The sequence below is a fragment of the Mchenga conophoros genome, linkage group LG18 (assembly GCF_057382185.1).
Source record: "Mchenga conophoros isolate Kocher_MC1m ecotype Shallow Benthic linkage group LG18, M_conophoros_male_GT1.1, whole genome shotgun sequence".
Taxonomy (NCBI): Eukaryota; Metazoa; Chordata; class Actinopteri; order Cichliformes; family Cichlidae; genus Mchenga; species Mchenga conophoros.
In genome coordinates, this window is record NC_140543.1 from 16,518,719 (window position 1) to 16,660,912 (window position 142,194).

Consider the following 142,194-nt stretch of genomic DNA (forward strand, 5'->3'; position numbering starts at 1 on the left):
AAAGGGAATTACACTTTGTGGCCCCCTGGTCAGAGTACTGGAGAAGAGAGTTCACTGGTTATTAAACTGTGGACTGAGGAGGAACAATGTGGTTTTCCTTCTGGAAAACACTGGACCAGCTCTTTATCCTCTTGAGGATATGCAGGGGTGTGTGAAAATTTGACAAATCAGTTTATATGTGCTATGTGGACTTGGAGAGAGCATTTGAAGGTCACCCTTTGGGGTGACCTGTAGGATATATCCTGTAGGGGGTACTTTGGAAGTATGGAGTGTCAGGCCCTTTGTTATGGGCTATTTGGTCCCTGTACAACTGTTGTGAGAGTTTGGTTTGCATTCCCAGCAAGAAGTCATGCTGGTTCCCAGTGGGTGTTGGACTCAGGATCCAGGACTGCCCTTTGTCACAGATTCTGTATCCACCTCAGAGGCACAGCATCAACTCCAGGGGCATTGTTCACAAGTGAGGGAAGGAAAAGAAGCCTGGCAGATGGATTGGTGCAGTATCTGTAGTAATGGGCATGCAGCCATAAGTTTGGTGAGGAAACTTATGGCAGCACAAGCTGTGAGTAGTGAACAATTAGATCATAGACACAAGTGGTGGAAATGAGCTTCGTCCAAGGGTGGCTGGGCTCTCTTTTAGGGTAAGGGGCTCGATCATTTGGGAGGGGCTCAGAATAGAGCCACATCGCCACCACACTGAGTCAGTGCAGTTCAGGCATGCTCAACTGGGATGCGACCCAGGGCAGACACAGAAGAAATTATATCTCTCAGCTGTCCTCTGCGTCCTCCAAGAAGAGCTGGAGGAAGTGGCTGGGGAGGAGGTGGTCTGGGAATCTCAGCTTAAACTGCCCCTGCGACCCAGATAAGCTGCAGAAGACAAACAGATATTTTCACCAAAATTAATTCACTTGCCCATTTTATTTACTGTTTGACGCTGATTTGTTTTTGCTTTTTTCGTGTTGGTCAGAAACATGATAATAATGACTTGTTGCATGTTCATGCCTCAGAAAAGGTCAAATGGCTTGTCTGATTATTATGCAGGGAGTCAAAAGGTCTCCCAAAATGTTTGACATTTTCGTCCTATGGCTATGTGCTGAACTAGATTCAGTGCAAAAGAGGAAACATGCTCAGAGACATTATGCTATGGTAGTAGAAAACAACAATGGTAAAACACACACACAAATATATATATTTATTTATGTATTTATTTATTATGTATCAGGCTTCTTAAAAAGTGTCAGCTTTTTAAAATAAAGCAACTGTTAGTAGTACAACACACAGGGTGGTACCCTGTTTTACTAATTCAATATGAAGTCATAATCTGAATGATTAGCTGAAAAGAGTTAGAGGGTATCTGTTGTCTTGCCTGAGAATATTCAACCACTTTCCACCCTTACACGCCTACATGCTACATTATATGATTTTGCACAGACACCTTGAGGACCTGTTAAGTGTTAATTAGTGGATGTGACTGTTGTGTCAAAACAAATATTCATACATTTATATTCAGAAAACATACACAGACAGCATTTCTGTGAGCAACTGGCCTCCTGGGGCTTCACTGCATCTCAGCTGGTGTGTCATTCCCCTTTGTCTCCCCCAATTATTTCCATCTCTCTCTCTTTCTTTAAAACCTTCAGACAAAGGTAAAACTAGAAAAAGAAAATCACACCCTTGTTATCAGTGATGCTCTCGCACACATCTCCAGAAGGCTGCAGATCTCATTAACCGTGATCATATCTGTGAGCAAAATGTCAACTCTAACATGGAAGCATTCACTAAGGGACTTATTAAACAATTTTTGCTTGTTAAAGGACGTCCTGCCACGCAGCTGCAGTCAGGCAGAAAGTCTGCTTGCAGGAACATAAAGGATATCTGCACCAGTGGTGATGCATACATATGACGAAACAAGCGTGTTCAAAAGAAGTTGGGCAAATAATACTGAATAAAAACAAAGAAGTTTTTTTATCCTTTTTTATTTCCCATGACCATCATCGGATATAAGGTGGAGTGGTTCCAGAAGAAATTGATTATTACCAAGTTTGATACAACATGGTGAGAAAATTCAATTTAGAGTGAGAAAATTGCCGGGAGGATTAGATGTGGAAGAGCCATGAGTCGAGAACAACACTGGGTTACTAAAGCGAATGGGGAGGGGGGGAACGCAGCCTTCAATGACAGAGCACTTTGAGCACAGATTGTGAGGAGCTACAGTTTTTCACAAGACAGCATTTTTGTAAGCAGCCCCCCTGATCCAGAATCAGTGTGTTGTCCTCTCAAGCATCTCAACCAAAACATCACAGCTGGTTTAGTCTCCAGTATTAATAATTCTGTATTATAACTGTGTTCATTCTTTTTATCAACTCCAAAAGCTGGAAAAATCAATGATTAAATGACAACTGTGTCACAATAACGACAATTAAACTCTGCTGTATGAACCGATAATGCACATATTTGCTGTTAGTGTCACATAAATCCTGCAGGATCCATTTAATTTCATTTTTGGCTTCAGATCAAAACATAGGAGTCGCCATCAAGTACTGTACTTAACTGACCACACTGCCATCTAGTGATGCAACTTGTATTTAAACATATCTGAGCAAACTGAAATTACTACAGGGCTCACGCAGTATTGACTCACTGCACTGTACATATACGAAGTGTAAGCAAAGGAAGGAGTTTGAAAATGAACAGAAATATGGGTGCAAGAGGCACAAATGAGTATCACGCTGAGGTGATCTGCTCACGAGCCTCACGAGGCTTTAGTGAACACCTCCGCACCTGATTTTTAAAATCAATTTCAGTGTCGTTAACTCACCCCGTACACTTTGATCTTTACCCTTTCCCTCACCGCGACCTGGAAAAGATAAAAACTCATTACTTTAATTCTACTTACTGTAAATGAGCACATTAGGACCCTGCTGTTTATTTTCTTTCCATTACATGTAAATGAGAGGGACTGGGAGATGAATGGACGCATAGAGGTCCAAACCGTTTTCTGGCCTGAGCAAAGTTCACAGATCCCTCATATACTGATGGCTAACTTTAACCTCTGCGTTCACAGCTGCACTATTTACTTTAGTTTCTGGATGCAGTCAATGGTCTGCAGGAAGCATTGGTCCAGAACGAGGGAATACCTCTGAGGAGAAGGATGGAGAAAGGAGTCATTCAAACTTGGAATGACAAATAGGTGAGGCTGTTTACGTATGCTGTGTTTACATAAGTTTGTGTTTGGTTTGGTGGGTTATTGGGCATTTTGGAATAAATCTACACCTTTCTGCGTAATACAGCTACATAAAACAATAATAAAATTGTCTGGCAAGGTGTAATTTATTTGAAAGTGATGACACTCTTAAATAACTGAAGTCAACATGAGCAGTCACATTAATCCCTGATATTAGGTCAACTGAAACTTCAGTATAACATGTCTGAAAAAGAAAAGCTCACTGAAAAAGGATGGAAATGATGTCCCTCTTGCAGTCATGCACTGCGTTAAAATTATATACGATTACAGGTTTGCGAAAATGCTCAAACGCTGGCTTCATATAAAGTACAGTTTTGTGGCAAAGTTTGAAAATGACCCCGCAAAAAAACCATATGAAGTTGAACGCTTTCCTGGCAATCAGACGCAGTTAGGGACCGTGACAAGCATTTGCTCCATCAACACCCTTTCTGACGCACATTTCCTCACTTGATACGTATCTGGCAATCTTCATCTGCTCGTCTCTCATCTTGCTCTTACGGTGACACGTCTCACTCTGTTGCATTAAAGAGCGCCTCACCTTCCATCCAGGAGGTATTCAAACACAAGCTGTTTTTTGTTACTCTGAGCATAAAGGCTTTCTTCATCATGTCCAAACTCTGATATTTTTGTCTTGTGGCACTTTCTCGCTCAGTCCAATGGGGACCTGCCAATCTCCCACAGGGTCCTGGAAGACATAGTGCGGTATTTGAAGCAGCACACTAACTCAGCCATGGTTTTAAATTAAGCGTGATGTGGAGAGGGAGGAAAGGGGGGGATGTTCTGCTGAAACCCTTTTGGCTACATCGGAAGAAAATAACTCGGATGTTAGTATGAATGTAAGAGCCACTCCCACTGGGCATATCCAGACAACCTTTGGATTAAGAGCCATATACTGTACATGTGTGACCTGCTCTGGGGAATGTATAGAGGACTACAGTGGGAGTTTGTGCAGCTTGAGTTTGCAGTTATTTTCAACCGCTATTCCCACAAAACTGGTTTCAAGTCAGAAATGATTAGTGTTAATATTTAATAGGAATATTGAAACGATTTGGGAACTTAACTGTGGTGATTACTATTTAGCCTGGCCTGTCGCACATTTATTTACAACTGTATGGAGCCAAAAAAAACCTTAAAAAAAGAAAGAAAAAAAATCAACCAAAGTCATCGCCATGAAGGTAAACAATGTATTGAAAATATTTGTTGAGGGTTCGGTTCCTTTTCACTGATTAATTTGGATGTTTCTTTGGTTTACAGAAAATATTTACTTTGAAAACAGACAGCATTGGTCTCGATACCTGTAATGCATTTAAGGTTACCAGCCGAGGAAAGACAAACATATATTTAATAAAATGTGACAGTGACATTTATAAAACAGCGAGCAGACGAGATGTGAAACCACGGGGAGACGTCTTATCAGCACCGACCGCTCCTGCAATCACCCGGGACACTTGTCTGATGCCATCAGGGTTAAGTTGAAAGCTATTTTACTCAAGGTACTTAAGTCGTTAAACCGAGGTCACCCGACCTTACGTCGCAAACTGTCTTTCGGGGACTCAAATGGAGAGAAAGTCAGAGATGCATATAATGTTTGCGTGGCTGAAGAGGAGAGTTTTTTTTTTTTCCTTTCTCCTGCAGGCTGCTGTTTTGTCACATGTGACAGGAGAAGGTAGGGCTCAGCTGGAAGTGAGGCTGAGCAGGGACCAGCCAGTTCCCCTGGATAGTGTCTTGTCTGTGCTGTCACAGAGCCTCCAGGAAAACATGCCTGACTTGTCTCATCACGTCACTGAAAGCTGCAGGTCATGGTGGAGAGTGCTCTTTAGGGATGCCCTCAGCGCCCGCGTTTCCTCCAGCTGAATGACCAGCCAAGAGACAACATACAAGAACAACATGAACATCTCCGTGCAACCTTGATGTGACGGGCAGAATGAGCACTGCTATCTGCAGCGTGTCTACCGCCGCACATCATTATTTCTGTCGTCTGGTTAACTCTTATGGTTGGAGAAAGAAAACTCCTGAACCAGAACCAGTTTAAGGCAGTGTTGTCAAAGAAATAAAGTGTTTACAAATTCTGGACTGTTGGACAGTCTGTTCAGGTTTGTCTGTGGACAGTTCCTGTTGCTCAGAAACTCCATGGTGCTCAGGGACTCTGCTCCTGCCGACAGAGCTGTGATAGCCACGTGCAAGAAAGATAAGGGGGAAATTGAAAAAGAAGAAAAAAAAAAAAGAGAAGAAAAAAAAAATCCTGATATTGTCACATCATGCTGTCACTGAGCCTTGGCATATCAGTCCTAGCCATGCTGCATGGACAGTGTTTACTTTAATCTAATTTTGGCCTCTCAAACTCCTCCAGGATCACTGGCCTGTGGTGCTCCTCTTGGTGCTTGTGCCTCCAAACATGTGTGGCTCATCACTTTCTCTCTAGAAGAGTAAGACAAATGTTGGATTGCATTAGAGTTAATGCAACGGAATTCTTCTTAACAGACACAGCTTTGGAGTGACAAATATACAGTGGGGCAAAAAAGTATTTAGTCAGCCACCGATTGTGCAAGTTCCCCCACTTAAAATGATGACAGAGGTCAGTAATTTGCACCAGAGGTACACTTCAACTGTGAGAGACAGAATGTGAAAAAAAAATCCATGAATCCACATGGTAGGATTTGTAAAGAATTTATTCGTAAATCAGGGTGGAAAATAAGTATTTGGTCAATAACAAAAATACAACTCAATACTTTGTAACATAACCTTTGTTGGCAATAACAGAGGTCAAACGTTTACTATAGGTCTTTACCAGGTTTGCACACACAGTAGCTGGTATTTTGGCCCATTCCTCCATGCAGATCTTCTCGAGAGCAGTGATGTTTTGGGGCTGTCGCCGAGCAACACGGACTTTCAACTCCCGCCACAGATTTTCTATGGGGTTGAGGTCTGGAGACTGGCTAGGCCACTCCAGGACTTTCAAATGCTTCTTACGGAGCCACTCCTTTGTTGCCCGGGCGGTGTGTTTTGGATCATTGTCATGTTGGAAGACCCAGCCTCGTTTCATCTTCAAAGTTCTCACTGATGGAAGGAGGTTTTGGCTCAAAATCTCACGATACATGGCCCCATTCATTCTGTCCTTAACACGGATCAGTCGTCCTGTCCCCTTGGCAGAAAAACAGCCCCATAGCATGATGTTTCCACCCCCATGCTTCACAGTAGGTATGGTGTTCTTGGGATGCAACTCAGTATTCTTCTTCCTCCAAACACGACGAGTTGAGTTTATACCAAAAAGTTCTACTTTGGTTTCATCTGACCACATGACATTCTCCCAATCCTCTGCTGTATCATCCATGTGCTCTCTGGCAAACTTCAGACGGGCCTGGACATGCACTGGCTTCAGCAGCGGAACACGTCTGGCACTGCGGGATTTGATTCCCTGCCGTTGTAGTGTGTTACTGATGGTGACCTTTGTTACTTTGGTCCCAGCTCTCTGCAGGTCATTCACCAGGTCCCCCCGTGTGGTTCTGGGATCTTTGCTCACCGTTCTCATGATCATTTTGACCCCACGGGATGAGATCTTGCGTGGAGCCCCAGATCGAGGGAGATTATCAGTGGTCTTGTATGTCTTCCATTTTCTGATGATTGCTCCCACAGTTGATTTTTTCACACCAAGCTGCTTGCCTATTGTAGATTCACTCTTCCCAGTCTGATGCAGGTCTACAATACTTTTCCTGGTGTCCTTCGAAAGCTGTTTGGTCTTGGCCATGGCGGAGTTTGGAGTCTGACTGTTTGAGGCTGTGGACAGGTGTCTTTTACACAGATGATGAGTTCAAACAGGTGCCATTCATACAGGTAATGAGTGGGGGACAGAAAAGCTTCTTACAGAAGACGTTACAGGTCTGTGAGAGCCAGAGATTTTCCTTGTTTGAGGTGACCAAATACTTATTTTCCACCCTAATTTACGAATAAATTCTTTACAAATCCTACCATGTGGATTCATGGATTTTTTTTTCACATTCTGTCTCTCACAGTTGAAGTGTACCTCTGGTGCAAATTACTGACCTCTGTCATCATTTTAAGTGGGGGCACTTCCACAATCGGTGGCTGACTAAATACTTTTTTGCCCCACTGTAGATTATACTTACCCAGACAAGCTATTAGCTTGATAAATATGTGTAATTTTATATAAAGTTTCATTTTTGCACCATTAAATTTCTGACGTTAAATTGAAAACTGTAAAATAAACCACCACGCTCTCATTAGTGCACACCACAGTCATTACTGTGGTGTGCACTGCATAAATAAAATGAACAAACACCAACAGAAATAGCCTCCCTGTGTTTGTAATCTTGGGATGGAAATATACAAACTGATTTAACATTTTAGTTGTGCAGCATTATAGCATTTAATTTTTACACTGACAAGAAAATAAAATGGGCTACTTTAGCTTTGTGCAGTACGCAAAAGTGCAAACTTGAAATGTGAAGAAAGAACATTTGCGTGAATCATCCGACCACTTCATTTGCAAAAAAAACCCCAACAAAACAAAACAACCAAACAACCAACAACCACCACATGGGTATCGACTCAACTGGCCTTTTTTCACCAATAAAGCACTCCTTCATCACCATCTTTGACGAGTAAGAGAGCCAGCAGCAGTGGCATAAAGATGCCGTTCCAGATCAAGCTGGAGAGCTGTTAGCTACAGCAATCTGGATCCTCTGTAAGAAAATGAAAACTATCTCGCTTTTGGAGACATTTCATGACCTGTGCTGCTTGCTCGATGTTTTTATCTATTTTTTTTTTGTTTGGGTATTTTGGAGGAATCAATCAAAACTGTTTTAAGCCTTCAGGTGAAGTGGTATTTTTCGATCTATACTTTCACACAAAGATGTGCATTTCACAACCCTGTCCCACTGACAGAATTACACTGTGAGCGATAGACTGAAGAGAAGAAAAAAAAACAACTAAAGAACATCTGCAGTATATTCTACAGACCTCTCAAGCTTGTTAGTCCTTCTCCACAAAGAGGACTTGGGTTATCATGTCACAGTCAGGAATTTTGTTTACTAATTTCATAGTGATGCCCATGTCAGTACAGAGCAGACATGGTACACATTAAACTTACGTGAATTCTATGCCACTTCCCACAGCTGGCAGCACCAGTTTGTGACCAAATTTAGAAATTGAACTGAAAAACAAAACATTTGAAGGTGGTAAACAGAAATCCCACAGGAATACAGAAGTGTTTAACATCACAGTCATCAATACGCCAATAACAGTGCACCCCAATGTTAACCTTAGGTAATTATTTAGCTTTATGTTTCTAGACAAGACGAGAGATATCAGTGCTATGTGTGACACTTAGCCTCAGAGGCTGGTTTCAAGTGCAAAACAGAAGACGAGATGAACAAAAATTATCTGTCCTAAAGAAGTAAATCAGGGTTCCTCAAAGTTGTATGAAGCTAAAACAGTTCTTACTCAACACGTCATAATTCTTTCTCAAACCTAAAAAAAAAAAAAAAAAAAAAAAAAAAAAAAGGTTCCCAGCTTAATCTTACTTAAGTAATTTTTGGCTTAAATATTTTATTTCTCACCACGTGCAATGGATCCATATCCCACAGATTGGGACCCACTAAGCTAAACTAACAATAAGCATATTTTAATGATTATCAGATATTAAACCAGCACAAGTACCCTGAAGATGGAATTCTTTTGGTAATGTCTCCCTCTTCTGGGGAAACAGCAGAAGTACAGTTTGTTATCCTGATGCTGGGCTGTCTGTGCACATCATCGTTCTTCAACACCTATAAACACACGTTTAATTGCTGGTCAGACATCTCATGCTGAATCTCGGAGAATGCACAAAAATAAAAAAACAAAAACAAAAAAAACCCTGGTAATTATTTCTTGATTACCTTATCAGAGAATTGCTGTTTTTTCTGTAGTTTTTTGATAATGGCATCTTTCTCAGCAAGTATCTCCTTAAATCTCTGGATGATAGCACTGTGCTCTGAAGGTATGTTGCTCAGCTGTTGTCCTACACTCTGCTGCATCACCTTGCTCTGTACGTTTTGCTTTTGGCTGAGTTGTTTTAATACCATCTGCATCTGGGCCTGCTGCTTCTGCCAGAGGTAGAAAAGATATACACACTTTATAGGAACAGTAGTAGTAAAGCATGGACACATCACAGGATATCCTCTACTTTGCAGTATGTTGACTTCAACTCATAAATGTCAAGTGAAATTGGTACTGTAACAGTTGGTGAAATGTTAGTATTTGACCACTAGGCGGAGCTCTTGTAATGATAATGTAACTAACGCATTTTATTTTGTATGTTTTATTTTTGTGTTAACATTTTCCTTTTTTGGTATAAGGTAAGGGCAGAGGTCACTTCCTGTTTTGGGAAGTAAGGTCAGAGAAGCTGCGCATGGTGACGGTCTAGCCGTGTAAAAGTCAAGCTAAGAAAGAAGAAATAAGCCCTAAGTTCCAGTTACACCAGTTTGTCTACTTGCAGGCCAAAGTGGTATGTTTGTTTATATTTTGTGAATTTTATATTGTAATATGTTTTAATGCTGAAATATAATTTTCTTGTACATTTGTATTCACCAGTTCTACGGTGTACCTGTGTACGTTAAGAGAAGCACAGTAAACATCAGTAAAGAAGAACTCTCGTGTCTCTTGTGTATGTGTACAAGCCGGCATAGGTACTAACTGCCATGGTATTTAACAAAACTATTAATAGTGTAATCATGCATGAGATACCTTATTTAAAGTCTTACAATACCTACTTTCTTATTAATATATACATTTATTAAAAGGTAGAATCTATACGACTCTAACCAGATATTTGTCTCCAGTCTAATTTCTTACCATCAAAGCAGCCACGAACTCATCATCGTGTTTCCCCTTCTCCATCAGGGTTGATATTTGATGCTTCAGAATTTTGACTTCAGCAGATAGAGTTTTGCTCCTGGCTTTAGAGGCTTCCAGCTTTTGCTTCACATCTTTGTGTTCTTTCAAGAGCGCCTCATAATCCACTGAGAGCCTCTGCACAGTTGTGGAAGGAGAGAAGGGCCTTAGCACATTAACAATGTAATGTCTATGTTCATATAAAATCATTGCCTAAGTCCCAGTTAAACAGACAGAGAGACCAGTCAACAACCCTCTCACAATCCAACATGCACGTGACTTCCAGCAGGCACTAAATGGCAGTTTCTTTTTTTGATTACATGTAAAGTCTGTTTTCTTAACATAAGAAATGAAATCAGAAAAACGTATGTAGGTTTGCACTGGCTCAAGGTGATTAAAAACACAGAGACATAAAATACAAGTCAACACACACACACACACACACAATTATTAACTGTAAGCCTGTGAGGATAACATGGTTTGAGTCTGTCTGACCTCAAGTCAGTGGGATACTTGTTCCAAACAACAGGACCACAGTAACTGAAGCACCTGAGCACACTTAAATCTAATTTTGGGAATAGCCAAAAGATCTGCACCTGCTGACCTGAGAGGTCTAATTGGGTTAAAGAGGCTGCGCAAGTCAGAGATGTACTGGGGGTGCCAAGCCATTGAGAGCTTTATGAACTAATAGAAGGGTTTTAAATGTAATTCTGCATTGAACTTGGAACCACTGTTGTGACTTCGCTCCTTGAGTGCTAATAAAATGCTGAACTTACAGCATATGTGTAAGGACTCTCTTACAGCAATACAGTTTAACCTGCTTGATATGAATGCATGGACCCATTTCTCATAGTCAGTTTGAAATAAGAACTTTTTATATATCTCTGAAATTCAAATTTTCATTTAATAAGTGGCTGGCATTGGTAAAAAAAAAAAAAGAAAAACACACACACACTTTCGCCAAGCAACTGATGGTTGGTCTGCAGGCCTCTGTGGTTGTGGCTATACATACCTCAAGGGCTACCCTCTTCTCTTTCTCTATAGTGCGGATGTAGCTGACATTTCTTTCCTGAGGAGGAGTTTTCTGAAGAACACCCATGCCCAGAAACTCTTCCTCTCCACTCAGAACACTTGACTGCCTTTGTTGTGTTGATTTGTTCAGCTGCTGCTCAAGCTCTCGTACCTGTTGTTCAAGTTTTGTTCATCATCAGTTCAGTTTCAGGGTTTTTTTTTTAAATGCTTTCCTGTGAACTCACTATTTTGAAAAGCACTTCATTGGTTATAATGTTGTAACTTTAAAATACATTTATGTAAAATCAAGTTCAACTTCAATTTTGAACCTACCCTTGTCTGCAGAGCCAGTATCTGCTGTGCTCGACCTCTAAAGCTCCCAGGGCAGCTTAGTAATTGCTGAAGGTTGACCTCCTCTCCAATCTCACTAATCAGAACCTGAAGTAGTTCATATTTTAGAATCTATAAGTCACTTGTGAAAAATCATTCAGATATAAAATATTCTTCTTGAGTGATTGCATATAAGACAGAAAATAAAGTAAGTCTCCTACCTTCTGTGCCATTTTCAACTCCTGCTTGGCAGACTGCACCTGGTTGCGATACTCAGTCACCTTCAGTTGGGTAGTTGCTAATTTTTCCTGCAGAGATTTAACCAGTGCACTTTCCTGCTTTCAGAAACAAGTCATAAATGATCCTTTCAGTGATGCCATTATTTTAGTTAGGACCCTACAGCAAAATGTTCCTTTTGTTATTATTCCTTACCTCACATTCTTCAGATGAGATCTTAACTGGTGACTTTGAATCTACTTTTTGCCCAGGTACACCATGTACCAGCATGGCCTGCAGCTACAGAAAGTCACAACAGTTTTTCTGAGAAGGACAAATTTTCATGCATCAAATTATTTCAAATGATACACATAAAGCAAAACTTTACCTCTCTCTCAAGCTCTTTGATTCTGTTGCCGTTTTGCTTACATTTAATCTTCTCTTGCTCAATTTCAGCAGTTAGTTCTCTATTCTTCTTGGATAGCTCAACAATCTTGGTGGCAGCTACAGCTCCTGCCAAGCCTGAAGTACCTAAACAGATGAGTTGATGAAGCAGGAAGAAGCTGTCACATGTCTGTAACATCTCAATGCAAAAAAAAAAAAGAAAAAAAAAAAGAGTAAAACAATTTACATTATACCTGCTAAAGCCAGTCTTTCTTCGTCTCTTTTCCTCTTCAGGTGCTTAATTTCAAAATCCTTCTCGCTCAGAAGTTTGAAGAGCCGACCATTTTCATCCTTTAGCTCTCTCAATTGGTCAAGGAGGGCCTTATTCTGAATGTGCAACAGCCTATGGTAGACAAAATGAACAAGGATGAATGTAACATGACAGAATGGTTATTTACAACCATGTGAAAATGACAGTTTTCATGGGATTCTGTACAGTCCTGTGAAAAATTGAGTCCACCTTTAGTGGTTACCTTAAATGGGTTAGTGGCAGCCATGTGCAATTAACTGATCATCAGAAAGTGTGAGCGCTATGAAAAGCAGAAATTTTGGCAGTTTACTGGTCCGGACCATTCAGATGCCACAATCTTCCAAAAAGTGGGTGTCCCAGCAAATTCATCCCAAGGACAGACTTAGCAACGCTCAGAATCTACAGGCCTCACTTGGCATGTTAAATATTGAAGTTCATGACAATACAATTAGAAAAAGACTGAACAAGTATGGCTTGTTTGGAAAGGCCAAGAGAAAGCCTTTTCTCTCTAAAAAGAACATGGCATGGCATTGCAGAGTTGAATCTCAACAAACCACAAAACTTCTGGAACAATGTCCACCAAAGTGGATGTGTTTGATCATAATGCACAGCAACATGTTTGGTAAAAACCAAACACAGCATATCAGCACAAAAACGCCTCATACCAACTGTCAGACATTGTGGTGAAGGGGTGGTGATTTGGACTTGTTTTGCAGCCACAGGACCTGGGCACTTTGCAGTCACTGCTTCTCTGTATACAGTACCAAAGTATTCTAGAGTCAAATGTGAGAACATCTGTCTGAAAACTCAAACTTGGTTGAAATTTGATCATGCAATCACAGGACAATGATCTCAATCACAGCAGCAAATCTGACTGAACAACAACAAAAGAATGTGTTGCAATTCAAGTCAATGTTCAGACCTCAGCCTGACTTATCAGGCCATGGGACCTACCCTGCAAACCTCAAAGAACAAAAGCACTGCTGTATGGAAGAGTGAGCCAAAATTCATCATACAGAAAATGATTACTCGAAGTTATTGCTGCAAGCCACTTAGTTTTTCACATGACTGCATGCAGATGACAAAGATTTCCAGTCTTGAATAATATATTCCTTCATAGTGGTTTATGTAGCAACATTTATGGAAAATACCTTGAAAAACATTTAATTTAAGTCTCACCTGTTTTGGGGAGCATCACAGCTTGCCTGAACACCTTGGTTAGACAGATCCAAATCATCCTGAGCGCCACTGTCATTGAGCTTGTCTGGCTGTGTTTCCTTTTTCCTCTCCTGTTTCCTTTTTTCCTGCTGTTTTTGCAGTGCTTGAAACTGAAGCCGCAGTTCGTTCAGCTGATCCTCAGACTCCATGATCTCTGATTTATGGCATTGGAAAGTTAAAGGTTGATATTATAATCGAATCAATGCTGAGGCTTAAACTATTATGTCGTGTTGTGCTTCTTATCTGACACAGAGAGAATGCCCTTAATACGATGTCTGTAGTCGACGTTTACGGTACGTAAACCGTACGTACGTACCGAAAGACTATTTTCTGAGCCTAAGCGAAAAGTTCCCTTAAAGAGAGATTAAGTTGAAGAGAAAATATCTCACCTGTTAATTAGTCGGGTCCGTGTAAACAAATTGGTTGTAAACTTCACCACAGGTGAAGACAACTCCTGTATCCATAGCAACTGCCATCCGGGGACTCAGCTCAGCTTAAAACAACATCTCGCGGGAGCAGAAATGTAGTCATAGAGACCAGGGGACGCTTATAAAGGCTAAAACATATTTTTTTAATTGTGCCCTGGATATGTCACCTTTAATTCAAAGTCTGACTTTCTATGGCACAAATGTATTTACTTCATTTTTTTAAACTGCACTGACAGATAAAAGCACCTTCTGCATCTGCAGTGCTTCTTAAACTTATTGGGCACTGTGCTAGTATTCGTTCAGTATAGCCTAGGTTTTGCGAAACTTCCATTGTTTTTGTTCTTCTTTTGCTCTTTTGTTTTTATTTTCCAGTGTAGTGGAAAATAAGGAGGCTACTTGTACTGCAGCTCCCTCCGGTGGATTGTAGATTGTTCACCACTACAAAAAAATGTAATTGGAAATTTTAATTTAGTTAGTTAGTTTAATATATTTCACATTAGATCTGTCCAGGGTGTACCCCAGCTCTTGCCCTCAGACAGCTTGGATAGGCTCAATTTGTTTCATGTTATGTCACCATACATCCCAGTATAGTGTTTTTAACTAATTTTAATTACGATCTTTTGTAAATGTGGTTTTAATCACAGCCAGAGGTACTCTTCTATGGTGTTTAAGCATGCGATCAGATCAAAGCTACTTTGAGTTACTCCTTTAGTCACAAGAGGTCAGCACAGCAGTTAGCTCCACATATTTGATTTGGCAGGCCCCTTCCTATCCTTGCTGTTGTTTCATGTTGCTATACAGCTAAGCAAAAAGGCATAACTCTTTGCTTAGCTGTATATTGCAGTGATAATGTAGGCCTGTAACTGTAACATCCACGGGTTGGATAGTTTTGGAAGTGATAGATACATACAAATCTTAACAGGAAACTGGAGTGGTCATAACTCTTATCCTGTGTACAAGAACGACCAAAGTTGTCTTCATCTGCTGGTCAGCTGAAGCCTTTTGAGAGGTGCAGAACATTACAAGGACCTTTTATGACACTTTGACTCCATAGAGGAGGTGGATGGGAGGAGGATGTTAGCCAAGCTAATGTCCATTATGGACAACAACTCTCACCATCTGTCCCTGAGCAGCTCCTTCAGCAGTAGACTGTTAAAGCTACAATGTAGGACTGAGCGCTATCATATGTCCTTCATCCTGACAGCAGACAGACTATACAACACAGTATTGGGGGGGGGTGTACACAAAAGCGCAGCCTTACCTAATGTCCACCATACTGTTGCTCATTTTATGTTAAGATTAAAAAATCTAGCTGGTGTTGGTATGGAGAGTAACCTTCAGTAATAGTAATAAATCACACAGCAATAGTACATTCATGTAGTTGTAAAGAAGCATGATAATATATTAAGTAATCCAAAGTATTCAGAATACGTTTCTCTCATTGAGTAACGTAACGGAATACATTACAAAATACATTTTGGGGCATTTATTCTCTAATCTGTAGTGGAATACATTTTAAAAGTAACCTTCCCAACACTGTCAGTACTGGATGTAAGATGATACTCGGCAGATGTCACGTAGACTTAATACGATGTCTTGGAAATGCCTATTTTCACAGCAGCCCCATAGTCACAGTGACAAAGCATTTTCATACCTCAAAATGATGCAGTTAATTCCCCGTTTAGAGGAAAAATGAATACAAATAATATAATAGTGTATCAGTTAACAGAGTTGAAAGACTCTGACTTCAAGACCAGAAATGACATATTTGGAATAGCTTAACAAGGCATCAATTAAAGCACAAAACAGGTTAAACAACATTTTGGTGGCTACTACAAAGTATATATATAATATCAAAGTAGCACAAATAACAAAATTTAAATCATTGAAAAAAATGAAAAAGAGAGTTCATTTTAATTAAATTACATAAAGGCTACAGAATTACATCTCAAATTCTTTTCCAGTTTCAGTTTATTGTAATGGCTTTATAAATGTCTCCTTCGGGTTAATATTAGGCCACTAGTGCCAGTTATTTTCGAGCTCTACTCATTCTACAAAGCTAAATGTTGTGAAAAGCTTCCTCAAATGTTCCAAATGTACTGGGATGCCCATTTAATAATAAATGGGCTCAGGTGCAAACAATGTGAATGTGGCAAACATCCCTAAATGACTCTCTTAGGCAAGCTTTCTTGTCATTTCTTTAAGTAGTCTTTGGGAAAAGGTCTCCAGGCTTCTTCTTCACAACCCTTGTGAATGTTGGCTGGCTTTTGCTCCGTTTTCTTGCATTGCTTCATTAGTGTTGAGCACCGCCCTCTTGGAGAGGCCAATCCATGACTGAGAGTGTTCTTGGTCTGTTTTTGTTCCCTAACAGCAGCTTGCCCACCAAGAGAGCAGGGAACTACCAATCACCAATCACCAATCGAATTGGACACCCAGTGAAAAGTTTCATCCAGTGTGCAAAATTACCTTTGGATCATCAGCATTTCATAATGCATTTCATTTTTGTTGCATACAAAGAACTGATTTTGTCAATTAATAATTATAATGAAGACCTGTAGCTTTCACAAACCCACCCACCTCCCCCATTCGGACATTCCTCAAACACCAGTGGGCCTCTGTGGACCACTGCTTTAGGCCATCATTAGGCAACATCCTGCGTGAATATATGAACTGAGCTGCTATACAAAGCAGTTTTTGTTGAACTGTAAGAGGTAAATGTGATGTGACTTTGCAATTTGAAACAGGTAACACACAAGAACATGTTTATTTAGTTTTTTCCATTTGGAAGATTTCCAGTATTTACATCCAGTCCATGTTTTTAGTAGAGATCATTTGGCATGGATTCCCAAATGGCAGGGACGTCAAACTCATTTTACATCGTGGGCCCATACAGCCCACTTTGATGTGAAGTGGGCTGGACCAGTAAACTACATTATAGACATGTAATGTTACAGAAAAGGTTCTGGTAGATTATTGCTCAGACTTTGTTGTAATTATAAATTTATTATATAAACTTTTTATGAACTCACAAATTTTTTTATTGTACTTTGGTATGTTACGGATCACACTAGGTGGTGGGGATCTGTAAGAATAGGCAAAGCATTAAAACTTCTGTAGTTCAAAATATATGCACTCCTTGGCATTTTCTAGTATCCCACTGGATAGCTTTGTCCAGATTGGAGCCAGGCTGATTTGGGCCCCTGGACCTTATGCAGTCACCCGTGCCACGGGACCCTAACTATGTGTCACTTCACATACATTCAGATGTGGAGTCTGTTTGAGGTCACCACTCTACCACCTTTCTTACTGATGCTGTTTTTGCATAATTTTGTGCAAGACAACTAAATGAAGATAACAGCAGGATCTGTGCATGTTTACGCATGCCATTGATAGGTGTGCTCTTTTCGGTACAGGATGTAACACGATACATGGCACGCGTCAGGTAGAATATCAAGGAAATGCCTGTTTACACACTTTCCAAAGTCACAGTGACAAAGCATTTTTCCCAGCTTAAAATGATGCCAGGCATTCCCTGATAAGAAAGTGAATAGAAACAGCATATGACTGAGCAAATCACAGAAGCTTTATTTGGTAGAATTAGAAAGGGTTAGAAGATTACCTGACCTGTTAGAAACTGTGTTGTCAGTGAGAAGCTCAAAAAAAAAAAAAAAAGAAAGAAAAAAAAAAGACCCTAACAACAAAAAGCTGCAATGTTATATTGTGGTTCAAACTTGGGGAGAACTTTATGATCACTGTAGAGTCTGTCCTTTCATGCTGCTGAGTTCATTAGTTTACAGTGTTGTGAGCCTTTCCTGTTAACTGTAAGGGTTTTAGCTGCTGTAGGTGTACTACACAACCCAGAAGATGGGTGATCAATAACAATATAATGGCACAAAGACAACATTTAACAGTCAAAACACATCAAGGTACCAAAATCCATACACAAAAGAAAACTTTTTTCTTTAACACTTAAAAAAACAACAACTCTAAAATGACATCCTGTACTTGTGTACAACTTAGCTTAGAGAATAACTTCACAAGGCAACTAATTAAACACAAGGCTGCTACACAGTGTATAGCTGTTCCACGGAAGCCAGTGCTAAATTGAAGTGAAAAAATAAATAAAAGAACTTCACCATTACAATGAAACTGCATAAAAGCTACAGAATTAAAGCCTTTTTCTCCACACAGTTTCAACATAATGGCTATATAGATTTTTTTCTATAGGATAAGATAGCTCAACACCACCAGTATCAGTTATTTTATCACTATCATTATTTTTTACTTTAGAGCTCTGCTCCATCTGACAGCCAAGTGCTGTGAACGGCTTTAAATACCCAAAATGCACTGAGATGCTCATTTAGAAATATATGAGCTCAGGTGCAATCAATTTTAATCTGGCAAACATCCCAGTATTAGTACAGGAAATGAACAGGGATGGTTAGCTGATACGAGACAAAAAATAAATATGTAGCATTTGGTGGTTAATTTTTAATCCAGGCCCAACTTAGTAACACACATGTTCAGCAAAGTTTATACATTTTCATTTTGTTATTTTGTAGATATTTCACTCACAGCAAGAGCAGATGAACTTTCAGTAATGCCCCCAAACTATCAGGGATAATAACACCAAGAAAAATCTGATGGGATCAATACAACTCCTACTATGCACAGTGTCATCAAATAGTTTCAGCTATTTACAGAAGACATGTGCATAAAAAAAGTCAGGACATCTGTGAAACAAATCTTGTGCACACCTTAATATGAGGCAATACTAAGGGACATAAAATATGAGTCCAAGAGGCCATGTTCACTTGGGTTGGGTTGCTTTCTGTCCTTGTTCAATAGGCTTTGCAATGTAATCTCTGTACATGGAGAACAGGACACCTGAAAACAACAACAAAACATAAGAAGCATGTAAAATGACTCGTGTTTATAGTATTATGATTTCAGGTTCAAACCACAAATCACAAATAAAGAACTGGTTGCAGTTTGGCAGTAAGAACTGAAAGATGACCCACCAACAGTCATTGCTCCCACCACAAAGCCTTGGGCAGCTACACGCATGTGAATCAGGTGCACCGACATTTTTGTATCTCCACGACTTTTCATTTTCATCAACCTGTAGCCAACAATAGCAACAAATCCAGCCATCCCTGCAAAAAGCAAAAGTCACTAAAACAAAAATAAGACAGCAACATATCCCCCAAATCCTCTGAAAACTCACTCAATAAACCCAAAAACTTAAACTTTTCTGAGCACATATTTTATTTGTCCTTGTCATAATATGTACTCACCGACTGGGACAAATGGATTCTCCTTTGCCTTTCGCCAGAATTTGGACTCACTCTCCTCATAAGAAGACATCTCGCCTGAAACAAGAACGAGGTCGACTGAGTTCAAACGTTTGTTGGCCGTGTAGCAGTACAGCATGCAAGCTAATTCAGTGCTGATAGAAACCAATAAAACGCATAGAGAAACATGTCAGGAAGTATCAGGCTGTGCCTCACACAAAAAAAATCTCCAAAATCAGGCTTTAAAAGTCGTTCCCACGAAAGAGGTCCGAGAGTCGCTATTAACAGGACATGAAAACTTCAGAGGTGACAGATGAAGGGCACGGACTAGACCCATCTTTCACAGACCTAACATTAAACAACTGTGCCTGATATGACGCGACACTTTTAAGTAGTATTATATTTAAATATTAGATATTTTGAAAGGGAAGAATTTTTATTCAGCTGCGAGGCCTTTCCGTGTGGTGCGGGAGAAAAATGTGGAAAAGCAACAACTCTAGAGTTAAGATGAGCTACACTTTAAAAAGCACGTAAAGACACTTCCACCGAACTGAAGAGGGCTCCCTCTTACCTGCTTTAAGGTGTCGTTAGCTGGAAGCACCAGTGAAAGAATTATCCGCGGAGATCTACGTCTCCTCCGAGCAGCAGCCTGTAGTTATGGAGGAAGTAATAAGCCGGCATCTACGTGATACATTCTGCGTGCTACATAACAGTTCCCTCGTACGCATGCCTGACGTCAGCAACCGCTGTGCTGTGTTCACGTTCCAAGAGAATGTAGTAAATACAGGCAACATCTTCGAAAGCCTTGGACCTACAAGCTCAAGAAGGCGGAGAAAGTGGATGAGGTCCTGTTAGCATTTTCACAACATGTGGAACACGACCCAGTGTGACCTAGAGTAATGTGTGTCTACAAAGGATATGCTGGAGCACTCTCTGTATGTGTTAATGTGCTCTGGTTTTGTTTCAGTTTACTATACTGTCATTGCTGTTGGTCAGGGATCAGAATCAGAAAGACTATTTATCCCCAAGGGGCAATTAAGACACAATAGAGCAGCATGACGTTGAAGATAAGGACAGGTTATAAACAGGCAATAGTAGTGAGATAATAAATACACAGAATATACAGTATATATACAGTTTTAAAATGACACAGATTTAAAATTAAAGCGACTGAGAGCTGAATAAATAACTGTAAGTGAGTAAAGTGTTGGCAGTATAAAAAGAGTGTAGAGTAGTTTATGTTTATGGGTGTGGAAAATGGTCTTATTGGCTGGAGTTAAAAAGCAGGGTGGCTTTGTGGACAAAGGTTGCTCTCCTCCTCTCCTGCAGGAAATGCAGCGGAGGCGTCGCCCAGAGGGGAGCCATTGAAATGCGGGGTGAAGAATGTGAGAGGGGTCATTGATGATTTAGGCTGCCTGTCTAAGGGCCTGTTGGCTGAAAACCTGTACCAGAGTTCTGACAGGCAGGCCAATGATTTTAGAGCACACTGATGCAGTGTGCTGCAGTCTGTTCTTCTTCTGAAGGCTGAGGGAGTGGATCCACCAGGTGATGGAAAAGGTCATAATGCTTTCCAGGAAGGCATAGTAAAAAGTCATCATGATGGGTGTGCTGACTCCAAAGGAGTTGAGTTTCCCAAGGAGGTATAGCCATTGGTGGCACCTTCTGAAAATCTCTTCTATGTTGGCAGAGAATATCAGGAGGTTGTCAAAGATGGTTCCCAGGTATTTGTACTCCTCAACTACCTCCACTGGCTTCCCATGGATGGTGGTGGGGACTGAAGCAGCCAGCTCCCTCTGCCTATAGGACTGGAGAAGGTCACCACCATCTCTTTGGTTTTGCTCACATTCAGTTCAAGTTTGGAGCTGTCACACAACTACAAACTCCTGAAGAATGGGCCCATGGTGTTGTGAGGGGCCTGACAGCAGTGACAGGAGAACCTTGTCATCAGCATATTTCACCAGGTGAAAGTTGGGCTGTGTGGATCTGCAGTCATTGGTGTAGAGGATGAAGAGCAGGGGGGAGAGCACACAGCCCTGGGGGGAGCCAGTGGAGGTGGAACGGAGACCGGAAAGAGAGTTGTTGACCCGAACTTTCTGAGTCCTGTTGGTCAAAAAGTCCAATATCCACAGGATTAGCTGATCATCCAGGTGAAATCAGGAGGAAAGTTTAGTGGCCAGGATATGAGGCTGCAGAGTGTTGAACACTGATGAGAAATCAGCAAACAGAAGTCTGGCGGACGAGTCAGGGAGCTCCTCTGTGTTTGAGGGATGTCAAACTCATTTTACATGGTGTGGGACATAAGTGGGCCAGACCCTTTAATCCTGGAGATATTTTATTATATGGCAAAAGAAGTGTTAAAGAATTTCAAGAACCTTTTCGAACAATCGCATACACTTGCACACCTTCGTACATCAAGTTTCTTTTTGGACAATGCTAAGTACACTGAAATACAGGATAAGTATGTTACAGTTTAAACTGAAATGATAAGTCATTCGATACTGGAAGAACATGTAAGCGCCACACAGAAGTGAACCTGCTGTGAACCACCATGCCACCCTTTATCACTATTTAATAATAATTAAATATTTTGATGTTGTTGTTGTTTTTTTGTTGGGGGGGGGGGGGGATGTTAGTAATGTAAAAGATCGAAAATCTTGATGAGATTACAAAGAAAATGCTTAAATGAATTCTGAATAAGAGGCTCCATGACTGTATAAAGACAAGGACAACTGGTGCACTCTGGTGGCTTGGCTAACAGAACGGCAAGAACTAAAAGTTTAAAAAGAGAGAGAGAGAGAGAGAGAGAGAGAGAGAGAGATGTATAAACATTACATAGAGTAGTAAATTCAATCCGGTTGTTCAGTCTGACGTCACTAGCCGTGTCTGGACCTAAACTCCGCTGCAGGTCCATACATCAAACGATCACTATGGCATTACTGAGAGTTGAAAAACTGTCTAAAGTCTTTCATCTTTAATAAAATGATCAGCATTCTGCTCTACCAGGTGTAACAATTGAGTTTAACATCCAGGCATCCATGAAAACGGAATTTATGACATTTAACGGAGTTAGAAGTTAGCAGATAGTTAGCTCGCTAGCTTCTATCTAAATACAATATAGCATGTCCTGACTGCGGGGTTTTGGAAACAAATGAAAACGTACAGCTCTGCTATCACTTCCAACATAAATGAAGACAGAAAACTAAACAGCAGTGACGTTTGTAGGGTTACTGAAGTTTGGCTAGCTGGTATATAATGATGTGCTACGTGACCGCTAGCGACACAGCTATGTTAGCATAATATAAACAAGCAAACTTTTTTTCCACTCGATAAAAGTTAACGTGAGTGTTCTCGGTGGTCAGGAACAAATGTAATCGCATGGCAGGATGCTGTAAAAGGACCAAACTTCAGCCAGGAGAACAACTGAGATAGTTAGTCATTCATATATGCTGCATGGGCTGGGCTGTATCGTAAGGTTTTAAAAACTGAGCTTAAATAAATGATTAGTGGTAATAAAAGCCGAGGGAGGTCAACAGTGATCACTGACTGTTTTGGGAGCTTTTTGAGATTAAATAGAAGAAAATACATAACATTAAACATGTTAACAACACAAAAGTCATATTAAACGCAGACTACTTTAGGCCCGGAAGTAGGATTCGTCACGTCATCACTTAACAATCGGATAGCCAATGATAGACATCATGATGACCCCTCCCACTCGATTTGTTCTCCTGGTCATGTGAGGAGGTGGGGCTACAAAAGAGCCACGCCTGACACTAATTCACTGAATTGCTGTAAGGAAACGTTTTGTTTCCGAGGTGTCCTAAATGCAACGTGAGATCGGTAAAACGCCTTTGAATAAAAAGTAAAAATGGGGACACATGATGCAAAATAGCTCTCTGCCTGTTGTTTTCTAATGTGTGTTATTGGGTTGCAGTTTTAACGAAGCGAGAGAGCTGTATGGTGTGAACTAATCTCTATTTAACCGGTCGCGGAAGTAGGTGTAAGGGAATCCTTTTGCTTCTCGTGTTAATCTCGGGGATGACGTAACTGTGGCCTCAAGTCACGTGCAACGCCTGCAACGTGCTGCATATGCTGTTCCATGATGCTGCTGGAACAAAAAAAAAAAAGGAAAGAAAAAGAACTCTGTGAATCGAACCTCTCCATCTAATAACAATACACTGAGAACGAGAACTGTGGAGGCTTCACTGTGCCAGAATAAATCACAGTATTTGATTAGAAAATTACTTATTATGATGAATTTAATATCATCAACTCAATTTATATACTATGATTGGTTTGTTGTTGTATCAAAAAATAGTTGCCTATATTCCTGATGTAAAAGATTTCACTGCACTTTACTTTTTGTAAATTACACCCCAAACAAGCCCGTTATCTGAAGCAGAGGAATAAATTGTTTGTTTCTTAACAATAGTAGTTGGCCGTGCCTCTCCAAAAGCTTCTGCGCTGTGTTCAGCTTTCTTGAGAATGAACATCAAAAGAATCTTTCAAGTCCTAATGAGCCTGTGGTATTTCCTTCATGCAATTATGGTCCAGTTACCACCAATTATATGCCAGAACAGAGTGTACACAGGAGATTAAAGTAGAGATACAAAAGTGGGAGAGCAGCAATCGGCCTTCCAGACAACCTTATGACAGCACAATTAAATAAACATGGTTCATATTCATTCCCATTTCCTTTTAGAGCTTTAGTCTAATACCCTCTGAAGTCCTTTGTGCTATACAACCCATAAGATTCTCATGATTTCAAAAAAGATTTATTTTAAGAACTAATGACTAATATACTATTATACTATAACTCTTATCAGTGACCAGGACAAGTCACTGATGCTGTTTAGCACAGACCTGAACCCCGTGATCCAGCTCATTGCAAAGACTCGATACAGATACAGATTTAGAAGCAGACACCAAGCTTTACACAAAGAGGAAACAAGACATCAAATCACAAATCGACCTCACCAGGATCTACTGCAAGGATATCAGGATGTCCTAAAGATATAGTAACTCTGGTGATTGTCAGAAAGCCTTCCTACAGTAGATGGCTACAAGTTCCTAGACCACAAGTCAGTGAAAATCACGATGGAGATACTGAGGATGTCAGCTAGATACAAACATCTCCTGAAGTGAGCTTAGTCAGCCTTACATATATGGCCTACCAGCCACAGGAGGACATAGATAAAACAGATATGAAGACATAATGCAAAGTCCAGCACCCTAAGACTATACATTGTTGCAATAAAAAAGAGATAGGGTAAGGTTTAGCAAGGGTGGGATCCACAATGGGGGATGAAATAAGGAGTTCATCAGAGGGATGACAGATGATGATGGGAAGGAATAAAAAAATATAGTGGAAAACCAAGTCTCTGGGATATATCACTGGGACGTAGTGGAAGTGGGTGACATAATTGTTTATATTAGCTCTAATAAATGAGACAAATGCCAGAACTAAATTTCTCGTGTTGCTAAGGCCGTTCTTAACCACAAGGGGACCCTGTGCAAAATTTAACTTAAGGGTTTCTTATCAGATCCTGTAACGAATGAATATCTCCACCTCTGTGAGACTCAATAGCTGAAGTGGGTGACATCAAGAAATCCTCCCAGTGGTTAGAAATGGGTAGCCTGGTGAGCAGCACGGAGGCTACATATCTGATCCATAGAGCAGACAAAACCCAAGCTTCAGGCCCTGCAAAGATGAGACAGTCCAGAACATAAGAGCAGCAGGGAAGTAGGAAACAAGCTAGGCAAAACTAAGTTTATGGCATAGTGCAGAGGAAGACCTATTTATGGATTTGAAATCCCAAAGGTACAAACCTCTAACTACTTTTAGAATTCTCTTCTTCTTCTTTTTCTTTTAGTGATCCCTTTGGGGTTGGCCACCGTGGATCATCTGCCTTGATCTTACCCTCTTCTGTCACACCAACCCTCTCCATGTCCTTTATCACTACATCCATGAATCTCTCTGTGGTCTATTTCTTTTCTTTCTGCTTGGCAGCCCCATATTTAACTTCCTGTGGCCAGTATATCAACCATTCCTCCTTTGCAACCAATATCACATGAGTGCTTTTTTACACACATATCAGAGCACCAAATATGCATTCATCAGGGTGTCTCAGCTGAAAATCGATATTTCCTAATAATGAAGTGGAAAACTGCAAGGGAAGCTCAGTATTAATTCTTTCTTTTCTTTTCTTTTTTTTTTGCAAATTTTGAGAGTTTAGCGAATTGGGAATTTCTTCTGAAAAGGGCTTTATCAATGGCCATCCCCAGGATTAATGAATGAATTTAAAATTTCCATCCAAAATTCACCATATGTAAGAATTGGAATTTACATACATTCAACCGATTTTCATCTGGTATTGAGAAACTGCCCTGCTGAGCTATCAGGATTCTATATTGACCTTAAAAAACAGATGGTTGCCAGACTTAAAGGTTTTGTGTTGTTAAGGCTATCCTCAGCCATTTGGGGACGGTGGCTGAGATTTAATCTGTAACTATCTGCACCTCTGGGAAACTGATATCATTCACTTATATCACTTTTATATCTTTGTGATATGCAAACTATCAAAGTACACATAAATTTGCACATATTAGGCTAAGCATCCCTATAATATTCTATTCTTTTGATTATTTTAATAAAATTTATTTCGGTTAAACAGTGTAACACAGAAATGTGCACAGTTGTGTTTAATGGCAGACAATTAATGTAGTTCACATACAGTTCATATATGCTACATTATACAGTTGATATAGCAGCATACCCTGCTTCTAAGCCACATTGTCACTTGTGTTGATGTTTAGATTAACACCTGTGCTGTTTTCTTTTTAAAAAAATAAATAAATAAAATAAAATAAAAGCTGAAAAACAGTTAAGCATTCAATTATGCTGATTCTTTTTGTTGTTCGCCATTAAAACAAAAGTCCACTAGATGGCGCAACATTCCCACTGAATTCAGTAGATCAGCGTGCAATTAAATTAATAGAGTTTAACGTTCAAAGACAAATCTCTAATCATTTATGATCGGTAATGGGTTTCAGGGTCAGTCCTACAATGCATGCGAGCTTTCAAATGCAGGCCGAAGTGATCTTTTTTTTTTCTTTTTTCTTTCTAGTTATCGCAACCATGAAACTAGAACATGTATAATCTCCAGGAAAATCTGTAAAACGCGTTGTTGAAATCTCCCAATTCTTTTAATCTTTGGGCTTAAGGAAGGACAATACTCGGTGTATAAATGCTCAATCAACAATTCTTTTATTTCCATACAATTCAACACTTATGAGCATAAGCCATCATGATGGGGAGACATGCATGAAGAGGGTCACAGCAAATCTCAAAATGGTGACGGGTTACTCAGCTTCTTATAGCCTCTAGTGGCCCCCACCTAGTCGTAAAAGCCTAAACATTCACATTCTTTCTCTGTTATGGCGCCTAAGTTATGACCTCGGCTCCCTGTCTTTCTGCTCTCTGTAAAGGTGGGGGTATGGGATGTGGTCTGTCTCTTCTATTATCGGCACAAGGTCCTCTGCACACAACATTCTCTTCATGATTCAGCAGTATGAAATGTCAAGAAACAGTGTAACACATTCACAGCAGATCAAGGGTACAGGGTAATGCACACCTGTCTAACAAATCCAAAAATGGTCACATTCTTTTAACCCAAAAATATAATGGAAAATAAGCTACATACACAGCACACAATCTAGACTAAAGGATATTATATGACCTACAGCAGTTAACATAATTCAACTACTTTAACTACAGATATAAGATAAAATATGATAACAGAATAATCTCACAGAGTCCTTCCTACATGTTTCAGCTCAATAGTTTCCCTTTTGGACAAAACAGTTTCTGAGTATTGGTTTGTTTTGCTTGCCTTGAGAAATCTGCAGTTTTTCTTTTCTTTCTTTGTTTGGTGCTATGAAACATTCAGTCTGTAATGAAAATCAGCTGGCCTCGATACTTCCGATCTTTCGTCGGGGAATAAACGGATGAGAATGGAATTCTGCTGCATGCCAGATGTTAACTGATTGAAGAACTCAGTTCCAGAGAAATTTGACACTGACTTCAAAGACCATTTACGGGTTGTTGATCTTGATTTTAAGGATGTTTGAATATTATCGGATTGCATAACGGTAATTATAAGCAATTAAGATGAAAATTATTCTTCCGCGAAAGTATATTGTTGATTGAACACAATGTGAATTGTTGCTTGTATTCAGGAGACCTTTGCTTTTTTTCCCCAGGACTATTTAGTTATCAGTTCCAGGAAAGCTGAAACCCGTTGGGCTTGTCAGAGGGGAGGAGCAAAGGTCTGCTCATTATAGCAGGCCTGAAACTTTCCTTCAGATGAATCTGTGCTGGTTAACTGAATCAGTCATGGAGCTGCTGCTGCCGATACTTCTTGGCTTTCTTGCTTGTCTGGTCGGAGGGCTGTACCTTCTCGGAGTGTTCAGACAGCGGCGACCAGGAGAACCCCCCCTCGATAAAGGGCTCATTCCTTGGTTGGGTCATGTCTTAGAGTTTCGCAGGAACACCTTGAAGTTCCTAGAGAGAATGAAGAAGAAGCACGGTGATATATTTACAGTACAGCTGGGAGGGTTTTATATTACATTTGTCCAGGACCCTTTTTCATTTGGGGGGTTCATTAAGGAGAGTCGGGACAAACTGGACTTTCAAAAGTTTGCAGTGCATCTGGTGCACAGAGTGTTTGGATACAAAGCTGTTGAAGGGGAGCACATTGTTCTCCACAATTCCAGCAACAAGCATCTGAAGGGGGAAGGTCTGCAAGAACTGACCCAATCTTTTATGAGTAATTTGCAGAACATGATGTTGCACAACATTGGATCAGCTGCAGAGGACAGGACCTGGAAAGAAGATGGACTGTTCAGGTACAGCTACAATGTTGTTTTCAGAGCTGGATATTTGGCCTTGTTTGGCAATGTGCCACCCAAGTCAGAACAAAGTGAGGAGAAAGCCAAAGAGAAAGACAGAGCTGAATCAGAAGCTTTGTTTCAGGAGTTTCGTAAATATGACCAGCTCTTCCCCAGACTGGCATATGGGGTCCTCCCACCGATGGAAAAGTTGGCTGCAGAGAGGTTGAAGGCATACTTCTGGGATGTTCTGTCAATACTGAAAATTAAAACAAAGGACAATATCAGTGGCTGGGTGTGGGACATACAGCAGGGTAAAGAGGAGACAGGAATGGATATGTCAATGATAAACAGATACATGTTTGTGCTTCTTTGGGCCTCTCAGGGCAACACAGGGCCTTCTTCATTCTGGCTGCTGCTCTTCCTCATGAAACACCCAGAAGCCATGAAAGCAGTGAAGGAAGAAGTGGATAAAGTTCTGAAAGAATCTGGACAGGAGGTCCGGCCTGGTGGTCCTATGGTCAACCTGACCCGTGAAATGCTGTTGAAAACACCGATCCTGGACAGTGCTGTCGAAGAGAACCTCCGACTCACTGCTGCACCCCTCCTCACCAGGGCAGTGATAAAGGACATGACCTTCAAGATGGCTGATGGGCAAGAATATTTACTTCACAAGGGTGACAGAATTGCAATCTTTCCCTTCAGTTCTGTCCACCATGACCCAGAGATCCATCCTGAGCCGCATTCATTCAAATATGACCGGTTCCTGAATCCAGACGGGACCAAGAAAACTGATTTTTACAAAGCAGGAAAGAAGGTAAAATATTACACCATGCCCTGGGGATCTGGGGTCTCCATGTGCCCTGGCCGTTTCTTTGCCACCAATGAGCTGAAACAGTTTGTTTTCCTCATGTTGGTCTATTTTGAGTTTGAGCTGAAGAATCCGGACGCGAAGATACCTGAAATTGACCTCAGTCGATACGGATTTGGAACGATGCAACCTGTCAGAGATGTCCAGTTCAGATACAGACTCAGATATTAAGCCAATCAGATGAAAATGAAACTGTGCTTTTCTTTTTCTTTGGATCAAGATGGTTTGATGAGCACATTATAGAAACTATGGAAGCAGATTTAAATCTAAAATTTTTGACATGTTGGTCAACTGTAACAATTCCATATGCAATTGCACTGATATTCTAGACATGTATATGTATATTGAACACATTCTGATCATAACTCTTCATATGTAATTTGCAGATCAGCAATCAGATTAAACACATTAGAAATGGTATTGATGGGAATTTTTTAAGATAACAATTATGATTATTGGTTATCAATTATTATTGAAATGCCTGTTTACACACTGGTTCCAAAGTCACAGTGACAAAGCATTTTTCCAGCTTAAAATGTTGGCAGCCATTCGCTGATAAGAAAGTGAATAGAAACAGCATATGACTGAGCAAAGAAAAGAAGCTTTATTTGGTAGAATTGGAAAGGGTTAGAAGATTACCTGTTAGAATGTGTGTCATCAGTGAGAAGCTTAAAAAAAGACCCTAACAACAAAAAGCTGCAATGTTATATTGTGGTTCAAACTTGGGGAGAACTTTATGATCACTGTAGAGTCTGTCCTTTCATGCTGCTGAGTTCATTAGTTTACAGTGTTGTGAGCCTTTCCTGTTAACCGTAAGGGTTTTAGCTGCTGTAGGTGTACTACACAACCCAGAAGATGGGTGATCAATAACAATATAATGGCACAAAGACAACATTTAACAGTCAAAACACATCAAGGTACCAAAATCCATACACAAAAAAAACCTTTTTTCTTTAACACTTAAAAAAAACAACAACTCTAAAATGACATCCTGTACTTGTGTACAACTTAGCTTAGAGAATAACTTCACAAGGCAACTATTTAAACACAAGGCTGCTACACAGTGTATAGCTGTTCCACGGAAGCCAGTGCTAAATTGAAGTGAAAAAATAAATAAAAGAACTTCACCATTACAATGAAACTGCATAAAAGCTACAGAATTAAAGCCTTTTTCTCCACACAGTTTCAACATAATGGCTATATAGATTTTCTTCTCGTCAGGACATCTGTGAAACAAATCTTGTGCACACCTTAATATGAGGCAATACTAAGGGACATAAAATATGAGTCCAAGAGGCCATGTTCACTTGGGTTGGGTTGCTTTCTGTTCTTGTTCAATAGGCTTTGCAAAGTAATCTCTGTACATGGAGAACAGGACACCTGAAAACAACAACAAAACAAAAGAAGCATGTAAAATGACTCGTGTTTATAGTATTATGATTTCAGGTTCAAACCACAAATCACAAATAAAGAACTGGTTGCAGTTTGGCAGTAAGAACTGAAAGATGACCCACCAACAGTCATTGCTCCCACCACAAAGCCTTGGGCAGCTACACGCATGTGAATCAGGTGCACCGACATTTTTGTATCTCCACGACTTTTCATTTTCATCAGCCTGTAGCCAACAATAGCAACAAATCCAGCCATCCCTGCAAAAAGCAAAAGTCACTAAAACAAAAATAAGACAGCAACATATCCCCCAAATCCTCTGAAAACTCACTCAATAAACCCCAAAACTTAAACTTTTCTGAGCACATATTTTATTTGTCCTTGTCATAATATGTACTCACCGACTGGGACAAATGGATTCTCCTTTGCCTTTCGCCAGAATTTGGACTCACTCTCCTCATAAGAAGACATCTCGCCTGAAACAAGAACGAGGTCGATTGAGTTCAAACGTTTGTTGGCCGTGTAGCAGTACAGCATGCAAGCTAATTCAGTGCTGATAGAAACCAATAAAACGCATAGAGAAACATGTCAGGAAGTATCAGGCTGTGCCTCACACAAAAAAAAAATCTCCAAAATCAGGCTTTAAAAGTCGTTCCCACGAAAGAGGCCCGAGAGTCGCTATTAACAGGACATGAAAACTTCAGAGGTGACAGATGAAGGGCACGGACTAGACCCATCTTTCACAGACCTAACATTAAACAACTGTGCCTGATATGACGCGACACTTTTAAGTAGTATTATATTTAAATATTAGATATTTTGAAAGGGAAGAATTTTTATTCAGCTGCGAGGCCTTTCCGTGTGGTGCGGGAGAAAAATGTGGAAAAGCAACAACTCTAGAGTTAAGATGAGCTACACTTTAAAAAGCACGTAAAGACACTTCCACCGAACTGAAGAGGGCTCCCTCTTACCTGCTTTAAGGTGTCGTTAGCTGGAAGCACCAGTGAAAGAATTATCCGCGGAGATCTACGTCTCCTCCGAGCAGCAGCCTGTAGTTATGGAGGAAGTAATAAGCCGGCATCTACGTGATACATTCTGCGTGCTACTTGACAGTTCCCTCATACGCATGCCTAACGTCAGCAACCGCTGTACTGTGTTTACGTTCAAACAGAATGTAGTAAATACAGGCAACATCTTCGAAAGCCTTGGACCTACAAGCTCAAGAAGGCGGAGAAAGTGGATGAGGTCCTGTTAGTATTTTCACAACATGTGGAACACGACCCAGTGTGACCTAGAGTAATGTGTGTCTACAAAGGATATGCTGGAGCACTCTCTGTATGTGTTAATGTGCTCTGGTTTTGTTTCAGTTTACTATACTGTCATTGCTGTAGGTCAGGGATGTCTAACTCATTTTACATGGTGTGGGACATAAGTGGGCCAGACAATTTAATCCTGGAGATATTTTATTATAAGCCAAAAGAAGTGTTAAAGAATTTCAAGAACTTATTTGAACAATCTCATACACTTGCACACCTTCGTACATAAAGTTTCTTTTTGCACAATGCTAAGTACATTGAAATACAGGGTAAGTATGTTACAGTTTAAACCAAAACAATAAGTCAATAGGAAAAAAAAATAGGGTAAGGAAGGAAGTGGTTGGCTGCAAAACAATAACAACTATATCAGTTTAAAGAAACTACAGAGTACACTCAGACTGGAAAGCTGTTCTAACAGTTATTTGGCAATAACAGGAAAAAGAAGCTTTTTCATACCCAGTCGTAGGGTGTAATATGTAGCTATAAAAAGTTACAGCACATGACAGTACTGAAGAGCATGAGCAAACTCAGACAGTGGAAAGATCACCAGATTACCCAGAGGTGAGTTTAGCCAGAATACTCAGAGAGCAACTCACACTGATCCATAGAGCAGACAAAACCCAAGCTTCAGGCCCTGCAACGATGAGACAGTCCAGAACATAAGACCAGCGGGGAAGTAGGAAGGAAGCAAATAATCAATATTCTTTTGATTATTTTAATAAAATTTATTTCGGTTAAACAGTGTAACACAGAAATGTGCACAGTTGTGTTTAATGGCAGACAATTAATGTAGTTCACATACAGTTCATATATGCTACATTATACAGTTGATATAGCAGCATACCCTGCTTCTAAGCCACATTGTCACTTGTGTTGATGTTTAGATTAACACCTGTGCTGTTTTCTTTTAAAAAATAAAATAAAATAAAAGCTGAAAAACAGTTAAGCATTCAATTATGCTGATTCTTTTTGTTGTTCGCCATTAAAACAAAAGTCCACTAGATGGCGCAACATTCCCACTGAATTCAGTAGATCAGCGTGCAATTAAATTAATAGAGTTTAACGTTCAAAGACAAATCCCTAATCATTTATGATCGGTAATGGGTTTCAGGGTCAGTCACACAATGCATGCGAGCTTTCAAATGCAGGCCGAAGTGATCTTTTTTTTTTCTTTTTTCTTTCTAGTTATCGCAACATTAAAACTAGAACATGTATAATCCCAGGAAAATCTGTAAAACGCGTCCTTCCTACATGTTTCAGCTCAATAGTTTCCCTTTTGGACAAAACAGTTTCTGAGTATTGGTTTGTTTTGCTTGCCTTGAGAAATCTGCAGTTTTTCTTTTCTTTCTTTGTTTGGTGCTATGAAACATTCAGTCTGTAATGAAAATCAGCTGGCCTCGATACCTCCGATCTTTCGTCGGGGAATAAACGGATGAGAATGGAATTCTGCTGCATGCCAGATGTTAACTGATTGAAGAACTCAGTTCCAGAGAAATTTGACACTGACTTCAAAGACCATTTACGGGTTGTTGATCTTGAGTTTAAGGATGTTTGAATATTATCGGATTGCATAACGGTAATTATAAGCAATTAAGATGAAAATTATTCTTCCGCGAAAGTACATTGTTGATTGAACACAATGTGAATTCTTGCTTGTATTCAGGAGACCTTTGCTTTTTTTCCCCAGGACTATTTAGTTATCAGTTCCAGGAAAGCTGAAACCCGTTGGGCTTGTCAGAGGGGAGGAGCAAAGGTCTGCTCATTATAGCAGACCTGAAACTTTCCTTCAGATGAATCTGTGCTGGTTAACTGAATCAGTCATGGAGCTGCTGCTGCCGATACTTCTTGGCTTTCTTGCTTGTCTGGTCGGAGGGCTGTACCTTCTCGGAGTGTTCAGACAGCGGCGACCAGGAGAACCCCCCCTCGATAAAGGGCTCATTCCTTGGTTGGGTCATGTCTTAGAGTTTCGCAGGAACACCTTGAAGTTCCTAGAGAGAATGAAGAAGAAGCACGGTGATATATTTACAGTACAGCTGGGAGGGTTTTATATTACATTTGTCCAGGACCCTTTTTCATTTGGGGGGTTCGTTAAGGAGAGTCGGGACAAACTGGACTTTCGAAAGTTTTCAGTGCACCTGGTGCACAGAGTGTTTGGATACAAAGCTGTTGAAGGGGAGCACATTGTTCTCCACAATTCCAGCAACAAGCATCTGAAGGGGGAAGGTCTGCAAGAATTGACCCAATCTTTTATGAGTAATTTGCAGAACATGATGTTGCACAACATTGGATCAGCTGCAGAGGACAGGACCTGGAAAGAAGATGGACTGTTCAGGTACAGCTACAATGTTGTTTTCAGAGCTGGATATTTGGCCTTGTTTGGCAATGTGCCACCCAAGTCAGAACAAAGTGAGGAGAAAGCCAAAGAGAAAGACAGAGCTGAATCAGAAGCTTTGTTTCAGGAGTTTCGTAAATATGACCAGCTCTTCCCCAGACTGGCATATGGGGTCCTCCCACCGATGGAAAAGTTGGCTGCAGAGAGGTTGAAGGCATACTTCTGGGATGTTCTGTCAATACTGAAAATTAAAACAAAGGACAATATCAGTGGCTGGGTGTGGGACATACAGCAGGGTAAAGAGGAGATGGGCATCGATATGTCAATGGTAAACAGATACATGTTTGTGCTTCTTTGGGCCTCTCAGGGCAACACAGGGCCTTCTTCATTCTGGCTGCTGCTCTTCCTCATGAAACACCCAGAAGCCATGAAAGCAGTGAAGGAAGAAGTGGATAAAGTTCTGAAAGAATCTGGACAGGAGGTCCGGCCTGGTGGTCCTATGGTCAACCTGACCCGTGAAATGCTGTTGAAAACACCGATCCTGGACAGTGCTGTTGAAGAGACCCTCCGACTCACTGCTGCACCCCTCCTCACCAGGGCAGTGATAAAGGACATGACCTTCAAGATGGCTGATGGGCGAGAATATTTACTTCGCAAGGGTGACAGAATTGCAATCTTTCCTTTCAGTTCTGTCCACCATGATCCAGAGATCCATCCTGAGCCGCACTCATTCAAATATGACCGCTTCCTGAATCCAGACGGGACCAGGAAAACTGATTTTTACAAAGCAGGAAAGAAGGTAAAATATTACACCATGCCCTGGGGATCTGGGGTCTCCATGTGCCCTGGCCGTTTCTTTGCCACCAATGAGCTGAAACAGTTTGTTTTCCTCATGTTGGTCTATTTTGAACTTGAGCTGATGAATCCGGATGTGAAGATACCTGAAATTGACCTCAGTCGATACGGATTTGGAACGATGCAACCTGTCAGAGATGTCCAGTTCAGATTCAGACTCAGATATTAAGACAGTCAGATGAAAATAAAACTGTGATTTTCTTTTTCTTTGGATCAAGATGGTTTGATGAGCACTTCCAAACTATGGAAGCAGATTTAAATCTAAAGTTTTTGACGTGTTGGTCAACTGTAACAATTCAATATGCAAATGCACTGATATTCTAGACATGTATATGTATATTGAACACATTCTGATCATAACTCTTCTTCTTTAAGTAATTTGCAGATCAGCAATCAGATTAAATCCAGTTAGAAATGATATTGATGGGCATTGTTTAAGATAACAACAATTATGATTATTGGTTATTAATTATTATTGTGAATGTTCCCTTTTTTTCTGTAATTGATGTGACATGTGCACTTAGAAATTGAGACGATTCATGTATATCGTAGTCAGTTTCAATTTTTAGTTCAATTTTCTATGTACATTACAAGTTTTTGCTTTTTGTTTTTTCCAAAATAAATTTTTTTTGTAAATGTCAGATTTTGGAGTTTTATGTGAGCCTCTTTTAAAACTCAAAAAACCAAAACAAACAAAAACAAAGTTATAGGCTGACTTTAGTCAACTCAGTGACATAGATTCTTTTACTTGTTCCCTACAACAAAATCCAATAGATGGCAGCAGATTCCCACATTCCCAATGTTTTTAAAATAAACAATAAATTGTACAAAAACACAGAATCTTAGAAGAATGATACAAATGAAAACTAATATACGTGATTTTATATTTAATTTATTTTAAAATGAATGTCAGGAGTTTAAATACATACTCCAGTTTAAAAATAAAATTAGAAACTTTTGGCAGTTATTTTATTGTTCATGCTTTACAGGTTAAAAAATTCCATTCACAGAATGGCTGGCTCACCACTTTAGTGATGAAACCTCAGTTACAAAAATGCTTTTGTGAATTTTGCTGAAGTTGCAGATAAATAGTAAGAATAAATGCATTTGCCTGATTAATAACTTAGAAGGTTATAATAAGAAGGATTTTGACATTCAAACACAAATTAATCATGAACAGAAATTATTTCAAGGTCATTCACACAAGGCAAGTCTGATTTCAAATGCAAATCAGGGTCAGATTTTTTTTACAACCATAAAACACGCACACATAGATAATCTCTAGGACAGCGTGGGGAGAAAAAAAACAAGGAGTTTGTCTTCTGTGGTTCAGCTCAGTGCTGCTCTTTTAGGCCAAAACATGACAGTTTCTGTGTCTAATGGGAGTAAGCCAGACATGTTTTTGTTTGCCTTTGCCTTTAGTGTTCTTTGGTCTATGACTGATGCTGTGAACCATCTTTTGTAAAGTTCATTTAGCAAAACCAACAAAAACACTCCGACAGTGCAATTCCCCCTGAACTCCGTGACCTTGACCCGATGTTGCACCATATCGATTTTTCGCTTTCACGTGTTTTCTTGATCCCTTTGGTGCTCTCATCAGGAAAGTTCAATCTCACCACTAATGAAAACAGTTAAGACATTTTTAACAGAGGTGGGACCAAGTCATTGTTTTGCAAGTCTCAAGTAAGTCTCAAGTCTTTATCCTCAAGTCTCAAGTCAAGTCTCAAGTAATGTCAGGCAAGTCAGAGTCGAGTCTCAAGTCACTGGTGTAAAAGTCCGAGTCAAGTCACAAGTCTGAAACATTGAATTTCAAGTCCTTTCGAGTCTTTAAAAAAAAAAAACGAAAAAATAATGTTGCAGTTATGCTAAATGTAAATATTAGACCATGTAATTTTAAAATCTGTGTTTTTCTCAACACATGACAAAATAGTGAACTTAGAAAATATACACAAATTGTGAAATTGCACCTCTTTAAAATGCAGCTCAATTAAACCTAGCTCCAAGAATAATTTTCACCGACAGTTCTGAGATAAGCTGCATGTTATTCTTGGATGCGGTTGTAGGACCAGCTTTAAAATCGCATGACAAAAATATCATACACATTAAAAAAAACTGTATCACCAATGTAGCCTGGACAACATTTGCTAGTTAGATGAAGTCAGCTATCTCATCTTAGCATATTTATATGCATATTTATAATTATACGGTTCTTGGAGTGAGTGCACACACTCATGAAGTTTAGTAACTTCAGGTCACTGCAACAAGCCCAGGTACAGTTTACCGACGGATGGGTGCAGGACCTTGAAATGCACCGTGTAGAACGAAAGACCATCGTACGTTTAACTGCCATAAATGTAAATTATGTCAGTTTGTTTAATTTATTGTGTTCATTTATGTTATTTATTTTCTTTATTTATTGTTCCTTTTGGGGTAGGAACTAAGGTTCATTCTGTGTTGCACACAGGCCTTTTTAAGTGACGTAAAGGGAAGTAAAAAGCATGTGCAAGAAGCTAAGTTAATAAGTTAACTAAGGCAGAAGAAGGAATAAATAAGCAGTTTAAAGTAAAAGAAAGCTGCAAAGAAGAAGAAATTGGGAATTATTTTTGTTAAGTTTTGTTCCTGAAGCGGACTCATTCCCTCACGGTTACGTGCAGCCAGCGAGGTACGTTAACTGTGTTTGTTTATCGCGTATTTGTTAACTTGGGTTTAAATGTTTATTTGTAATATTTATGTTGGTCATTCTGTACTTTTATGTAATAACAGTTTGACGGTGGATTTTATGGTGTTTCTGAGGAGAAGTGTGACAGAAGAATAAATCCATCTGTGAATGAAGAACCGTGGTGTCGTGTATTAACTGGAGGGAGTGATAGTCAAACTCGGACCTGCCCAGACTCGCCCTATCAGCGCAAATTCGACAGCTCATCAAGACGGGAACACAGATAAGCCACTGTTTAGGACACACAGGTTCATAAGGTTTTCATGAAGAAGTCTATAAGCCAGACTCTAAAGTTTTTGGTCTGAAAAGTAACACAAGAGTTGGAAACTAAAAGGAACTGTGTATAGCCTGGCAGCCACGCTGTTTCACGTATATGAATGTGCATTTACGTAAGAGATGTAAATTCATGTTCAGCTGAATAATTATAGTTGGCTCTGAAAGGGCAGAAGTAAACTTTGTACATTTTGACAGAAATTCAGTTTGTATTTATGGTTCAGTGTCTTTTAAGAACTCTGTTAAGTGTACTTACTCTGTAATATTCTACATGTATGGGCTAATTTGAATGAGAGTGACTTCATTTAGTTAAGCTCATTCTTTCAGTATTCACAAATGTTGTTGCAGCTTGCTCTTCTATGCTGCCTGTGTATATCTGTGTCTAAATAATCAAAATGTCACATACAAGTAAAGAAGCTCAGGGTGCAGTAGCTGCTCCGGAAGAAGAGACTGAGTTAGAACAGACAGGTGAATCAAATATCGGGCAAAATATAGCACCACCTGAAGAGCCTCGTAGAAGTGAAAGAGCCCGAACATTAACAGAAAAAGGAAAAGAGTTTCAGAAAGAGCAAATCAAAGGGCTATTGCTTCGCTTTGACAGCAAATATGAACGATGGAAAGCTCTGATTAAGGTAGCTAAAAGATCTGTATTAAAACAGGATCCTAGTGACATCCTACAAGAACACATCACCAGTATTCAAAGGGAATTATCTGAGTTGAACATTGCTTATGATGATTACAGAAGAATTGATCAACCAGCCCATGACATGCGTCGCAAGATGGATAACTGCATCTCGATCACAAAGACTGTAGTACAAAATGCTCAATCTGAAATGCAGGGAACAGCGGAGGAGTTGATTTGGCCAGATAATAGTTCTGTATTCTCATCGTCAGCCTCCAGTGTTTCACTTCCTGCCTCTAATGGTTCTAAAGCTTCTTCTATTCACTCAAACGTATCTTCACTTAGAAGACAAGAAGCTGCTGCCGAGTATGCAGCTACACAGGCTGTACTGCAGATTATGGCTGAACAAGAGGGCCACGAAGAGAAACTGCAAAACCTTGAAGCTGAAGAGAGGTTGATCATTGCAGACCAAGAAGCAGCAGCATTAGCTCGTCGTCTTGAAGGAGAAAGGGAAGAAACTGAACGTAGGCTAGTAAGAGAGAAACAAGAGGCTGCTCTCTTAAAGAAACAGCAAGAAGAGAATGCTGCAAGAAGAAGGTCTGTAGAAAACCTAAAGAGAGAACTTGAGCGTTTGGAAAATTTGAAAAGGCTGAATGCAGCCAAAGCAAGGCTTCAAGTATATGATGAGAGTGAGCTCAGTCCAGCCCAAGGGAATGCTGCACAGAGCCTGGATCTACATAAGGTTATGCAGCCACTCAATCAGGTGAAGCCTGAGGACCAGCACTCACAACCACCAAAGGATGCAGTGCTAACACATGTGCTCCACGATAGCACAGGAGAGCTCGTGAAGGTCTTAGCTGAGGCTATATCAGCAAATAGGCTACCCATTCCAGAGCCCACAGTTTTTAGTGGTGATCCACTCAAGTTTAATCATTGGAAGTCATCCTTCCAAACTCTTATTGAAAAGAAAAACATTCCAAGCTCGGAGAAAATATTCTTCCTCCAGAAATATGTTGGAGGAGCAGCTAGAGAGGCATTAGAAGGTTATTTTCTGATTGGTTCAGATACTGCATATGTTGCTGCATGGGAACTCCTCAATGAGCGATACGGCCAGCCTTTTATGATTGCCAAAGCCTGCCGAGACAAATTACATGCCTGGCCAAAGATAGCATCAAGAGAGAGCGCTGACTTAAGGAAATTTGTGGACTTTTTACGCAGTTGTGAATGTGCCATGGCTCACAATGAGAGTCTGCGTATTCTTGATGATGGCATTGAAAACCAAAAACTGACAGCCAAGTTGCCTGATTGGTTAAGCAGCAGATGGAACCGAAAAGCCACACAGTATCAGCTGGAGCATGGAAGGTTCCCAGATTTCAAGTATTTCGTAACTTTCCTGACTTTGGAGGCTAGTATTGCTTGTAACCCTGTTACATCTTACTATGCTTTGCGGCAAGGGGAGCCAGAAAGGACAAGATCTAAACCTCAGAATGTAGTGACCTCTAAGAACCAAGCAGCAAATGCAAGGATTTTTACAACTAACACCACTGAGAAGAGCATAAGCACATGTATGTTTTGTAAGAAAACAGGGCATGTCTTGCACAAGTGCCGTAGACTAACTGCAAGGCCAGTTGCTGACAGAGTGAAGTTCATACAAGGTGAGAAACTGTGCTTTGGCTGTTTGAGTCCTGGCCATCAATCGAAGCATTGCAGCAACCGGATGGTCTGCGACACCTGCTCAAAGCGCCACCCCACATGCTTACATGAGGGTCGCTCAAAGCAAAAGGAAAATGACGAGACAAGTTGCAGTAAAGAAAGAAAGCCACAATCGCCGCAAGACACCACTCACGAAACCACATCCAATAGAGTTGTGCATGATGGTAACAGTGCTCAGACTTCAGCAATAGTTCCTGTTTATGCATCAATGCCAAGTGATTCAAACAAAGAAGTCCTTGTCTATGCTCTGTTAGATTCACAAAGTGATTCTTCATTCATTCTTGAAGAAGTGGTAGATGCTCTTGATGTTAATGCAGAGCCAGTCAAGTTGAAGCTGTCTACAATGTCTTCCAAGGAGACAATTGTACCATGCAAAAGACTCAAAGGTCTACAAATAAGAGGGTTATCTTCTTCTAAGAAGATCACAGTGCCAACGGTCTACACTCGTGAATTCATACCTGCCAATCGTACACACATTCCAACACCAGAGACTGCAAAGGCATGGCCTCATTTAGAGCATCTTGCGGAACACATTGCCCCGCCGAAGAAATGTGAAATCGGTCTTCTTATCGGGTATAACTGTCCACAAGCACTAATGCCTAGAGAAGTTGTATGTGGTGAGGACAACCAGCCCTTCGCACAGAAAACTGACGTAGGCTGGAGCATAGTGAGCTATGGTGATCCAGGTGAACACTACAGTGATGCAATAGGAGTAAGTCACCGCATCATTGTAAAGCAAGTGACCCCTGAACCCAAAGTAACAAGTAAGTTGAAGAGCGAAGTTCATTATGTTTGCAAAACAAGAATTAAGGAGATGACTGCTCCAGAAGACATACTTAAGGTGCTGGAATCTGACTTCAGTGAAAGGCTTGGAGAAGAGACAAATCTCTCGCAAGAAGATCTCCGGTTTTTGACTAAAATGAAAGAAGAAATTAAGCACAAAGAAGACGGACATCTTGAAATGCCTCTGCCTTTTAAACAGAGCAGGCCAGAGCTACCAAATAACAAGCCAAGTGCTGTTCAACGCCTCATGTGCTTGGAAAAGAAGCTCAAGAGAGACCAGAAATATCGGAGAGACTACATGAACTTCATGGAAGACATTATCAGTCGTGGTGAAGCAGAAAAGGTCCCAGAAAAGGAGCTTGATAAACGATCAGCTTGGTATATTCCCCACCATGGCGTATACCACCCTCAAAAGCCAGAGAAACTGCGAGTGGTCTTTGATTGCTCGGCAAGATTTCAAGACATGTCATTGAATGACTACCTTCTTACAGGGCCAGAGCTCACAAACACCTTGGTGGGAGTTCTTTGTAGATTTCGAAAGGGCCCAGTCGCTATTATGTGTGATGTGGAACGAATGTTTCATCAATTCCATGTAAAGCCTGAAGACCAAGACTACTTGAGGTTCTTATGGTGGGAGAATGGTGATCTTGAGTCTCCGCCATCAGTTTTTCGGATGAAAGTCCATTTGTTTGGAGCAGCTTCCTCACCTGGCTGTGCCAATTTTGGACTTAAACATCTAGCCACAGAAGGTCAAGATCGATTTAACCAAAGCACTGTCAAGTTCATCCGAAGAAATTTTTATGTTGATGATGGACTGGTGAGTGTAAGGTCTGATGCTGAGGCAATCAAGCTGATCAAGGAAGCAAGAGAGCTTTGCAGCACAGGCAAGCTTAGACTACACAAGTTCATTTCCAGCAGCAAGAAGGTATTGGAGTCAATACCAAAGGAAGAGTGTGCAGACAGTGTCAAAGAACTGGACATAGATTTAGGGGAGCCACTCCTAGAAAGAGCACTGGGCGTGCAATGGTGCGTATCCTCTGATGACTTTCAGTTCAGAGTAACTGTCAAGAAACACCCAATGACGAGAAGGGGAGTGCTATCCACAGTAGCTTCCATCTACGATCCTTTGGGTTTCGTAGCACCGTTTGTTTTGCGTGGGAAGTTGATCTTGCAACAGTTGAGTCGAGAGAAAGCTAGTTGGGATGAACCACTTTCAGAGGAGTGCAGATCACAGTGGCAGTCATGGTTACAAGATCTCCATAACTTGTGTCAAGTAAAGATTAAGAGGTGCTACATACCAGCAAGCTTCATAGATGTCAAGCAGTACGAGTTACATCACTTCTCAGATGCTAGCTTCACAGGTTATGGGGAGTGCACTTATCTAAGAGCAGTGGACTCTAATGGCAGCGTACACTGCTCACTTGTCATGGGGAAAGCACGTGTTGCCCCCACTAAGGTCACAACAGTTCCAAGGCTTGAGTTGTCTGCAGCAGTGGTTGCTGCGAAGATGGGTGCCATCTTAAAACATGAGCTCGAAATAGACAACCTTAAGGAATATTATTGGACTGATTCAAAGGTTGTTCTCGGGTACATTAATAATGATGCCAGACGCTTTCATGTTTTCGTGGCAAATAGGATCCAGAGAATCAAAGCCACCACAGATGTCAACCAGTGGTATCATGTGCAGTCCGAAGACAATCCGGCGGACCATGCTTCGAGAGGGTTATCGGCAGATCGGCTCGTTGCTTCAAATTGGTTCACTGGCCCAGACTTTCTGTGGGAAAGGGAGCTACCCACAAGAGATGCTAAGGTGGGAGAGGTTAGTGATACTGATCCAGAACTTCGAAGGGCTCAGGTGCTCAACACCAGCGCAAGGATAAATAGAACATTGTTGGACCGCCTGACTAAGTTTTCTGACTGGAAAAGAGTTGTTAAGGCTATTGCTTGTCTTAAACGTCATGCTAAGCAAGTTAAGGGTCTTAGTCCCAAACTCAATGGAAGTACAAGTGTTGAGGAAAGACAACAAGCTGAACTTTTCCTAATCAGATTGGTCCAAACAGAAGTATTCAGCAGTGAAATCAAGAATTTACAGCAATCCAAGGACGTAAAATCCAAAGACAAATAATAAGCATGTGTTAAACTAAATGCTTATAACTTGAAGATGCAAATCTGTGAAGAAATCTCAAGTTGAGATTTGGTGGGAGTTTAACTGCCATAAATGTAAATTATGTCAGTTTGTTTAATTTATTGTGTTCATTTATGTTATTTATTTTCTTTATTTATTGTTCCTTTTGGGGTAGGAACTAAGGTTCATTCTGTGTTGCACACAGGCCTTTTTAAGTGACGTAAAGGGAAGTAAAAAGCATGTGCAAGAAGCTAAGTTAATAAGTTAACTAAGGCAGAAGAAGGAATAAATAAGCAGTTTAAAGTAAAAGAAAGCTGCAAAGAAGAAGAAATTGGGAATTATTTTTGTTAAGTTTTGTTCCTGAAGCGGACTCATTCCCTCACGGTTACGTGCAGCCAGCGAGGTACGTTAACTGTGTTTGTTTATCGCGTATTTGTTAACTTGGGTTTAAATGTTTATTTGTAATATTTATGTTGGTCATTCTGTACTTTTATGTAATAACAGTTTGACGGTGGATTTTATGGTGTTTCTGAGGAGAAGTGTGACAGAAGAATAAATCCATCTGTGAATGAAGAACCGTGGTGTCGTGTATTAACTGGAGGGAGTGATAGTCAAACTCGGACCTGCCCAGACTCGCCCTATCAGCGCAAATTCGACAGCTCATCAAGACGGGAACACAGATAAGCCACTGTTTAGGACACACAGGTTCATAAGGTTTTCATGAAGAAGTCTATAAGCCAGACTCTAAAGTTTTTGGTCTGAAAAGTAACACAAGAGTTGGAAACTAAAAGGAACTGTGTATAGCCTGGCAGCCACGCTGTTTCACGTATATGAATGTGCATTTACGTAAGAGATGTAAATTCATGTTCAGCTGAATAATTATAGTTGGCTCTGAAAGGGCAGAAGTAAACTTTGTACATTTTGACAGAAATTCAGTTTGTATTTATGGTTCAGTGTCTTTTAAGAACTCTGTTAAGTGTACTTACTCTGTAATATTCTACATGTATGGGCTAATTTGAATGAGAGTGACTTCATTTAGTTAAGCTCATTCTTTCAGTATTCACAAATGTTGTTGCAGCTTGCTCTTCTATGCTGCCTGTGTATATCTGTGTCTAAATAATCAAAATGTCACATACAAGTAAAGAAGCTCAGGGTGCAGTAGCTGCTCCGGAAGAAGAAACTGAGTTAGAACAGACAGGTGAATCAAATATCGGGCAAAATATAGCACCACCTGAAGAGCCTCGTAGAAGTGAAAGAGCCCGAACATTAACAGAAAAAGGAAAAGAGTTTCAGAAAGAGCAAATCAAAGGGCTATTGCTTCGCTTTGACAGCAAATATGAACGATGGAAAGCTCTGATTAAGGTAGCTAAAAGATCTGTATTAAAACAGGATCCTAGTGACATCCTACAAGAACACATCACCAGTATTCAAAGGGAATTATCTGAGTTGAACATTGCTTATGATGATTACAGAAGAATTGATCAACCAGCCCATGACATGCGTCGCAAGATGGATAACTGCATCTCGATCACAAAGACTGTAGTACAAAATGCTCAATCTGAAATGCAGGGAACAGCGGAGGAGTTGATTTGGCCAGATAATAGTTCTGTATTCTCATCGTCAGCCTCCAGTGTTTCACTTCCTGCCTCTAATGGTTCTAAAGCTTCTTCTATTCACTCAAACGTATCTTCACTTAGAAGACAAGAAGCTGCTGCCGAGTATGCAGCTACACAGGCTGTACTGCAGATTATGGCTGAACAAGAGGGCCACGAAGAGAAACTGCAAAACCTTGAAGCTGAAGAGAGGTTGATCATTGCAGACCAAGAAGCAGCAGCATTAGCTCGTCGTCTTGAAGGAGAAAGGGAAGAAACTGAACGTAGGCTAGTAAGAGAGAAACAAGAGGCTGCTCTCTTAAAGAAACAGCAAGAAGAGAATGCTGCAAGAAGAAGGTCTGTAGAAAACCTAAAGAGAGAACTTGAGCGTTTGGAAAATTTGAAAAGGCTGAATGCAGCCAAAGCAAGGCTTCAAGTATATGATGAGAGTGAGCTCAGTCCAGCCCAAGGGAATGCTGCACAGAGCCTGGATCTACATAAGGTTATGCAGCCACTCAATCAGGTGAAGCCTGAGGACCAGCACTCACAACCACCAAAGGATGCAGTGCTAACACATGTGCTCCACGATAGCACAGGAGAGCTCGTGAAGGTCTTAGCTGAGGCTATATCAGCAAATAGGCTACCCATTCCAGAGCCCACAGTTTTTAGTGGTGATCCACTCAAGTTTAATCATTGGAAGTCATCCTTCCAAACTCTTATTGAAAAGACCAAGGATTCTGGGAACTCGTGGCAAGCGGTACTAGCGCACGCAGGCTTTCAATTAAAATCAGTTATACAGCGATAAAAAGAAACACAAAAATGTCAAGAAGCCGTTGTATTATTAACTGCAATAGCCGGTCGCATGACAGCCACGGGAAGCCGACGGGTAAAGAGATCGGTTGTTATCGGATTACGTCGTTGAAGAGAAATTGTTCATGTTTCCGAAGTAACAAAGACGCGACGGATGGCCTGGATTGCAGCCATTCAAAGATCAAATATAACATCCCAGAACACTCCAGCTCACAGGTTAGTCTGCTCCAAGCATTTACACGAAGGTCAGTGTTTTTTAGTAGTTAATACCTCATTTTCATAACATAATTGGTGATATAGGTTACAAGCAAGTCTGGCGCTGAACAGAAATTGTCGCGCTATGCTCCTTTGTTTATTGTGCATAAATAGTGAATTGTCCTGACACAATATTGCGTTTCGCTTCTGTTATTATGGTACATTGACAAAAACATATACTTTTATTCACAGGATAAAACAGGTTTTTTGTATCACTAATTGCCCAGTGCGATTACAGACTGCGGTAAAGTGAGCCGTCATTTGTGAGCCGCGGTCAAGCCAGCCGCCTCCTATCCGCGCGGTGATTACAGCATACAATATTGTTGTCACTGCTACATTTCTGTAACGCTACCAGAAATTATTTCCACTACTAATTAATTACCGTTGAGCTCAAAGGTCCTATTAATAAACGGTTAAGGAATGTGTATTTATGACGACAATTTGTGAGACTGGTAAACTTATGATACGTACGATGGTCTTTCGTTCTACACGGTGCATTTCAAGGTCCTGCACCCATCCGGCGGTAAACTGTACCTGGGCTTGTTGCAGTGACCTGAAGTTACTAAACTTCATGAGTGTATGCACTCACTCCAAGAACCGTATAATTATAAATATGCATATAAATATGCTAAGATGAGATAGCTGACTTCATCTAACTAGCAAATGTTGTCCAGGCTACATTGGTGATACAGTTTTTTTTAATGTGTATGATATTTTTGTCATGCGATTTTAAAGCTGGTCCTACAACCGCATCCAAGAATAACATGCAGCTTATCTCAGAACTGTCGGTGAAAATTATTCTTGGAGCTAGGTTTAATTGAGCTGCATTTTAAAGAGGTGCAATTTCACAATTTGTGTATATTTTCTAAGTTCACTATTTTGTCATGTGTTGAGAAAAACACAGATTTTAAAATTACATGGTCTAATATTTACATTTAGCATAACTGCAACATTATTTTTTCGTTTTTTTTTTTTTAAAGACTCGAAAGGACTTGAAATTCAATGTTTCAGACTTGTGACTTGACTCGGACTTTTACACCAGTGACTTGAGACTCGACTCTGACTTGCCTGACATTACTTGAGACTTGACTTGAGACTTGAGGATAAAGACTTGAGACTTACTTGAGACTTGCAAAACAATGACTTGGTCCCACCTCTGGTACACCGTGTTCGTGTTTTCCTCCAAAAACAATAAGTTCTGTTGGAGCAGCCTTTCAACGCCTCTCTCTGTCTCTCGCAAGCAAAGTTGACCCAGACAACAAAGTAAAACTAATTTTCGGCTACGAGCCCGACACAGAATTACCATATTAGCCAGAGGTCCCTTTACTACGTTCGGAGCCGCGGACCTTCAGTGACAGTAATAAATCACAGCAATAGTACATTCACGTAGTTGTAAACAGCATGATAATATATTAAGTAATCCAAAGTATTCAGAATACATTATAGAATACATTTTGGGGCATGTATTCTATAATCTGTCGTGTAATACATTTTAAAAGTAACCTTCCCAACACTGACTATAGTCTACAGCCCACAGGAGTATTCGTTTGTTATGTACACGTGGTTAAGTTCTCTTGTGGCAACTGATGAATTGAAACAAATGAGCATTGTTGTATGTGCACTGAGCGACAGAGCAACAAAACATTACCTGTCCTTTTATTAACTACAGAAGTAGTGGTAGTCATTAGCCGCTAGCTAACTGGGTAAGGGTGTCAGAGGTTTGTAGCTCTTATTATAATTACGATATTCACACACACACACACACACACACACACACACACACACACACACACACACACACACACACACACACACACACACACACACACACACACACACAGTATTTTAAAGAAAATACAGATTATATTAGATTTATATTTCAAATATAACAAAATGATGATTCTTCAGCAGAAAAATTATTGTATCTCTACGGTTTAAATATTGTACAAATTGAATCATCATAAATGCATTATTTTATATTTATTGCTTTTTTTAATTTTTATTACTTTATTTTTATATAAAAAGGGAAGAATTCTGGATCAGCATCATGATCGAAACTTTTGGCCATAGTATATACAGTGTTCTGGAGAAGGTATAAAATGTCACTGTATGCGCATGCGTGTGTGCACTTGTTTAATCAGCTACCATCTTTCCTATGGACTTTTTAATGTCTACAGTCACAGATCGACAGCAACATTTTACCCCATCAGGTGAAACATAGGCTATGTTTGCTTTGCATTGACCCCACCTGATGACAGTGATACAGTATGACGCGATTCCATATTAGATTCTTGATGAATTTGGGTTGTTGTTGTTCAGCCTGGTTATATGTGACCCTTTTTAACTTGTTTTGTGATGCTCTCCTTGTAATTGCATATGTATGCAATTTGCGGGGTGGGGGTGGGGGTGGGGGTTGTCTCCCCTCTCTCAAAACATACAACTCAGACGGCAGGTATCAGGAAAATGAGGACAAGTGGGTTGGACATTGACATCAGCTGTTGTTCTAGTTCATTCTATTAAGAAAACAAGTTCGACTCGGGTAATTTTCTGCAATAGAGATAAAAAAGGTTTGGGTCATGACTTTATTGTTTTGAATTCCGAGATTAAACCCCACTGGCTGAGCAGGTGACCATATTCTATACAGCTCAATGTTGGCCCTTTGCTGTGTGTCTTTCCCTGTTATCACTCCCCTCTTTTCTATATACTTTTGACTGCTGCACTATCAAAATAAAGAAGCTGGCACCTGGGAGGAGTCAGTTCAGTTATAGATAATGCAAATGACAAAACAGACCATGTGGCTTGCAGATGTGTGCAGTTCTGCATGGCAATGGGTAAAACTGAAGAAGATACAAAGCCCTAGAAATAACAAATATAACAAATCAAATCAAAGAAAACAAGAGAACTCCATATGAAACTCTTTGCTAACCTCAACAAACCAGACTAAATGCACAGATATACATATGTAATGAGACCAGTACAAATGCAATACACATGTAGACTTATTCCAATTAAAGACTTGTTCACAGAGTAACAAAGTGTGCAGAAGCAGAATCAAAAAAAAATTCAAAAATCTGAAATTTTAACAACAAAAAAACAAATCTGTTTTCTCTCCATTGTGTATCCAGCCTCTTGCCCTATAACAGCTGGAAAAGGCTCCAATTCCACTGCAATCCTGGACTGGATAAATAGAAGGAGATGGACGGCTGGCACTGATTTTCAGAAAAATTCTACTTAATTTGGATATGGAAAATGTAACAGAAAATCTGCAATACATGTGTTCCCATGCTTCATTTTATAAGTCTCCATGTATCATCCAAAGAATTATACAAAAAAAGGTGTTTAAAGATAAGACTTTTGTTTTTATCTGATTGGCTTAATATCTGAGTCTGTATCTGAACTGGACATCTCTGACAGGTTGCATCGTTCCAAATCCGTATCGACTGAGGTCAGTTTCAGGAATCTTCTCATCAGGATTTATCAGCTCAAGTTCAAAATAGACCAACATGAGGAAAACAAACTGTTTCAGCTCATTGGTGGCAAAGAAACGGCCAGGGCACATGGAGACCCCAGATCCCCAGGGCATGGTGTAATATTTTACCTTCTTTCCTGCTTTGTAAAAATCAGTTTTCCTGGTCCCGTCTGGATTCAGGAAGCGGTCATATTTGAATGAGTGCGGCTCAGGATGGATCTCTGGATCATGGTGGACAGAATTGAAAGGAAAGATTGCAATTCTGTCACCCTTGCGAAGTAAATATTCACGCCCATCAGCCATTTTGAAGGTCATGTCCTTTATCACTGCCCTGGTGAGGAGGGGTGCAGCAGTGAGTCGGAGGTTCTCTTCGACAGCACTGTCCAGGATCGGTGTTTTCAACAGCATTTCACGGGTCAGGTAGACCAAAGGACCACCAGGCCGGACCTCCTGTCCAGATTCTTTCAGAACTTTATCCACTTCTTCCTTCACTGCTTTCATGGCTTCTGGGTGTTTCATGAGGAAGAGCAGCAGCCAGAATGAAGAAGGCCCTGTGTTGCTCTGAGAGGCCCAAAGAAGCACAAACATGTATCTGTTTATCATTGACATATCGATGCCCATCTCCTCTTTACCCTGCTGTATGTCCCACACCCAGCCACTGATATTGTCCTTGGTTTTCATTTTCAGTATTGACAGAACATCCCAGAAGTATGCCTTCAACCTCTCTGCAGCCAACTTTTCCATCGGTGGGAGGACCCCATACGCCAGTCTGGGGAAGAGCTGGTCATATTTACGAAACTCCTGAAACAAAGCTTCTGATTCAGCTCTGTCTTTCTCTTTGGCTTTCTCCTCACTTTGTTCTGACTTGGGTGGCACATTGCCAAACAAGGCCAAATATCCAGCTCTGAAAACAACATTGTAGCTGTACCTGAACAGTCCATCTTCTTTCCAGGTCCTGTCCTCTGCAGCTGATCCAATGTTGTGCAACATCATGTTCTGCAAATTACTCATAAAAGACTGGGTCAGTTCTTGCAGACTTTCCCCCTTCAGGTGCTTGTTGCTGGTAATGCGGAGAATACCGTGCCACCCTTCAACAGCTTTGTATCCAAACACTCTGTGCGCCAGATGCAGAGCAACCTTTCGAGCGTCCAGTTTGTCCCGACTCTCCTTAATGAATCCCCCAAATGAAAAAGGGTCCTGGACAAATGTAATATAAAACCCTCCCAGCTGTACTGTAAATATATCACCGTGCTTCTTCTCCATTCTCTCTAGGAACTTCAAGGTGTTCCTGCGAAACTCTAAGACATGACCCAACCAAGGAATGAGCCCTTTATCGAGGGGGGGTTCTCCTGGTCGCCGCTGTCTGAACACTCCGAGAAGGTACAGCCCTCCGACCAGACAAGCAAGAAAGCCAAGAAGTATCGGCAGCAGCAGCTCCATGACTGATTCAGTTAACCAGCACAGATTCATCTGAAGGAAAGTTTCAGGCCTGCTATAATGAACAGACCTTTGCTCCTCCCCCAGGATAGGTTTCTGCGAATTTGTTTGGAATTGTTTACTAAAAAAAAAAAAAATGTACTTAAGTATCAATTGAGGACACGATTTTCCAATTGTCCTAGAGATTCCCCTCTTTCGAAATCCAAAAGAACATACTGTAGCCTGCAGTGATATTATGTTTATGTTAACAGCTCTATGACAGCAGGTATGAAGAGATTGTGGAGCAATGAGTGCACACTGGCAACAAATATCACTCTAGTTAATCATAAGTAAGAAAAATAAAGTTTTGAGGGGTCAATGGCATTGCATGCTGTTGACACTAGATGCGTGATTCTGGTTTATTTTTTACCAGAATTGTTTAGGAACAGTCAGTCAGTGTTCAAGTAAATTATAACTAAGAAGAAAACTGTCACTGTTCTGGGTAATTTTGACCCAGCTTTTTCGGTTTCTTTTATTTTGGTGTTTTTCTAGATTATGTTCATTATATTTATGTTCTGATTCCTTAGCTATCCTGTGTTGATTATTGTCAATGGAAAATTGTACTAAGTAGCCAGTATAAGCTTTTAGTGATATAAGTTTACATGTGATAGAATACTGCATGATGACCTTTTCCTTGCTTAGAACTGATTGTCCTTTATAAAACGTGTTCTGATTTTTCTATCTGAATCTTCCCCAATTCTGACCTCGCACACACACACACACACACACACACACACACACACACGCACATGCTCACGTATCAACATTCCACTGAACAAATGTTTTTATTTTTCTTGTGTCTAAATAAAGACAAGTGCAAGAACAGAGCGCTGATCACAGGGCCCCCACTCTCGTGTGAGCGCTCTGCGACCACCCTTGCAAGAAAAATCTGCAGCGTGTGTGTGTCTTCACTCTTAGACTCTCAGCTGAAGAAGTGTCTTTTAGAATAAATCTCTTGACATTTATTATAATTATTCTGATTTAGGCTTTGTTCTCTTGCCCTCATGTTTAGTATAGGTTTAGTTCTGTGCTTAGTCTTCTCTGCTCGTGTGTCCCTCTGTGTAAAGTCCATGTTTCTCAGTCCGCATCTTTGTGAATTGTTTCTGGTTTCCTGTTTTACTTTGAAAGTTCATGTCTCATGTCAGTGTGTTCAGTTTTACTTCTCCCTTGTCTTGTTAACCTAATTTCTCCCAGCTGTGTCTCCCTCCTGTTTCTCATTCCCTGATTACTTCCCTGTGTATATAAGCCCTGTGTTTTCCTGTGCTCTCTGTCGTGTTGTACTTTCTCCATGCTGTGTGTTTGTCGTGGTCCAGTATTCCAGCACCTCTGTTCAGAGTTTTTGTTCTGTTCTTGTGAGTCTTATTTTGAGGAGTTTTTCCAGCAATAAAGCTGCGTTTTCAGTTTAAGTCCTGTCTCTGAGAGTCCTGCATTTTGGGTCCTTTTTCCTGCCTGCCACACAGCCAACCATGAAAAAAACAGGTTTTGACACTAGGCCTGCCAAATGGCCTTATTTTTTTTGCAGAAGAGTTTAGGATAGCTAAATAAAAATATAAAATATCAGCTCATTCGGGCCATGCCTTTTTTCTTTTCAGAGATTAAAATCAGGCACCAGTTTAGTTCTCTGGTTGTGAAGGTGATGATCTACAAGACCGCTGAAATGCATTCGTTCTTTGCTCTGTGTCTTAACGATCAGTCTCTCCCTTTCTCATTGTGCCAAATCTAAAGTTTGGTGGAGGGGAGATTATGATGTGGGGGTGATTCTCAGGAGTTGGGCTTTCCCCCATAAATCCAGTGGAAAGAACGCAAGAATGCTCAAAAATTCCCCTAAACACATTCCTAAACAATATGGCAAGCCTTCCCAGGGGAGTTAAATTAATATTAAACCCTATTTATCAAGAATAGGATGTCACTCACGTTCATATGAGTGGGAAGACAGACCAGCAAATACTTTTGGCAGTATGGTGTATCTGCAAACACAGTAGTATATGTGAGGGGGCAAACTCCTCAAGATGGGTGGTGACCATGGTGGCCATTTAGAAGTCGGCCATCTTGGATACAACTTTGTTTTTTCAATAGGAAGAGGACCATGTGACACATCAAACTTATTGGTAATGTCACAAGAAAAACAATGGTGTGCTTGGTTTCAACGTAACTTTATTCTTTCATGAGTTATTTACAAGTTTCTGACCACTCATAAAATGTGTTCAATGTGCTGCCCATTGTGTTGGATTGTCAATGCAACCCTTGAGGAGGACTTTAATATCACCAACCATTCCCATGTTATTACGGTGTATCCATATAAATGGCCCACCCTTTATTTATTATCATTGTTGCAGGTACAACAAAATTAAACGTGGTCTCTGATCAGTGCATCATCCATAGAAATATAAAAATATAAAAAAACAACAAAATTGAATAAAATCAATGAAAAAAATACTTAAAGTGCTAAAAAAAAATAGTATGAGCAAACATTCACATACATTCCCACACATGCTTCAGGCAGTGCATAGATCATTATAAAAGTGGTGTGATTTTTCAGAAGCAGCATTCAGACATGTTATTGCGGTTGGGTAAAAGCTGTGTTTGAGTCCATTTGTCATTACACTGATTGCTCTGTACTGTGTGCCCGAGGGCAACAGTTCAAACAGGGAGTGTGGGGTATCTTTTATTATGTTCTGAGCTTTTTTAATACAGCGGGTATTATGAAGATCTTCCAGTGTGGGGAGAGGGCAGCCAGTGATCCTTTGAGCGGTGTTAATGACCCCTTTGGAGTGCTTTCCTCTGAGCCACCGTGCAGCTAGATGCAATAGATTATTACACACTCGATGGTGGCTCTGTCGAAGGACAGAAAAAAAGTTTGTTGCTTTCTGCTTTTTTTGTATTCTGTTCTTTTTGCCAATAAAAATACACTCTGAGTTTCAGTCTGTCGTCACTGTCTGCAATTGGGTCCACGCTCTCTCCACTCCACGGATCTGCCAGCGAAGGCGTGACAAGTCCTTCATTCTGGTTTATTTTCACCAGAATTGGACATCAACATCACATGTTGTTCTAGCAAATTATAACTAAGAAGTAAACAGGTTTTAACACTGTTTACTTGAGGACATAGTTTTTATTTAGTGAAAAATTTCCAGAAACCCATCCTGCGTGCTGGGGGAGGAGCAAAGGTCTGCTCATTAAAGCAGGCCTGAAACTTTCCTTCCTTCCACTACCATGGAGACTATATTTTTGGTAGCGTTTGAATGAACGTCAATCTTTCTGTTTGTAAACATGATGGCTTAAAAAACTTTCAGTGATTTCTGAAAGTATTTAGAGTGTGGTCATATTAACAGTCCATTTGTCTTATGTCCAATGAGATCTTTAACTTCATCCTATTGATTTAAGATTTTGGTTTAAAATGGACTAAATGTCTAAGTGTTGGGTGTAAAAATCATATTAATGAATGTTTCAGGTATTTATTAAAGCTGTGAGGGGATCAAATGCACAACAACACACACAGAGGAAGTGACTTTATACCCTAAATTCCACTATATTGTTACATAACACACAGCCTTGTGTTTAAAATCTTACATATAAAACCTTGTTAAGCAAGATTTTTTTGGTCTAAATCTTGCTTTGTTGTTTCGTTGCCTTAAGGCATAGTAGACCTACATAGATTTTTTTAATGATTTAATCTTATATGTTAAGCACATTGAGTTTACTTGGAATGAAATATGCTATATAAATTAAATTCACATTACCATTGTAAATACAGGTCTCATTTAGAAACTCAAAAGTGCCTCAATAGTTTGAAGAAAGGAGAGGTTAACTTCACTCTCACACTATGTTTTACAAGCTCCTTGAGGGTTAAAATATTTAGTGTTGTTTATTGCTGAGCACACACATCAGAGATCTGCTTGCTATATGCTCTGTTTTGGTGTTTAGATCTATTTCAACTGTAGGGAACAATACTCACCTAAAAGTGGTCATAATTATCAAAGCAAAGCAAGGAGGTTCAGATTTCAGATGCAGTTCTCACATCAGGAGTACATTTCCCAATCCATGTTAGTCCTTCTCTTTGAGTCTCACTGCTATTGTTTTTACACCTATTTCACATTGTAATCTAAGGAGTTTGGAAAGAAAAGCATCTAGACTACACAGACCTGGCTGACTGAGAACCTTCACGGACCTATTTCACATTGTTTTTTATTGATCTATTACGCCTTAATTTCAAACAAAACGTCTGCTGAGATTAACATCTCTTAAACTAAGCTTAGCATCAACACATATACACATAAAACAAAGAATTTACATAGGCAAGAAAATAGATCACCCAGTAAGACTTTATACATAAAAAATATACTTTAGGCTAAATGTAGGGCAAAAAAACACATCATAAAGTACACAGTAATGTCTACAGGACAAAACATTTGAATTGAAAAAGAAAAAAGCTGACACATTTGCTGTCACAAGCTTTAGCAGAAATATCATATGTTATAAACATGTAATATTTTAGAAACAGGTAGAAATGGAGGCCACAGTTCTGCAAGCCTGACTGCTTGTCACTGCTTTTGTGTCCTTTTGAAGTTTAGGGTCTGGCTGCTGGACTGGGGTCAGCAGTTGTTTCTGTCTTGAACACAAATTTTTTCCTTTCTCTCCGCTCAGAGTGCCCATGACTGTACAGCCGTTGAAATGCATTTCAAATAAATGACATAAATGACATAAATGTATCTGTAATGTAATTACTGAATTTAATACAATAACAGATTACATTACTGCAATACTGTGTAACTGTGTACTATGTGATTACACCATGATCAGGAATAGCCAAATAAATCTAATCACTATTATGACAAAAAAGCAGGGCCCTATCGGACGGTTTTAAAGAAGCTGTGCCAATGATTCCACACCAGTCAATAATTCGATTATTCCTTTGCCTGTGTTTCACATCTGCATTAATTTGTATGAACTGTGGCTTGGTAGTTCTTACCCAACCTCAGGGTTAATGTACTCCTAGTGCTGGTCCCAAGCCTAGATAAATGGGAGAATTGCACATCTAAATCCACCCGATCTGGCAGCTAGTTGGGAAATAGGTAAGCAGCTGCCACCAGGTTTTAGTTCTTGTTTAACCTTTCTGACAGAAAAAAAGACAAAAAGAAAAGCTACTGAGGAGGAATTAACATGAGGCACATATATATTTCAAAGTATTATTGTTATTAAAGCTCAGGACATTTACATACTTAATCACAATTTCTTCAGCTTAAAACAACACAAAGTGATAAGTGTTATCTGCAGAGATAATCCGATTACTTTTTTCAAGTAATGAGTAAAGTAAGGGATTACTATTGCAAAAAAGGTAATTCGATTACCGTTACTTTCCCGTAAGCACGCTGCGATACTGCATTACTAAAACCGTGATTTTTTTGCGAGAGTGTCTCATGTCAATGACGTAAGCGAGTGCGACGTTCGTGACAACAGCTGTGTGCAGATCAACAATGGATAATATATCGAGTGCGGCGAGAGTATGAGCGTGCAGCGTTTAAAGCGTGGAAGTACTGACCTTACTTTGAGTTTAATTCCGTAAAAAGTGACAAAAACATTAGCGTCCATCGTGCGTGGGAAGATAACTTCTTTTTACAGCGAAAAAACCCCCCTAAACTTCCAAGCAAGCACCGAGTGCGCTACCACGGGAATGTGAAATTCACAGAGAAACTCGTGGATTCTTCCACTGACATAAAGGCTGCGACACACCTGCACCAGGGCAAACATCCGCCTGCCCCACTCCTTACTCAACTCCTGCTCAACAGATAAAAAATAGAGCAACAGGACCGCTGAGTCTTTGATGTTATTTATTTTCTGCTGTGTTTTACTTACTTCTATTTGAAAGAGTGAGTGTAAACACAAAAAAACTATTTTATTTTATGTGCTGGAATGTGCAGAAAATAGGTTTAAATGTTAAACAAATTTCTTCCAGTCAGAGAATGTTGCACATAATTTAATTTTTGCTTGATGCATAAAGTTAAAATATTAAAACTAATAAAACAAGTTTTAAAAAGAGACTTCTTCATTTGATTACATTTTAGTAGAATCGGGCTGAAGGATCTATCGCTTTATTACCTATTCAGGTTCTAAATCATGTTTTTAAAAAGTAACTAAGAAACTAAGTAACTAATTACTTACTAAAGTAACAGGATTACTTTTGGGGGGAAGTAATCACTAATTAGTTACTGATTACTTTTTTCAAGTAACTTGACTAACACTGGTTATCTGCTGTTTTAACCAGCAGATAACAGTTTATAATTTGGGGAAGTAATCTGACTCATGCACCCACAAATATTTCTTAGGTTTAATGTTAACTGATAAATCTCTCAGTAAGTTAAATAGGCCTGTTCCTGGAAACAAAATAAACTGTCGATGGTCATGGCAATAGAGGCACATGAGCCGGGAACAATGGGGCCTTTGGCAGGATGCTGCTTTCCTGAGTGTCCTGCCTGTACTTGGTGGTGAGGGGTTTTGGATAAAAAGGCCCCTATTGTCTTGCTCATCCTTCTTCTGAGCTTTAGCAATGAAAGGATGCTTCTGGATGCCTGCCCAGTGTGCGTTACTATAAATTCTAAACACACTTTCTTCTTTACCCACATGGACAGGTAGGTGCAAGTCTTTTATTGTCCTTTGACTGTAGTGCTGTGGATTATGCTGAACATTAGTTTTAAAGCTTAAAAATTAATTTATGCATCAGTAGACGGGAAATCAGTGAGTGCCTCCCATTGATCCCCTCAGAATAAGTCAATTCTTTTTTTCTTTTTTGTACTTTATAGCTTTTTTGGCTTCATTAAATAGGAGACAGGAAAAAAGACACGCTGTGGAAGAGAGCCAAAGATGAATAATAACTACTGATAACCAGACTTTGGCAAAGTGGTGACACATCTGAATAACTTGCAGTTATGCATAATTGTTTGAACTGATGATCTGGGATTCTGCAGTTTTTTTTAGAAAATGCTTCAAGTGACCTTTTCAACTTGTGCACAACAAGTTCTCCTTCTTACGTCTTTGCTGAGTTCATTGTGTCCCATTGTTCTGAGTATTAGTCAATCGAGTGAATGTTATCAAATTAACCATTACCAAGAGAAAAAACATCCGCTGGCCTTCTCAAGTTAAAAGACGTTGTAGAAAATTAGTTCCTTCACCTATTGTGAAGGATCAGGTGATAAGTTGGGGCCTGATAATTCAAAATCTTGTATGTGAGGAGAAGGGCTTCAAGCTTCTATTGGGCAGTAACCTTCATGATAGTTCTCCAGTTTTCTTGAAGGATTTTAAAAGCTCTTCTTTGGGTGTCGGCTGTTTTTTGTTCTATCCTCTGGCAAGATGATTGTACACTTCTTAAATAATAATACTGATAATGTTTTGGGGAGGTCAGTCCATGACTGATAGTTTTCCATTGTGTGTTTTTCTGTCCTCGTATGCTTTACTGGATTGGTAGTGTTTGAGATCATTGTGATGCTGAAAAATAAAGCTGTTGTCAGTTAAATGCTTACATACATGGTGGATCAAAATCTGACGGAATCTTTTTGGGCTCATAATTCCATCTTTTTTTTTACAAGATCCCCAACACCACCGTAGTTTTGTCTCCACTTTACGGTAACATATTTGAGTCACTGTTGCCAGCGTCATACCGTGACACCGTGTTATGGTAAGTTACCGTTCTTCAGGATGATACTGTTGCTGTTGTGCTATAATAGTCTTGGAAAAATTATGCACTGTAGCCTCTTTTACGGTGATAGTGACGCCAGTGAGATACCGTTATGCCTTTTGTCGTCAAAAGGCAAAGTAACATCATACTGTGGTTAAGAAATTGCTACACTACCGTTTATTCACGCTATGTGACTGTTACCATGCTTCAAGGTGCAATATATTTACTTTGGCTGAAATGGAACCAAAGACTGAACTATATTTTACCAATGACTGTAGACACTGCTGTTGTACTTCTCTGCTGGCCTCTTCTTTACACTGATTTTCAGTACTGAAATGGTCTCACTTCCACCAAGATCATTTCTTTTTGAGGTGTCAGTGAACAACTGATGGACCGACTGCAGGGCTAGCTGCATCTCTCAGGTCCTGTGTCAGAGCTTTTAAAGACATTACTTTCAGATACTCTTCATCTGCTGTAGTTTTCTAGGCCTGCCACTTGTTCTTTTGTCCTCCACACATCCAATTTCCTCTGATTTTTAGGAACACACTATGAAAAGTACTGAGATGTGACAAGTTTGCACATTGGGAATCACTTGTTGATGGAAAAATACTATTTTATACCAGGTGAATTACCTTATCTTTTTTTATATTTGATATATTCAACAAAAGAAATGGGATAAAAATATGTGTTTTGCAAGAGGCTACTAATAACAAAGTGCCTAAAGATACAACTTAAAAGGGAGTCTCTTTACATTTTCTGTTTATGTGTAGACACAACACCGTTCATCCCTGCTTCAGGTATCTTTTTATGCTTGAAGGCTTCATTGGTGAGTGTTACATGGCTTTAATGACCCCAGAAAGTTTGGCTCCTTAGAAGTAAAATATGAAGATGATGAGAGAGATGAGATAGCCTTTATTTGTCAACTGCAGTTGCCCACAATCGAGATGACAGACCTTACCAACCGTACATACAATACACACACATCACATTGGGGAGATGGGTCACGGGAAAAAAAAACATTGAAATGTGTAACACAAAAGGATAATCTAGGAATGCACAGATATCAACACACCATAACACAATAAAACACAGACAAGCAACATGGGAGAATATTCCAGTGTGTACAGCTGGATCTGGGACCGCTGCAATCTTCAATCGCGCCTCCAGCTGGTGCGCTGTCCATGGGAGGTAAGCATGGGAGGAGGCGTTAGATTCGGGGGAGGGTTGGTGATAGTATCAGTATCACTGTACATGTTTCGTGCGTGTGTGTGTGTGTGTGTGTGTGTGTGTAGGTGGCCTTGATGGAGGGACAAAGAGTTCTGACAACAATCTGTTATATTGGGAAGAATTTTTTGTTCCAGTCCGCTTCGACCCTGGCAGGTCTTCAGCTGGCGCCAGTGGGATAGCCACATGAGTAAAGATGGTGAATGTTTGAGTTAGTGCGAACAACTGCATCCAATTTTTATAGTTGGTCTAATGTCCGTCACTGGTCACCAATTCTCTCAATTCCCTTAATTCCTGTTCTTCTTCTCCAAGATCTTATCCATATTGTGTTCATTAACACAGTCTTACTCACAGCCTTGCCCATCGTCTATCATGTCGGCCAGCTTTATGGGATTTTGAACAGCTGTAGCCGCTTCTTGTTCTTCGACAAGCCAAGTCCGAGCCAGCTCCAATCAGCCAGAACTCTGTTATCGTGGTTCCGAATTGGTAGATGTCATTCAATGTCCTCCACCAAGAGTGTCGCCAGACACACGACGCAACTGACCATCGAATATCCAGCAGCAACCGTCCCCGCAGGACAATCGGGCACTCCCAAACCCAGGAGGGTGTGAATTTTGTTATGGGACCAGTTGATCAAATCCATAATTCTTTAGGTATTAGACAACAAAGACTGAGAAACTATTTGAGGGTTAGAGTTAGACGAGACTAGACGAAGACATAGAAGCAGCAGCAGGGAAGATAAGGGAGGGAGAGGGTGAAAGATGCGTCCGAATCCTCGGAGAGCCAAAGAGAGAAATGAGACATGACTCAAAACCTTTTCACAGTACTGTTACTTCAATATTTTGTGCTATATTGCAGTTCCTACTTTTCTTAAACAGAAAAACTGAACAACAAGAAAAAAACAATAGTGCAGAAATGTGGGGAGTTTCTCAGGGAAGCAATGTGTGAAAGCCTGAAAAAGCACGCAGTCATGCCTAACAACCTCGCTTGCTCTACTCTAAATCTAAATGTTGATTGCTAGGCAGTCTCTGCAGGGATTTCCGTCTGAAGTTTTTGTGCCATGTTAACATAGACTGTGATAGAAAATAATAACATCAATTTCAACTGTTCTGCACTCCTTGGTATATAATCTGATGCATTAAATGCCTTAAAATATTCTTCCAGAGCCCTCCGTAAAAGATTTAGTCGTTAACTCTGGAACAGGTTATTTTTATTGTTTGCACACGCTTTCAAAGTTCTTAGAGAAACAGGGCTGCTAGTATTCCACCTAATCAAAGCCTAAATAGGTCAGTCACCTGTTTGCCTTAGGTTGTGCAACAGTCAAACACCTTTTAAATGTCTGTTAAGAGTTCAGCAGGAGTCAAACTTGGTGTGTTTTAAATGAGTACATGCTTGCCATCTAGTGGCTAATAATGGCAATGCCAGAAGGATAAAATGAACAAGATTTAACACATGTAGTTGTTCAAATCTAAAAAAATATGAATACTACTGTACACTTAACATGCATTCAGTGGTATAATGAATAGCTGCATGAATAGTTGCATATTTACTTGGTAACAATCACAGTGACCTTGAAGGTTAATATTCTCCGGAGTAGATTAACTTTTCTTATCACAAGATTAAGACTTTAATTGTTATATGTGTTAAGTACTATAGTACTATACAATGTAACCATAGGTGGAGTTATGATCCTGATTGTATTAATTTACAACATTAGAAGATTAAAGATTTTTTTTAAAAAGTATCTTGCTGTTATCTGAGGATGTCCTGCAGCATTGCTATCAGTGTCTGGAGTTCACTCAGTTAGAGAAAGGCAACGGCACTAAGATGCCCAGAAGAAGGAAGGAGCTGCCTTAACATACCCCTGATAGTGCAAATGAACCCTGACTAGGTCTGCTGCTCCTTTGAGCTTGCCCCAGCTCATTCCCTGACATAGACATTTAAGACAAGATAACGTCAAAGATCAAGGCCTCACAGCTCTGCAAGCAAAGCACTGTTATTTCAATTCTTTCTTTTTGATGGCTAGTTGTGAGTTGGATTGTATTGCTCTGATGGAAAACCTAATCAGAAAGTCATCATATGAATAACGGTGGTCAAGTTACACAGTGAATGCCGTTATGTTTATACGTTGAATTTTACAATATTAGTCAGTTTTTATGTTGCTACCATTTTTTTATAACATTTTGAAAACTTTTAAAATTTCTCTAAAATTCGGTTATCTTTCAGAATTTAACACTGAAACTCTGTATTAGGTTATAGCTTACAAACAGACCTATGAGCTCATGCCCATGGAGGAGGTATCTGTCAATACTTCCTCAACAGTATCGGTCAGAATAAACACACATGATCACCTAATCAGTTGTTACACAAATCAAGGTTAAGTTCAAGGTCATATTTCACAAGAATCTCTGCTCCTCCCAGGGCACTGGCCAGATTTTTGTGAAACCTGCACTCAGTAATCTCCCAGTGTGTTTTCATCCAAACTGTGCCTGAGATAAAGGTCAAGGTCAAGGTCATTTTATGGATACTAACCTGTGAACTGTGAGGGATTGTGAACTGGATAACCTACGATTTCATTTCTTTTCTTGTTTAAGACGGCAAATTTTCTTCTGCTTTCCAAACTTTTCAGCTGCTTTGTTTTCTTCTATAGGGCTCTATAGCTCTTTTGGTTAATAAAGATTACTCTGTGTTAAGATGTGTTACTCACTTTCAAATTTAACTAGACAACTGGTTCCATGCAAATATTTTTATTTAAACTCAAATCAAATTACATATCTGAGAAGATTTAACTAAAAACATTGCATAATTCATCCGTGTCACATTCACCACAGCCATACAGTCAGTTCTACAGGTGAGAATAGTTCAATATTGTAAACTACCTAATGAGACAACTACTAATGAGTTAATTTTTAACTGGCAATGAAGGCTGGCCTGATATAGCTCTGAAGTTTACATAATAATAATGTTTTAATCTTCCCCCTATAGATCAATGGGAGTGTGGATATATTATCTCTGTTAGTAATAGAGCTCTTTAAAATCCCTGTGACTGCCAGATTTGCTGCAGTGTTGCATGCTATTTGTCATATTTATCTTTAAGTGAATATGGACGTGCATGAAGACGAGAGCTTTTACCTGCATATCGGACTCTTAATGTTTTATTTTCTCTGTTCATTTAACACATTCAAAAATAATAACCAAGTCGACACTTTAATATTGAAACTAAACAAATATGAACTTTCACTTCCTTTGTCAGCGTAATGTAATGCACACTCAATACGAGTTGCTTTGCTCATGTGTGGGGGACGCAGAGCCCTGTCTGAGGGAAGTTGTTGGCATCCTCCTCAAGGCTTTTCATGCAGTCGCTTCAGTGGAGTCCAGCCTTAGTGAAACTGGCACGGGACGCACTCACCCCGGGGGTAGGAGATGCTCAGCTGAGAAACTGGGAGAAAAATGAACAAATGCGATGGGACTGCCACCACTCTCAGGCTGCCTGTGGGACAGCCCTTCACAGCCTGGTAAGAGTAGTTTAATGATAGTGGTAGCAGAGGATCAGAGAGGAGGAGTCCAAGAGCCAAGTTGCATGTTTTTGCTCGGGTGTCTTGTGTCACTCTTTTCTCCCAGAGGGTGGGACACATCCAAGTCACATGGTGGAGCTCGATCTGTTACATAAACACAGACCTTCACAGCCCCCAGTCTACTCGCATCAACTTTGTTCAGTAAATACATGCGGATAAACCTGTTGTGATGTCATCAGCGGCGTCCAAGGACAGTTGTTGAGATGTTCGCTCCTCCATGCTGCATCATTCAGCAGTCACTAGTCCACAAAACTTAAAAGCTTGCAGTGACCTCTTAAGACGTAACCGTCTGCGACTCAAAACTTACATTTATTTGGTTGGAATACTGATGCATGAAGTATAAGTATACAGTATACATGAACCAGGGGCTATGAAAATGGTTATGAAATGGTTTATATAGTGAGTATTCAATTCAGTGTATTTTTAAAACCTTTTTTTAATCTGGTAAATTCATGAGACATTCCAGTGTCTTTCTCTTTATTTTAAGTGATCTGTTTAACATATAACAATAAATATAACCTTAATGAATATTAAACACCCTCTTTTGGCTGTTACATGTGGCCAGTCCTTGTAACAACAGCAAAGTCAAACAATGTCTTACAGGGGAATACTGTAATATTTTCCTGGCTCAGGGCAGTCCAATCAATACTTATCAACATGAACTTCAGTTTCCCAAAGCTAGAACAGTCTGACTTGTCCAAGGACACAATGACTGTGTATCCAAAGCTAAACAGCCAATGGGTTGACTCTATGGGTTGTTTTTATTCAGTAACTTTGTGCATCTCATGCATTTAAATGCACGCAAAAGCTGAGTTTTTATTGTTTGTCACTGCCACTATCAATTTTCATATCATGTCAATTTTTTCTTAATCTTCTGCTGTAAAACCAGTAATCCTGCAAACAGTTATTTATAAATAAAATGAAAAAGGTAATACTCAGGCATATATTTTTGATTACATAAGGTGTTTTAGTAGATAATGGTTCTAATATCTTGACTGAATACATCTGCATATTAATCTCTTCTAATATTCTGAGTGCTTCCTTTGCTCAGAATGTTATGATACCAGAGTGATAAATGCAGTTCACATCAACAGTGAGCAATTTATACAACTGTTGAGGAACATAAACTCTAACTGACTTCAATTTCAAGTCACACAAATGTTCACTTCTTAGCTATCTTCACTGGACCATCTGTGTCTTCTGGATGATGGAAGGACTTTAGAGGGAGAGCAGTGCGTTACAACTTAAAAGCACGTGCTTAATGGTCCCTTAGGGAAAGCACATGTCCAAACGCCAAATGCTCAAGCCATTCCAGAAGCATCCCCTATCTTCTTTTCCTCACTGCTGCACCAGTGGTGCTTGCTACACCGCATCTCCTCAGTCAAATGGAGAGGCGAGCCTTGAAGGCGAGGCCTCTGGAGGAAGGCTCCTACAGGCCCAGATGGCTAGCACTCAAAGATTTATTAAGACCACAAATGACTCAAAAAGAATGAGATTTTAATGCAGACTTCTTTTTTACTGCTATTGTTTTAATCTGGGCATTTATTTTTGTTGGCTTCCTGCGCTCATAATATTGCAACAGTGTTTAAAGACACTGGAGATCAAGAATTTTGCATCATTTCTGAGTTGAAACTGTGATTTGATTGATGGTGGACTTGCTGATGTTGTTGAACGTTATTCTCTGCTTTATAGCTGTACACAGATCATAATTAAAGAGTTATTGGGGATCTGGTGAAAGTAACTTTATAATAATATGGCCAACGTGACAATGACCAGGGACATTTCATTAATGCAAGCCAGACACTAACCAGTTTATCTGTCTTCTATTAAAAGTAGTCGAGTTTAAATCTCTTCCAAAACTTGATGGAAGAATTCTTACTTCTAATCTTCCATGAATCACTTCATCATCTGTATTTTGGTGTTTCATTTCTGAAGCAATTAATGTAATGCACGTGTATGTGTGTGAGATTTCTGTTCATATAGCACAAGTCTTTTTATCATGATAAAATAAAGGCCATTACGTCTCTTTAGTAACAATGTATGCCGCTGCACTTCACAGACCAAGGTGAAAGCTTTAAGTATAAACACCAAGTTGGGAAAAGACGTGTAGCCGCAGCAATGACTGCGACCTGTCCACTGCTTCTATCTGGCCATCTGCCTGGACAGAAGATCTAAATATTATGACACTTGATATAACTGAGCATACCTGCTGGTTACATTCTAGCGGATCTGTATTGAGGCAAGGTGGCTTATATCTCAGTGACACTGCTGTCCTTACACTTACTGGCCTCCCCAAAGTTGTTTTTTCATGACCGTCACCCACTGTAAACTGTTATGTAATTGATAATAGAGAGGTTGCCTGTCTGCATTTATTTTTTGTTGATATGCTTGTATGTGACAGAAAGAGTGGGATAGAGGAAAATGTAGTGATGTCTTAAATGATCTTTTGAGAGAACTAAAAGTGTTTATCAGTCATTAAAATATAAAGGTGCTAGAAGCTGAGGTGCTTATTGTATGTTGTCGGAAACAGAACGTGATAAAGACGATGACAAAGTGAGAAAAAGTAGAGAAAGAGAGAGAGAGCGATACTTCCATCATCTGTGTTACAAATGTTGCACACGAGCGTTGGGGGGAGGTTGACTGTGTTGAGATTAACGTCCTCCCTCAGCTGGGTGTTCGTTTCAATCTGCAGTACCATATCCTCAAGTCTGAACCCTTGGATGAGGGTCAGTTGCCAGAGGAGGATTTTTTCTTCTCTGCCTCTCTGTTTTTTTTATACTTCCTTCTTGGGCAGGAGGCTGGTGTAATAGAAACCAGACACAGACTAGAATGTGAGGCATTCACAGCGGCGAGACTTCACTTCTTAACAGAGTGGAAAAACGGGATGAAAAGAAATTCCAGTTCAACAGGTTTAGTCATTTTTCTTATTTTTTTGTGATTCTGGAAGTGATCAGTAAGACGGAGAAGGCCAGGACATTAGGATGGAAGTGGTATTCCATGGATCAGACTGTGGAGGGGATATCTAGAGAGGGCAAAGGAGACCTTCAGGATGGGGGAAACATGTGCAACTTTTCCAGGTGAGTTGTTTCTAGCCGACTTTCTTCTCTAGTCTAAACCAACTAGATATTTTAGTATTTTTTCAACTACAGACTTGCATCATGGCAGCATGGATGTGTTTGCGTGGACGTGTTTCAGAAAAAAAAAACCTTGCTGAAAGACATTTTGACACTACTGCAGCAGTCTTTCAAATATCAAACACTCTGACATATGCAAAGCAACTAAATGGAAAAATGTGTAGCAGTTGTTTTATATTGTACAGTGCAAAAAATATGTCCCAATCCAAGAGGAAGCTCGTCACTAAAAATATTTTACGATACTACTCTAATTTAGCCAGAGTTCCCATTCATAATATGGTTTTATGTAAAACATTATTGTCAAGATGCATAAACCACACATTTTAAATATTTTGTGTAATGTCCTATATAACTACCTCTAACTGCTTCACTAAATACCTCCCTGTTATTTACACAATAAACAGATTCTGGGACATTTGACAAAAAACATGGCAGCTCTTCCTCTTTTTAATGATTTGGAAAAATATTACAGCATTAAATTAAATTAAATTAAATATCCAACCTTAATTTTTACATGTAATTAATAAGAATAGTTACTCTACTACTAATGTAGGCCAATTTATATTAATCCTAAAAAATAACCTAAGAAAATCTATCAGGTTCTACAGACATTTAAAGCTCAAGGGGCTCATTGGGCTGAAATTGCTGCAGCTCTGCAATACAAACAAAACTGCACAAAACTTATATAAAATTTTCTAAAACGGTTTTCAAAACACATCAGCAGCGAGTGTAAATGTATAGGAGTTGTTATATGAATAAGGTTGATGTTAAGCTACACAGCAAATTCATTGCATCCTACATGAAACAGCCCTTCTGTCATGCCATCCTGGGGCAGAAGTGAACTGCCCACCATAGGTGCCATCTGCCTCCATGACGCCGTAGCCCTCCCCAGCGTCAGCAGTGCTGGATCTGCAGGGGAGGCCTCGTGGCAGAGCAACAAGCCTCTCCTGTTCTCTCAGATGGCAGCAGAGATGGCACATCACACGCCAGGGAATGCAGTGTTGCATTCATGAGATCACCGTGAACCATGAATGAAGGGACAGAAGTACTACGCTGTTTCCCTCCATTACAGTTGCCTCACTGAGTCAGTTGTGATGCAGGCTATGAGAAGAGTATGACACTGTGAGATCTCATTTCTGTGTAGGATCATTGGCGTGGAGTTTTAAAACAAAGCTTGCAGTATGTTTCTGAAGAGGCGCTCTTTGGTTTCCGAACTGGCTCGAGTTCTTTTCTTGTAGCAATCGGTTTTGTTCTGTCTAATCAAATGATTGATGGCGCGTTTGTTTGTTTGGCTGATGGAATGCTTTCTTTTTGTCTTTTAATCTTCCCTGAGCTATTTTGTACTATTTCAACCATGTCAAAAACTATTCCAGGATGTCCTAATGACTTTACCCTATGCATCAACACAAGCCTTTGTTTATTTGTGGCTGTGCAATCACTTGAAAAGAGAAATAGCCTTTACAAAAAGAAGTAGCCAAGTGAGCTGGTCACAGGTCCACACTGTATGTTTCGGCAAGTATGCTTGCAAAGTGACTGTTTAAGTCTGAGATAGCAACAAAATCAGTGAAACACCTTCATTATAAAATTAAAATTAATTTGCAATAATTGCCTTTCTCTTGAAAAATGACGCCACACTTTTCAGCAAAAACTTCACTAACAGAAAATATTTTAAGACTATAATTTGGTCTTAAGTTTAAGGAAACTCAGATGCTTTGCTGTTCAGGGACTGTAAATTACTTCTGGGTTTGTTTTCTTGTCATCGTCTTCCTGGGATCTAAAAAGCTGCGGGGTTTTTTTAATAATATTTTGGTATATTTTTGGTAATTGTATCTTTATACAGAGTAAAAAAAAATTAATTTAATTGTCACTTAAAACCATTTTAGTTAGAGAACACCACACAATGAATACAATGGGTTGATTAGTCAAAGACTCGAGTTCATTACAGTTCTAAATGACAGTTTGCTAAAATGTAAAATGTTCACATCATCAGTCCAAAACATCTCTTGAATAGTTCCTTACTTACATTTAATTATTACTTATCTTATTTTCTTTTTAACAGATTCTAGTTGAAAAGCTTCTTAGAGCAACATGAGCTGGAGCTTTCTCACTCGCCTCCTGGAAGAGATCCACAACCACTCCACCTTCGTGGGGAAAGTGTGGCTGACTGTGCTCATCATCTTTCGCATTGTGCTCACAGCAGTCGGAGGTGAGTCCATCTACTCGGACGAGCAGACCAAGTTCACCTGCAACACCAAGCAACCAGGCTGTGACAACGTATGCTATGACGCATTCGCTCCCCTCTCGCATGTTCGCTTCTGGGTCTTCCAGATCATCATGATCTCCACTCCCTCTGTCATGTACATGGGTTATGCCATCCACAAGATTGCCCGAAGTTCAGAGGAGGAGCGCAGGAAGCAGCAAAGACTTCGCAAAAAGCCACCTCCTCACTTGAGATGGAGAGAGAGCCACCATCTGCAGGAAGTCTTAGAGGAGGAGGAAGATGACGATGCGGAGCCAATGATCTATGAGGATACACTGGAGGTGCAGGAGGCCAAACCTGAACCAGTAAGCAGTACTAGCAAAGACCCACCAAAATACGATGGCCGCAGAAAAATAATGCAAGAAGGCCTGATGAGAATCTATGTCCTCCAACTCATGTCAAGAGCTATTTTTGAAATTGCTTTCCTTGCTGGACAGTACCTCCTTTATGGTTTTCGAGTTAATCCTTCGTATGTATGCAACAGGGTGCCCTGCCCACACAGAGTGGACTGTTTCATCTCCAGGCCCACAGAAAAAACAATCTTCCTCCTAATTATGTATGTGGTAAGCTGTCTTTGTCTCGTGCTAAATGTCTGTGAGATGCTTCACTTGGGGATTGGCACTTTTCGGGATACTCTTCGCATGAAGAGGAACCGTGGCCAGCGGATGTCATACAGCTACCCATTCTCCCGTAACATCCCAGCGTCCCCTCCAGGGTACAATCTTGTGATGAAGACAGAAAAGCCTAGCAGGATCCCCAACAGCCTCATCACACATGAGCAGAATATGGCCAATGTGGCCCAGGAGCAGCAGTGCACCAGCCCAGATGAGAATATCCCCTCTGATCTTGCAAGTCTGCACCGGCATCTACGGGTTGCACAAGAGCAGCTTGATATGGCTTTTCAAACCTACCAAACCAAAAACAACCAACAAACCTCCAGAACCAGTAGTCCTGTGTCGGGAGGCACTATGGCTGAGCAGAATCGAGTTAATACAGTCCAAGAGAAACAAGGAGCAAGACCCAAGTCAGCCACAGAGAAGGCTGCATCCATTGTAAAAAATGGGAAGACTTCTGTCTGGATCTAGTGATAAATTTCCTTTAGTAGATAACAGTGAAAACTATCAAGTCCCCAGAATTTCAAAGTGACCCAGGTGGAGGATGTGTTTGTGTGAGATACAACTTTGGACGATAACAAGTGAAATTTCAGTCTCACTATTTTAAAGAAGTACAAAGTAGGAAGACAATTTGGGGGAATAGAAAATAAACACGAAGGAATTATTAACTCCAGTATCATAAATCTTCTTTGTTACTGTAGCGTGTCATATTGTTCTTGCAATAGATTTTGGTTATAGGCTAACAAATGCTTGCTCAGTTTATTCATCTACTTCCAATTAAAATGTCAAAGCATAAACAGACTGCTTCAAGCGAATTACCATGACTGATTTGAAGAAATTTTACTTTGAAAGGACACAAGTGGATCTAAACCTGAAAATGCAGTCTAAGACACTGTACACATGCACAATGGCTCATTCTGAAGAATGATGAATGTTATTATTATTAGAAAGATGCATGTTTAAAATTAGAAGTATTTCTGGATGTAGTATGGATGAGTGTCCCCTCAAGAAAATTAAATGTAAAATTATATACATATAACTGTTTGACACTGAAAGCTTTAAATCTTTTTAGTGTCATCGCCAATCAATGTGTCCCAAAGCCTTGCAGTGTCACATTTGAACAGAAAGAGGTAAGTAAATAGAAAATAGACTAAATACTGATTTTATGCAATCTGAAGCAGATGATGCATGCTTTGCAGCTGGGAACATACAGCATAGACATAGGCTATAGTACAAATCCTGTCCTTAGCTATTCAATAAGCTCCTAAGTCTTGGCATGTTAAATGAGATTATTACCTTTTTTCTGTTTCTATAATTGCTTTCATAATAATGGTTAATCCTGCCTTCGCTGTTTTCATACAACAAAGTGCCTCAAACCTTAAAAGACTGTTCAAGTATTTTATTTATGAAACAAAGATAAACTTGTTTGAAACCTCAGATTTCTGTCTTTACAGCAGCACTCTGCTTTTGTCACTCTGTGCTAATAAAGAAAGTGTTTCTAAAAGTGCAAACGCTTTAAAGTTGTTTTTTTTATTGAAGTCTGACTAAAAATTAGAGCATTGAAGAAAGTTAGGATGTTACTGCAGGTCCTTCTCAATCACTTCTGACCATCTGCTGGTTGAGCCTTATCTTAAAATGGGGTCATACCTTTGCTGTCATTGCACCAGGACTTTGGAATTTCTCCCAAGTGACCTCAGACAAGCATCGACTCTGAACCTTTTTAAACCTAAGCTGAAGAGATACCTTTTTTGTTTGTTTGTTTAGCTTTTAGATATTCTTACTTAAGTAAATAAATGAGTATATTCACTTACTTACTGACATAGTTTCATTTCTATTTGTGCTCATATTAATCTGGGCAAACTGCATTCAAATAAAATAAAGGCTATTTCTCCTTTTTATGTAATCAATGCCAAACCTTAAGCTCTACAGACTGTGCATATGCATCTATTAAGGTACATATAGGAAATTTTCAGACTATCTCTCATTCCATTTGCCCAAATAATATTAGTTGCCCTACATTTAATTATTTTAATCTGTTGTCTTATAAAATCACAGCTAATGAAAGATCAACATCACAATGTGGGAGCTGGCTACTCCACTGACTTACAGATTCACAGCACCACGATAGTATTAAAACAAGAACATTCACAGAGCGTTACTCCCCCTGAAGGCCAAGGCCTAGACCACAGGTGTCGAACTCCAGGCCTCGAGGGCTGGTGTCCTGCAGGTTTTTAGATGTGTCCTTGATCCAACACAGGTGATTTAAATGGCTAAATTACCTCCTCAACATGTCTTGAAGTTCTCCAGAGGCTGGTAATGAACTGATCACTTGATTCAGGTGTGTTGACCCAGAGTGAGATCTAAAACCTGCAGGACACCGGCCCTCGAGGCCTGGAGTTCAACACCCCTGGCCTAGACTAAAACTTTGATGTTTTTATTACAAACTGGTATCAGCCTGTTATGGTGTCATTCTACAGAGGGTTGTACAGCTCTCTCCATGCCCTTTCATATGCTATATTACTCAATATGGTTTCTTTACATTTTATTTTCAAAGTCGATTTTGACCTTGAGCACTATCTGTCATATATTTAGCCAACCTAGGTACTCATGTCCCTCAAGGCCTTTGTGAAGTTTGAAGATTGTAATAAAAAAAATGTGTGTAATACAAAGTTTTTACTGATTATTTTTACATTTGGTGAGACGTTTGACAAAATTAAATCAGCTCGAGCTGTTCTTGTTGTCTACCTATCACTCAAAATTTGAAAATGATATCATTACTGAGGAATATGCAAAAAACTCGCAAACAAGCAACTTTAATAACTTTGATTTTTGCTGCTTTGCTGTTCTGTGTGTTGTTTTTATGTTTTACAATCTGATAACTATTTATAAAGGGATAGTAGGAGAGCTTTTATTCTATCAATAAGCGTCCCATACCTCACGAGAAAACGACGGGAACAAATATCGCTCACTGACACACACGTGCTATCGAGCAATGCATTGTGGGATTTCAAAATGGAGCTGTTTGTGCAGAGTACGCTGTGATATCCTTGGTATTTAGCTGTCCACTGTCGTTTTTAGTGGAGTAGGCAGTCTTTTTACGACTCAGTACACTCCCGTGCCACTGTACATCATGGGGGTTTTGTGCTTTGCTCGGGGAGTGCTGGCGTCCGCCTCCGGGCTCGGTGTTTACGCCAGGAAAAAACCCGGAGGTTTGTGTGTAACCCTTCTCTCAAGTGTGTTAGCTCCAGCTGGGATCCGTGTCAGGAGGTACAGCCAGGACACCGGTAATCCTAAACACTCCCAGGGGCAATTTGTGTGCTATTACCTTCCGCACAGGAGCCTGCTGAAAATTCAGGGACAAGACACGAGCGCGTTTCTCCAAGGTATTATAACCAATGACATGGCGGTGCTGGATGAGCCTGAACACAGAGCTTTATACGCACACATGCTAAACGTGCAAGGAAGGACACTATATGACATCATATTGTACAGGTAAGAGCAAACTTAGAGCACTGTTCAAACGCTTATAAGTGCATTCAGTAAACGCGTTATCAAGAGGGTGTGTCTGCTTACTGCTTACGTAAAGGCGTTTTTTTTCCCCGAGGCGTCACACTGGCCGACATAAGCTTATTTTCTTTTTCCTTCTATTTTTTTAAACCCCGGAAAAAACCAAATTGTATGACAGAAAACTAGCTCAGGCTGACAAACCCTTATTTAATAAGCTGTAAAATTCAGCACGGGAACAACAACAGCTCTTCTTTATCACTTGCCTATTTTTTTACTGTTACTAAAAATAAAAAAACTTTAAAAAGCAAAAACGACTAATGTTGATGGTTGAAGTAGAAACCATTTTTAAAATTCTATATTAAAAAGCGTTTGTCATGTATGCTGTACTTGAGTACATCTAAATTATAGAATATAACTTCTCTAATAAACTGCAAAAAGACATTTTGCAATATTAGCATCTCAAATTTTTAGTGACTGACACATGATCAATGTTCTTTTAGTTTTGATGTACATTGTTGGGTGAACCACGTTTTCTATACCTTAAACTATTTAAGATGATATTCTTGTACACCTGGTTGTAAATATCCCCAGTTTTGAAAAGTTGCAGTTGTTGCAGTTCTCACTACTCATAACTCATCTTGATATCTAAACAGCATTTTTACTAGTCTTTGTAGTACTTTGTAAAGCTGTGTTTAAAAACTCCTTGCTCTGTTTGACAGTATTTGATGTTACAGCAAATCCTGTTAAAAATTACATTCTCATAAGGAGAGAATTATTAGCCCTCCTATCTGTAAGACACAGTGGGTGACCACAGATGCTCCATCAAAGTTCCACCAAAGGTCACCCAACCAAAATAAGTGAAAACATCTGCGTGTGTTTGCTTTCATGTTGTTTTGCATTCTTCTGAGTCACTCATCCAGTTATATTTGCTTTCAGATTAAAAGAAACAGAAGGAGGATACGGTGTTTTCCTGGAGTGTGACAACACAATTAAGGACTCCATCTTGAAACACTTGAAAGTATACAACCTCCGCAGAAAAGTCAACATTAGCCCTTGTTCAGAGCTCTCTGTGTGGGCTGTGCTGTCCCAGCAAAACAAGCCAGGTCAAGAGTTCAGTAAGCCTGAGCTTTCTTCCCCTGATAAAGCTCTGGCATGGGAGGCTGATCCAAGAACTCAGCAAATGGGCTGGAGATTTGTGCTACAGAGTGATGTTGATCCTCTCAAAGTCATTGCGTCCTGTCAGAAAGGAGACACTGAAGACTATCACAGACATCGCTATGCCATAGGTATGACACCAGCTTTGAACAAAGACAAACAAGAACACCCGGAGAGAGAGAGCAACTTATTCCGAAGGGCAAGGGCTTTACTAAAGCTCTGAATTTTTTTTTTTTTTTTTTTTTTTTTTTTTTTTTTTTTTTTGGGAGAGGGGGGGGGGGTGTTTTTATAACAGTGGGAGGACAGGTTGCTTTTAATACAATATGCTCTATTATCTTTAGCCAGATAAGGACAAAAATAAGATTTACCCGTATGGGCAGCACGGTGGCATGGTGATTAGCCTCACAGCAAGAACGTCCTGAGTTCAATTCCACCACCTGGCCAGGGCCTTTCTGTGTGGAGTTTTGTTCTCCCCGTGTTTGCCTGGGTTCTCTCTGGGTACTCCAGCTTCCTCCCACAGTCCAGACATGCAGTTAGTGGGTTTAGTTTAATTGGCCATTCTAAATTGCCCATGAGTGTTAATAGTTGTGTCTCTCTGTGTTAGGCTTGCGACAGATCTGCCACGTGTAGCAAACTGTTTTATTGGATATGCTATTATACCCTATTTATAGTGTTTATTGTTTTGTTTGATATGCTTTTATTCCCATGTGAAGCACTTTGAAAAAACTTCCTGTTTTAAGAAGCGCTATATAAAGACATTTTACTTACTTAGTTATTGCCTCTCGCCCTACCGTAGCTGGGATAGGCTCCAGGAAAAAAAAACCTGCTAGCTAGATCCTGAGATGAAGATAAATTCATGCAGTGTGTGATTTTTGTTGTGAGGTCATAGGGTGTTGTATTGAAAAAAAGTATCGTGCAGCTCTCTCCATGCACTTTCATATGATATGTTATACTCTATGGGGTTTTTTATTTCCAATTTCTTTTCTAGGTCAACTTTGACCTTGGGCTATGAGAAATGAAGGTCGAGGTCAAATGCTTAGCCAACCTCAGTGTCCCCCAAGACCTGGAATATTGTTGCGAAGTTTGACAATGATCTATAAAAAAATTGTGGGTAATATGAAGTTTTTGCTGATTTTTAGTTTTGGTGTGACCTTTACTGTATTCTCACCAAAGTTAAAATCGGCTCGAGGTGGCATTGGAATCTACCATCACACAAAATTTAAACATGATATCTTGAAAGCTGTGGATGCTAGACTGCTAACAAAGAGACAGACAAGCACAGACAAAAGGAGGAGGGGGTGGTTCTGAGAAGCATTTATTTGTCTGAAAAAGTACTCTTATTTTATGACGCATGTTTGTGTCCTTTGCTGTTTTTGTTGTCTAGGTCTACCTGAGGGAGTCAAAGACCTTCCTCCTGGGGTTGCATTACCACTAGAGTCCAATCTTGTCTACATGCAGGGTATCAGCTTTAGCAAGGGCTGTTACATTGGCCAGGAACTCACAGCCAGGACTCATCACACTGGTGTGATTCGAAAACGCCTGATGCCAGTACGCTTGTCATCTCCAGTGGAACACCTCGAGGAAGGAACGGCACTGTTAACCCAGTCAGGCAAGCCAGCTGGGAAGCACAGAGCAGGGACAGGAGAACTGGGCCTAAGTCTGATCCGCATGGCGCACGCCAAAGAGGTGTTGACGCTCAGATCTTCTGACGACACTACAGTGACACTCGAAGCCTCCGTGCCAGACTGGTGGCCTGAAGATGCGAAATGTAACTGAAGGGAATGTTTTAAAGCTCCCTAAAAATGACATGCATCACATCTGACAGACTTCTCATGGACATAACCCTCAAGTACAGTATGTTACACTGTCATTGCTTAACAGCTGTGTGGCACTGGTCCATGTTTGGGTATTTTTTATTTTATTTTTTTGCAATAAAGCCCAAGTTTGTGTGTTTTTTGATTTTTTGCTTAAGTATTATTTACCACTGAACTATGCACTATCATAGATTTATCACAGCTCTGTTCATACTGGACACAAATAGTGTTGGTGATTATTCAATAAATATTTAAAAGAGAAAACTCAGATATTTAATGTGTTTAATATGTCAGTGCAAAAACAAATGCAAGACATTCACAAACAATATTTGAGATTCCAGTTCAACTCAACCCAAAGATGCAGTAACAGATGTATCATCCTTTTTTTTTTTTTTTGCACTTTTGCAAACGGGCACTTTTCATTCAAGCTATTTCCAGTCGATAACAATGGTGAGAGGCCGAACACATTACTCCTGATAAAGGAGATGCTGCCCTCTTGTGGACTGTATGGTGTTACGAATTTGCTGTAACATTGTTTCTGGCTGCAGAGTCAATGTTGAGTGATCGAGTCGCTTAAAGTCTTCATTGCACAGGAGGCATTCGATTATATGAGCTACTCTTTGTAGGTCAAAGGCCGCGTGGTAAGGTCCCAACGTGGTGAGAATCTCTGAGAGATGACGTGAGTAATCGGAGGAATCCCCAGAGGAACAAGCGTTAAGGAAAGCCATTCTGTTGTTGGCAATGATTTTCAAAAATGAGGCAAATTCTCCATAATTGATACCGGAGCAAGCCTTCATAATTACCTAAAATGAAACGCACCAAGCAATTGCTATTATGATCAGAGCAGAAGCACATTTAAATGACATGACTGAAAATTTCCATGCATTGTACCTGGCAGTGCTGATGCCACGAGTCCATCGTGTTTCTCCACTCATTTATCTCTTTTTGAACAGATGACAGTTCAGTCTGAAGAAACTGCCACATGATGTCAATGTTGCAGCCATTTAGCCAGTTATGATTAATAGAGATGGTGTCCTCCTGTATGAAACAGAATGTTTTAATATGTCAAACTGGTGATAAATAAAACGCAGTGTTATACAACTTAGAGTAACTGTGATGTCATCATTTCCTGCAAAAAGCCATATTTCTACCAAAAAATATACACAAGGTTTAAATTTATGAAAGATATGTTGACTGGAGGAGATAAACCAGAGCTGCTGTATTGAAACATGAGTGTGTCTGTAAATGTGTGTAATGTTAAACAAAACATGAATTTTGTTTAAAACCTAATTTGAAAAAACATTATTAGGGCTCTTGTCATCTAGTACGTAGTAAGTAATCCAGTCCATTAGACTATTAGGGTATGTTCACACTGCACGCGAAAGCGCATCAAATCTGACTTTTTGACCCTATGCGACCCATATCCGATCATGGTATGACTGTGTGAACAGCACAAATCCAATATTTTCGTATGTGGTACTGAATCCAATACATATCTGATGTTTTAGAAAGCGACTGCTGTTTGAATGGTCATGTCGCATTAAATCCGTCTTTTACGTCACTGATACAAGACAGACACCAATTGTCAGCGCCAGAGAAGCGCCCAAGAACACTTCCTGGCCATCCAGTGAAACTGTTGGGAAGACAACGGTGGAGAAACGTGAACATTTTATTTGTACTGCATAATCTGCAGATTCTGACAGCAATCTGCAACTATCCTTTGAAGCACCGCTCCTCTCTAAAACAGCAATAAGGATAATTATTAGGCCATATGCAAACAACAAAATAACTTCATAACTTAAAGCAAAATTGGGAAACGTAAAGTCCGAAACAAGTCTTTATATTAAGGGCCATCAGTCAAACAATACTGTTTGGTCTGGGTCTGAACAGAGCGCGTTGTGTGTGACGTTTTCTTTTGCGCACACGGGCCGCTTTGAGGGTTCTTAGCTCAAAGGAGTAGCCAGGCATGGTGTTCTGTTGCTGTAGCCCTGTCTGACATGTTTTAAGTTCAGAAGTGCTATTCTTGCAAAACTTGTTTCTAACGAGTGGTTAATTGAATTGCTGCTACCTCATCGAGAACTGTCGCTCACTGGATATTTTCTGTTTTTCAGAGCATTCTCTAAGCTGGGAAAAGTTTCTAAAATACTAAGACCAGCCGGTATGGCACAAACAATCACATTCAAAACCACTTAAATGGCCTTTTTCCCTAATTCTGATACTCAATATGAACTTCAGCAGGTCATTTTGACCATGTCTACATGCCTTAATGCACTGAGTTAGATAATTGTGTTAACGAGCAGCTGAACACGTGTACCTAACATTGTGGCTGGTGTTTACATTCAGTCTAACAGAACACTTCTCATAGTAAGAAATGCAACTTGTCTTTTATAATACTTGGCAGACCATTTTCCTCTAGATCACCAGTAGATATCCCTCTACAGCTCTTACCAGGTTATAAACTTGATGATGCCAACCACTAGGCACAAAAATGATTTCTCCTGCCTCCTGAATGATTTCAAGAGGTTGGCAGGCTTCTTCAGCGTGTGGAAAAAGGCCTCTGTCTCGAAGTTCAGCTGACGTAACATCATAAGGGAGGTTGCCGTGAGTGTCTCGTAAAAACTCCTCCTGACCTGGAGGATACAAGAGCCACTTCTTCCTGCCACAGATGTTTGCAGACCAACTGTATGAACGGAAGACATCAGAGTGGAATGGTGTCCTGGTAACAAGGAAGTGCACTGGGTCAGATCATGAAACATTTTATATAAGCTTATGTTTTGTTTGGTTTTTTTGAAATAATGTTTTCATACCATGACCCTTTAGGTCCCATGTAGACAAATCGGTAGTCATCCACTTCGAGGGTGTCCCAGTATTCATTGAGCCAGTCAGAAGTAAAGAACACTGGTGTGGTGTAAACATTATGTTCTGGAAAGTCCCTGTGGAGAAATTTACAAAGGATAGTTACATATTTTTCATACAATGGTGTAAACATTTTTCTTTGGATTAATATTACTGTGATACCTTGACATGTGCCAGTCTTTAAGATAGAGGCATCCTTTGGGTGATGAGTGTCCATTCAAGATGTATTCCCTCCAGTAGTGTATAAATTCTTTAAAAGGCATGACTTGTTTGGGGTTGGCATTGTACTCCTTCGCATTGCAGTTTGCAACAGGGACTGGAGTCTCATCTGTGATTGAAACAGTAACAGTTATTAAGAATTATCACAGATTATCTTTGCAGACATTTACACAGTAATGCATGTTTGTTTTACCAAACTCTTGCAGCAATTTCTGGAAATTAGGTTTCCCATCCTCAGTCACCCACTGTTTCCTACACTTCCACTCCTCTGTGAATCTCCTTGAAAACATACAAGGGTGATTGGGGAGCAGATATTTCTTGAAAAACTTGGAATAGCTAAGCTCCTTGTCAATGTAATCTACAAAATGCGAAGACCAAAACTGTTCATATGACTGCCTTGGTATTTTGACCAGGCTGCTGCAGTTACGGTACGCCTCCCTGTCCATGATGGTAAACAAGCCCTCGGCTAGCTATTTAGCAAGCTCAGCTGTCAGGGTTTGGACAGCGGGGGAACTGTGAGGGGGAAAAGCTAACTGGAAGATTAACTCGCCATTACACCGCGTACGTATTCTCACGTTTCTGCCACATTTGAAAATCTGGTTAAGCTAGAAAAAGATACTAAGCTAAGAAAAACGCAATTTTCCACTATGACAAGCCGCTACACATTAGCGCATGTTGGGACTCCTGAACGACGCACATATAAAACCGTTGCTATTTATATTTTGTCACGTCACATACATATATATATTTAATACATTTATATTAACGTTATGTTTTTCGTATCGCTTGGAAAGCGCCGAAACCGCCGCCGCTTTCATTATTTTTCGCCAGACATTTTCGCAATAGTGCTTCTTTTTTTTGACAGCAAGTTTTTTTCCCCCCCAAGTCGGACGGTAAATACGGCCGTGCTCGAGCGTGACGTCACTTCCGCAACAAACAGCCGAGTTACTGAGAGGACTACGAGGTAACGTAATGCCCAGCCCGGTGTTGACGATTAATGTGGTGTGGGTTTAATTGCACCGAGAGGATATAAAACACGTTAAAAGGGTTATAACATTATAATGACGCACGCTTAATGCGGTCAGCTGGCTAGAGAGCTGAAGCTGCCAGTGTGAACGCCTCGACTGAGCTCATCTTGCTGTCTGGATTACACTCAAAAGAAAGTATGTTCTTCATCACGACTCGTAGATCACTCAGTACAAAGTGCTTCTGATGTAATTTCATCTTAACCTGCAGCAGTACCTATGTGCATGTTAAACTGATACCTATTTGTCCCCCTGACAGGTGAACCTGTCTTATCTCCTTCCATCACAATGAGCCGGGACGTTCCCATCCACAGCTGGCCAGGCTCCTATTACATCAACAGTGAGAAACGGTGGGAAAACGGAACCCTCTCTCTCACCAGAACCACGGTGTGCTTCGTCTCCAACCAGAGCAAGGAGAGTCTTGCAAGCTTCCGTCTCTCGAGGATCGTGGAGATCAAGATGGAGTCATCTAGTTTCATCTTCAGCACTCTCACAGTACTTGAAGAAGGCAACGTGAAACATTGGTTTGGTTCCCTTAAGCCCAACAGGGTGGTGGTTTATAATGTGTTAGAGCATTTCTGGAGAGAGCGGCTTCTCTCTCCCAGCTCAGAAGCCCAGCGGGCTGAGGCTCAGCCTTCGAAGGGAAGAGAGCTGATCAGCCTGGTGGCAGGGGCCCAGAAAAGATTGGAGGACACTGGCAGAGTCCTTGGCCATCAGGGAGAGCAGTTTGACAATATGATGCAGGGCCTGGAGAAGATTGACTCTGACTTGGGCGTGGCTGACAAGTATCTTAAGATATTTTTAGTTATTGAAGTTTTGCACATGTCTTGTTTATATTGCTTGGCTAACTATAACAAGGCCTAATTTATGACTAACATCAGTTCCTCCTGCCTCTGTATTACAGACTTCTGTCAGAACTGGAGTCTCCTTCCTGGTGGCCTTTTGGTAAACTCCCCTGGAAGACCCAGCAGGATGCAAAGGCCGATGATGCTGCGAGAGCTGCAGCTACTGCTTCTTCTTCAGCAGCCAGGGGCTCCAGCAGAAATAAGTTAATCACAAGCATCCCAGCAGTGCTGTCCAAAGGTGGAGAATCGGACTTGAAGCCAGGATGTTTGTCGGTGCTAGTGTCCTCGCTGGAGGTGCGAAACACAAACTGCCAGCTCCTTCACAGATTTGAGCGAAATGAAATTGATGAAATCAGGGTGCACAGCCCCTATGAGATTACCGTCAGGCAGCGTTTCATCGGGAAGCCAGACATATGTTACAGGCTCCTGTCCGCCAAGATGCCAGAGGCTTTGTCCGTGTTAGAGATGCAGTACAAAAAGAAGATAGAGTTCACAAGCGAATACACAGATTTTAAGACAACTCCAGTTTCATCGCCACGTGACACAGAAGGGAAAAGCTGGACTGAAGGTAAGGAACACATCAAAAAATAAATAAAGACACTCTTATTCCACAGTGGTTTCCATCCCTGGTATAGATTTGACCACTAAGTGGCAGTAAAGGTCTGCATTTCCACCTCTGTGTATTTATAAGTGTGCAGCCACATGTAAAAACATTTCATCATGGTTATTGGTGTCTCCTTGACAGAAATGTATTTTGATGAGTCACTTCACCCTGATTGCCTCAGTTGCTGTACTCTGAGTTTACTGTCTGGTTTCCTCATAAACAACATATGTACTCTGCACTTTTTCACCATCTCCACCCATGGAGTCAGGTTTACTGCAGACGTGCCAAGAGACAGAGCTCCCACTGGAGGTCCCCGCTGGAGAGCTGTCCCAGTTGCAGGTGCATGTCTTCCAGCCATCTGTCAGTCAGGCTGAGGCCCAGGAACTCAAACAGGTGAGAAAAGCTGGACTCCCAAATTTATGACTACACTACCGTGGCCTTAAAATGTTTCATATTTGTATTCACAAGACAAGTAACACAAATGAAAAGCCGTGTGTGCTCCGGGAACGGATTGATTCAAATAGGGGTAGCTGCTATTGTAAATAATCCCAGAGTCTCAGCAACACGTATTTTGATGTTTCCAGTCCAAACCACAATTCACCATAATGATTTTTTATTTTATTTTTCATCCTGTATGTTTAAAATGTTATTTGGTGAGACCACAAACCAATGTCCATCCTGGTTTTAAGAGAGGAAAAGAAACACGGTTAGTTATTTGGTCAGAACCTACAATGTCTTTCCATTCAGAACCTCACAGCGCTGAATGCTGTTACAGACACGGTCTGTGGTGGCAAGACCTACACAGTGACGCAAATTCAGACCCGTGATTTGGGCAAGTTTTATTTTTTTATTTTTTTATAATGTGTGTGTGAATCACTATTACAGGTTGCTTAGACCAGGATTTTTCATGTAAAACTTTCAGAAAGTTGCTCTTTGTTTTATCATATAATGTTTAAATGATCAAAGTTAATGAGTGACTTCAGTCTACAAGGCTCTACTATATGTAAAGGAAAAAAACTATATTAACATTTACAAGTGAGAAGAAACCAAGCAAATACAGTTAATAATGGTGCAAATGTGCCAGTATTGAAATATGTAGCAGACAAAGATGGCTTTGCATTACATATTAACACATAAACATATTAACTCAAAGTTTTTCATGACATCATTACCGCCCTCAACTCCTCAAATCAAAAACTGAAGCAACAACATACAAATGTCTTGTCAACAGCAGCAGTGACACCATAGACAAATACTGTGTTGGGGTTAACAAATAGCTTCATGCTGTAGCTCAGGAGGTAGAGTAGGTCATCTACTAATCTAAAGGTTGGCTGTTTGGTCACTTTGCCAAAGTATCTTTGGGCAAGACCCTAAGTTGCTCTCGGATGCATTTATTGGAGTGTGAATTTTATAGATAGAGGGATAGAAAAAAGTGCTTATATGAATGTGTTTGAATGGGTGAATGAGGCAAGTTGTATAAAGCGCTTTGAGTGCTCCAGTAGATTAAAGCAACACTATATAAGAACCAGTCCATTTAAGATTTGCTTGCAGCCTTATAGTAGTATATAACATAATATCTCTGAGGACCTAACAACATTCCTGGCAAGAACTAATGTACACAGGGAAAACCTGCAACCTCCACACAGAAAGGCCCCAGCGAGCCAGTGGAATGAAACCCAGGAATTTCTTACTGTGAGGCAACAGTGCTAACCACTGCTCTGCATGTTCGGTCAATTGGTGATTCTTAAATGTACGTAGAGGTGAATATGAGCGTGAACGGTTGTCTCGCTCTGCAGTAAACTGCTGACCTGACCTCTCACCCCATGACAGATAGGCTCCAGCCCCCTCCTCTGCCTCCAACCTTCTTCATGATAAGCAGAAGAAGATTGATGGATGGATAATAATATAAAAAAGAAACAAGCACACCATAGCAATAATAGCACCAGGCCAATCACTGGCTAGCCTATTGTGCTTTAAATGGCATGTTATCTGCGGCTGATAATGGGTTACATTTCAAAGCGTGCCAGTTTTGCCTTAATGCTATGCTTTTGTACACACCCTGCTCTTACTGTAATCCATGTCAAGATTAGAATCACTGTGGGCCAACTGGTACTGATAACTTGTACTCAGTTTCATGTCCTGCCCTAAGTGCCGTGCCAAATAGTCTTTTTGGTGTCAGCATTTGTATGTTTTATTATTGTTTGTGGTTGGAAATTCCCACTTGCTAAAAATATGCTGTAAGAATATGAAATTGAGTGTGCTGCTAATGCACAGTCCCAAAGTTACCGCACCTAATACACAAGACACTCAGACTTTTTTTTGCTAATATATTTTTTCTTTTAGCTCTAGCCTAAATGTTTGATTTGAAGGGTTTCTACATGACTTAAGTCCCCTAGCCATTATATAAACAGCGGCAAGAAGTGTTCATTTTTACTGTTTTTCTATGACACACCGAAGCTCTTGTGAATGTTAACTGCAAGGTGTGATTCAGTCATGTCCTCTCAGTTTAAATTGTAAAGTCACAGACCTGAGTGAATGAATATCGTTGTTCCTTGGTGTGTATTGACATATTATCTGTTTTTCAAACTGCTAACTCGAGCTGTTTTTGTGCTCAGCTGAAATGTCCACATAAACCAGCCAGAGAACATAATGACATAATGTGTGTGTGTGTGTGTGTGCGTGCGTGCGTGCGTGCGTGTGTGTGCGTGCGTGCGTGCGTGAGGCAGATCATGTAGCATAAAATACTACCAGTTAAGTAACCATAGTGGTAGGGTTTGAGGTGAGTGTTTATTAGGCTTTGCTTGGCACATCACAATATATTAAAACTGTTCCATCAACTACAGCATATGTAGTTGCTGGATCATGGTCATGTAGTTGTGATATCCCTTAAAGTCACTGAAAGTGAGGGAAAAAACCCAGTATGATATCACCGATCCCAAGAATCAAGCCAAGACTTCCCCCTCTGTGTGTCATCAAGTTTCATCTGCAAAATGAATAACAGCTATTATTGTGGTGAATTCCATTGTTCCTTTCTGATCAGCGCACAATTAACAGCAAGCCTTTCTAACGCTTAAATCAGATGGTTTAAGCGTTAGAAAGGACCAATGTCTATGTCTCTCCATATGTGGTGTTGTTTTAATGTGCCTTACTTCTTATTAACACAAAACGTTGTCTTTTTATTGTGCTGTGGTGTGTGGGTGTGCTTTCAGATGCTCATGCAGCTAAAGAACCTTGCCTTGGAGGCTGAAACTGAGCTGGAACGCCAGGATGAAGCCCTGGATGTCCTGACGAGCTCCACAGACCGGGCCACCATGCACATAGAGAAGCACACCTGTCGCATGAAAAGACTCCTGTAGTCCTGACGATTAAGGAGATGCACATAGGCTCAGTGTCCTGAGAAAAACACCGTACACCTTTTTACTGTTCACATGCAGTTTGAGAACCATGAAAAACGCACATCAACAAGGACTTGTGTGTAGTCTCAAAATTAATTTAGTTGCATTTGATGGCCACCAATTCTTGGGAAGTACAGCAATGGCCACTTAAAACAAGACATCTTTAAAGTTTTCACTTTGGTATTAAAAAGAACACAATTGTTTGTTTTAGAGAAAGTAGATAACATGTGGCTGTGCACATTTCTACATGAGAAAACTTGAACTTTTTGCTAAATTGCATCTTATCAATCCTAAATTTGCCCTTCTCTGTTGGAAATGGTCAAAACATTTAATTGGCCATAGCACGAGTAAATGCTCTCCCTGTGAATGCATATTTTTCAGCTGTGGCCTTTGCATTTGGCTTTAATTCTCTCAGCTGCACAACATTTTGAAAGACAGATGTCCTCTGAATACTGGCAAATAGGTGTTAGTATATAAGCCTAATCGGCACATGACAGAAAAAAAATGTAGCCAGTTAACCCCAATTTAAAATATTACCAGTGGGAACCCAATGATGGAGCCCATCGATTTTAATGCCCCAGTGATTCATACTGATCAGTCATGTCACCTGAGTGGGAGCTGGCAGGAATCTCAAGTGCACGTCGTGCGCTCCCTGTGAAGTTGGCAGGTGAAAAATAAGCAGATGATTTCAGGGTAGACAGGCAGCAGTATATACCCTCCACATCTGCAGTACAGAACAAGACATCCCGAAATGAAAAGAGAATATATTGTACATTCATTCTGCAGTAACTCATTTAAAACAAGCTGCATGTTGGGTCTCTCTTTGATAATCGACTGCCATTATTTCCTTTTATAACCGTCTCTGTCTTTCTCAGGTTCTGTGTATCACGTATCCCTTTTAGTGTTGCATGTCCCAATAATGCTGCTTTGCATAACATCGAGGGAAAATCTTCCATCAATATCAATATATTGCTGAAAAATGTAAATTTGCAACAAGTTCTTGGACCTTTAAACAGAAAACACTACCAATCCACATCTATTGTATATACCTCTATTCTCCTCTAAGCCTGTATTATCTGTAAATGATACATACAATGTAATTCTGTAATGTTATAACAGTCTGTTGTCGCTGTGAATGTGTAATTAGACACTAGGTTAATTTAAATATATGTCTAGTTTAAAAATCTTATCAATGTTTACTTTTTCCTGTGATAATTACCGTGACAACGAATGAAACTAAACCGCTCATTCTAAATACAAGGGAAGACCGTCTGCACTATACTACCATTATAAGCAATGAATGAATTCCTTTCACCATTCAAGGTCTGGAAAGCATATAATGTAAATAAAACTGAAGTTAAACAAGTAGTTTGTTTGTTCTTTTTTGAAACTGCTGCTTACAGTTGCCGTAATCTGTGTCATTGTGCTTGTCAAAGGCGTGTGCTTCAATTATACGATCACACACTGCAGTCTCCCTTTGCAGGCCTCTTAGCGTCTTTGAGTCTTTTGTTTTGGTTCACCCTCAGTACTTTTGTCAGCAGTGCAGGGTGACATTACTTCGACAAGCAGCTTGTTACAGCATGTTCTTGTTACACTCATTACCTCAAATAACACCCCCTTGAACTAAGTGTAATGTATACTGTCCAGACTAAGATGTGTACTGTACTACTGTATATTATTCCGTTCACTGTTTAACGAGTCTGGTTTCATTTTTATCATTTTTCTCCACCACACAACCACCAACATGCTTGTTAGTTGCACTCGGGGTGACGGCATTAGCTATAGTGCTGTGCAAATGTCTTGGGTTACCCTTTTTTTTTTAGGGAAATAGGAACTGAAGACTGGCTGCCTTTTGTTCCATTCACTCTCAAGACGATCTCACACTGCTTCAATGATGTTGATGTCCAAGCTCTGGGGAGTATTAGGGCCACGTTTAAATATATATATATATATATATATATATATATATATATATATATATATATATATATATATATATATATATATATATATATATATATTGTTGATCATTTTGAGAATAAAACTGATCAGTTGTCTTGTGATACAACATACATCCTCTTAATTGCATTAGGATGTAGCCATTGATAACCTTGCATCTGTCCATTAAAAGCCATTTCCTTTTGTGCAAATCCACTCTCCCACATTTGTCTGTTTTTCCATCTGACCAGATGGAGCTTTCTGATAATAAAAAATAAATGACAAACAAAGTAATATTAAATCTGCTATAAAAACATCACTCCACCAACGCATTAATCATATCTAATTTACCAACGTATATGTCATTCTTTCTAGCTATAAAATGTCACATTGGAGCCTACTGATGATGGGAAATGGCAAACGTCTGAAAATGTAGTTTTTCAGGGTGTTTTGCTCCATGATACCCATGAACTATATTCATCACAATTTGCATCTCTTCTAAAAAGTGTTCCCCTATATAGCGTCTAGAGAGAAAATGACCATTAAAGAATGAGATACGACTGACTTTTTTTAGATGAAAAAATAGGATTACTATTTGTGGGGACTTGTGAAATGGGCCAGTGAAATGAGTTTTAACCAGGCTTTAGGTCTTAACAGAAAGTAATTGGGAAACACCCCTCACAGTCAGCTCACATGTGACAAACTGTAACAGAAGACTTGAAAACAGTTCATTATGGTATCGGTCGCTGTGCATGCTGTTGTGAGGAAGTCGCTCACTTTATTCCCTCTAATATTATAACATCCTGTTGGCACCGGGGCTGTTGGCATTGGTTTGACCACCCCAGCTGGACTGCTTTTACCAGAAGGGGGGACTACTTCATGTCAACAGGAGACCACATTTGATTTGGCAAGTGTCTGAGTAATTAATTATGAATCAGGAAGAAGTCTTTCATAAAGAGGTTTGAAAGACTGGCAGCCTCATTCAACAGTTTGGTCCCAGTTAGCATGAACTTATCACTTCTATTAAACAGAGCCCACCAGGAAAGATGTGACACTCAAAACTAAACAAAAAAAGGAAGGCCTCAGTGAGATGTTATGCTTTCTTCTGCACAAGTGAGAATGTTTTTACTGTGGGTCATTTTTTGGTTGATTTCTGTGATAAACAGAGTTTTGAAAGTCCCAAACTCCAGAAGCATACCACATGGTTATGTGAATTCCAATCCTTAAAAAAGGTTAGGGGAAATAGAACACACACTGGCGTGGTTTTCAAGCAGCCTAGCAATACGAGGAAGTGGTGGCGGTCTTGTCTGACCACAGATACACGAGATCCAGCTTTACTTTCCCAATGGATGGTATGAAGACACAAGAGATTTTGCTGGCCTTGACTTCCAATCTGTTTACTTGATAGTTCTGTGGTGAGCGCTCTCATTCAAGGAGCGTGTCTGCACTGATGGCCAATCAATCAACTGCTGCAGGGAAAAAAAAACCAGCCAAAGTTTGTGGGCTACAAGTCGGTTGCACTGCACTCCAAAATATGGAGTCATGTGACTGCAAGAGAAAAGGGTGTATTCATCATCCCAGAAAAAACCATCCAGCTCTTCAGTGTTTTATATTTATGTTAAAGTTGAAGCACTTTTCTTTGTGTTGCTTGGCAATGTGTAAATGATGCAGCAATTATAGTTTGAAATTAATGGGTTTTTATATAAATGTGTTTTAGTATTACACATCTATTTTCATGAGTAATTGTTGACGAGGAGCAGATCTACTATACATAAATAAAATATTAGAGAAATTTAGCTTCCACTGCTCTATTAGACCATGTCTGAGTCTAATGGCCTGATTTTTGACTCACGTCCTGGACAGCCTGTTTCTAGTGCAGGTGTTGCTGGGTTTCCTTTTGCTGAGGGAGTTTCTGGTTTCAGGAAATAAGGCCTGTTGGTTAATGTTAGAACTGGGAGAAAACATTCCTGTAGGGAAGGTGCTTGAGTCCAACTAGGCGGTGTGTATGTAGTCTCAAACAGAAAATGAGATGACATCAAACATCCTCTTCTTGTTTGTGCGTGTCAGTTTGATAACCTTGCCTCTTTTGCTTAGGTCAGATACAAACATTTTTTGCAGGGATGAGGTAACCTGTAGATTTGAATTTGAGTTTTATTTTTAAAAATAGAAATACACAATGTTTATGAAGCTGCTCTTTGGAGATGTTCTTTCTTTCAGTTTAGTACAATCATAAATGTGCTTTGGTTATGCGGTACTTTCCCAAATGCTGAGCTGCATGATGATATCATATGCCATTGCACATCATTATGCTTTCCTTGGTACTTTGGTTTTCTGGCTTTTGTTTCACCAACCTTTCCCATTTCTGCAAGACAGAGTTAACAGCTAGCCGGCCAAACTAAACATGGTTGTGGTTGTATACAGTAGTATCAGCCTCAAATGAACTCCAAGAGAAACCCCACATTACAATCTACCTGAAATCTGCCAAGGTGTTTGCATTTCTTGTATGAATGTTATATAACTTGCATAATATTACTTATAGTGATATACACGCAAGTCCTGAGAATGGCTCAGTTTATATCGAGTGCAATGTGCAGCTAACAGACTACAAATGTATGTACTGATTGACTGAAACAGTTTTCAACAGTTTTCAACTTGATTATGCTAGTGTGGTACATCATTTTCTTATTTATTTTACTCTTTTTTTCTGTACAGTTCATTGTGAGTGCTTGACTTTGAAAACTGCTTCATAAATAAGCTCTTCTTACTTACTGAACTATAACTGAATAAGATGAAAATGTAAACAAGAATTTGATATTAGATATTGCAGCACTTTTTAGACGGTATTTTGTACAGAACACAAATTGGGTTGGGGGGGGGGGGGGGCTATATTAAATGTAAAGTGTTTAAAAGCACTGTGTGCCATTACTCAGAAGTTGTACGTCAGATCATATTCTTATCTATCATGATTTCTGTGCTCATGTAGGATTGCATTCTCTCATTCACGCACGAATACAGGGTCTGATAATATGGTGAAAAACGAAAATATTGTTCTAGCAAAATGATCCTTAATGTGTACTCATGGGAATCAGTAGATGGCAGGAGTGGGTTGCTGATGGTCAGTTTTCCATCCATTGATCCATCCATTTTCTTAGCAGCTTCAGAGTCACAGGGGGTGCTGGAGCCTAAGAGGAGAACCTGGTCCTGGTCTCGTTACCAGTCAATCACAGCATGAAATTTTCATTGAATAAAAAAAATTAATTTACCATAATTTATTTGGTTGGTGTTGTGTTGGAAAGAGTGTGTGTTGGGGGAGTGTCCACCAGGTATATGAAATGCATTTAAATGTTTACGTTACACTCTGTTATTATACAGTATATCATCATAGAAATGGTTTTATTTTTAAAGTCAGTACATTTTTTCCACGCTTTTTTCATAAAAATGATAATAGCCCTAACAGCAGTAATAATAGCAATAGTAATACTTATAGTAGTAGTAGTAGTAGCAATAAAAATTTCATTGCAGGTCTTGTTTATTTTCTTTGGAAAAACCAAATCTCTAAATACATTTCATTTTTCTGCTTAAGGTGTATGAGAACACAACAATCCAGACCTGCAGCTTTGGCAAGTTTGAGGGCTCCTTTTTGTGATGACTGGATTATGTATTCATTAAAAGTCCATCTATACAGCTCCCCAAACAGGTTGTCAGGCCATAAGCCAGCTCGTACCGCATCAGAACTTTTACAAGCAGGCCCCCCAGAAATCTTCAGCGAGGCTGTTTTTAGTGGCTCTTACTGCAAATGGAAACACTTAGCTCCCACGATAAATTACCCACCCGACTGATGCCACACTGCACAGACCCCCAGCTAGTTGCAGACATACTATGGATTTATATTTCAACATTAGTTTCTCTTGGCATTTGCTATGCTATGGTGACTCTGGGTCCCATGAACCGATAAGAGGACAGAAAGAGGAAAAGAAAATTAATCACACAAAGGTTGTTGCACTAGCGTGCAGCCTGCAGGCCCAATGGTTTGATTAAAGTTACGGATGTGTCACCCGTCACCTCAGTGGGTCTGACTCGGGGGTCATTTCGGGATAAAAATAGACTTTGTTGGTTACTCATTTTCTCTGCAAAGTAAATAGCCATTAGTGCAGCAGGCCAATGATCTCAAGAGCAACACTAGTGTTCAGGCTAAACTACTGTTTATGCTATAGTCGGATGATTAAAAGCACCAATGGGGTACAGGAGACATGCTTTTAAATAGCAAAAACAATGATGATGGTGCTCTTGTGAACACAGTCCACTGGGGTCAAGTTGAGCCCCTGTGAATACATACTTAAAAGCATTTGACTTAAAGCGCTGCGTTAAATGTCGAGGTGTGTTAGAAAATAAAAACTTCGTGTTTGACCCTCTCTAAGAGTGCCCATGTAATAATCCTAATTATCATTCCAGCTAACTTATGCGTTTGACCACCTAGTGATGTAATTGCAGCTGACCAAATAGATTGTTGTTGAAAGATTGCCCCGCTGTTATAGGTACGTTGTGACAGCGTTGTGTGTTCACCGAGGGCCGGCGCAACCATAACAAACACAGCTGAATCTGGGGTTTACATTTCAGCAGGATGACGGCGCATGCAGCGTCTGGGTGGAACTTGGGAAAAGGAGCCAGGGCTGACAGCCTGGTCTGGCTTCCTGCCAACATGGTAAAAACAGCCTTGTCAGAGGGGCCTGTGAAGTTACTGTCCATATGCTACAGTTTGTGAACGCAGATAGCTTTACATCAACACAAAGCTTGAAGGATGTTTGACTAAACCGTGCCAGTACAATAGACCAGGTCTGTAATGAGGGTGGGGACCATCGAGTTGAGACTGGAATAATTGTGACATTTTCTTTTGAAAATTCCAAAAGGAAGCTGCCAGGCTAATACCATCCAGGACTTGTGATTTATGAAGTCAACGCAACCACAATGGAAAGAATAATTGCAATCATTTTGGTTTAAGAATGCGTTTAATTTAGAAATGAAGTGAAACTTCTGTTGTGTGCACATGTCCTTCAACTACTAAGAGACAGATTTGATTTTCTGTATGTTTTTACTTGAATGTCTGCTGAAAGAGGTTTCCTCATAAATTATTTGATTTCATCAGAATTTGCAAAAGAAAAGCTACCAATGAAAAAAAGAAAAAAACAAACTCGAGTTGATTCAACCAAATTTCAAGTTTCTTCTCTCTACTTTTCTCAGTCTCTATAACGTGTCCTCTTTTTGTGGGTTTATTTCCATAAGTGCAAGGAATTTTTGGACAACACCTATTTTGTGGAAACTCCTTCCGCAATACCCAAACGTTTTGTCCACGTAACCTCAAGGGAGCAGCCAGCAACTATGTAATTGGAGAAGATTGAGTACACACAGCGAGACCATAGTCTGGTGAACTATTGAGAAGCTGAAACAAAGATTAACAGATGTTTACCCAGCCATGCCATATGTGAAGTGGATACTAAACCTATGCACAACATGTGTGACTGGCAGACAGAAACATTATGAACCTTTGACCCAGTGTCCATTACAGGTTAAGAAAAACTATAATGCCAGTTGACCATGGAGCCAGTGCAAAACAATGACGTGCTACCCTGTTTGGTTTTCCTCTAAAAGGAAATCTAGTGTTCCTCAGGATATCATTCAGGAATCCCCTTTTACTGATGGAAACCATGAAGCCGTCAAAACAGAGCTCTGTAATTTAGCTGCCTGGTTTCAATTAAAGCATTGAATATCAAAGACAATCACTCCCATTTTAATGTGCAATTTTTATGTGTTCCCAGTTTATTTTGATGGAAAATTTGTGGGTGGAGCACTTGCTAATTGGTATGGAAAACTTGCACCTGTGGTAGACCAATGTTTTGAAAGTCAGAAGCATTGAATATTTGCGTTCTTTTCTTCTGAGAAAGAGCCCGGCTTTATCCAAAAAAACAATTCCAGACTGGAGCTGATGTGTAGGATTGTCTGGAACAAATTGGTTGTGAGTTTTTCAGGCTCATGGCGCAGCATAATTTGTCATTTATCACAACCACGGACCAACTATTTAACCATTAATTTACCACAAGATACTTGAATTGCAAATGAATTTAAAAATATTTAATACCAGCAGACATTAAATGTTCCAAGATGACAAAGATGACAATGATGGTACAATCATCTACTTTGCTCTTTGATGTATTCTTTATCGCTGAAGCACTGGGTCTTGAGTATTTCTGGACTTGCTTTGCTACGTATACTCAACATACCCTTAAGAAAAAGGCATTCAATATTAGCTGCTACTACCATCTAGCATTCCAGTATTGTTGCTTCAGGGTGGCTTTGTGAAGGAAATCCTGTTTGTGCTTTATTCCCTACTACTGCTGTCAGCACTGATACACTTTGTTCATCTACCATTTTTCATATTTGCTGTCAGTCCACCTCAAGTTGGAAGCCAGAGTTTCCTGTCTGTGTTCTAACAGCTTCAACAATTCTTGCCAACTTTCTGTTAAAACTATGAGGGTCACTGCTTTACTTTATCACGCCACTTTCTGCATCTGAAAATGCAATTACTGAGCAGCATTTGTTGGTGAGCAACATTATGTTTCCTTTATGGTATGTTCTTTCTGTCTGCATTGTTTAGGTGTCTGCTGGTTTGCCATTATGCAAATCCTAAAATGATTTTTTTAGGCTTGAACTCACACGTTTAAAGGTATTGTAGTTGTATGATATTATTATTTAATAACAGTGTAATAAGAGTGTCTGCAGAATCATTTTAGGGCCTTCTTTTGTGGCTGTTTTTCACTCTGTATGGATGCGTGTGTGGGATGGGTCTATCAAAACATTCCTTCCATTCTGGTGAAAGAGAGGTGGAATCACTATGTCTATATATGTAACAAAATGAGTCACTTTCCACCATCCTCTGTGGTTTTCAGGACTACAGTGAGATCCGTATGTAACTGTGTTCTGTCATTAGTGGTAAGCTTCAATCTCCAAATTAGAGGGGTAAATCATTAAAAATTGCTTTCATGTGTAAACAGGAAGACGTATAATGAGTCTTTCCCTTTTCATAAAACAACTGGCTGACATATACAGGGGAAAGATAATGTATTTAGACACAGGATTCCCCAGTTTTCTGCATTCGTTTTTTTAAATGCTCATCTTCATTTAAATATTAATAACATGCTTAATAATGACATCACACCAGCAATTACAGTTTTAATGGGTATCAAGCGCCAAGATCTGGCTTCTTCTCCTTACCTCATTAAGCATTTACCTTTATGACTTTAGGGTGGATTTAGCTGAGTACCAAATAACAAATTAAATTATAATTTTAAAGGCAGATCATTCCAAATGCTTTGCTTGCTTTTTCTTACAGTGGAGTTCATCCAGCTCTGTAGTGATTATGGCCATTGAAAAATGAACAACCTTTGGTATAGTAATGGAAAATGCCTCGTAGAATTACAGCACACAATCATTATCGTTTCATTGTTTTTTTTGTTGTTGTTTTTTAAAAAAAGTATTAAAAGCAATATACTCCCATATTTATGAGCAGAAACTTACATTCAGTTTTATATAGCAAGCATTACAGACGATACACTGCATTTAATGCACTTCAATTCATTCTTAAACTCCAATGAGTGACAGACCAGAGTTTTGCTTGGTCCCTTACTTGTTCACACCCATTGTTGTCAAGATCCTTAACTTGATTTATAGCGTTCTAACGTTTCACTGTGTTTAAGAGCTTGAGTTTATTAGTTTGGTCCTCACAATTTGTTTTCCGGAGAGATATGACGGACCTCTGAGAAAGTCAATTTTGTGGTTGTTAGCTCAGTTGCAGTGTTATGAAGCAGCTAGAGACATAACAGTCTCCAGTCCTACAGAAAAATATTTTTCAATGACGGCATGAGAACATCTCGCTGAGGTGATGCTGAAATCAACCGAGCATAGACGTCACAGCTTTGCGTAAGCAGCAAACCTGACCATGTAAAAGAAAATTAGTTGCTTTGTTGTAGGCACTCATGAGATCTGAACTGTTTTGGACTGCTTTGCAAAAATATTCATGGTTATAGACCCCTATTAACCTCCTAGGATGATTGTTTTAGTTTTATATGCCCACTGAGCAGTGATATTAAATTTTTTTTCCAGGTGTCAAATAAAGTTATCATTTTATAAAGTCACATACTGTGATTTTGTTATGGTTTTTACATGTGCACACCTGTGCTTGATACATTCTCCTTGAAGTCTTTGGGGAGGTAGTAACCACCATCGATTATGTGAATTCATTTTGCACTTTTATAGTCTACTGAAAAAGGTATTGAGAACCAGCGAAGCAGTAAATGAGCAGTCAGCTATGAGACCATGTCTGGTTTTATTATTACCTTCATATGACATTTCACTCATTACTCCCTTATAAAGAATACCAGAATACCAGAGCTTTTTGTCTTCCAAATCATTTAAAGTAACTTCTACGCATGCTATGATTTTAAACTATCTTGCTTCAATCAGACATTTCTGTTACCTTCTCAATCATTGAGGGATTCACTCCATTATGGCCTTTAAACATATGCAAAGGACAGCCCTTCCTTTCCGCTGATCAAGTATCTTCGCTCTGTTTCGCCTGTCAAAGTGAAGCTACATCTGGGAGTTTTTCTCTACAGTGACTAAGCTGTAATCCGAGGCTTGCGACTCACTCCTGGAGACTGTGACCTCTTGTGATTTGGGCTTATGCTGCTGCTTACACAAGGCCACCATACCAGAATGAGGTGGGACGTTTTACAGGCCCACCCGCAAGGAGGAAGCTGCTATTTCCTCTCCATAAATCAAAATGGACATCCTCTGTCAAGGGGTTTTCGATAGTAAAGGACCATGTTCATTTTAAAATAAAGCTAAATTCATTGCTACACATGAGCTTTTGTGCACCAATGGATTTACAGTCTGAACTATGTACTTGAGTAATGTATTTTTAAACCAAGTGACCATTAAGTGTTCAACTAAAACATTTTAATATACCACAGAAATTCACAGACAGTATAGATGGATAGAGCCACAATAAAGTTGCTCACTGGTTTCTGTGCCCCACTCCATTTTGAAGACTTACTGATAGATAGATAGATAGATAGATAGATAGATAGATAGATAGATAGATAGATAGATAGATAGATAGATAGATAGATAGATAGATAGATAGATAGAAGACGATAAGATGGTTAAGCACTAACTAATAACTTAGCAGATATCTGTGTTGTGTGTTGTGATACAGTGTTGGTGTTACAGTGCTAGTGCTAATGGTTACCTTAGCAATTCCATCAAACACTAGCAAGCTTGGTTAGCTAGTTGCATCTATACAAAGATATCATCCAACAAAATAAAGAAATACTAGAATAAGACTTACCAAAACAGCAGGAAAGATGTTTTGGATTTGCTCTACCACACAGCAACTCATAATATTTGTCAAATAACCACACTAAAAAGAGTTTACAATGGCAAAACACAATGGAGACTAGTGCTAGTGAGGTCTAGCAGCACCTGTGACTTGCTAAATCTTAAAAATTTCAGTTGTTAAAGAAAAGAAAGAAACAAAAACAAATGCATATATTTATTATGAATTGGTAAGCTAGTCTTTATACCATGTTAGTTTCAGGCCAAATTGGCATTTTAACGTGGGCCTGTGAAGACTTTTTCCATTGACTAAATTTTTCAGTCCCAGAAGTTGCCGCTTGGAGAAAACACCAAGGGAGTCCTCTTAATGTTCCATCCAACTGATGCATGTAAATTTATTCATTCTCCCATTAGTTGTGTACAATCACTGCCAAATCCTGAATTTTTCCCACCAAGGCATACCTCAGATATAAATCATTTAGTGATAGATTTGAGAAATCGGACCCATGTCTTCTGCAGCTGACCTGAGCTGACATCACCACCAATGCATTAGGCTATATCTGGCTATATCTGGTGATTAATATGACTTGCACACTTCAGAATTCCTGACAAATGTGATTTTTCTTCCCGTCACAAAAACAATTACCACCATTTTCTTTGTGATGTGGTTTTCTGTCGGGACCAGGGGTTATGGAACGCACACAGACGAGTCATGACATGACTCACAACCAGCAAAGCACATCCACAAATATGTGCCTGATGTCAATGACACCACGTCTCGAATATTAAAAACACTCATATCCCTGAGAAAATATCAGCCAGTAATTACACATTTCCTCTGAGATATGAAAATTATTAAAATGTGCTTCAGACAGACTAGCAGTGAAATCATTATGAAACTGGGGAAAGAAATGAAGATAAATCTCTTGCAGGCATGCATATGTCTATCACCCATTTGTAACTTGTACAAAATCAATCCCTAGCAGCCTATGTGATTGGTATTTGTATTGCTATTTGCAGTGTAAATACACAGGAACAATTCAGCCAAAGTGCTTGACTGAGACTCTGCAGAGCTGTGGGAAGCACCCATAAATAGTATTGTGTTTGTGTATTGATAACAGAACATAGTCTTATGTGATATAAGTTCTGTAATAATTCCTTTATTAATACATCAAACATTTATCAGCTGTTATGGAAGAAAATACTGTTTCAGTGCAAAGTCCGACTTTACTCTGCACTTTACAGTCTCCCCTGGTGAGTATAAAAGTGTAAGCACATTTACAACACTGGGATACTAGAAAAACATCCATCAAAAACGAGGAGTGCCCAGTCCCAGCTCTGGATAGAGTCCATATCCATATACATTTGTACTGCATGACCTTTGGGGTAAGACCCTTATAACTGCATGAAAGCCAGTTTCATACACGGAAAACTGGCCTCCCCTCAGCAAAGAGCTTGACGGAGAAGCGAATCTTGCCCACCATACCTCTCCTCTTGTTCGATTTGGTCAATATACAGCACCAGTGGTAAATGTTATTGTAGGGAGCTCCCCATTGATCAGTAGTGGAACAGAATCCAGATCCAGCCAGCTGGGGCTGTTAGCTGGGGAAGCCATGTTCTTTGCAATGAGGTAATACTTCAGACATCTACAGCAGGTTCTAATTATGCCAGAACAACTCAGTGTCTGGCTGTGTTTGGCTAGAGGATTAGCCAACACAAGCCATTCTACTCTTCTCTGTGCGTAAGCCATAAAGGCCAAGGGGATGCCCTCATACCGCCCAGCTTCGTCACTGAGTGCTTGTGAAATTCTCCAGAGCGAAATGTGCTGAAAAAGTATAACCAAGTCGTGAGGTTACATATTATGTTTGTGGTCTCTTTCAGTCTTTGAGTTACAATGTTTAATGTCCTCCCTGCCCCTATCAGCAGTGATAATGCAGTAATGTGATTTAGTTTAATTTTGAACGTTACATTTGATAACGTTAAAACCCCCATTGTTTTAGACCTTTTAACCTTTAGCTGTGTCACAACACAAGGGGGTGCTACAGTATCTTTGTGCTATTTTGCTGATGTAGCAGACAAAGGACTAACAGGGTAAAGGCCATGTGTTTAAGGTCAGGGCTTATGTTTAATTTAAGCAACCAATTCAACATCTTAGAGGAGCAAAATTATTAAAGGTTCCTGTACTGAAGACTATACTGCCATTGGTGTAAAATATTCTCAATGGTTACAGTTTCGTGCTTTTCTTCATTCAGTCAAGGTTTCTTTTTTATGAAGTCATAGATTCAATATGTGTCCTTTTGTGTAATTAAACTTACATTTCCATTCCTGTAAGAAAATTAAAGGCTTCACGAACAACATCCCAGTCTTAAAATAAGAAGGTATAACAAGAGCAAAACTGCTCTTTGCAATGCAACCCTTGATTTGAGTAAATTGTAAACTGTAAGTTGACAGTGATTAACACAAAAACATTGGTTGCTATAGCCACCGATTAACAGAGTGTGTAACAGAGATGCCTGTGGATATACTCACATACAGTACCTGGCAATTACATTCAATCGGTTTTAATTGCCCCTTTTTGAACAACTATAATTCAACTTTCTTAAAGTGTTGAACATGCATCTGCAAAAGAAACATGCAAGCAAAGTGTGCCCGTAACACCTTGCATGCACGCACTTGCCACAGCTCAACAGTAGCTGCAAATACAATCTTGAGTTTAAATTGCACACATGGCAAAGTGGCTGCCCAGCCTCAAATCTCATCATTACCAGTGCTGCAGGGGATGAGAGAACCCCTTCTGTAGTCCCACTACAGAAATAGAGTGGTGACAGTTTAATGGTCTCTGGGCTCAGAGAACCACACCCTTGCCAGCCTATATGAAAGACCCTACTCCCACCACAGCTTGTGACGTCAGGTGCTTGAACCTGCTCTGCAAAACTTTCTGGCATTGTTAATACTCGGGAGGGTTAAATTCCCTTTAAGTGATGACATTACTGTGCGTGACTACAAATGGAAAGTTTTTTTTAGGCCTGCATAACTGTCAAGGCTCCAAGTGTCAATATTTACTTCTCATTTATTTATGCTAATCAGTAACAATTGGATTTTTTCGTAATGATTGGCAATTTGATATGGATAAATAATTAAAAGCTGGAAGGAGATATACATTTTTTTCATACTTTGGGAATTATTTTTCTGTTGATATAAGAACCTCATTTCATTGTAATAAATTTTTTATTCGCCAGCTCCTGTCCACTACATCCATGCTGAATATTCATTAATTTTCCCCTTAAAGACTTTTCCAAATAATATGACTACTTTTTCTGGTGCACTCAGTGAGCCATCTGCGTGGAGAATTACAATCCACAGACTTTCTGTCTCTCTTAGCCCCATAGTCCACAACATGGGACCTGGTTGAGACAACTGCTGAAAGTTTGCTGGAGCAGCTTTGCTGGCCTGACAGCTTTTGGTGTGAGACACTCCAGATGGGATCCCACACTTTGAGCTTTCCTAATGACCACCAGTATCGCTAGAACCATAAGTTAAAACCTTTGATGTGACAGGGAAGGAAGGAACATCATTAATAAAAATAATGAGGCAGATGGGTGCTCTAATGGGTGCCTGAAGTACACACTGAGGAGTCAGTCAGGGGTGAAGACATCGGATGTGTTTGTTAGGACACATTCAAATATAGAAACCGGATGCTTGGGTGATTTTGACCTTGAATAACCACAGTAAATACATGTCAGGCAACTTTGCCAAAGATCAGATTCAGTGGATTCCACCACCTTCACGGCTACATGTAAGCTTTCCCCTTATCTGATATGAAAAACAGTAATATAATCACAGTACTGAAAAAAATGGATCAAATTTAAAGCCACAAAGGCCTTTTTTATGTTGCACATTTTTCTCCTTTTCAAGAAGTTCAAACATTATTTACCACCAAGATAATATGGCTCAGTTCTGTCAGCTTTATAGTTTAGCAAGCTAAAAAGTCTTTGCCTCAAGCGATATCACTTAAAGCAGTCTATTAGATTTCATGAAGCTCCCATCTACCTTGTTACTCAACCTTTTTTGGCAAAACATGCAGCAACACTTCACCAAGACCTGTGCTGTCCAGACCTGAGGAGGTGTGAGTAAAGGCATGCATGTAGTAGCTTCAGGGGGGGCTCAAAACTTTCAGCTAGCTGAAACGCATTGACACATTATTCCAGATTTGAACTTCATGTAAGATAAAACCATTGCTTTCATATACTTTAGTGTCAGTTTCCATTTTATGTTTTGACTTATGAGCTGGGTTGTAACCATAGACTTGGATATAAAAGATGGACCTAGTCACCGTGACATTGGTTTCTGCATTTTGAACCCCTCACTGTTGGCATTTCGTCCTCTCTCTTGTTAGGGTTTTTTTTTAAATCCTAAGCCAGAAATGATTCAGACCAGAGCACATGGTGCCTTGTTATCAGTTAACTATCAATGAACTGAGTCAAGCGTTAATCACAGATACCTGCTAAATAGCAATTAAAAAGTAATAAAATGCTAGATATCACTCACTAAAACTGTAGAACAACTTCTTGGATGGTCTGTAAAATGGTCTGTAATCCACAGCAAGTCTTTTTTTTTTCAAATAAATTCATAATAAATGCACCAAAACACACCTACTCAACAAACATATAGGTCCAGTTGTTAGTGAAATTAGCAGAGGTGAAGTCTAGCAGACAGTATCAGCAGCAGCTGTTCTTGTCAGCACAGCTGTCAATCAAAAGAGCTACACCCCTAATTTTAATTGTCAGCAAATCAAAAGTATACAATATTTAAGAAAACAAAAAAAACATCACCCTATATAGTTATTATGAGATGAGAAATGTGTTTGTTCAGCAACATATAGTTTCAGTTCCGTATAAAAGATGAATGTAGCTTTAGAGTCGGAATTTTCTTGAATCTGCATTGTTTTTATTGGCCTGTAGGAGGTGACATCTGTGGCTGCAAAAAAGACACCCAGTTCCATAGAAATGGCACTGTTGCATATCTGTAAAGACTTTTCTTATGTGTTTATTCAGACCCTACAATAAGACTAGGGAAAACCCCAGCATTAAGTTGACCCTCTATGAGCAAGCACTTGGCAACAGTGGGAAGGAAAAACTCCCTGGTAACAGGAAGAAACCTCCGGCACAGCCAGACTCAGGGAGGGGCAGCTGATCTTATCCCAGATGTTGATCCAAAATGGCAATGATAAAAATAGTAACAGATTTCTGGGTTTTAGGACTCGCAGATCTATTTGGGCTCATTATGACTTACTTTGTGAGCCAGATTCAAGTGGCCATTAATGAAATTGCAGGTTGTGACACTACTTCTTGACTGTTAACTAGAGGTTGCAACTTGGTCACGACAAGGTGTTGCCTGGTTTCATGGATACAGTTGTGATGATCAGTCCAATGTCTACACGTCATATCACTAAGGAAGCAGAGAAGATGATGATAGGCCTTTTATATATCTTACCCCAGGGGGGCATCAATTTAAAAGTTTTCTTATGTGCAGCCTACTAATATTTTCACTGATAAGAGAGCAAAGGGATGAATATGTTTACATCATCTTACTGCATTTGCATTTGCATCTGCTGATTCATTGTTGCTATCAGTGGCTCATTCACAGCTATGTGGCTCAGGTGACTATAGTGAATTTCAGTCATGTTCATGCTGGTGAGCAGGATTCCTGTTATATGCAAACACTTCACACTATTACTCAAACTGATATGCCAAAGCCAGTGCTATTTGCTGCAGCAGATACCTCTACCAGCCTATCTTCTTCTTCATGTGTGATATTTTTAGCATCGTTGTTAATGTGTTTGTATTAAGTTTGAATACTGCTTGTTGCTCACTGTCATTACAACTCAAGCACAAAACAAGCACTGTCTTTCTGCCATGTTTTATTATAAATATTCATTTATATAATGCATGTGTTTCTGAGTACATTTAGATTTTGTTCTGATATTCCATGTCCTCTCATGTCCTTTCTATGCCCACTCCTTCTATGTAAAATGTCTTCTGTCAGCTCTGAGGCCAGGAGATATAGCCCTATGAGAAGGGAAACAGTGTGTTGATACGCCCAGGGGCAGTGGAAAAAAGGGGTCTGTGTGAACTGTCAGCACCAGATATACACAGAAGCAGCTAATCTTCTCTCAGGCCACCATTTACTACCATATGCCGCTTGCACTCTTGCTGACCAACTTCCTCCATGTGAGCACAGGAGTTGGAGATGGTCTGGGTGTACCCGCAGGTGGAAATCCTGAGTGTAGATATACGTGCATTAGGAGAGGATGACCAAACATGAGATGCAACTAAATTCTGGGAAAACGGTTTTCCTGGCAAAGGACCCCCATTTTGTAAAAAGCACTCTGAATGCAGACTTAAGTGTGGGTTGTCTACAGATTCAAGACACAATGACACGTAAACGCAACTGTATTATCTCACTCTGTACACTGGGGGAAGTGTTGACATGCAGCCTGTGCGTTAATTAAATATACAATTTTCCAGACAATGGAAAATGGATCATTTAATCAGCCACTCCTAGCAGAATGAGAAGAGCAAATAAAGGGTTGTTTGCTCAGTGACTAAGATTTGGAGATGGATTGAAGATGGATAGCTACAAAAGAGACCAAACCCCATGATATCATATCCTTTACTGTAAATCTTCCACCATGAAACTCACTTCACGATTCATTAGTGCTGAACAGAGTCTGTCTTGCCATTAAGGCTGTTTAAATCCTTTGATTGCTGTTGAATGATCAATAATAAATAAAACTTGGTTTGGGCATAAAGGGAAGTTGTCATGACACTGAACAACATAATAATAATCTTCTTACATAAAAGTTATGCCATGCCCTGTCAATCATTTACAGTGTAGCAACAGTCAACAAATCTTGACTCCACCTGCTGCTATTCCACCGGATGTGGGGACTGTCTCGTCTAAATAGCTGGTGCCCAAACATTGTGCCCGACCACTCATGGCTGACACAGTGACCATCAGGCTCCTGTTGCCTACAAGGCAGTCCAGGAGCTGGTCAGATCAAAGTCTAAAATCATGCCCCACCAACAGAGATAAATACACACTTCCTCTCTTCTCTTTCACACCGCTTTTTTCCCACACTCCTGCAAACCCATATGCTGTTGCAAGGCTAGCTCAGAGGAAATGACTGACCACATCAAGGGTCTGGCTGCTGCTTTGACACGAGGGCTCGCATCAGCCTACAGGATAAAGAGAGACGCTTTAGTATCCATCAGCAGGTTGAAATCTGTTTATTTGTCTTTTGCAAATATTTACACCTGCACAACAGCACATTCAAATAGAAAAATATGCTAGTTTTGACATGCACATTACCTACATTAATCACACTCTCAAGAATAAACCAGCAAATGTGCTTAGTTATTTGAAATGCCAAGTCATTAGTGTCCAAACCCCTATGGGAAAGAACTCTATAAACTTCGAGCTAGTTTATTATAATGAGAGGTTGCAATTTAGAGTTTATTTTTTGCATCCATGACAAGCGCGTGATTGGTCTCACTCTTTTAAACAAAACCCAATGCTCCAAAGTGACTTCTTCTTAATTTTGTCATGGGTTAAACCTGCCGACTGATTCTTGCTGCTTTCAGTTTGAGCAATTGTTTTCCTTCCTTCTGTTGAGATCAGTGAATTTAAATGCCCAAATTCCTGCTTGTTTTCTTTCTGTATTATACATAATTTATAGATCGTTCAAAAAGAGCAACTTTAATGTGCAAAAACTGTCAAATCACAGAAGCGCTATACAAATAATGGAGGAATGAGCCAGGAAAACCTGACAGCTGCTTGCCTCATGCTGACGACAGAGCTGCCCCTTGCAAAACCGCAACTTGTTTCATCATTTTCCTATTCTGAATATTAAATACTGAATATTTCGTATAATTTCTATTGATTCCTACTATTCATTTACTAGCTATGATTAACTGAGCCCATAAATGGGGAGTTTGTAAGTCATGCAACCTTTGAATGCCCTGACACTTTTATAAATATTTATTTGCTTGCCCTTTCCAGTGGCTGACTGATGTTCTTCTCACTGAGTGGCATATCACAGGCAAATACCCTCCTAATAGCTCAGTTTTACTGCCTATTAGGCTTCTGGCTGTTCCCGGGAAATACAATGTAGTACACCCGTGTGTGTTTTAATAGCATGTAAATCTTGCACGTCTGATCTCATCTGAGCCTTGCAGACTCGACAGGTCTCAGTAGAAACATGAATCTAAGCAAACTGATACTAAACCAAAACCTTTGGGAGATAAATAATAAACGGTTTTGTTCTTCCAAGGTCTTTAGTCATTTTTAACATCAGCATCTTCCTTGCTTTCTCAAGTTGTCCATCATTACTGCTGCACTGCAGACATGCCCCTGTCCTTGGTTTTGGGGTTTGGCCTTGATACTTACCTGTTTCCTCAATCAATGTTTAGCAACAAAAGGCCCTCTCATTTTGAGCAGCTCATGGAGTAAATCAACTTTACTTCTGGCCATGTTTCTCTAACATGATCCTTCTGAGACATGTACTTGTCATGGCAAAATATGGCAGCTGTAAGGAAAATCTTCTCCTCAAGCAATGAATTATGTTTGGGCATTCCCTGGACAGCGTCTGTTTATATTTTCTTGGGGGGATATGGAAGGCCACCCAAAACAAAGTTGTGTAATGTTATATTATTCCACTGCTTTACTACAAACAAGAGAAAACGCCAGATCCTCCTAATAGGGCTGTGCAACTTTTCCAGTTTTCTCCTCTGTTTTATGCTTCTCCTCAGGAAATCCACCCATGCTCATAAGTTTCTCCACCTGTTTGGAAATATGTTTGAATAGTTTCTGGTCCCTGTGAAGGATCATAAGCAAGGCCCTTAATGAGCAAATAAAGTTTGCCGATGCTTTGCACCCAAAATCGGAGCAAATGAATCATTCTGCAGATTCATCTTCTGCAACACCTAATATTGTTCGTGATTCATGTAGACATGTCAAAAAGGAACTGGTGGGAGAATGGGAAAACTGAGCCTTGATATCCCACTGCTGAGTCCAAATCCTTGTAATGTAACTCAACATTTTTATGTTCATGCTTTCAATAACTGCCCAAATGCGTGAATGTGCTCTGTATTTAAAGTACAACTGTTAAGACAAATTCTGTTCTGACACAGATTCATGCAAACACAGAATGCAAAATGCAATATTGGGATTTTGATTTTGCATTTATCTCAACTTATATTTAGAAAGGTGCAAAAAATTGTTACAACATACAAATATTCTTTTGTTGGGTGGCTGTAGCGCAGGTGGCAGAGCAGGTCAGCCACTAATCAGAAGGTTGGTGGTTCGATCCCAGGCTGCCTCCTGGCTGCATGCCAAATATCCTTGGGCAAGATATTAACCCCATGTTTGCCTACTGGTGGTGGTCAGAGGGCCCGGTGGCGCCAGTGTCCGGCAGCCTCGCCTCTGTCAGTGCGCCCCAGGGTGGCTGTGGCTACAATGTAGCTTGCCATCGCCAGTGTGTGTGAATGGGTGAATGACTGAATGTATTGTGATGCGCTTTGGGGTCCTTAGGGACTAGAAAAGTGCTATACAAATGCAGGCCATTTACCATTTTGTTTGGAAACAAATTTTTTTTTTTGTTAAACTTAAGTCCATGCACATGCCTGAAATTTTACTTGAGACTTGATTTCAAGGCAAGTTGGCCCAAAGTCTTAAATCAAAATTGCAAATAGCAGTCTGTTAACAAGAGGCCTGTGCAGAGCCCTACCATTTTTGGTAATGGATAGGTGAGCATGTTCTGTGGCTTTACCAAAATAAGTACAATTTCTAAATTCCTGCACAGTCCAAGAGAAGCCTTTTAAAAACCTCTGTTAACTGTACTTCTGCCAGCCAGGTTTAGTCCATGGGAGCAAAGTGGTTGCCTTAGCTATGCGATGTGGAGGGGTAGCAGAAGTATGTCTGACCAATGAAGAACAGGTGGCTTAACAGAATTGAATCAGTTGTAGAGAGAAGTGTAAATTGCTGGTAATAACTGAGGGCCTTCAAAGAGTAGGTAGGAGACAGCTGATATATATTCAAGGAAGGGCACAAGCTCCATCGATATTATATACAAGACAGTGAATCTGTTTGTGTTGACCATGATTCTTCACTCTCCCTTATATCCTCATAACCTCAGTGACCCAATGGGCTTTATGTTGTGTCACTGTAAATGATCAGTGAGTATAAAGAAACCCAACCTTAGCTGGTTATGCTGTCAGTGTCAAGAGAATGTCAGAGGGGGAAAAAAAGTGCCAGAGCTTTTTAGTGATCTGTTTGTTTGTTTTCTTTTTCGTTCATTTGTGGCACTTTTAAAGCTTTTGGTCATGGGATGATTCCGGCTGGCACCCCCCCCTTCCTCTCTACCGCACACCTTCCCTCTTGCCATCCGTAATTACCACACTGTTCGAGTACTAGCCTGTCCAAAAGCCACTGCAGGTTTGATGTTTTTGGCTTGGCTCCTCTCTGACATGCCTGGGAAGGGCAAGGAAAGGAAATGGGTGGACCAGTCGCTCTCCGTTCCCCCAAAGCAGGCCTGGGAGAAGCCAGCCCAGTGTTTTTCGACTCGGCTGAGCTTGTAAGGGAGCACAGCCCATCTGGTTCTAATAAATCCTCCATGCGGCTTTGCAACTGGAATTGCCTGATCTGTACGGGGATGTGATCAGTGATACAGTCATTTTGCAAAACAACAGGGAAGAGCTTGGGAACAGTTATGAATGTCATCATATTTGTGGTCCCCAAACAATCTTGTAATCTGCAGAAAACAAAGCTCATACTAAGCAAACCTCCCCAAAACCTAACATTGCTGGGTGATGGATGTGTGGTATAATGGGGACCGTGCTGTTACTATGAATTCCTGCCAACAGTGGGCAACGCATCACTGTTTTTTGTATCAAGACCCTTTGCACCTTATCAAACACGGGTCATGTTTAGACCAGCACTAATTTTTATAATGAGGCTATAATGAGTGCTCTATTAGCCAATTTGTAATTACCTTTGCTATCACACAAGTACAAGGTCGAGGACATCCTACTTGGCATGATATCTATAGCAAGCACAGAAAATGAAAACTGCTCCAAGTGGAGAAAAAATAAACTGAAATCCATCCTTTAAAAAAATCACTTGTACCTTCTATTACACCGGGGCAGTAAATCTATGTTGCATTGTGAATGAATGGTAGTATAGGCACACCAAAACAACACACTACGCCATCTATAGCCTGCCAGATCATTAGGTCATGCAGCGCTATGTTGGTAATGTCTGCCTCTCGATCCCAGGCATATATTTATGACCTGTTGGCTGCAAGAGTCCTACTGACTCGTGTGTATGAGGTCAAAGCCATCAAAGTGACCTCACCATCAGAGACAGCACAACATCTGTCCTCATCTTTCACACCTTCGGTGGCTGGGTTTCCTCAGACCTCCCTGCCTCTCGATGCCCTCACTTCCCTCTAATTAGAAAGAGTTTGATTCAGCACTGTGAACACTGTAGATAAAAATAACACGAGCCAAGCGCGTTAAGGCTTAACAGGGAAAATTTTACAGCAGCAGAGTTTACAAATGAATGTAATGCTCTCTACATTTAGCAGCTGAATCAAAAACTACTTAATGCACTCTTCACATGATATTAAAATAGAAGGAACAGCTGCTGTATATCCAATATAAGCCTTCCAACTTGGTTTGTTGACATTTAACTGCCAAAAGCTTTTGAGTAATAGGATTCAGTGGTAGCATCTTTCGCCCTATGATAACACACCGACCATACAGTAACACTACATGTCCGCTTTTTCACTACTGAAAAGGTATTCTAAAAGGGAAAACATGCGACTCTAACAACAGTCGCTTGTATATTAATAATATTAGCAACAATAATGATATAATATCCCACAGGTATTATCCTGTAATCAAAATGGGTGATAATAGGATTTGGGTTGGGGTGGGGTGGAGGGTAGGAGACCACACATGGGGTAAGCTTGTATTGTACATGATTAATCTGATTAAAACTTTAAATGTGATTATGAAAAAAGAGTGACACAGACTTGACAGGAATGTTAACATAAACCTGGATTGTTCTTACAGTCCCTCCTGACAGGGCAGGACTTTTCATTTCACTATAAGTCTCCTCTCAGAAATTTTCCGGAGGATTTACACTCAAGTGGGCTGAGAGAAACTTAGTGAGCTTATGGTGCAGATTTGCACACCTGGTAGAGAATCACTTATCATCCCAGTGTCTCAACTTTCAAATTTTCAGTCAGTAATGCAGCAGTGTGGTGACTCGGAAGGTACTCAAACACATTCGCGTTTGTGTTTTTTAGTCTGTGCCATTCAGTTATTTATACAACTTGTATAACTGTTTAAATTTGTGTTTTTGTACTTTGTTTCCACGAAATAAACCAGTGTGTTTTTTTTCTGTTACTTGCACTGATGGAAAAGTGTGTTGTGAGTAGGTTGTTTTTATAGTCAAACTAAACAATCATTTGTGTTCAGTAAAACATAACAAAGTATTAATTGACTTCATCTGTGCCTGATGAGGACTCAGCTTTGTTATTACAGATTTCTGGGGGTGAGTGAAAGTGGGCTGGTGTTTGCCGATACAAGGCCTTACATGTCTAATCGCGTAAACATGACCTTCATCGCACATCACATTATCAGTTTTTGTAAACAAACTTAAGTATACATATTTGATATATATAAAAAGTAATAGCTTATCGAAATTGTTCAGTAAAACAGCCGTGTACCTGAATATACAAAAAAAAGAGACCTTTATGCATAATGCATGCATGTCTGTTTATTATTGATGCCCTTCCAAAATTCCTTCCAAAATGCTGTTTGAGTTCGTTTTTTTTTCCATTTAGTTCATAGCAGCTTTTGTCCTCTGCAGGATGCAGGAAATTCATGCTTCTTTTTGTCTCTTTGTGGCCACAAACGGCACCATAATAAATTGCCTGAGCACGGTGGTAATAACAGTAACATCTGAGGACCACATGGGACGTAACAAATTCCTTTGCATCCTTTGCCTCTCAGACAAAGAAACTCAAATTCATTTCTGCCACAGTATAATACAATAAATATTAGTAGCGCATCAATAAGTTTGTTTTTTTCCACTAGGAAAGAAACCTTTATCTTGGGAAGTTCAGCTTGCAAAGTGTAACACCTGGTATGTATCAGTAAATTGAAGGGAGGAAAGGGAAAGCCATATGTCCACCTTCAGTCTTCAAAGGAGCTTGAATGTGTATCTAAGTGCATTTGAAGACTGAAAAAATCCAAAAAGGAAATTTATCACTGAGCTGAAATTTCTGGGCTCTTAAGGATTTAGTTTCATAAACATTGCATGCTGGATGTTTTTCAGCTCAGACTGATGCATGCCATTTGAGCTCAGACATCTACGACTGTCGGTATATTTTCAATGTATTTGCCAAGGCCGTTCATGTGTGTCTGCAATAGCTTTAGTAATGCCACATATATCATTCGTGTCTTTAAATGCACTCAAACAGACCAGATTCCTGTTAATATTTGCAGCCTTTTACTCAGAAAGTCATTTTTTCCTTCACAGAACACAAGCTGTTAAAGAAATTGTTTGACACTTTGGAAAACTGTTTTATTCAAATTGAGATTCAGATCCCACGAGTTAGGTGAGATGATTAGTATCAGTACAAAGTCTGTTTGATAGATATGAAAAAGGAGAAAGTTAGCTCATGTTTAACATTAAACCAGATTGCCAAAGCTAAAAATAAAATTCTAAAAATTCAATTAATATCTGCATATCATTCCCTTCGATTTTCATTAATAGCTGTTTTCATTAAAGTTTTTCAGAAATATTACATGAAATCATTATAATAATTTTATGGTCCACAGACCTCCATAAACATGCATCAGAAATTATAGCTGCCCAGTAGTCCTATCATAGTCACATTGCAGAACAAAGTTTAGTAGTGAGGTAATAGAGCCAGTAAGATATAATCTGTGTTAAATGTGTTTAATTTTACTGAGTAGTAGAAGTAAATAACAGTGTCTCACACATTCTTTGTTTATAGTTTGCAAAGTAGAGGAGTTAGGGAATGGTAGGCAGTGGACCAATCCATTGTGTGGTACATGAAGGGGAATCTATCTTTCAAAGCTTACCAATTAATTGTTGTACGTATGTCTATAATTAAACCAAAAATTTTCATTGCATGTAATATTTAAGATTGTTCTACATATAGCCATGGCTATACCTTCTTATCCATCCATCCATTCATCCCCGGTCTGGGTGGGTGGGGGCAGCAGTCTAAACAGAGATGCCCAAACCTTGCTTTTCCTAGCCACCTCCTCCAACTCTTCTATGTGTACACCCAGTCATTTCTAAATCACCATTCATTCATCTGCCCTTGAGGCATCCTCCTGCCACCAGGAGGTGCCCAAGAAGCATCAGTCAGATGCCTGAATCACCTCAGCTGCCTCCCTTTTATGTGGAGCTGAACTGAATGAGCTCTTCACCCTATCTTCATATGCACAGGTGGAGATGTTCATTTCCATCTCCTGCAGTTGCAGTCTCATTAGTTTAGTCAATATCCAAAGCGCACATCAGTAACAGAGGCCAGTAATGTGGATTACCCAGGAAACCAACAGCTTCACTCTCAGCTCTCTCTTCACCACAAGAGACCCGTACAGCAATCACACTCACTCATCATCTTGCCAAAGCTGGAGTACAAAGACTATGAATGCTATTGGCCCTATCAGAGTCCAAAACCCATTGACTGGATGAGTTACTAAAGCCAAAATTTTAAATAAATGATGTAAATAAATGTAAATCATTTATTTAAATGATTGTTTCGTTTAAATAAATGACATATTACGTGTTAGTAGAGTGTTACCAATTCAATTCAGTTTATTTATATAGAGCTACATCACAACAACAGTTACCTCCAGGCAATAAGGTTTCAAAATTAAACCTAGATCGCAGTGGTATAATCTGACTCTGAGAAGATTAATGTCAAACAAGATTTAGATGACTGAAAATAAAATCATGTCAAGTCAGGGATAAATGTTGGATTATATCACCATTATCTGGACTATCAATAAAGTACAAGAACTCACGACTTCTCGCTGGCTTCCCCTTTTCTTACTCTTAGTACACCGACTGCATCATGATGTTGATAGGTTTTTTAATGGTCTTCCTGTGTCTCATCCTGTGTCTCCGTGAATCATGCCCACTGCAGCGAGGCTCTCCGGACAGTGAGGTGTCATTTCATAATAAATAACATGCACTTGGGTGGGTGGAGATGGGAGCGTTGGATGATAAGCGGACAGAGAGAATCATCATTTACTCTGCTGGGAAAAACAAATACATATGGTAGTTAGATAAACTTCAAACAGGGTACAGACATCCTGAGACTAGAGAGCTGCTTTGCATGTCTCTTTGGACTAGAGAGGAAAGAGATTGAGGCTGTGTTTGGAAAGCAGAAGTCCCTCTTGATAAGATATTTGTTGTGTTTTGCAGCTTTGAATGACATAGTTATGTTTTGTCTTTTGAAAACCAGTGTTGCTCTTCAAATATTTATCATGCTAAATTTACAATCATTTTCACTTTAAAAATATTTAAGTTTTACTTGATTCGAGGCTTCGGCTATAACATCTATCCATGGGTCAGGAGGATATTATTATCCAATATTATTTTCTATTGCATGGCAAAGTACATGGCAATTTTTAGGCTATTTATTTTATGCTTCTATTGTACATTAGACAGATCACAGGAACTGATGGGAAAGAGTCATGGGGAAAGACATGCCACAAAAGCCTTGTACAGGATGTTGTGGTTCATGGTGTGTGCCTTAACCCCAGGCCACCAGAGTACCGTAAGATTGTCAAATTAGTTACTGTTTAAGCAATCCTAGTGTTGACATACTGCAAATATTTAACAGAAGTACTGTGAGTTCATACTTCAGTATGAGTTCATTTCGAATTGTATTAGTCAAAAGGAGTATTTGTTGTAATTATGCTGTTGCTGCTGCTGCTGCTGCTGTATAAAACCTTCAGAAAGATACTAACTAGAGGTAGTACACTGTAAAAAGAAATGTGTAAAAAAAAATGGATAAAAGCCCTGGTAGTTTTCTGCTTTTTAATTAATCTAAGTTTCCATAAATGGCAAAATTCACAATATAATGTCTGATTAAAAACTGCAGACCAACTTTTAAAATGGTATGATGTTTTCACAGATTATTTTTTACGTGGTGGGTGTAATTGTCTTAAAGAATGCTTCCACTTCCAACATCCAAAGCAATAAACAACATTCATTGGTAAACAAACACCCAAATAAGTTGATGGACAAACAGTCCCCACACAGTCTGCATTCAGTTGTTGTTTTTGCTTGATGTCATCTTTTACCTCCTGCTTAAACACCTTTCCTTGCATAACTGCCTTAAGGTCCCTTGTGGCCCTCCACCCTCACAGGATCTGTAGCCAAAATGTGTAGTACCTGTCAAGTTTACACCAACAGATAGCATCATTGCAGTCCTGACAGTGAGCGACAACTACCCCTGTATAGTATTTGGCCGCATAAACGGGAGTTTCCAAGGGACTGCATGTTTGTCTGCTACCTGCAGTCAAAATAAAACATAAATACATGTCTTGGGGATATTTAGACTTTTGAATGACCCCTATACATGGAAACATGGTGGAAAACAGCACATCACAGAACTTGGGATACCCTCAGAGCAACCATAGTAACATGATAAACATCGTGCCTGCCATTAGACGAAGAAAAGCAAATAAAGTGACTCACTGATTCTCATTTTTCATCCTTCTATCCATTCTGCATCAGCAACATATACACTAAAGAAAACAAGTGGGCCGAAAAGCGCTGGGTGGGTTTGTGCTTCAGTTTCAACTTCGGCTTTGCTGGCAAAAAGAACTGCTGGAGGAAAATGTGAGCTGACGATGGTCACGCCCAGCCAGCGTCAGGTGAGTCATTTTATGTGGCAGTTCAGGTTGCAGTCAGTCCAAACCACCCGCGTCTTCTTGTGGCCATCATAGGTCAAATGGTGGTTGGAAAGAAGGGAAAAATCGAGGTAGACTTAATTCATTCTGGGCTGTGACAGGTGTGTTTTTATTTGAGGTTTTTTTTTGGTTTTGTTTACCTAAATCTCTCTTTGCTAGACAGTCTCTTGCCCCCCAGATGACTGGATCTGTCATTTTGAGGCTTTCAAGGCATCATTAACTCCTGATTTAGACAACATGTTGAAATACTATTTAAGACAAAGTGGATTATATCAAAATTATGTTCCTTTACTACTCTCAAATTGGTGTAGTCAGAAAATACTAACAGATACAATCGGTTTTGACTTGTTAGCTGCATTACAGTTTTCTAGCAATTTAAAGTGGAAGGTAGAATTGCGTAATATGAGTTTTAACCAGTCTAAATGTCGAGGATATCGTTAGTCTACAGCCTCTACAATATGCCTTCAGGATTTATTTCAATCAAAAAGATGCAGTTATATTAAAAAGACACTTGGACCTTCATGAAGGCCTGCTGTAGTTCATTTGTGGACTTTTATTTATGCACGACTCTCTTTGGTCAGGTTGAGGTTAGGACTTTGACTGGGCCGTTGTCACACCTTGACCTTTTCTTTTTCAGCCATTCTGTTGTAGATCTACTGCAGTGATGTGGGATCATTGTCTCATTGCATGACCCAATTTCATCAAAGTTTTAGCTGTCAGAGAAATGGCTTCATATGTGACTCTAAAATAATTTGGCACACAGAGGAGCTCAAAGTCAACTCAGTGACTGTAAGGTGCCCTGGTTGTGTGGCTTTGAACAAGCCCATAACACCACTGTCCTTGCCAGTTGGTATGAGGTGTTTGTGCTGATCTGCTGTGTTTGGTTTTTGTCAGGCATGATGTTGTGCATTTGACCAAACATCCCCACTTTGGTCTCATCGGTCCAAAAGAAATTATTCCAGAAGTCATGTGTTCAGATACAACTTCGTATACTCAAGTTGTGCTGCCATGTTCATTTTAGAGCAAAAAACATCTACTTATGTAGAGGTACTCACACTAATGAGGTGAATTTATTAGAAAATTCTGGCTGCTATTTACACTTAAGTCCCATGGAAACAGCATACTTAGTTTTTTAGAGGATGCCATAGAATCCTGTGAAAATGTTCTTTTTATGACTTTGAAAGCAAAACACTACAGAGTAATGTTTTGAACTGACGTGCTCATGGCGTGGCACAAGGAAACTTCATTGTCTGGGAATGATGAGCATCTGAATGTTATATAAATCCTACCAAGAAAGTTGATATTACTGCAAGTGCATTTGATTAGCTGCAGTCCACTGGTAGTGCTGGAGAAAAAGTCCAGAGACCAAAAAAGTTTGTCAGCATCATCCACTGGGGACCATCAATTTTTTGGCAAATTATCGATAGGCTGGAACCAAAGACCAACAGACCAACATTGCCATCCCCAGAGCCACACTGTTAGTGCTGCTTAAACACTGATTGCAACAAATAGTGACTGTCCACTATCCAATTAGCTTCCAGCGGTGGATTAGCACCCCCCCCCCCCCCCCACACACACACACACACACAAAAAAACCTTTCCCACAACTATTAGAATAGGAAATATGCAATGTCTCACAGTAAGTCGTGGATTCAATTAGGCAAGAATTTCCATGCAGATGAACAAGTGCTTTTGCTTGAAACCAGGTGACGACCGTCATTTAAGAAGCGGGAGAAATGTTGGAGGGGTTTATTTCCATCCACGTGTTTTTGTTTTAGGAGAAATTTATAAAACCCTTTGTTTTAAAATCCAGGGGTTGACCTGTGCTATGCCTCCTCTTTCTCACCCTCTCCAATCTTGTTTAAGCCTTTAATCAAACGGACATCTGGATTGCATTGAGCGTTGCAGAGAAAGAGGCCTGATTGCCGTTAAGCAGACCACGCGATGATGTCACTTTTCATTAATAATGATGCTGCCCATAGCAGTCGCATTTATCTTCCTGTCTAACAATGCAGAGACTGGAGGCCGAGGACGCAACAATGACCGCGGACACTCGACTGAACAGCTGAGAAAACAGCACAGGCTGCGTGATCACTCTTTGGTCCAATTCATACAAGAAACACAACAATGTGATCATGACAGAGCTACTTAAAAAAAGACAATACCTTCATTGTCATTAAATTCACATGAGAAGCTATGCCAAAGGTTAATCTAGTGACTTGTAGCTAACAGATAACAAAGTACATCAGCAGGTTACTCTCTCAAAGTTTCGATTTACAAGCACTTTGAAGTGACAACAAGCAGTGAATCCAGAGCTGTTGGCATTTTCATAATAGGGAAAAAATCTCAAAAACATTCCAACTGGTAAAGTATTTCAGCATTAATGAAAGATGTTACACACATGGGAAAAAATTGAATGTCTTTTTTTTCCGTTTAAAACGAACAACCCAACAAAGTTCATTCCTAACACAGTTACTCTGTGAACTCTACAAGCCTTTCTTCTGAGCTCAAGTTTCATTTAGTTTTGACAGTCAGGGGTGGGCTCAGTTTTAAACCATTGTGTCCATAAATTTAATCTGTTACTGTTAAGTCTACACCCTTTTCCAAAAGCCTGTTATGACTGGCTGATATGCTGTGCAACAGCGTCAATACAGATCAAAAGCAAAATTTAAAAGAGGACAGCGGAAACAGGCCTTTTTCTTTTAGAAAAGAAGTTCTTCTCACAATACATTTTAAAGAGGACCCTGTTACGCTCATTTGTCTTTATTTTTTTTATTGTGGCTTTCAGAATTCAGAATAATTCTTATTTATTTATTATAGCCATAAAAGGTAACACAGTCCATGTTTTTTTAATTCAGTGAAGATCACATGTGTCACTTGCAGTGGGCAAGGACTTTATCACCAAATTCTTCTCTTTTTTTTTGTAATTTTCAAATTTATTTTATCTTCTGTGGATACTCTATTATTGTCCATTGTTTTGTTCTGAAGTAAATAAATATGTAGTTTATTAATTTTGATTATTTAAAATCCTCGTGCAAACATTCGACTCTCCACATCCAAAACAATCCAAGTTCCACAGAGTAGTGTTGTTGCTGAGATGAAGGGACACTTACTTTCAATATTAAATACATACATACTCAAAGCACTTTCTTACCACAAGCATCATTCCCCCACACATTCACACACCAATGCTCCAAGGGCAACTCCGGGTTTAGTATCTTGCCCAAGGATACTTCAACATGCAGACCAGAGGAGTCAGGGATTGTACCGCTGACCTTGTGTGTAATAGACAACCCTCCATCCTACTGAGCCACAGCCGCCCCTAAAATAAACTAAAATCTGTAGAGGCCTGTGATGTGAAGTCAAAGACTACCTTTACCTGCCTTTATCTCATATGCATACCCGTTCCAGCTACTACATGTGACAGACTCAAACAAAGCAAACCATGACATTTCAGAGGGACAGCATGAACTGGAGCAACTGGGGGCAGTTGTGGCCCAGGCTGCAGCACAGGTTGTCCACTAATAGGAAAATCAGTCATTAAGCTCCCAGCTTCTCTCGTCTGTATGATGAAGTGACCTTGGATACTGAAATACTGAAATGAAATCTGAATTGTCCTTGAAGTATCAGAATCAGAATCAGAATCAGAAAGGGGTTTATTGCCAAATGTTGAGCAGGTTTACAACATTAGGAAATTGCTGCGGTGCTTCAGTGCAATCCACTTGAGCGTGAGTGTGTGTATCAATATTAGAGAGTTATTTTAGAAATAAATAAAAGCACTAAACAAATGTGTGTGCGTGTGTATGTTTGAGTAGAAAACTAGTACATAAATATCAGTGTATAAGCACCTTGAGCTCTTCAGCATTTGATAAAACACAAATTAGTCCACAGTCAGAGTCACTTTAGGTTGGTTTTACTTATTCACATGAAAGTACACACAAGATATATTTTGCAAGCAGGAAATTATGACAGCAACAATCGAATCATCTTATAACATGTTGAATTATTTGTGTTAGTTTTGTAAACCTCACTGTCACTGCAGTCAGAGTGGAAGTGATTAAGAAGTAATGTATATCTTACACGGTGCTTTCTTTCAAAATGAACAGCTTATAGGTCTTCTCCTTCAGAATCGCCCATGTGAACTTGGACAAAGTACAAAAGTTTCATGAACTTTATTGAAAAAATGCAGTCCAGTTTGCCTAAAAATGTTTTTTCTCTTCCAAACTGAAAATACCTTTATAGTTTAAAGAGAACTGTCATATAACTGTTTACCTCTCAAGACTTTTTAGACAATTTTTATTATATTTGAATTATTAAGATACAAAACGTACTACATTTTTTTCCACACTGACAAAGTGTTTACAACTAGTCAGACAAGTAGAGCACATGTTTAAATACAACCACATGCTGTACTGTATTTCAGTCCTTCTGGATAACTGTAGAGGGTAATTGGAAACAGCGGGGAACCTCATGTTAGGTGTTTTCAATTTTACACCAGCCAGAGGTTTCGGACATTGAAAATTTTTTATGTGTGAATATTGAATATTTCACAGCTTTTTGCCCTGAAACCGACCCAATAGGGCGATAGTGGAAAGTGCAATTTCTGATTTTAACGGGAGACGCTTCTGCTTCATTCTTGCTGAATTATCAGACAGAAGGTACAAAAATGGTTTTGTAAAGTGATGAGGCATTTAAAAGAAAAATAGTGCATTATCCATGAATATTTATTTTAAGTGAAAGAGTAGAAGGAGTCTATATTTGGACATCTTCTTAGACATTTCACTGCCATCTGCTTTTGATAGTCATTAAGTTCTGTTTTCACTCTAAATTATGTCTTGCTGTTATGCTCCGTCTGTTATGAGGCTTAAAGTTATGTAAATTTAAACTAAAAAGGATTGTTTTATTCAAAAAATGTGAGTCTGCAGCTGTGATGTTCCTTTGTGTTTCTGACATGAAACATTTGAGAAGATAAAAGACTTTTTTTTTGCTTTTTTCATTTTCATCGCAGAAGCTCTGTTTTATGTCATTTCTGTCAAAGCCAAAATAACAGTTCGACTCTCTAATGAATTATTAAATCCCTTTGTTAATGGACAATGAAGCTTCAGCTTTTCAGAGTCATCAGCGCATGGATTATGTCCAGACTGACTCGGGTGCAAACAAGAATGCCCTGCTTCAAAGTTTAAGTGAACATTAATTAGGATATTATTTTTGAAAGTGTTTTGCTGATTATGTTTCTTATCCAAATGAGGAGTGGGACCTTTCAAAAGAGGAAGCCATTTATCTGTGCAGCGACAGCTGAGCTGGTCTGGAGAGCCTCACAGTGCTGCTCTTATCAAGAAAAACTTGCGGCGATTCAGTTCGTAATGGCACTCATTTGATCTCGATGGGGTGGTGGACTGTCTACTGTCAACTATGAGCCTATGAGTTTTATCCAGAATGTTTCACAACTCCACCAGTGTGATAAATCTGACAATGAGCATTTTGCAAGATCCACGTCTGAAATGGCAGGCAGATCAAGAAGCTCCAGAAGTCACGTGTCTTGCTGTGTCAACAATAGCGTGAAAGACTTTGAAAAGCAAAGAATATTTCCATGAAATATACTCCAGATTTAGAATATTAGTCCGCATGCCTATTCTGTCCTCGAGCAACCGCATGCTGTGATCATACGCAGGCTTTCTGTCAGTGCAGAAATCATTACTGAACTGTGCTTCTAAAAAAAGATGAAAGAGCGCATCTGGACTGGCAAGGTGGCCTCTAGCAGGTCTGGTGCACCATGGCGTGCTATCTGTGCCGTCTTCTGAAACCTCAAGGTGAAGGGGATGAACAGAAACACATGTGACCTGGGAGGGATTTCACACTGCAAAGCCAGGTCAGGTCAGTCTCCGTATTCCTTTGTTTCAGGTTGCTTCTTTGAATCGAAACCTGCTAACTCCATCATAAACACAACATGAATCTTCTGGTATGAGGGGCCAGAATATATCACAGGCTAATACTCAGATGTCCTTCCCTGTGTTCCACCTTATTTCTCAATGAAGCCTGTAGTCTGCTTTTTCTTTTTTTTTGTTAATTCAGCAGCAACATGTAGTACAAAGAACCAAATTATTGCTTGAGTGCTAAACCCAATGAATGTTACAAGTTGAAAAAGTACTGCTAGATGTGCTTCAGATTTTCTCTATGTTTTAAGACTTTGGAAGTAAACGAATTTGTGCCTGAAACCTTACCTCTGTTTCAGCTGCGCCTCCTCTGTACAATCAATAATGCCTGAGCAGAGAGAGTTCACATTCCAACTAAAAGTTGCATTTTTGGAAGTGTGTTGGCGGCAGTGGTAAAGCACAACTTTTACTTTGATCGTGAATGTTCTTCTTTTTCCAATTTGCATTGAGTAACCTGAGCCTGCACAGAGGTTTGGGCCTTCGGCGCAAACTATTGGGCAACTATAGTTTGCACCGAAGGAGTTTCGGTGCAGCACCCTCAATTTGCAACCTCTGACAGCCACTCGCCAGATGGTGGAGATATGCACATTTTTTCCCTAGCAACTAGAGGTTGCCTGGAGGTCGCCAACCAGTCTCTAACCAACTAGTGACTAAGGCCCTAAATAACTGAGTAATGTAATTTAATATAGGCAATACTGTTCTTTTCTAAGGCTGTGTAATGTCTGGCTGTTCTTTTCTGAGTTTAGAAAGTTCCAATTTGAACTTTGATCAGACGATGGACAAATTTCCCATAAGAACAAACAGCCAACTAAAGCATTTAGTGCGAAGTGTGCAAAGCATCTGCTACAACATGTTTATGTTCGTTTTCATATTTATTTTTAAGCCTGCGCTGTGACAGGACTTGAATTAAAAATCTTGCTCAACACGCAGGCCTGCCGGAAAAAATTGGGAGGTGTGCATGTGGGATTTTTTGTGAGCTTTTTCCCATCCATTGCTGCATAAATTCCACAGAGACATTTACGTCTATCCCAGGGAAGCACAATTCGAACATAACAGATGCAATTATAAGTGCACTTGGCGAGCACAGCCCTCCGCCAAGGCCAATGTCACAATTTTTAGGGACCAGGATCTGCATCAAAATATAAATGGATTTTCCTTCGCTCATGCATCACCCCTCCAGCAAGTTTCATGAAATTCAGCCTGTTATGTTTGGGATAATCGTGCTGACAGACAAAGAAATTAACAACTTGCCCCCCTCAAGACACACACTCACACACACACAGATGCCACACACAGTGTTCAGCACAGCTCCAATCAACGAAAATGAGTAAAAACACCTGTCCAGTGGGGACCATGTTGTATAGAGGTTTATGAATTGCCCGTCATTCCCTATTCTAAAATACGTCTTCTTACACATTACACAATATACTCCACAAATGATTTTTTCTGCAAATCAAACAAATCTCTGATGCATGTTCCTGCAGGACAAGAGCTCTTTTCATTTGCTCGTTATAACTAAATGACATTAGTCAGAATCAAAAGTCTTCTCGGCCTACAAATATTTATAATTTTCATTTGATAAATTACGTTGGCACTGAGGAGAAACCGTAATGTGTTTAGGAAAAGAGTGATTTGAGACTGGCTCTCTGCCTGCGTATCTCGTTTGCTGCCCTAGTATGTTTGACTTCACTACTTCACTTGCCTTCATCCACCGTATGTAATTGTGTTATCTCTCTCAAGCCCTTCCCTTCCCAGCTCATTGGCAGAAGCAAGCTGGTAACTGTTTGATGAAAGGCATTCAATTAAGAGGAAACATGTAGGTCCTGATGTCTACGTTTTTGTCCCGACGACGCTGGTGGTCATGGAGGCCCACTGTATCAGTCTCTCATAGTGTGGGAAGTCTGCATAACCCTTTGAGACATGGCCACAGCTCAGTATTAATTCCTTTAGTCATTAGTAGCATTTCACAAAGTCTTTCGTATATTGTTTTAATAGGGGAGCGGAGCTGACGTAAGGAGGGAGCAGTGTTCTGACTGCTCAAAAGGGAGGGGAGACCAAAAGGTTTCCATTGTCTCAAATTAAGTTGGCAGTGAAAGTGGTTTGCTTGGATTCTCCCTGCATGGTGTAATTTGTGAGTATTATATTGATAACCTGCATTCGGCTTCAGTTGTTTGTCTCTTCTCTGCTGTAATAAGAAATGATGGCATATGTAACCGAAGCCAAACGGAATAAGATTTCAGCCAGACGGTTAAGTGAATCACCAACTGTGTTGCATGTGAATTGTACATTTGCGTGACTTGTTGTTTATTGCCCACATTCAACTTCGTGACTCTCTTCCATATTTGTGCCAAGTCTGAGGCCACGTTCCTAAATCTCTCCAGTTTGTTGGTAGAGAAAGTGGCTCATTTTCCTCCCCTGGATTATTCTGGTACATTTCACATCCACTATATTTACTGGGACATGTATATTATACTATAAATATCCCGTGTGTGGCCTGTGTGTGGCATAAAGGATAAAAAAATTTATATTTTCGTGATTCTTATTCTTTCTATAGGAACTAATTCTTTTAAAGAGAGAATTTTAATGAATGTCAGCAGACTTGGATTAATTTAAACCTTTATGTTACTTGTTTTCGTGGCTTCACTCAGACACTCAGTACTGGCAGAATCAGAGGCCACATTTATAATGTAGTTACAGGCACATTTTCATAGACACTTTCATATAAGTATGTGCGGCAGCTCACCTCTATGGAAGAGGATTTGGGCCTTTTTTTTCTCAGAATGATAAAAAAAAATTACAATTTTGAGATAAATAAATAAATAAAAGCACATATAACAGAAATCTGAGAAAAAGTCCAAACCCTGAGTTAAGATCTCACATTTCTGATTTAAACTCAGAATCCTAACATTAATGAATTCAGATCTCTGACAAACACAAAAAGTAATGGCCCAAAAATACTTTTCTTAGTGGCCCCTATTCTCTTCTTTACAGCTCTTCTAAGGGACCTAAACATGGCAGCACTAGTTGCTCTTTTGATTTGACTGGTTGAGTACATGATGACCTGCTGACTCTACATGCTGTAGATGTGGTTTTGCCTTATTAAACTTCATGAAACATGCTGTACAATTTTCATCAGCAGGTGCAAAATGTCTTACTCCATCTGCCTGATTGTACATGAGCACACGAGTGCCAAAATGTGGGATTTATTTAACACTGACTCAAGCTAAACTGTTTTGATCCACTCTGATGTGTTTATTTCACAGGGAAAAAGAGTCTGGTGTGATTTGCATTCTGGAGATTCCAGTTTTCTAAAACAAAATGAGAGAGACTTTCTCCTGGGTCTCTGTGCTAATTTTATGCTTCACGTGCTTAGCATGCGTAACATATTTAAATGTTCAAAGGGTTGAGCTGTGCTAATAGATTGTTCCAAACGTCCGACAGTGCCAATCAAGTGTATAGGGAAGACCTGTGATCTAAAAATCTTACCTTTCCCAAAATTTTCTCAGCATTCTCGAGGGATTTGGATGGATCCCCGAACAATATGTTACCAATCCTGCATGTTGATTTCTTTTTTCTATATTCTTCTGTGTGCAGAGATGAACCGCATCTGCAAACCCTTGGATGCAGTAAATAGACAACAGTGGAACTGATGCGTGTGTTTTGCTCATGGACTGAATTTCTGTTGCCTCAAGTCAAAATGAATTTGAACCATTGATCAAAGTCTGCTGTAGTTTGTCTGAAGGGTTAATCTGCAAACGATGGCACGTTACCATGTCGGGAATAAGATGGAAAACATCACCATGTGAACTTTGTAATCATGAGCATGTTGGCATGCTGATTTTGCTCAAAGCAGTACCTTTGAACAGCTGTGTTGGGCCTGGACTTTTAAAGAGACAGTGCTGTTGGGTGTTAAAGGAATAATATGTGGATTTTGATAGTTCAGTAGCCTGAAGGACGGATAAAAGGTATCCAATCCGTTCGTTGTTCATTTATTCATTTAAAATTAACAAAAATCATTTTATCTGAATATCACTTCATTACAAGAATCTGTGAATTGTGCATAATTTTAAGCCAGATAAGATAATATGCAACTGATTGATATGGTCCTAAAATACAATTTTTATTTTGAGTTATAATTTAATATTTTGATTTTTGGGGAGAACAATCCATGTCTGATAGTGTTTCACATTTTGAGAAGAAACAGGTAAACAATTTAATATTAAACTTCATAAAGGTCAATATAGAGTAATGACAAAGTACAGTCTCTTTAAAGTCTAAGGTTTTGCATGTTAGGACATAATAAAAATCATCTGGTGCTTGGCTATTCTTAAAAAATTACCTAAATGTGAACTTAGATGACATACAAAACATGACATTTTACACATTCATTATGTATTTTTTTAAAAAAGTGAAGTTAAAATACAGAGGCAATGTGTGAGAAACTAAGTGTGCCTCTACTGCTTCCATATGAATTAAGAGGAGGTTAAGTAGAAGTCAGATGTTGATAATCACATGCACTTGATTAATTGATCATTAGCCAGAGTGAGCACATCTATAAAGCAGATTTGCAGGTTTGCAAAAAAAAAGATCAAGGTGCTGCAATGGCCCACTTAATGTCCAGACCTCAGCCTGAAAGAAATACTGTTGTTGAACCTTAAAAAATGAACTGATCCATCCATCCATCCATGAACTGATGCAACATTGTAAAAAAAAAAAAAGAGTAGGCCAGAAGTTAATGTCAGAGACTTTGAGTTAAAATTAGGTTAAATGATAAAAGTGGTTCTATAAGCTACCTAATGATACTGAATGGTGTACCTAATTTATACACTGTTTCTTAATAATGCCACAGTGTAACAGTCATGTGCTGTTTTTCATCTCAAGCTGTATTTAGCTAGTTTTCAGACCTGGTAAGGACTGGATCGTTTTTTTATATCCTGACTTACAGTTAACAGAGGGTGTACTTTCTTGTGACAGTAAATCTTCAAGCTAATCTTTAGTTATCTTTTTCATTCTGACTTGTTCGTCATAGCTGCATTTATCTGTCTGCATCTACAGTACTTTGTCTGAGAAACATGTAGTTACTGCATCAACCAAGGAACTTGGAGCACTCCAACAGCCTAATCAGGTTTGTCAGCCTACCAACTGCAGCGAATGTCTGGAGCTGAGGCACTGCTGCGCACATCAGCAGACGATTGTTAACAGCGTCAGCGAATTTCAGACGACAGTGTCTCTAAGACTGGGAGGAGGTGTTCAGACAGCGACAATTAGAGTCCCATCTGAAGGGTGATCATCATTTGAGTGCTTTTATATACTTTCCCACAGCCTGTCCCCATCCCACGGGGGACTGCTGATGCTATCTACTGCCAAATGTGTTTACCTAAAACGTTAAAAGAAAAACATCAAGAAGATTTAATAAGGCAGATGACATAAAATTTTGAAAAAATGACCCTGTGCCATGATGACACGATTATGTGTCATCTGCAAATTATCAGATGATCGAGTTTTCAAAATTAATTGAAGACAGCAGATTCTACACAAGTCCGTACTATCTACAAACTGATACAAGTGGAGCTAATCCAAACACTGGCCCACCCTGTGATTGAATTTAATTACAGATGGTCTTCCTGACAACTCATTCACTCAAGCAGCTGTTGCATCACAATTTGACTAAAGTTAAAAATCAGAATTTGCAAACAAGCTCTTTGTTTGGAGCTACTGCGTGTGGCTTTGATGATTTACCCTTTTCCTTTTTGAAGCATTTCGGCGTTGTTCATCAGCCCTGCCTGTCCAGGATTTTGAGGTAAGGTTGGGTTCAGCCTGGATCAGGAGGTCACATCCTTCAGTATTTGTCAAGTTGATATACTGCTGGCTGCATAATTGAAAGGCACGAGGTTGTCTGGCTGGCTGCACAAGCACTTTACAGAGTGTTGTTTTCTTTGGGCACATGGTGGATCTCCAACTGCATATTTTTCTTTTTCCTGTATGGATTTCACATTTGCATGGAAAAAATCTTTCTTGTGTGCTTGGATTTCCATTGTGTGGACAACATAAAGGGCGCTGGGATGGGATGTGGGAAAAGGGAGTGTGCAGTATGCCTAAGTGCATGTTTTGATGTCTATTTGACAGCCTTGGTCAGTGGCTGATGTCAGTACACACACAAAGTTAACGGCCATCCTCTTTCCTACTCTTAAATTCACTAAGGAAAGCCAGTGAAAAGGCTGCTACTGCAGATATCCCACATTATAAAAGTGTGGAACGTTTCCAGTAAATACAATGTTCAATCATTATGCTAAGCCTGGAGTACTTCAAACAACCCAAAAAATTAAACATCTGCGGTTGTGATGATATAAAAACGACTAGAAAGTTTAAAACTGATCAAGAATCTCTGTAATGTGGACTGTAACTGTGCTTGCCCTTTAATTTGAAAATAAGGGCTGATTTTCCCATTTCAGTGGTTCCTTAAACACTATTTTGAAAGGAAGTATCTCAGTCATATGATTTGTCCTGACAAATTGTGGTCACAGACCAATTGGGCAAACAATCACTGAGCAACTTTCACCGAAGTATTTTTTAAACTGGAAATGGGACGTCTGCTAAAAATGTATCCAATTTTTTTCCCTTGGTGTTAATTATTTGTTTAAAGCTCAAATGTTCCCATGACTGTTCTTGAGCTGAGAGCAGCAGACAGGGAAACAAATGTGGACACTGGCATTCATTTAAAATAAAATCAATACCTGTATTTTCTTTTGTAAGCACGCACATCTGTCTCCCTTAGTCATCTCTGAGCCTCAGCTCATGAAATCTGCCCGGTTTTACTGCGTTTGCTATGGCTGAGCCTCATGGAAGAAAAGGGAAGCCTTGCTGCTTCAGCTGAGCATGAGGAGTACCTGAGCACGTCATCAAGTCTGCTTCATGACCCTAGGTAAAGCCTTTGACCAATGCAGGGTGTTGCCTCCAGATTAAACTTCCTAAAAGACTGGCACACTTACTTTCCCCATTCTTCTCTGGGTTCCCCTCTTTATTGCTTTTTTCCGGCTTCTTTTTGTCGTACAAGTGTCCAGAGTGTGAGGTGTTTTAATAAGTGTCCACATTTCCTCTACAACAGGAAATAATAAATCCCAGCTCATTATTTCAATAAACAAAATGTACTACTGTCCCTCAACAACTAATGAGAGAAGTGTGTTTGGCACATGCACGAAACAATGATATGCCAGGTGCTGCCAATCTGTAACTGAGCTGTTCTGGCATAAACCAGGCTAGTCATAATTTTACTTGACACTTAGCAAGAGAGCGTGAGAGCCTTTTTTCTGGGTTATAATAGACTTTGACCCAGACCTGACCGTGTGGTCATCGTTCTGAAGTCACTGACTAAATATTGGTGCATGAGGTAAAGAATGTTTTATGCAAACCTCATCAATCGAGTTTTTCCATCATGACACAGATGTATCGCGCTACCTAGAGTCAGCTACACAGGCGTGAATGGAGGTAAAAGTCAACCACGACAACAGCAAAGGTATGAGGCTGTTGGCATGGGCCAGAGAAATGCCTTTCACGTCCCTGTGACTGATGTCACCTCAACAGGCTAAATAAAGCCTGCGGAGGTCTTGTTACACATGCAAGATATCTGAGCGATAAAACTTTATGCCACTCGGTGAAATGACACTATGTTAGACTGTTTAAAGCAAGTCAGTACAAGTCATTGTTAAATTTCAATAACATTATGCCAGTTCTTCCCCTAGGAATGTTACATTTTATTGCATTCGGTCACAATTTTACTTATCCAGTATAAATAGCAAATGTTCAACAAATTCAAAAATTAGTCTCCGACATTTGTTTTAGTTCTTGGCTCTCTTCATGGGAGGTCAGTGCAGATGATACTGTCATTCTAAAGTGTGATAAAGTGTCAGGGTGGATATTTGCCAAAATCTGGGTTTGGACCGGACTCCTCCAGTTCAAGGACAACTGTCTCCTTGCTCCCTCTGTTATCCTTTCTAACCACAGCACTCCACATGGGACGGAAAGACCATTCCTGACCCTTGTGTAAAAGACAATAGGAAATATGACGTGGGAACGTCTCAATTGTCAGGTTTTCCAACACTGAACACCACAAGTCAGACCGGGAAGGGGATCCCCAGTTCCAACCTGGGAGCCTTTAGTTAGTTGTGGGAACAATCTCTTATCCTGTTTTTCCTTCCGGTGCTGTGGGGTGCCCACGGCCAGGATTCCCCACAATTCTTGAAAGTGGAAAATGACCGTTTGTGCGGAGAGTGATTGACAGTCTCTCAGGATACTGCTAAGCAGTGGGGCCAAAGGAGTTTCCATGGAAAGCTCTGTTACAAGACTGAACCAAATGTGAAGACGTGGTCATGTAAGCTCACTTTTGAGGTGCTGACTCCTTCAAAACATCTCAGCTGTAGGAAAATTTGAATTCACGAGTGTCATGACTTATTTATTAAGTCAGTAGTGATATAAAAGTGTTATTATGCAACTAGCATTCTGTATTTAACACCATCCTGCCCTTGACTTCTAAAAAGTATGATGTCAGTACAGCATTCAAGTAATTTTCATTCATGTCTGTAGCATAACTGATGAAATGTGCTATTAGTTGATCTTATTTTAGTTTTTTACTCAAAGTTACATTAAATATTTCCACTGGATTTATGTATACAATATGGCTGCAGTAGTTAAAATTAGTAGCCAAATTCATGCCTTTACTCACCTTCCCAACAGCTGCATGAACTGGGTATGTGTTTGGATTGTCTATTTTGAAAAGGAAGCAGCCCCTCATGATTTCTAAACAAGGGGGGGTGTGGACGGTGTTAGATGATCTAACACACTCTTTTGCCCAAAACGAGGCCTTTATTTTTAGCTTCTGCCTTTGTAACCTTGTTAGGAAACATATATTTATTACTTACTGGTGTGGTCTTTGTTTCATTGTCACCTACCTCACTAATGCATATTTTGTCTAATCTTCTCGCCATCTATTTGTATTGGACTTATTTGGATTGCACTTTTCTGTAGAAATTAGCCAAATACAAGCAAAACTTTCATCATATCAGAGATCATTTCAATGGTCGGGTCATAAGGGTGGATACAAAAATCCCACCTCTTAAATCCAGTTCTTCTTCTCTCCCCTTGGACCAATACAAATCCCACACCCAGAAGCCCAACCACCACCACCACGGGCCCAAAATGTGTAATGCAGAAGCACAAAAAGGGGAAAGAGAGTTGCCTGACCAGTGAGGCTCTTTCTTTCGTTTAATTGAGTCTGGCATTCTTTCTCCCTGCCTGGACCTGCTCTGTACAACAAGGGTGCAGCTCCAGTGGCTTAGGCCACTGGTGGCACCTGTCTCCTCTTCAGCGCCAGGCCGGGGAGACTGCTCTACTGGTCTTGATCCCTGCGCTAATTATTTTCAAAGCAGCTGGGATTTATATCACTCTCATACAGGCGCCAGTGGCGCTACAGCTCCCCTAAGAAGCAGCTTTTCTGGCTGTTCTCTCTCGCTTGGTGGGCAGAGATTGCTGCCACGGACATAAGCACTCACTGCTCTGGCACCATCAGAGAGATCTGGCCAGCTGGGTGGATTTTGATGTTTTTCCAAATTCAAGTAGCTTCGTTTTTAGCAACAGAAATAATTTCACAGGTAGCACACTATCACAGTAGTTAGTGCTGTCACTTCCCCGGGCTTGTGACCCATGTGTGTGGAGTTGAATGAACCTGAACCGGTTTTCTCTGTGTAGTCACTCAAAATCAGTCACATTGATCTGAACCTCTCCAGGACATACCCCAATCCAGACCCTCCTCAACTTTTTAGATTAGCAAATCAGCAAATTAATGGATTGATATTATAAAACAAAAGACTATGAAACGTTTCAAAATAATAGGGACATGTTTTGACCTACCTTTAGAGGTGTATGGGGTCAAAAGCAGGGAAAAGAGCATGATTCTAGTAAATGGATTTGCAATATGCACTTTAATTATTATCTTTGTAAGCCAATAAAAAAATCAAAGCCTTTTCTATTATTTGGAACTTGCTCAGACTCTTCCCAAGCTGTTGCCACATCCAGGATGTGGAGCCTGCCCGTTTTTAAATAGGTGAAATATTTTGGTTCAACAGACCATAAAACACAAAGGAACTTGAACTGCAACCTTTCCACATACAGTAGTCTTTTCTCTCCTCTCTTTGTTTTGCGCAGAAGTCAGTCTGGATCATTAATTTTACAGGCTCCTCAGGGCTCTGTGCCTTCTTTGATGTTTTCTGATACACCGCACTTAACATTCCACATGTATTTCTCGCCACTCTCCAGCCTGACGTGACTGGCGAATAAGTTATATCCCAGGTACCACGTGCTTATCTAAATGCCGAGCAAAATAAGGAAAAGGCATGCATTCTTGGGCCCGTGCCAGCACACCATGTAGATCAAGTTTCCATTTGGTGATGTTTCTTGAAGCATGAAGCCAACTTAGTTAGGGTCAGAGTGCTCTTGCCTTGGGCAGCTCATATGCAGCAACACTTACAGAATATAATGGACCAAATGACAAATGTTCAGTTATCTGGTGCAAGAAAACTCCTTTTTGCTCTTTGAGAAATCTATAATACTTTTGTTTGATTTCATTTAAACTGAGCAGCCTGCACTCTTCTTAAAATCGCCAAAATCAGGACGTTAATATATAGAATAAAACATTTAAATAAATAAATTAAAGCAAAGTGAAGTTTAAAGATAAAATATTTGTTGAAACAGTCAGAGATGTTTGTCACAGTGAGCTTAAGGAGGAATGGAAATTCATCTTCTTTAAGCTTCCTGTGTTTTTCATTTAAAATTATAGCGCTTGTCTTAACTCAGTCTTGCTGGCCCATAAAGACGTTTGTTTCTAACCGACCGACTGGCAGGGGTGCTGTTGCTCCTTATTGGCGACAGGTAAAAAGTCTTAAAGTTATTCACTCTGAATCCCAAAGGGAACCTAGAAAAACAAACCACCATGTTTGACCTTTGCAGAGACTCTTGTAGCAACAGGCTCCTCTTACAACACATATCAGCTTCCATTGAATTACAAACAAAGGCTCAGTAATAGTAACCAAATAGACAAACGGAGCAGAAGTCTGGCATGGGCTGGGGAACATGAACACGAGGTGAATCCAAACTTTATATTATAATTATAACCAAGCCCATGGCAAGTATTTGGGGTCTTTTAGGATCACTAATTTGATATTTTTCATTAAAAGCTACCTTTTCTTTTCTTTTTTTGAGGGTACACTCTGATCACATTTGATGCCAAAAGTCACAACTTTCCACAGTAACTCAGGAGAGGATGGTACTGCCAGGGGAGTAGCCCATTACAACTGATTTTATAAATATTTAGGCTTAGTCACATTAAGCTGATTTTGGTACTTTACTCTGCTGGTCTGCTGTGAACACTTGAGTATAAATCAGCTTAATTTGTTCTGTGCCACTCCGCGCGAGTTTTACATTCTCCTGAGATAATGTGAATGCAGATTTTCCAGTTATGTCATAACGCGTTTCTACTTATTTAAGAAGAAATTACTCGATGTTTTGCGACTTAATGATTGACGACATTTGCGTAGAATTTGATCTGGTGTTTTTCGAGCCTCTGAATAGAAAGAAAGGCTTCCTTCATCGAATGGGAAAGTCAGAGCAGATTTGCGATCATAGATTTGGGAAGCAAAGACCCTAGCAATGCTGGCAGTTGCGAGTTCTGGGTGGGTAAGTATCCAATACCAGGTTATTGTGGTGAGACAGCGGAGATGTTGCGGTCCAGGGCTAGGCCAGGCTCTCTGGGTGAAGAGCAGTGATCCTTGCGGTTGACTGAAAGAACAATTACTGGAAGATTAAAAAGGCCTTCAAGAGAAAACATGATCAGCATTATAAAGAGCTGAAATAGAGATGTTTGTTTTTCCACTGAATCGTCTGCCCCGTTTTTAGATTTTAGACATTTTTGTGGAGCTCGATCAAAAACGAGGATGCAGACGAGAAGACTGTGGTTCATCTTTAACCCCTGGTCTCAAGGTGCTTGCTTTGACCACAAGGCAAACTTATAAAATTAACCCAAAAGGGTGTGTTTCATACCAAGAACCTGACATCAAGTACAGTAGATATTAAAATAAATTTCCCAGGGTAAGTTAAAACTTTGGCCTGGTCATGGCATTCAAGGTAAAAGCTAGATTCGATACTTTTGCATCTAAAGCATGGAAATCTGCATCAAAAGGCCGGACCAGCAAGCAGGTAGCCAGCCCAGCATCACTTTGCAATCAAATATTGCATGTTTGTCTTCCTGCAAAAAAAGGCAGCCAAAATATTTACAGTGATACCCATCAAAAGCCCTTCCTTTTCTGTGCATCAGTACTGTGATTTGATCTGCGGAGAGCCTATTAGCCTCGCTGCTCTCTCCCTCACTGAACCTACTATCTTGGGCAAAATTCTTAACACAGCCAATGACAAGCTGGTCACACAAGTATTATGTTTTATGTTTTCCCCATTGCTGTCTAATGTTTCACATTGAGGTTGGGACCATCAAGCAAACTACAGCTCACAAAAGAATGGGCCCATTGATTCTCAGAGGAATAATTTTAGTGGAGGGAGTATTTAGCACAGACCCAGCTAGAGAGACCTATTAGCTGCTTCTCCAGCGCTGTGATCCATGACTGGAGAGGCTCAGTGTGAGGAGAGAAAGAGGACCCTCGCTTGGCACGGCCTCTGCACTTGTTTCACCATGCAGCCACTTTGCTGAAGTCACGTTTCGTGGCTTATCTAAGTCATAAAAACATGGTTTCGGTTACATATTTTTTTTATCTGATTGCACAAATAAACATAGCTTTAAATTTCCAACATAATTTAAAAGCACTTTTATCTCTTGATATGATGGTAAAAGAAAAAAAAAATACTTGTAACGCTCTGTTGCACCTGAATAGCAAATTTGCATAGATATGAAATAAACACAGTTGTTGTTCAGGAAACCAGTTCTGCGCATAAACTGACCCTCTGAGATTGGGTCTGAATTCCTTGTTCTCAGGAGAAACCAAAGTGGTCCATCATTACTGCCTCCTCCCCTTTTCCCATTTCAGCACCACACTGAGCTAAGATATCAGCTAACACATTATCCTCTTAGCCCCGGAGACTGATAGCCAGCGAGGGCCTCGAGCCAGGAGCAGCCACACAGATCAGGGAATAAAACTGGCATTGCTGTTACGGCAACAGTAAATTTAACACAGATCAGATATTGCTCACTTGTTGATCTATTGAAAAGTTGCTTTAAAAAACCAAACAGATTCGTTTTCAGCCCCGTGTACTGTAAATACATCCCTCTTACAGTAAGAAAGTGAAAATTGGACTTTTGCGTTCAATAATAGCGCTTGGATTTATGAAAGCGGTAAAAATGCTCAGTTAGAAGTTAGCAGTGGGACTTTAAATGTAAAGCAGAAGCATTCATGCTGCAAAAAGTATTTTTCTAGTATTTACTCGTACACATGAGCCCCACCCTGCCCCTTGTAAGGTTACACTACCACAACAGAAAGACCATTAGTATCAGCGAGTAACATCAAACCATTATCCCAATATCACCGAATATCAAGTGACATTATCCTGTCTGCATTGCCCACCATGACTGGCTTTTTCAAGACCATTTGATTGTATTTCTTGGCCTCAGGCATCTCTGAGTCAACAAAGGAAGCCAAACCCACCAGGTTTTTACGATTAAGTGGACAAAGTCAGGAGGGTTTTATTCCAGAAAGGTTGCCAAGTCATTTTATATCAGTAAAACAAGCCAAAAACTGAACATATGAAATTACATTAATAGCTGTCAATGTAAAAGAAACAAAAGCTCGTAAGAGTTGAGGGATGTTTTACAGCAAATCCAGCATTTCTCAGGCACCGTGTTTTTATCATAGCTCAGAGGCATTTTATGTAATAGCTCAAGCCCTTAAACAGAGATGTCATGCAGCTAAAAAACATTACAGCAGCCACACATGCTGGCAGTGGCCCAAGATGCACCTGCATTGTCAATTACTCATCGAGTAGACTTCTCCCTGCTAGTCTAGACACCTGCTGCACATTAATCTGTAATGGTCTCCACTGCCGGATATTTCCAGTTAACAAGACAGCATTTGATTGCCACACCTTTCCCACCTGCCCCTCAGGACCACGCTGCTCTTTAAAGGGCCGCATGCTCAGCTTAACCAACTGATACTCATCACAGAGCGTGTGGTTCGGGGCTCTGAGGGGAAAAGCCAGGAAGGTGGCAGATCCGCTTCACGTGAATTTGCCTTTTTGGCAGCAGGATCGTCAGTTTGAATGAAACCGAACACCTCCATCCAGATTCACTGGAAGGTTACAGTGTTTCTGGAAGCGATCCATGGGTCTGGTCCTCGCCAGCCACCTTCTTCACCATCCACACAGTGATGTCATTATTCCATGTAGGCAAAACTGAGAGCTACAAATTAAAAGCAATCACAATCTGAACTGCATACTCATATTTTAATGACCTCCAGTTTTTAAATATCACTAAACTCAGCAGGTATTCAGGTTTTGCTCATATAATTCATATTAGCGGTTCCAAGCAAGTGAAGTTTACTTTTATAAAGCTGATCTATATATATATAATATATATGATTACACACACACACACACATATGTACATATAATATATAATATATTTCACTTCTTGTTTTAAAGGCATAAAAACTCTGCAGGGATACAGAGTTAGATAAAAAAAAAAGGAAGAAAACAAACTTAGAACAGCACACTGCTGAAGAACGTAAAGCTCAGCAAGATCTCAAGTGAACAGCTGTGCACTTTTACAGGAATCAACACATTACTCTATGCGACTTGTATGAGCATTTTACCCAAATGTCATAGGTCACTTTACAGAAAATACACCTGCTTTATAATTAATTGTATTTTTTGGCCACATGAACAAGTGGAGTGCCCGAAGCTTGCAGCATCAGCGAAATGTTTAATAGCTTTAAAAAAAAAATGTCTGACTCCGTTTCACTTCCCTGGACTTCCCTGAATCACAGTTGTAACGTCTGAGAGGATGCACTAATAAACAAATATACACATGCACACTGAACTAAACTAGCAGAATACTAATTGATCCGACTATATTAAAGTTCCAAGTCTCAGCTTTCATTTGAGAAGGTTTGTGCCACTATTGAAAGAATTTTGTGGGAAATATAGCCTTGGACGTAGCCTTGGCTCATGCACAACAGAGCTCATGTGTCTCAGAGCTGACTGAGACATGAAAGTTGCCCTTTAGAGTAAGGTGGAGTTGTCAGTAGGAAAAGTTTAAAGAGGTCATCGTACAAGTGAATAAGACAACAGCCAATTAAACCATTGCATTTGATTTCCACCACAAGGCTAAAAATGACGAGTTGCAGTGGAGTGCATGACTTGCATTTTAAGCATAAATACTGTAGAGATAGTGAAGATCGCTCTTTGTATTGTAGGCGTCCATGGCTTCTTGTCAATTCCAAGATCAATACGTCATGCACTCAAAAAAAAAAGATTCCTTGGACTCACAAACATGATGCAATAATTTGGAGTAAAGCGCATCTGAAATGTATCAAATAAAATGTTTATTTATTCAAATAAATAATCAATTAAGGCAAATATAAAATTTACATGTAATCAGATAACTTTAATATTTATGCATTTTGAGCAGAAATATTTTTGGGGGAGTTCGATGGTATCTCAAAAGATGCATACCTGTGGTATGTCTCAAAACCAGAATAAAAAGAAAATGAAAAAATGTTTTATGAGCTGATGAAACTACAAATCAAATTTTATTAAAATTACACAAAGAGGAAGCTGTGGAGAAAAAACAATGAACAGCTCATTACCCAAAGTGCCACCCAGTCTGTCAAAAACAGTGGCGACCTTGCTATAGCTTGGGTGTGTGTGGCAGCTCGAGGAAATAACAAATAGATGATATCACTAATGATGAAAGCAAAAGGGTGAATGCAGATCTACACAGAAGAATTTGGTCAAATTAATAAAAACTCACCCGGTTACATTGCATCATTATGTAGGAAAGCAGGCCCAAAACAAACAACCAGTACAAGAGAGGTGAAATATCACATGAGCTGTGAGCCTGACCGAGCTGACCAGAAGAGGCCACAGAACAAGCAAAAGCTGAAATGGTCTCTTATAATTATCATTTGGAAATGTGTGCCTTTAATGGGGAAAACTGGCTTGACCACATTGGCTTGACATACAAAAGGACAGTATCAGTGCTATTTTTCTAAAAATTATATTATTATGAATAAAAAATAAATGGTTTGCTTTTTTCCTATGAAATAAATGTAAATATAATAGTTGTTCAGTACAAGGGGATTAACAGAAAGTGATAAAGCTCAACATATAGACCTTCTTGTTCTTGACATAGTGTAATGTTGGCTCTCTAACGCCGCACAGAAAATAAGAGTGACTGGCATGAACATCTGACAGCAAAACCAGAGTTGGGATCATTACTCACAAAAGCAATTAATTAAACTATCTAAGTTACTTTTCACTCCCATGAGAAATAAATGTGTTGCACTTCTCATTACGTTACTTTTGCATTTTTTTTACATAGCCTTCGATGTGCTGCCATTTAAAAAATATCTTAGGGTACAGTTCTACAGAGGGAAAGGACGAAAAGCCTCTTTAATTTAGTGTGTAAGCAGTAAAACAAAGCTGGCAAAAAAATAGTCCAAAGAGTGTGTCACAGTAATCACTAAAGTGATTCTACTATAGAAACAGCCTGATTGCTGTTTTTGTTACCTGGAATCAGACTCCGGCTGCTTTGCTTGGGTCTGCATACACTCAGCTTTAAAATTATTACGGGTTCTTCACTCTTAGCTTGGTGTTAGTATGCTGTATTAGCAGATGCTTGCAAAGAGTCATTGTTGTGTTAGCAGCAGTTGTCTTTTGAGGCAGTAAAAATGAAAGAAACACCTACATCTGCACATCTCAAAAGTTGTAGAGTTCTCATGCATTTTCCTCCTCCATGTATACATAAGACCCTGATCACATAGGCCTGTGAGCAATTGCTGGCTGTTTCTGAGTGAAATCAATTGTAAAGAATGCTCTGTACCCAAAACCTCCTTGTGATTGTATATTGTGCTCGCATATTGCCACAGTCGCCCATAGTTTGCATGGTAGACACTGACTTGTCTGACTTGCTAACTTACCACTGACCAGTAGGGAAACTTGTAAAAATATATCACAAATGAGAAACAGAGAACATTGAAAGTTCTCTGAAACTTTGAACCAAAGTTTGGGCACCAGCTAGCAATTTGCCAGCAACCAAAGCAATCACAGAAAGTTTTGGTACACCACTGTGTATCTCTTTGCAACCAATTACACAGCAACTGCCAGCAACTGCTTGCCAAACCATTTGGGTGAATACACATTTATTCATGATGGCACTGATTTTAAGTCCTGTTCTTGCATAATTTGGCATTCCTCTGGCTTTTCTCCCCGTTTCCCTTCTTTAAAAGTGACTTCTTGATAGCTGCCCTTCCACTGAGATCATTTCTGATGAGATTTTCTCAAACAGGAGACGGACCAACTAAAAGGTCACAAATATCTCTCAGGTCCTGTGTGAGGTCTTTCCCCCCTTTTTTTGTAAAGAACTGTTCATCTCCTGCAGACAGTTTTCCAGGTTACTACTTTCTCTTTTGTCCTTCACTTTCCACAGATATTTTAAGCACACACTGCACACCATGTTGAGAAATGTTAAATTTCTGGCTAATAGCTCTTTCAAAATCTGCTTGCTGGTGCAAGAACAAATTGACTAAAGATCAGACATGGGCAGTTACAAGTAACGTGTTACTGTAGTCCGATTACTTTTTTCAAGTAACAAGTAATGTAAGGGATTACTATTTTCTGCTGCTTTATTTGCATCTATTTGAGTGAGTATAAACACAAAAAAATATTAAATTGTATATGCCAGAATATGCAGAAAATAGGTTTAAATGTTAAACAAATTTCTTCAAATCAAAGACTCTTGCATATAATTCAATTTTTGCTTGAGGCAATGTGCATAAAGTTAAAAGATTAAAACTCATAAAACAATTTTAAAAAATAGACTTTTTCACTTGATTACATTTTATATGATGGATTATGCAAAAGAATAGAATTGGGCTGAAAGGTCTATTGCTTTATTACCTATTCAGGTTGCGTATTATGTTTTTAAAAAGCAACTAAGTAACTAATTACTTTTGAAAATTAGTAATCAGTAATTAGTTATTAATTACTTTTTTTCAAGTAACTTGACCAACACTGCTAAAGATACAATTTAAAATTCACAGTTTTTTGCTAAGATGTCAGTTATGTGTAGAAACAATGCTGGTTTATCCCTTCACTGCAAAATCTCCAGTGTTAAATTGACACTAGAAAGTGTCTATATGTATCCACTCTTTTGAGTGTGAAATTAACACTTTTGACAGTGTTATATTTCTAACAGTAACCTAGTCAGTGTTAAAGATTAACAATGACTAACATTAGCAGTGTTGTTTTTCTAACACTGAAACATTACTAGCATTTTTAGTTATTTTCCAGTGATAGAAAATCAGCACTGCTCAGTGTTAGTCATTGTTAATCTTTAACACTGACTAGGTTACTGTTAGAAATATAACACTGTCAAAAGTGTTAATTTCACACTCAAAAGAGTTAATTTCACACTCAAAACAGTGGACACATAGACACTTTCTGGTGTCAATTTAACACTGGAGATTTTGCAGTGTTGAGTTAGGTGCCTTTTTTATGCTTGAATGACTCATGGGTCAGCGTTACGTGGTTTAACAAGCAAAAAGAAAGCAAAAAGAAATTCCTTTGAAAATAGTCAGTTTAAAGAACATGACTAAAAATGAGTGTAACAGCCAATGTCCAAAGACCTTCCAAATGCCTGGGGAACTATTGCTCAAGACTGCTTACAACAAAGCCTGGCTCCTTGGAAGCAAAACATAAAGTAACGAGTGGTGGTGCAAGACTTTTGCACAGTACTCTATATTTTCCTGCACTATTCCTTATAACTGCTTTTACCCATAAAATCAGATCTTCTAAGATTTGATAGACTGCGTTTTAGCTGCACTGTAAAACCGTCCACTGCATTCACTCAAAACATAGTAATGTGTAATTTAATACAACATATTTCATTGATGTAATTTTAAAGACGAACACCTTATCTTTCAACAGTAATTTAGACAAACTCCTCAGGTTCATGTTACATGGCTTGAGCAAACAAACAACTTTGCTTTTGTCACACAACAGTCTAGAAAAAAAATCAACTGGCTGGAGTAAATTAAACTTTTGTCTTTGGCCAACCAAAAAAAACCTTTTTTAAATCGATCTATTATTCGTGTCAGCAGGTGGATATCCATGTGGGCGTCTCACCCACAAATGAAAGCACATGAGATCTCCCTTAGTCAAAAGATTTAAAGCAGCCCGAGGCTTCTGCTTACATGGATTTCTTGCACATTTCCTACATTGTTTAAAACTTTAAAATGAGTATCCACCACTGGTTCCCGGGTCTGCCGTCCAACAAGATTCATACAAATATTTCTAACCACTACCTACATAAAGAGTCTGCTACTTTCTGCATTAAATGTTGGTGTTGGAATTATATCATAGGTGCCAAATTACAAAAGGATACGTGGGCATGTTTCTTGTGTCATTCAGCTGGTCAGGAGGAGAGGGGTGAACGATAAAGACTTGGGGTCAATGTGATTTGAGACTGCAAGGTGCAACCTTCTACCCTTGCTAGCTGCAGCCAAGTAATGGAGCACACACTGACAGCTGCAGCACAGTGTTGAATAAAGTGTATGCAAGGAAACACAGAGAGAAGGAGACAGTTGCTCAACCTGTCGACAGCTTCTCCATAATTCAATAAGTCAAGGTGGAGGACCATTCCTGAGAAGCTACAGCAGCTCCAGAAATAGCTGTCTAGTATGATGGGTGTTTTTTTTCCATGGTAATCTTGCTTGTCTCTCTCAACAAGACTGCTAAGATAATTGAAAACACACACGTGAAAAAAACACAAGTATCACTGACACCAGGAATGTTTCTTTGTCCTGAATGGTTCTGCTTTGACTGTCCTGTTTTAACATGTTCCAAGAATCTCTGAATCTGTCTACAGGTCAATATATTTGACAATGCAGCCCTTGTTCCATTATCTTTAAAATGAAATTATTCATCACTATTTTCATGCATGATGACAATGTGTCTCATGTTTGCATTGCCAACGAAATACTGGCCTGTCAGTGCGATATAAAGCAAAACATTTGTGTAAGATTTTTGGCGTTGATTGTGAAGTTTTTGCAATTTGTCTTTTCAATAAGTCTGCCTAAAAAATGTACATGTACTTCCAAATGTGGCTGGCTGTTTTGTATTTCTGTTGTGAAATATCAAAATATTACTAAAAGCAAATTACAAAGTTTAGTGTAGAAAAATTGTAAATGACTTTTTAAGAAACCTACCGCAGACTGTTGCTTCAATTTCCTCTTCAAATTCCCTCTTTTTGTCAAAGAAAAGCAGTATTTCAACTTTCCCACCATCTCCTCTCAATATATCTGCCCCGCTCCAATTGTGACTTAAGTCTCTGTTGGACCCCGGCCAGCATGTTAACTCCAGCTAAATCAGTGGATTAACAGTTTAGTCCAACCTCATCACACACACACACACACACACACACACACACACACACACACACACACACACACACACACACATGCACGCACCTTCAGCACCACCAATACTAATCTTAAGGAGCTGACCTCAGCCAACAAATGACCAAATTCACACAAAATGAAGACCCGCCCCCGTCACCAATATGGTCTTTCCTTTCTTCTGTCCTTATGAGAGGCTCCTATTGAAGCAGCCAACCACACTTGTTGAGATTGTGGTGACAGATCCTCAAGTGCCTCTCTCTTAAACTAAACCCCACTATCCTTTGGGATTCAATTTAGTTGGCAAATGCTTGTCACAAAAACAGCAAGGGTGGGAATCCAACTAAAGCAAACTATCTTGCATTTATAGACGGGATTACTATCTCCTTAGCTCATATTCCCACACCAAATTTGTCGTTTGTGGCATAACAGTTGAGGCGATGACTGAATGAATGATCGGCCTTTCCATATGCCTCGCACTTTTACCCTATTTGTGCTACTCTGTCTTAATTTGTATCCAATAGCAGCGGCTTCACCGCCTGCTGTTAGCAGGCTACGCTGGTTGTGACCCATGAGGTCAGCGTTACTGTTGAACCCGTGCCACAGCGTCTGGTACAGTCAAGCGGGCAATGTGCAGCTGTGTAGGACTCTGGGCTGGAGAGCCACTAACACACACCATGCTGTCACACTGTTTGTCATTCCACATGTCTGTCATACTGAGGTCTCTGAAGCCAACAGGAACACATTTTAGTAAGATGATGCAAAAGGAGAAGCACTGAGTCTTCCTGTGTCTGCATCAGTGTTTCCCATAGGCAAATACTCCAAGACCTACTCTAATGACACAGAATACATGCGGTTGGTTAGGCTTTATAGCACACGCAAAACCATTATGGCACCTGTTCTGACATAAACGGTAGTAACCAGACCAAAAAGCAGCGCACATTTCGGTGCTTTTTCGGTGCTTTTTTTTCCCTGAGATGTCATACACTTTGGATTCTAGCCAATCATTTTACCTTTACAAGGATAGTAGGCGGGCCCAGGTAGGTACGTTCTTTTAGAGCAGAGCTACAAATTAAAAATGCCCAAGGCGAAGCGGTCAGAAGTCTGGCTGTACTTCACAGCAAAAGATGCAAACTCAGCAGCCTGCAACAAGTGCTTTAAGGTGATACTGTGCAAAGGAGGTAAAACCTTGAATCTGACGACGAACCTGGCGACGTATAGCGTTTTGTTAAAAGCCAAGAAATGCAATGTATTTGATAGCTTGCTGCGAGACCTCACACCGGCACATCTACTGCGGGTGTGGTGCCTGTTATCGACCCGGAGTTAGCAACATCCCCCAAGAACCTGAAGAGTCCTGGCCCCTAGCCCTGCCAGTGTAGCAGAAATGATGACGGATGATGATGGCAGCAGCAGCCGTTCGTCTCTGCGTGAGTAGCTTAATGTTGTTCGAGTGTAATGAGTAGGCTAACCAGGTTATTAAATTAATGCCTGTAAGCTGAACTAGCAAACACCATCAACAACACCAGTTACATGTGGCTGTCTTCTTGTTTGTTGGCAGATACTCCCTTCACCCTGGCCAAAAAGGCTAAAATGACCAAGAAAAAGTGGAAAACAGCTAAACAGGTTTTTGGACAAAGTTTGAGTTTTATTTCCATTGTTTAAGCACTTCATCCAGCCAAGAGTGATACCATATATGCCCTATAGCTGCAGAAAAGGCTAACATTGTTATCTTTTTACAAAAAAGAGCTAAACATGAGAGGTTTTTGGACAAAGTTTGTGTTCTCCATTCTTTAACCACTGGTTCGAGCACCGTTTAAGCACCGGCACCGTTTCAAAAGTACCGGTTTGGCACCGGTATCGGATAAAACCTAAACGATACCCATCCCTACACATGACCTCCACAGTCATCTGATTTCAATCCAATGGAATGTGGTGGAACAGGAGAGTCTTATTATGGATGTGCAGCTGACAAATCAGTAGCAACTGTGTGCCGCTATCATGTAATTCTGGAACAAAATCTCTGAGGGATGTTTCCAACACCTTGTTGAATCTGTGCCTTAAAGAATTAAGGCAGTTCTGCAGCCAAAAGGGGGTCCGATCCATTATAGCAAGGTGACTGTATGGTTCTTAATTCTCTGATTCTTTCTTTAACTTTGCAATGAAGTAATATGATTTCAAAGTATACAATAGCAATTTTCATTACAGAACATCTCCATACAATACTAGTGAGCATAATTAGTCTGCTTTGTTAAAGTGGTCTGTATAAATGATCTTGTAATTAGAGGACGATGCATGAAGCTAGAAAAATAAATAGGAAATTGAAGCTCACTCGTACTTTGTAATCCATCCCTGATAAGAAAACATCCTAGAAAGCTAAAGCTAAACATGAAGTTTCTATCCATTCAGCAGCTGTGGATAATGATGCCAATTAAGCCAACACTCTATAGCACAAAGTGAATGAAACATCAAGATGAGTAAATAAAGTCCTGCTTCCTTGTTAAATTGTCATATTTGTTCTATTAACTGTGAAGTTAAATAACA

At 39.8% G+C, this 142,194-nt stretch overlaps 12 protein-coding genes across 17 annotated transcripts; 7 read left to right on the forward strand and 5 right to left on the reverse strand.

The window, feature by feature from the left end:
- Positions 1-2,808: 2,808 nt before the first annotated feature.
- Positions 2,809-14,130, reverse strand: ccdc13 (coiled-coil domain containing 13). 2 transcript variants are annotated; one of them, XM_085255285.1, is made up of 13 exons: positions 13,991-14,130; positions 13,563-13,755; positions 12,328-12,476; positions 12,078-12,220; positions 11,906-11,989; positions 11,695-11,811; positions 11,477-11,581; positions 11,145-11,315; positions 10,094-10,270; positions 9,139-9,345; positions 8,918-9,027; positions 8,349-8,411; positions 2,809-5,659 (listed from the first exon to the last, which is right to left on the reverse strand). In XM_085255285.1, exons 2-13 carry the CDS (start codon positions 13,748-13,750, stop codon positions 5,578-5,580), a joined length of 1,596 nt encoding a protein of 531 aa, XP_085111411.1. In that variant the 5' UTR covers positions 13,751-13,755; positions 13,991-14,130; the 3' UTR covers positions 2,809-5,577. The 2 variants fall into 2 exon arrangements, with proteins under 2 accessions (XP_085111411.1, XP_085111412.1); XM_085255286.1 differs by having other exon boundaries at positions 2,816-5,659; positions 11,695-11,808.
- Positions 14,131-17,590: 3,460 nt separating this feature from the next.
- On the reverse strand, positions 17,591-20,052 carry higd1a (HIG1 hypoxia inducible domain family, member 1A). The gene is made up of 4 exons (XM_085255162.1): positions 19,895-20,052; positions 19,327-19,401; positions 19,051-19,185; positions 17,591-18,916 (listed from the first exon to the last, which is right to left on the reverse strand). The coding sequence occupies exons 2-4, from the start codon at positions 19,394-19,396 to the stop codon at positions 18,840-18,842; spliced, it is 282 nt and encodes a 93-aa protein (XP_085111288.1). The 5' UTR covers positions 19,397-19,401; positions 19,895-20,052; the 3' UTR covers positions 17,591-18,839.
- A 7,608-nt stretch (positions 20,053-27,660) lies between these two features.
- On the forward strand, positions 27,661-29,513 carry LOC146553493 (5-beta-cholestane-3-alpha,7-alpha-diol 12-alpha-hydroxylase-like). Its single transcript, XM_085253685.1, has one exon. It carries the CDS (start codon positions 27,689-27,691, stop codon positions 29,252-29,254), a length of 1,566 nt encoding a protein of 521 aa, XP_085109811.1. The 5' UTR covers positions 27,661-27,688; the 3' UTR covers positions 29,255-29,513.
- Positions 29,514-29,664: 151 nt separating this feature from the next.
- On the reverse strand, positions 29,665-31,597 carry LOC146553494 (HIG1 domain family member 1A, mitochondrial-like). Its single transcript, XM_085253686.1, has 4 exons — positions 31,444-31,597; positions 30,874-30,948; positions 30,598-30,732; positions 29,665-30,463 (listed from the first exon to the last, which is right to left on the reverse strand). Exons 2-4 carry the CDS (start codon positions 30,941-30,943, stop codon positions 30,387-30,389), a joined length of 282 nt encoding a protein of 93 aa, XP_085109812.1. The 5' UTR covers positions 30,944-30,948; positions 31,444-31,597; the 3' UTR covers positions 29,665-30,386.
- Positions 31,598-33,210: 1,613 nt separating this feature from the next.
- Positions 33,211-35,616, forward strand: LOC146553495 (7-alpha-hydroxycholest-4-en-3-one 12-alpha-hydroxylase-like). Its single transcript, XM_085253683.1, has 2 exons — positions 33,211-33,364; positions 33,476-35,616. Exon 2 carries the CDS (start codon positions 33,579-33,581, stop codon positions 35,142-35,144), a length of 1,566 nt encoding a protein of 521 aa, XP_085109809.1. The 5' UTR covers positions 33,211-33,364; positions 33,476-33,578; the 3' UTR covers positions 35,145-35,616.
- A 1,702-nt stretch (positions 35,617-37,318) lies between these two features.
- LOC146553496 (uncharacterized) lies at positions 37,319-43,500 on the forward strand. The gene is made up of 2 exons (XM_085253652.1): positions 37,319-37,637; positions 37,739-43,500. Exon 2 carries the CDS (start codon positions 38,360-38,362, stop codon positions 43,205-43,207), a length of 4,848 nt encoding a protein of 1,615 aa, XP_085109778.1. The 5' UTR covers positions 37,319-37,637; positions 37,739-38,359; the 3' UTR covers positions 43,208-43,500.
- A 428-nt stretch (positions 43,501-43,928) lies between these two features.
- On the forward strand, positions 43,929-53,732 carry LOC146553497 (uncharacterized). The gene is made up of 2 exons (XM_085253654.1): positions 43,929-45,825; positions 50,606-53,732. Exon 1 carries the CDS (start codon positions 44,333-44,335, stop codon positions 45,602-45,604), a length of 1,272 nt encoding a protein of 423 aa, XP_085109780.1. The 5' UTR covers positions 43,929-44,332; the 3' UTR covers positions 45,605-45,825; positions 50,606-53,732.
- On the reverse strand, positions 48,768-51,044 carry LOC146553498 (7-alpha-hydroxycholest-4-en-3-one 12-alpha-hydroxylase-like). Its single transcript, XM_085253653.1, has one exon. It carries the CDS (start codon positions 50,801-50,803, stop codon positions 49,238-49,240), a length of 1,566 nt encoding a protein of 521 aa, XP_085109779.1. The 5' UTR covers positions 50,804-51,044; the 3' UTR covers positions 48,768-49,237.
- A 3,595-nt stretch (positions 53,733-57,327) lies between the features above and the next one.
- Positions 57,328-70,793, forward strand: gjc2 (gap junction protein gamma 2). 2 transcript variants are annotated; one of them, XM_085254621.1, is made up of 3 exons: positions 57,328-57,432; positions 66,222-66,351; positions 68,468-70,793. In XM_085254621.1, exon 3 carries the CDS (start codon positions 68,497-68,499, stop codon positions 69,751-69,753), a length of 1,257 nt encoding a protein of 418 aa, XP_085110747.1. In that variant the 5' UTR covers positions 57,328-57,432; positions 66,222-66,351; positions 68,468-68,496; the 3' UTR covers positions 69,754-70,793. The 2 variants fall into 2 exon arrangements, with proteins under 2 accessions (XP_085110747.1, XP_085110748.1); XM_085254622.1 differs by lacking the exon at positions 66,222-66,351 and having other exon boundaries at positions 57,349-57,432.
- A 1,453-nt stretch (positions 70,794-72,246) lies between these two features.
- On the forward strand, positions 72,247-76,859 carry iba57 (iron-sulfur cluster assembly factor IBA57). Its single transcript, XM_085253845.1, has 3 exons — positions 72,247-72,774; positions 73,726-74,075; positions 75,329-76,859. The coding sequence occupies exons 1-3, from the start codon at positions 72,413-72,415 to the stop codon at positions 75,718-75,720; spliced, it is 1,104 nt and encodes a 367-aa protein (XP_085109971.1). The 5' UTR covers positions 72,247-72,412; the 3' UTR covers positions 75,721-76,859.
- jmjd4 (jumonji domain containing 4) lies at positions 76,027-79,731 on the reverse strand. The gene is made up of 6 exons (XM_085253840.1): positions 79,027-79,731; positions 78,777-78,942; positions 78,566-78,691; positions 78,207-78,474; positions 76,650-76,796; positions 76,027-76,561 (listed from the first exon to the last, which is right to left on the reverse strand). Exons 1-6 carry the CDS (start codon positions 79,277-79,279, stop codon positions 76,226-76,228), a joined length of 1,296 nt encoding a protein of 431 aa, XP_085109966.1. The 5' UTR covers positions 79,280-79,731; the 3' UTR covers positions 76,027-76,225.
- On the forward strand, positions 79,239-86,068 carry snap47 (synaptosome associated protein 47). Of its 4 annotated transcripts, none has more exons than XM_085253842.1 (5): positions 79,239-79,394; positions 80,118-80,643; positions 80,763-81,271; positions 81,576-81,700; positions 84,517-86,068. In XM_085253842.1, exons 2-5 carry the CDS (start codon positions 80,147-80,149, stop codon positions 84,661-84,663), a joined length of 1,278 nt encoding a protein of 425 aa, XP_085109968.1. In that variant the 5' UTR covers positions 79,239-79,394; positions 80,118-80,146; the 3' UTR covers positions 84,664-86,068. The 4 variants fall into 4 exon arrangements, with proteins under 4 accessions (XP_085109968.1, XP_085109969.1, XP_085109970.1 ...); XM_085253843.1 differs by lacking the exon at positions 79,239-79,394 and adding an exon at positions 79,720-79,797; XM_085253844.1 differs by lacking the exon at positions 79,239-79,394 and adding an exon at positions 79,736-79,996 and having other exon boundaries at positions 81,572-81,700; positions 84,517-84,653.
- Positions 86,069-142,194: the final 56,126 nt, after the last annotated feature.

Excerpts from the sequence above, each read along its gene's own strand:
- snap47 (XM_085253842.1), top strand. The coding sequence starts at position 80,147 with ATGAGCCGGGACGTTCCCATCCACAGCTGGCCAGGCTCCTATTACATC. Across the intron at positions 81,272-81,575 it reads AGGGAAAAGCTGGACTGAAG|GTTTACTGCAGACGTGCCAA; the intron begins GTAAGGAACACA and ends CCATGGAGTCAG. Across the intron at positions 81,701-84,516 it reads AGGCCCAGGAACTCAAACAG|ATGCTCATGCAGCTAAAGAA; the intron begins GTGAGAAAAGCT and ends GTGTGCTTTCAG.
- jmjd4 (XM_085253840.1), bottom strand. The coding sequence starts at position 79,279 with ATGGACAGGGAGGCGTACCGTAACTGCAGCAGCCTGGTCAAAATACCA. Across the intron at positions 78,692-78,776 it reads AAAGACTGGCACATGTCAAG|GGACTTTCCAGAACATAATG; the intron begins GTATCACAGTAA and ends ATTTCTCCACAG. Across the intron at positions 78,475-78,565 it reads ATGGGACCTAAAGGGTCATG|GACACCATTCCACTCTGATG; the intron begins GTATGAAAACAT and ends CCTTGTTACCAG.
- LOC146553495 (XM_085253683.1), top strand. The coding sequence starts at position 33,579 with ATGAATCTGTGCTGGTTAACTGAATCAGTCATGGAGCTGCTGCTGCCG.
- higd1a (XM_085255162.1), bottom strand. The coding sequence starts at position 19,396 with ATGTCTTCTTATGAGGAGAGTGAGTCCAAATTCTGGCGAAAGGCAAAG. Across the intron at positions 19,186-19,326 it reads GAATCCATTTGTCCCAGTCG|GGATGGCTGGATTTGTTGCT; the intron begins GTGAGTACATAT and ends TGCTTTTTGCAG. Across the intron at positions 18,917-19,050 it reads GGTGGGAGCAATGACTGTTG|GTGTCCTGTTCTCCATGTAC; the intron begins GTGGGTCATCTT and ends TGTTGTTTTCAG.
- LOC146553493 (XM_085253685.1), top strand. The coding sequence starts at position 27,689 with ATGAATCTGTGCTGGTTAACTGAATCAGTCATGGAGCTGCTGCTGCCG.
- LOC146553498 (XM_085253653.1), bottom strand. The coding sequence starts at position 50,803 with ATGAATCTGTGCTGGTTAACTGAATCAGTCATGGAGCTGCTGCTGCCG.
- LOC146553494 (XM_085253686.1), bottom strand. The coding sequence starts at position 30,943 with ATGTCTTCTTATGAGGAGAGTGAGTCCAAATTCTGGCGAAAGGCAAAG. Across the intron at positions 30,733-30,873 it reads GAATCCATTTGTCCCAGTCG|GGATGGCTGGATTTGTTGCT; the intron begins GTGAGTACATAT and ends TGCTTTTTGCAG. Across the intron at positions 30,464-30,597 it reads GGTGGGAGCAATGACTGTTG|GTGTCCTGTTCTCCATGTAC; the intron begins GTGGGTCATCTT and ends TGTTGTTTTCAG.
- ccdc13 (XM_085255285.1), bottom strand. The coding sequence starts at position 13,750 with ATGGAGTCTGAGGATCAGCTGAACGAACTGCGGCTTCAGTTTCAAGCA. Across the intron at positions 11,582-11,694 it reads AGTTGAAAATGGCACAGAAG|GTTCTGATTAGTGAGATTGG; the intron begins GTAGGAGACTTA and ends GAACTACTTCAG. Across the intron at positions 8,412-8,917 it reads AAAAGAATTCCATCTTCAGG|TTCAATTTCTAAATTTGGTC; the intron begins GTACTTGTGCTG and ends TTTGTTTTTCAG.
- LOC146553497 (XM_085253654.1), top strand. The coding sequence starts at position 44,333 with ATGTCACATACAAGTAAAGAAGCTCAGGGTGCAGTAGCTGCTCCGGAA.
- LOC146553496 (XM_085253652.1), top strand. The coding sequence starts at position 38,360 with ATGTCACATACAAGTAAAGAAGCTCAGGGTGCAGTAGCTGCTCCGGAA.
- gjc2 (XM_085254621.1), top strand. The coding sequence starts at position 68,497 with ATGAGCTGGAGCTTTCTCACTCGCCTCCTGGAAGAGATCCACAACCAC.
- iba57 (XM_085253845.1), top strand. The coding sequence starts at position 72,413 with ATGGGGGTTTTGTGCTTTGCTCGGGGAGTGCTGGCGTCCGCCTCCGGG. Across the intron at positions 72,775-73,725 it reads TATGACATCATATTGTACAG|ATTAAAAGAAACAGAAGGAG; the intron begins GTAAGAGCAAAC and ends ATTTGCTTTCAG. Across the intron at positions 74,076-75,328 it reads CAGACATCGCTATGCCATAG|GTCTACCTGAGGGAGTCAAA; the intron begins GTATGACACCAG and ends TTTGTTGTCTAG.